Source organism: Hyperolius riggenbachi, chromosome 1, assembly GCF_040937935.1.
Source record: "Hyperolius riggenbachi isolate aHypRig1 chromosome 1, aHypRig1.pri, whole genome shotgun sequence".
In the NCBI taxonomy this organism is placed as follows: domain Eukaryota; kingdom Metazoa; phylum Chordata; class Amphibia; order Anura; family Hyperoliidae; genus Hyperolius; species Hyperolius riggenbachi.
The window spans coordinates 583,216,789-583,360,967 of record NC_090646.1 but is presented as its reverse complement, the minus strand read 5'-3'; positions in this window follow the sequence as shown (position 1 = coordinate 583,360,967).

The window sequence follows — 144,179 nt, the reverse complement described above, 5'->3', positions numbered from 1 at the left end:
TTACCAATTCTGCATTTTGTATCAATTCTGTATTTTGTCTCCAATTTTTTATTTTATATATAGATGTATTCCATTTGTCTGTATTATTATGTACCCCATGCTCATTTCTTACTGTGTAAAGTGCCACGGAATATGTTGGTACTTTAAAAATCAATAATATGAATAACAAATATTCCGGAGCACCTTATATGGCGTAAAATATGGTAATTTTTATATATATACGAATACTGATAAATCTGGCCCATTATTATTATTTTTTTACTGAATGACGCATGCACAGTAAAAATGTCAGAAATCTGAAAGTGACTTTATAGCTGTTTCCTTTATTTATTACTTACATTTATTTTTCTTTTGCCCTGAGGTCATCTTTAAAATTTTATTGGTGTTTTTCTTTGTTGTAAAATTAGAACAGTAACATATTATTTTCCTTATTTTCTATGCGGTGTTTTGCCTTTTCAGCTACTTGGAGGAAAGCTAACATGCAGAACCAGCTGGACTAGTCTGCGGATGCCCAAATAGGGGAGATGCTTATGGGGTGTGATGATCTAATAAAGTGATTTTTAAAGAGTGTTTACTGAAATATTAATTGGGGTGTGTAATGTCTTTGAAATCATTAAATTATGCAGCAGATCTCTGTCTGTGGCTGGAAATGTGTGTTATTTCGGACATGTGCAGCTGATTATGGTCACCATGTGAATTATTAATCCCTGAAAGCTATTCTGGAAAGATTTGCCTCGGACTGTGCAATTTATTTTCATGTCATGCTCTGCTAAATGCCAATTACTTTACAAATCGCTACAAAACTAATGAACATCCAGTTTGCTTTTCAAATTATTTTTTAAATGTTAAATCTCACAAATGAGAGGGATAATGATGTTTGCTTGATCTCTACGGTCAAGTCTAAATTTTCCGCAAAACCACAATGATGGCTTCTGAAATAGAAAAGTAAAGAAAACAGGAACGGTAGTCTTACAGTACACTGGGGCTGTGTTTAGCATAAGGTACTAGTAGGCAGGTTTCTATAGCTTCAGGGTGAGAGGGCAACAAATTCAGATCAAGAGTGGGATAAACTAACATTTGCAGTCATAGGCCCAGTGCACACCAAAAACCTCTAGCAGATCTGCAAAACGCTAGAGGTTTTTGAAGCAGATTTCAGAGCGATTCTAGTTTTTTTGGAGCGTTTTTGGGTAGCAGATTACAAATATTGTTACAGCACAGCTGTCACTGAACAGCTACTGTAACAAAAACGCCTGGAAAACCGTTCTGATCTAGCGTTTTTCAGAGCTGTTTTCCACTTTCCTATACTTTAACATTGAGGCTGAAACGCCTAAGAAATCTCAAAAATGCTGCAGCCCCAGAGTTTGCGTTTGGGGAAAAAACGAACCGCTCTGGTGTGCTCCAGCCCATTCACTTTCATTAGCCAAACATTTTCCCCCCTGCAAGCGTTTTAAAAAAACGCTACAGAACCGCTCTGGTGTGCACTAGCCCAAAGCCAGAGCTTAACCTCCTTGCCGGTTATCCCGAGCTCAGCTCGGGGTAACCTGCCTCGGAGGATTCCTCAGGCCCTGCTGGGCCGATTTGCATAATTTTTTTTTATACACGCAGCTAGCACTTTGCTAGCTGCGTGTCACTTACGATCGCCGCCGCTCCGCGCCGATTCGCCGCTACCCGTCGCATCAGAGGGTGCCCCCCCCTCGAGACCCTTGCGCTGCCTGGCCAATCAGTGCCAGGCAGCGTTGAGGGGTGGATCGGGACTCCCTCTGACGTCACGACGTCGATGACGTCGGTGACGTAATCGCGCCCGTCGCCATGGCGACGGGGGAAGCCCTCATGGAAATCCCGTTCAGATTCAGAACGGGATTTCCGGATGGGCATATGCGCCGGCGGCGATCGGCGCATACAGGGGGACGCCGCAGGGAGGGGGGAAGCATGTAGCTAGCGCTAGGCTAGCTACATGCTAAAAAAAAAAAATGCAAAAAAACACCCTCCCTGCCGTGCGCAGCAAATATTTATAACGGCAGGGAGGTTAATAATGAGAGGGACAGTCACTCCTTGGGAACTAAATCCCTCTGTCCATCTTTCTTCCTCATTTGTTCTTTTTTTAGGACTCAAGTACAGATCTAAGTAAATATATGTATTTTTTTTCTACTGAAAAAATGTGAAAATGAGAGATAAGCTGCAGTACGGTGGTTGAGTTTATAGCACTCTCACCTTACAGCACTGTGTTTCTGGTTCAAATCCCAGCTAGGGATCTGCATAGGTTTTCTCTGGGCACTCCAGTTTCCCCCCACATCCCAAAAACATAAGGAGAAGTTTCTCCTTAAAGGGGAACTGAAGAGAGAGGTATATGGAGGCTGTCATGTTTATTTCCTTTTAGACAATATCAGTTGCCTGGCAGCCCTGCTGATCCTCTGCCTCTAATACTATTAGCCATAACCCCTGAACAAGCATTCAGCAGATCAGGTGTTTCAGTGGTTCAGACTTATAAGTCTGATCTGACAAGACTAGCTGCATGCTTGTTTCTGGTTTTAATCAGATACTACTACAGAGTAGTGTTGGGCGAACAGTGTTCGCCACTGTTCGGGTTCTGCAGAACATCACCCTGTTCGGGTGATGTTCGAGTTCGGCCGAACACCTGACGGTGCTCAGCCAAACCGTTCGGCCACATGGCCGAACTAAGAGCGCATGGCCGAACGTTCCCCGAACGTTCGGCTAGCGCTGTGATTGGCCGAACGGGTCACGTGGTTCGGACCCGAACGCGCTCTGATTGGCCGAACTGTCACGTGGTTCGGGTAAATAAATACCAGAACCACGTCATATCTCCGCCATTTGTCTGTGGGTTTAGCTTTGGGTAGGCAGGCAGGGTAGTTCGCGCTCCAGCCACGCTAGCCAGGGTCCCCCCTGTCATTGTGTCGCTGCTGGGAACAGTAGTACACCGCTCGCTCAGCCACACTATATAGCATTCTGTTTACTGCCACTCTGTGTACCTCGCTCAGCCACATTATATAGCATTCTGTTCACTGTTCTGTGTCTGCTGGGAATAGTGGTACACCGCTCGCTCAGCCACACTATATAGCATTCTGTTTACTGTTCTGTGTCTGCTGGGAATAGTGGTACACCGCTCGCTCAGCCACACTATATAGCATTCTGTTTACTGTTCTGTGTCTGCTGGGAATAGTGGTACACCGCTCGCTCAGCCACACTATATAGCATTCTGTTTACTGTTCTGTGTCTGCTGGGAATAGTGGTACACCGCTCGCTCAGCCACACTATATAGCATTCTGTTCACTGTTCTGTGTCTGCTGGGAATAGTGGTACACCGCTCGCTCAGCCACACTATATAGCATTCTGTTTACTGTTCTGTGTCTGCTGGGAATAGTGGTACACCGCTCGCTCAGCCACACTATATAGCATTCTGTTTACTGTTCTGTGTCTGCTGGGAATAGTGGTACACCGCTCGCTCAGCCACACTATATAGCATTCTGTTTACTGTTCTGTGTCTGCTGGGAATAGTAGTACACTGCTCGCTCAGCCACACTATATAGCATTCTGTTTACTGCCACTCTGTGTACCTCGCTCAGCCACATTATATAGCATTCTGTTCACTGTTCTGTGTCTGCTGGGGATAGTGGTACACCGCTCGCTCAGCCACACTATATAGCATTCTGTTTACTGTTCTGTGTCTGCTGGGAATAGTGGTACACCACTCGCTCAGCCACACTATATAGCATTCTGTTTACTGCCACTCTGTGTACCTCGCTCAGCCACATTATATAGCATTCTGTTCACTGTTCTGTGTCTGCTGGGAATAGTGGTACACCGCTCGCTCAGCCACACTATATAGCATTCTGTTTACTGTTCTGTGTCTGCTGGGAATAGTGGTACACCGCTCGCTCAGCCACACTATATAGCATTCTGTTTACTGTTCTGTGTCTGCTGGGAATAGTGGTACACCGCTCGCTCAGCCACACTATATAGCATTCTGTTTACTGTTCTGTGTCTGCTGGGAATAGTAGTACACTGCTCGCTCAGCCACACTATATAGCATTCTGTTTACTGCCACTCTGTGTACCTCGCTCAGCCACATTATATAGCATTCTGTTCACTGTTCTGTGTCTGCTGGGAATAGTGGTACACCGCTCGCTCAGCCACACTATATAGCATTCTGTTTACTGTTCTGTGTCTGCTGGGAATAGTGGTACACCACTCGCTCAGCCACCCTATATAGCATTCTGTTTACTGCCACTCTGTGTACCTCGCTCAGCCACATTATATAGCATTCTGTTCACTGTTCTGTGTCTGCTGGGAATAGTGGTACACCGCTCGCTCAGCCACACTATATAGCATTCTGTTTACTGTTCTGTGTCTGCTGGGAATAGTGGTACACCGCTCGCTCAGCCACACTATATAGCATTCTGTTTATTGTTCTGTGTCTGCTGGGAATAGTGGTACACCGCTCGCTCAGCCACACTATATAGCATTCTGTTTACTGTTCTGTGTCTGCTGGGAATAGTAGTACACCGCTCGCTCAGCCACACTATATAGCATTCTGTTTACTGCCACTCTGTGTACCTCGCTCAGCCACATTATATAGCATTCTGTTCACTGTTCTGTGTCTGCTGGGAATAGTGGTACACCGCTCGCTCAACCACACTATATAGCATTCTGTTTACTGTTCTGTGTCTGCTGGGAATAGTGGTACACCACTCGCTCAGCCACACTATATAGCATTCTGTTTACTGCCACTCTGTGTACCTCGCTCAGCCACATTATATAGCATTCTGTTCACTGTTCTGTGTCTGCTGGGAATAGTGGTACACCGCTCGCTCAGCCACACTATATAGCCTTCTGTTTACTGTTCTGTGTCTGCTGGGAATAGTGGTACACTGCTCGCTCAGCCACACTATATAGCATTCTGTTTACTGTTCTGTGTCTGCTGGGAATAGTGGTACACCGCTCGCTCAGCCACACTATATAGCATTCTGTTTACTGTTCTGTGTCTGCTGGGAATAGTAGTACACCGCTCACCCGCCACTGTATAGCATTGTGCTCTGTGTCGCTGCTGGGAATAGTGGTACACCGCTCACCCGTCACTGTATAGCATTGTGCTCTGTGTCGCTGCTGGGAATAGTGGTACTGTATAGCATTTCTGTACTGCGACTGTACTGCTGCCAGTCAGCGTGTACTGTAAGGATAAGTGAAATGAGGAAGAAATCCGGTGAAAGAGGGAGGGGCAAGGGAAGAGGTGTTTCCCCTGACGGTTCACGTACAGGCCACAGGGGAGCACCCAAGAAAACCCACTCAATACCGCCCATGTTGTCCAGGACAACAACCCTCACAAATCCAAAAGAACAGGACCAGATAATTACTTGGATGACCTCTCAAGCGTCCAGCAGTGGGTTAAGCAGCACCAGCACATCACGCACGAGGTCCGAGTCCTCAGCCAGTTACAAGGAGCCAGTGGGCACAAAGCTGACACAACCGGCAGCGACACCACGCACACAACTGCCAGATAACCAGTCCGATGAATTACCTCAGGACACAATGGGGTATTCGCAGGAGCTATTCCCAGCCCAACAAACTTCCACCTTTCAAAGGTCAATGGAGGAACAGCCAGAAATGTTGTGCCTGGATTCACAACCGTTAACTGTGGGAAATGCACCGCGCACTGAAATACAAGGCGAGTCCGAGGAGGACTCGGAAACCCAAATCCCAGAGCAATTTGGGCAGGAGGGGTTGCAATTGCAGGAGGTCGGCCGACAAGATCTGGAAGACGACGTTGGAGTGTGCTGCGCAGAGGTTGTTGTGGGGAGCTCTACTCCACGGCGGCGGCCCACAATGACATATGACGAGTTTGAGGAGATGGAAGAGGAGGGTATGGACAATGTGGACAGAGACCCAGATTTTGTTTGTGAACGAGAACATCGCCGTCGTAGCAGCAGCACAGATGAGTCTGTTGAAGAACCCACTGCTGCACGAGTTCGCCTTGTGCCACAAGGTAGGCGGCGCGCTATTTCAGGCACCACAAGCGTGGAAGTTCAAGTGAGAGGCAAAAGAGGAGCAAACAGAAATCGCCAGCAAGGAGGCAGGTGCTCCAAAGTCTGGGCTTTCTTTGAAGACTGCACTGAGGATGTTACTATGGCGATTTGCAAGGTGTGCAAGACCCGCCTGAGCAGGGGGAAAAGTATTAACAACCTCTCCACCACCAGCATGAGCCGTCACATGCTATCCAAACATCCCACTCTGTGGGCAAACGCGTCAGGACAGGGTACCAGCAACAACACTGCCTCCCTTGGGTTCACCAGACTCACCACCAGACCCGCCTCAGCAGCAGCAGTAGCCCAGCCATTGCGTGGTTCACAACATTCACAAACATCAGACGACGCTGACACTGTCACTTTCCGGAGTAGTGCTCTTGAGGTCTCCCAGTGTTCATCAAACACAACAACCAACAGCCCTTCCGTGTGCTGTGCTACGGTTCAGTTGTCTGTGTCGGAGATGTTTGAGCGCAAGAGGAAATTGCCAGCAAATGACCCCCGGGCCGTGGCAGTAACAACCAGCATAGCCAAGCTTCTGGCCTGCGAAATGCTGCCATATCGAGTGGTGGAGACAAACAGCTTCAAGGGCATGATGTCAGTGGCCATCCCACGTTACGTGGTTCCCAGCCGCTACCACTTTGCGCGCTCTGCAGTGCCTGAGTTGCATGAGCACGTGGTCAGCAAAATAACCCGAAGCTTGAAGAATGCCGTTGCCTGCAAGGTTCACCTCACCACTGACACCTGGACGAGTGCGTTCGGCCAGGGTCGATACATCTCCCTTACCGCGCACTGGGTGAACCTTGTGGAGCCTGGCAGCGATTCCTCACCTGCTACGGCACGGGTGTTGCCCACGCCACAAACAGCTGCACCGCCGTCCCTCCCACTGGATAACAACAGCAGCACCTACCTCTCTGACTCCTTCTCCTCCAACGCATCTCAAAGCTGTACCTCATCCGGAAACGCTAACCCAGCAGCAGTAGGATCGTGGAAGCAGTGCAGCACAGCTGTTGGCATGCGTCAGCAAGCGTTGCTGAAGCTAATCTGCCTTGGGGATAAGCAGCACACAGGGGAGGAAATTTGGAGGGGAATAAAGGAACAGACGGATTTGTGGCTGGCACCGCTGGACCTGAAACCGGGCATGGTTGTGTGTGATAATGGGAGTAATCTCATTCGCGCTTTAAGGTTGGCTAAGCTGACACACATCCCTTGCCTGGCGCACATGATGAACCTAGTAGTTCAGCGGTTCCTGAGGACATACCCAGGCGTGGCCGATTTTCTGTTGAAGGTGCGTCGAGTGGCCAAACATTGTAGAAATTCCAGTACTGCTTCGGGGGCACTCGCCAAGATGCAGGAGCGCTTCAATCTCCCCCACCATCGCTTGCTGTGTGATGTCCCTACACGCTGGAATTCTACGCTGCACATGCTAGCCCGCTTTTGCGAGCAGAAGAGTGCAGTGGTCCAGTACATGACGGCGCAGTACCGAGGCGCATCCGGCCAGCTGCCAAGCTTCTGTGGATCCGATTGGGCCAACATGTTGGACCTCTGCCAAGTCCTCCAAAATTTTGAGCAATCCACGTTGCTTGTGAGCAGTGACAACTCTTCAGTCAGCATTACCATACCACTGCTGTGTTTACTGAAGAGGTCGATGTTAAAAATCAAGGAAACAGCTGTCATGATGCAACTGGGGGAATCTGAAGGAGAAAACGATCAGCGTGATGGTACCAACATCAGGCCATCCGCCTCAGGGAACGCTGGCCCCAGCAGCTATGACGAAGAAGAGGAGGAGGAACAGCTGGAGTTGGAGCAGGAATTTCATGCCACCACTGACGAGGGCCAGAGCGGTGCACGTTGGACTTCCACAATTCAACGCGAATGGTCAGCAGAAGCAGACCAGGAGGAAGGTGACGACTATGATGCATCACAACAACTATCACAACGCTCACAAGAGGATGATGAGGATTCTGGTAGGACTCTGGCACACATGGCTCAATTCATGCTAGACTGCATTGAACGTGACCCACGCATTGTGCGCATTCTGGACAACACCAATTACTGGGTTTATACCCTTCTGGATCCACGGTACAAACACAATGTTCCAAAACTGCTTGAAGAAAGAGTCAGACAGGTCAAAATGGAAGAATACCAGCAGGCCCTTGTGGAGACTTTAGAGAGGAGATTGACATCCTCCCCCTCCTCTAGCCAGTTGTACGCAGACAGACTGACTTCCGCAAACCCAGGACGACCAGGAGGGCAGCAAACAACGCAAGCCGCAGCTAGTATCCAAAAGGGAACGGTATCGGCAGTGTCCTTGGAGTGGGAAAATTTTCTGACACCCATGCAGCAGCAGCCCACTGAACAGCAAGCGTGCAGATCCACCTCCAACACCGATCGCCTGGAGAAGATGGTCAAGGACTACATGTCAGATGACGTAGCTGTGTCGAACAATCCATCTGCACCCTTCAACTATTGGGTATCGAAGCTAGACACCTGGCACGAACTGGCAATGTACGCAATAGAGGTGCTGGCTTGCCCGACAGCCAGCGTTATGTCGGAACGCTGTTTCAGTGCTGCCGGAGGCATCGTCACAGATCGGCGTATCCGCCTCTCTACAGAAAATGCAGACCGTCTGACTCAAATTAAAATGAATCAATCCTGGATTGGAAATGACTACGCAACACTCCAGGACCCCAACCAAGTAACATGACCAATGAACATCTGGGATGGTGTAGCGTTTCCGGTCCCTGTTTATTGAACCTCTCATCTGTATTACATTTATGACTGCATGGCGGTAAAAAGCATTGCTGCTATATCCGCACGCTTTTTGTCCTCATGCAAGGCCTGGGTTGTTGTGTCTCACAAACCGTGGCCTTCTCCTCCTGCGCCTGCTCCTGTTCCATCACGTCTGCTGCTGCTGGGTTAGCGTTGCCGCGTGGTCCCTGTTTATTGAACCACTTATCTTTATTACATTTATGACTGCATGGCGGTACAAAGCATGCTATCCGCACGCTTCTTGCCCTCATGCAAGGCCTGGGTTGTTGTGTCTCACAAAGCGTGGCCTTCTCCTCCTGCGCCTCCTCCTGTTCCATCACGTCTGCTGCTGCTGGGTTAGCGTTGCCGCGTGGTCCCTGTTTATTGAACCACTTATCTTTATTACATTTATGACTGCATGGCGGTACAAAGCATGCTATCCGCACGCTTCTTGCCCTCATGCAAGGCCTGGGTTGTTGTGTCTCACAAAGCGTGGCCTTCTCCTCCTGCGCCTCCTCCTGTTCCATCACGTCTGCTGCTGCTGGGTTAGCGTTGCCGCGTGGTCCCTGTTTATTGAACCACTTATCTTTATTACATTTATGACTGCATGGCGGTACAAAGCATGCTATCCGCACGCTTCTTGCCCTCATGCAAGGCCTGGGTTGTTGTGTCTCACAAAGCGTGGCCTTCTCCTCCTGCGCCTCCTCCTGTTCCATCACGTCTGCTGCTGCTGGGTTAGCGTTGCCGCGTGGTCCCTGTTTATTGAACCACTTATCTTTATTACATTTATGACTGCATGGCGGTACAAAGCATGCTATCCGCACGCTTCTTGCCCTCATGCAAGGCCTGGGTTGTTGTGTCTCACAAAGCGTGGCCTTCTCCTCCTGCGCCTCCTCCTGTTCCATCACGTCTGCTGCTGCTGGGTTAGCGTTGCCGCGTGGTCCCTGTTTATTGAACCACTTATCTTTATTACATTTATGACTGCATGGCGGTAAAAAGCATGCTATCCGCACGCTTTTTGTCCTCATGCAAGGCCTGGGTTGTTGTGTCTCACAAAGCGTGGCCTTCTCCTCCTGCGCCTCCTCCTGTTCCATCACGTGTGCTGCTGCTGCTGCTGCTGGGTTAGCGTTGCCGGTCCCTGTTTATGGAACCTCTTATCTTTATTACATTTATGACTGCATGGCGGTACAAAGCATGCTATCCGCACGCTTCTTGCCCTCATGCAAGGCCGGGGTTGTTGTGTCTCACAAAGCGTGGCCTTCTCCTCCTGCGCCTCCTCCTGTTCCATCACGTGTGCTGCTGCTGGGTTAGCGTTACCGGTCCCTTTTCCTGGAACCTCTTATATGTATTACATTTATGACTGCATGCCGACAAAAAACATGTTACCTGTGCAAAGAAAACAGACATTTCCCGCATTTAAAAGACAGTTTTCCCTTTGAAACTTTAAAATCGATTTTCTCAAAAACTATAAGCTCTTTTTGCTAATTTTTTTTTCCTCTTGTACCCACTCCCAAGGTGCACATACCCTGTAAATTTGGGGTATGTAGCATGTAAGGAGGCTTTACAAACCACAAAAGTTCGGGTCCCCATTGACTTCCATTATGTTCGGAGTTCGGGTCGAACACCCGAACATCGCGGCCATGTTCGGCCTGTTCGGCCCGAACCCGAACATCTAGATGTTCGCCCAACACTACTACAGAGAAATAGACCAGCAGGGCTGCCAGGCAACTGGTATTGATTAAAAGGAAATAAACATGACAGCCTCCATATACCTCTCTCTTCAGTTCCCCTTTAAAAATGTCTTCCCCCTAAAACTAGCCCTAGACTATGATGGATGTATGACTATGGTAGGGACTATATTGTGAGCCCCTCTGAGGGACAATTAGTGACAAGACAATATACTCTGTACAGCGCTATGGAAGATATTGGTGCTATATTAATGATAACTGATAAGAAAACTGTTGTGCAATAGGGTTAGAGCTTTGCCAATAATGCAGGGGGATGAATAATGCAGAGTGACAATGTTCCTACTACTTTATCTGTTACACCGTCACACCTGACTGACCACCTAGTAGCTGAATCCATAGAGGAGAGGAAGCAAGTTCACCTGCAGTTCTAGGCACATTTGATCAATGAAACAGGTATTCTGTCCAGCTCTTTGCTTTTATACACTGTTTATATGCACGTATTATCCTGGCCACTAGCGATGATCGTAATCAGCTGATTATGATTACGCAAAATTTCACGTACATTTTTGCAATTACGCTCATACAAAATTGCAATTTGTAAATTCAATTGGTTTTGTGTAATCTTTTCCTAATGTTGCGCAATTTCCATCTGTAATTGCAATCAGGAACCATAATATCACATTTTCTCATAATTTTTGCATAATTTTCTACCGATTTTAGCAATTAATAGCAAAACTCCCATACATGCTATTGTCACCAAAATTGCTACAAATGTTAAGGAGAATAGAGAGAATAAGGAGAATACAGAATAGAATAAGTGGCTGAATAGAGTACTGGTTAAGGGCTCTGCCTTTGACATGGGAGACCACGGTTCAAATCCTGGCTAGGGTCAGTACCTATTCAGTAAGGCCCCGTTTACACGTAATCAGTTGCTCTCAGTTATAACTGAAATGTCAACTGATTTTCAAAGTAAGTCCCATGTTTTCCTATGGAACCTTTCACACTTTAACACGTTTTAACTGAAATATTTTTCACAATGCACTGCTATGGAGAAGAAGAAAAAACGCGTACCAACTGATTAAGTGTAAACGGGGCCTAAGGAGTTCAAGGCAAGACTCCCTAACACTGCAGGGTGGCCTCCTGAGCACGTCCCAGTGGCTGCAGCTCTTGAGCGCTTTGAGTCCGACAGGAGAAAAGCCCCATATAAATGTTTGGATTATTATTATTAGTGGGTAAAAGTCAAAAAAAAGACCCTGTAGTTTTTGAGAAAATCATTTTTTAACAATGCAAAGGAAAAATGTTTTTTAAACTGTCATTTTTCCTTTGCAAATTTAAAATCGATTTTCTCAAAGACTTCAAGGTCTTTTCGACATTTTTTTCTACTTGTACCCACTATTCTCCATAATATATGTAGCAATTTTTGTGTCAATAGCATGCATGGGGGCTATGCTATTAACCACTACAGTCGGCACTAAATTACGCAAAAATGACGCCATTTCAGGGCGAAATTTGTGCTCATCAAGTAACCACTGCTAAAATTTGCCTTGTTCAAATTTGGGTTTAGTTTGGCTTTAAAATATAATCCAATGGACATTTATGAAGCTTGAAAATTGATTGCTGTACTTGACTGGTCCATTTTCAAGCTGCATGAATTTGCATAAATTACCATAAAAATTTGCAGATGATGTAAAATCTTATTGACAAACCCTAAAATACATTTTGGGTTCTTTTCTTGATTTATTAAAACCAACCCTCTCTGCTGGTGGACACATGTGACTATAATCACCCAGCTGTTGACTGATGTTCTGCAAGGTTCCCACTGGTCATACTATACTGTATATGATAGTGCTAGCAACATTTGTTACCAAAAAAATGTTTAATAAATTCAAGGTTTACATGACCACTTCGGTCCTCCAAGGATCTGCAGCTTGGGGAGAACCTTATTACATCATGTCCAATACATCAGGTGGTTGTTCAGACAGGAAAGGGACCAGGTCATAGCCTGCTCCTAAAATAATCTCACATTGATTCACTGGCATTAGGATTACAAAACAGGATTAGTGAAATCCTCCTACCTATCAGCACTTTCACTTCAGCACTGTCTGGCTCTCTGCAGGGGGCTAATGCTGATGTAAAAGGAAAACATGTACCTTCATTAACTAAGCACAAGATGGTGTGCTACTGCTGTAGCAGTCATACTGACACTCTGCTGGATGCAAACCTCTGCAGTGTTGCACATATTTTCTGCCACAAGTGAAGATGGTACTAAAGGTAGCCATATATCAGGTGACTTGGCTGCTGATCGACCATCTGATTTGATTATTATAATCGAATCGGATGAAAATCGGTGCCGCCAAGTGCATGCCCAACTGACAATGCGACCAATTTTGTTCCCAAAATTTGTCGCATAGTCAATCGCACATGCTGCAAGATGTTGGGCCGACTTGCTCGATTGGGTGCGCAGTGATAACAGCGTGCAATTTCAGGATGATTGACGAACGCAACGAAACCACCGGCGCTGTCCCTCCCTAATGTTAATGCTTGTCCTCCGCTGCTTCTGGGGTTCCTCTGTTCTGCATACACACGCGCCCCACGTGGTTGCCTAGTAAGTGTGCGTGTGCAATGTCATACTTCGCACACGTGGCCATGTTACTAGGCAACCACGGGGTGTGCTTGTATGGAGAATCTAAGAAGCAGCGGAGGACAAGTGGCGGCAGCGGACAGGTAACGTATCACGTATTGGGGCGACATTTAACATTAGTGGACAGCGTTGGGACGATTTCAGCATGGAGTCGATCAGGAATCAGCCTGTGGTGTGTGGTCAGCCAACAGATCTCTCTCTAATCAGATTCAATTAAGAGAGAGATTTTTTCTCTTTGTCGAATCTGCCCATCATCGCCAGATGTATAGCTACCTTTACTCTGTAGATAACTGGAGCAGATAATAGGCCTGATCCAATTAACTTTTTTTCCTAAAGGTAGCCATACATGTAGCGATGATGGGCAGATTCGACCAAGAGACAAATCGCTTTCTGATCAAATCTGATTAGAGAGAGATCTGTCAGCTGCCCATACACTGCAGACCGATTCCCGATGGATTTCAGCGTGAAATCTCTCTGGAATCGTCAGAGCCCACCTTATCCTCCGCCTTGCTGCTGTTCAGCTAGTGAATAAATATGCATGTACATGTGTGCATTTATACAGTACCTGTCCTGTGTCATGATGCCCATCTGTCTTCTGAATCTGCCGCTCTTTCCCAACGCCATGTATGGGGCTAATGGAAGAGCGGTGGATTCAGAAGAAAGATGGGCATCGCGACACAGGACAGGTAATGTATAAATGCACATATGTACTCGCACATTTATACAGTGGGGGAACAGTGCCAGGGGTTTTGTCACGTTCGTTGCTCAAGCCGATATCGCCCGCCATTACCACCGCGCACCTGATCGACCATGACAGCCCAACTTCTTGCAGCATGTCCGATCGGCGTGCTCGCCCCAAAATTGGTTGCATTGTCAATCGGGCATGCACATTGGGCGCCACTGATTTTCATCCAATTTGATAAGATGTATGGGTGCCAAGACGTGAGATGTATGGGTACCTTAAAGAGGAACTTAAGCCAGGGATAAAAAAATCAGTTTTACTCATCTGGGGCTTCTAGCAGCCCCATGCAGCCGTCCTGTGCCCTCGCAGTCACTCACGGATCCTCCTTTCCCCCATCGCCAGTTAGTGTAGTCTTTGCCGACAGGCTTACTGCACCTGCTCAGGCCTGGCCATGTGTCTCCTTTTTCACATTAGCGTCCGCAATAGCGTCCTGCGCCTGGCTACACGTAGAAGGCTACACTTGGCCGGGCCTGTTGGCGAAACAAACCTAGCTGGCGGCAGGGGACAGGAGGATCCGTGAGTGACTGTGAGGGCACAGGATGGCTGGAGGGGGCTGGTAGAAGCCCCAGATGAGTAAAACTGATTTTCAGCACTTTGCAATTGAAAAAGTACCAAAACATAGGTAAAAAGTACTGTCAAATTATTCTGAGTATTTTCTTGCTTGTCTTTTAAGCCACTAGGCTTAAAAAGACATTAAACGACACAGTAAGCAATATGCCTCAGCTACTTATCCTGCTGTACCAATTTAAAGGATGAGTTCAATTTGTACACAAAATCATTGTTTTAAAAACATATTATTTTTAGTATGTAATGTTAGTGTGGATAAGAAATGCTTTCAGATAAAGTGGAGCCCTGGGCAAAAATAAACATAGGCCCCTTTACAAATCAAAAACAGAAGTTGGAGGAGCACTCATCCATAGGAAGGGACTGTTGTGTGCCCAAGCCTTGGATCCCTGTATCCTCAGAATCCTCAGTAGTCAAATGTAGAAAGGAGGCTGGCACCACCAGAAGTAGAAAAGTAAAAATTAGCTCTTTATTGATCAGTCATAAAATGACAGCATGGTCAAAAATAAGGCTTTGGCGGCGACAGCCCGCTGTTTCGAGCTGTTATAGCTCTTTCTCAAGCCGAACAGCCCATACAATGTTAGCAACAATGACCACACCCTTATATACTGGTCTATGCATCAATTAGCCAATCATTTCAAAATCAGAAACACCAATCAGAGTGCAAGGGCATGTGGATGGACCTGATGGGGAACAGGCAGTGTGTGATGTCATCAAAACATACCTCCCAGTCAGCTGACCAAGGACAGCCCATCGCAGCATGGCAGAGAAAGTTCCACATGTAAAAGCAGGAAGTGCACTGTAAACAAAGATCACATGCACCAATAGGGACAGGCTCCAACGGCCCACCCATCTTAATATGGCATGGTAAACGCGTACAAATGTCCGCATAATACGCGTCCTATAACTCCTGTAACTCGCCATCCAAACACATTATCAAAACAATGCGTACAAAAAGACGCATAATGCGTAATACTGGACGCTAGATAACCGCATGCCGCTACTAATGCCAACGCAATAATAATGCGTACAAACCGACGTAAAAACGCCCCCTGGCCGCATAACTCTATAATGGACGCGTACAAAAAGACGCATAACGCGTGGTACTGAACGCAACATAGTCGCGTACTGTTCATACCAAATGCCACATTAATGCGAAAAAAACGTCGCAAAAATGCCTTCAGGGCGCATAAAAAATGGATGCACAAAAAGAGGATATAATGCATAGCATCATGGCGGGACTCAAATCAAGTCACGCCTAGAACTAATGCCCAACATTATACACGTGGAAATCGCATAGCTAGAAAGAACAATTCTCACCAGGCCACAAAGTTCTTCCCTCCATCAGCTCACAGGGACTAAAGAAAAAGGAAAAGAAGAAAAAAACACATCACTGCAAAAAATATCAAAGTATTCAAAAATATTATAATGCTCTCAACCAGTACTCCACACCTCCTAGCACAGCATAATAGCTGCCTCTTATCATAGTAAATATCCCACATCACTATTTACAGATTCAACAGGAAAATTAAACACAAAAACTTAGATCGTATTCCCTATTAAGTCCTCCCTTTCCCATCACATGCAACCTTCTAATCCACCAGGCCTCTCTTTTGGCCAACTCATCCTGTCTATTTAATCTCCCTCGCCAATTACTCGGAACACTGTCAATAACCTGAACTTTAAATTGGGACAAATTATGTCTAGCTGAAACAAAATGGCTAGACACAGCCTGGGTCATATCCTTGCCACGTATGGCTGTCTTATGGCCAGACATTCTGACCTTCAAAGCATTGGTGGTCATACCCACGTATCCCAATCCACAGGGGCATTTAATTAAATACACTACGTGACTAGAATCACAGGTATATCTGTGTCTAACCGTGAATCTTTCCCCTGTGGTGGGATGCGTGAAAGACCCACCTTTAGCTATATGGCTACAAAGATGGCAACTGAGGCACGGAAAAGTACCATGTCTGTTTTGCGTGACCTGTGTCCTCGGCTGGTGATGATGGAAGACCTTGTCTCTAACAGTAGGGGCCCTTCTGAAAGACATTAATGGAGGGTACCTAAATTCAGGTATCGTGGGAAACGCATCTTGTAACAGATGCCAATGGTGTCGAATTGCCCGTCCAACCAGTTCGCTACACGTGTTGTATGTAGAGACAAATGGCATACAAAATTGCTTAAGATCACGACGAGTTTTGTGATTTCTTGGAATCAGGGTCCTATCAGGATAACCCCTGTCCAAAAACTTTTGTTTCAATATATTCTTCTGAGTTACTGCCTCAGCATCACAAGAGACTATTTTTTCAACACGTTTTAACTGGCTGGTTGGAATGGCATTTTTTATTGGGGGAGGGTGGAAGCTTTGGTAGTGTAGCAATGAATTTCTATCGGTGGGTTTTACATATAAATTGGTAATTAATTTATCCTGTCTCCTAATAATGCGTGTGTCCAGAAAAGTTGCCTCACAGCTGTCTGCATGTACAGTTAGTCTAATCGCTGGACAACAAGAATGTAGGGAGGCAACGAAGTCAACGAGGGTCGAATGTGGCCCCGCCCACAAACAAAAAATGTCGTCAATATATCTCCACCAGCACTTAGCGTGCCGGTGAAAAAGTGGGTGGGTGTATACAAAACTGTCTTCATACTGACCCATGAAAAGTCCCGCATAGGACGGGGCCACATTCGACCCCATCGCAGTACCTCGTCGCTGGACATAAAAGGAATCCTGAAAAGAAAAATAATTACGTCTCAAAATAATATTCAACAACTTCACAATGAACTGTCTCTGAGGTTCAGACATATCTGCATATTGCATCAAATACCATTCTACAGCCTCTACACCCCCATCATGAGGGATGGAGGTGTAGAGGCTCTCGACATCAAGAGTAACGAGGAGAGTCTCATCTCCAGAGATGTCAAGTGATCTCAATTTGGTAAGGAACATGTCAGTATCTCTAATGTAGGATGTAAGAGAGGTAACAATAGGTTGGAGTAGACGATCTACATATTGGGCAAGGGGTACAAATACAGAACCCCCGCCGGCCACAATGGGTCTCCCCGGTGGCCGGCGTGGGTCCTTGTGTATTTTAGGAAGGGTGTAAAAAGTTGGGATCTTGGGTGAATCCTGTTGGAGGAAAGTAAAGAGGTTATCATCAATAATATTACAAGATTTCGCATCATCAAGTACAGATTTGATACACAGCTGCACTGCTCTTGTCGGGTCCCCCTCCACCTTAGCATATACATCCTGTTGTGCTAATTGTCCCAAGATCTCCTGTTCATAATACAATGTATCTAACACTACAACTGCACCTCCTTTATCTGCTGGACGTATTGTTATCTCCGTGCGTTGTCCTAGACCAACTAATGCTATATGCTCCTCCCTACTCAAATTAAAGTCCACACTAAAGGTACCGGCCCTTGACTCTATCCCACCAATCTCTTCCTTAACTCTCTCCATGAACACATCAATTATTGGGTGGCTAGGGGGTGTAAAACGACTTTTGTTCCTAAGTCCAGTGTTCCTCAGTGACAGCACATCCATGTTTTCTCTATTTTCCACCGGAAAGTCATGTCTAGTGCCAAAAAAATGCTTTAGTTTGATGTTACGGAAGAAGCGAAACAGTTCTTGATCAAGCACAAAAAAATCTGGTTTATGAGTCGGGCAAAAAGAGAGTCCATAATTCAGTACTCGTTCCTCAATGGTAGATAATTCATGGCTGGAGATATTCACTACTAGTGAGGGACCTTCTGGTCCTTTCTTTGTCTGAGGGTCATCTGGCCTTTGGTGCCTACTTTGCTTATACCTCCTGCCCCCTCTCCTTCTCCTCCTCCTCGGCCATTCGGTGAGACCTCCCGGGAGGATGGTAAAAAATCACTGGATGAGGATTGTGGCTCAGAGGTAACTGGCCTAGGGTCCCTCCGTTTAGGGCGTCCAGGTTTAGGATTCCTTCTGCCTCTCGAGGCTCCAGAGGCCCTTTGCCAGGCATAAACATAGCCCGTAGTGTAATCTGAGAGATCACGATGATATTTCGATCTCTTGATCTCCTCACCATTTTTCCTGTACTCCTCCATCTTTTTGTTCAAGCCATCGACATATGACTGAAATTCCCCATCCGGCATACACTCCTTTAATCGATCACCAATGACATTGATCTTACTGTCGATAATGGGTAATTCTTTTTGGATCCGTGCCACCGTATGTATCATGGCATCAAAGGAGGCCTTATTCCATATCCTTGCCCATCCGGAACAGAAATCAACATCATCTGTAAACAGCATAGGGTAAATAGGGGAGCGTACTGCCCTGGGGATCTTTTTAGATTTACAATACTCCACCAAGATTTTGGCATGCAAATCCAAATCAATGCGCCGTTTGCGTAAATTCTCCAACTCTCGTTTAACCGATTTAATATCCGGTGCTTGAAGAAAACCTGCTTCACCATCAAATCGTGCCATAATCCTGTTGGCCTGATCAGCAGTGTAGGATAAAGTTTCTGGGGTATCCCCAGTAATAATGTCCTCCATGGTGCTTGTCTCTCCGTGGATACAAGTACAGATCAAAAACAGAAGTTGGAGGAGCACTCATCCATAGGAAGGAACTGTTGTGTGCCCAAGCCTTGGATCCCTGTATCCTCAGAATCCTCAGTAGTCAAATGTAGAAAGGAGGCTGGCACCACCAGAAGTAGAAAAGTAAAAATTAGCTCTTTATTGATCAGTCATAAAATGACAGCATGGTCAAAAATAAGGCTTTGGCGGCGACAGCCCGCTGTTTCGAGCTGTTATAGCTCTTTCTCAAGCCGAACAGCCCATACAATGTTAGCAACAATGACCACACCCTTATATACTGGTCTATGCATCAATTAGCCAATCATTTCAAAATCAGAAACACCAATCAGAGTGCAAGGGCATGTGGATGGACCTGATGGGGAACAGGCAGTGTGTAATGTCATCAAAACATACCTCCCAGTCAGCTGACCAAGGACAGCCCATCGCAGCATGGCAGAGAAAGTTCCACATGTAAAAGCAGGAAGTGCACTGTAAACAAAGATCACATGCACCAATAGGGACAGGCTCCAACGGCCCACCCATCTTAATATGGCATGGTAAACGCGTACAAATGTCCGCATAATACGCGTCCTATAGACGCGATATCAATGCATAATAGCCGCCGTAACTTGCCATCCAAACGCATTATCAAAACAATGCGTACAAAAAGACGCATAATGCGTAATACTGGACGCTAGATAACCGCATGCCGCTACTAATGCCAACGCAATAATAATGCGTACAAACCGACGTAAAAACGCCCCCTGGCCGCATAACTCTATAATGGACGCGTACAAAAAGACGCATAACGCGTGGTACTGAACGCAACATAGTCGCATACTGTTCATACCAAATGCCACATTAATGCGAAAAAAACGTCGCAAAAATGCCTTCAGGGCGCATAAAAAATGGATGCACAAAAAGAGGATATAATGCATAGCATCATGGCGGGACTCAAATCAAGTCACGCCTAGAACTAATGCCCAACATTATACACGTGGAAATCGCATATCTAGAAAGAACAATTCTCACCAGGCCACAAAGTTCTTCCCTCCATCAGCTCACAGGGACTAAAGAAAAAGGAAAAGAAGAAAAAAACACATCACTGCAAAAAATATCAAAGTATTCAAAAATATTATAATGCTCTCAACCAGTACTCCACACCTCCTAGCACAGCATAATAGCTGCCTCTTATCATAGTAAATATCCCACATCACTATTTACAGATTCAACAGGAAAATTAAACACAAAAACTTAGATCGTATTCCCTATTAAGTCCTCCCTTTCCCATCACATGTAACCTTCTAATCCACCAGGCCTCTCTTTTGGCCAACTCATCCTGTCTATTTAATCTCCCTCGCCAATTACTCGGAACACTGTCAATAACCTGAACTTTAAATTGGGACAAATTATGTCTAGCTGAAACAAAATGGCTAGACACAGCCTGGGTCATATCCTTGCCACGTATGGCTGTCTTATGGCCAGATATTCTGACCTTCAAAGCATTGGTGGTCATACCCACGTATCCCAATCCACAGGGGCATTTAATTAAATACACTACGTAACTAGAATCACAGGTATATCTGTGTCTAACCGTGAATCTTTCCCCTGTGGTGGGATGCGTGAAAGACCCACCTTTAGCTATATGGCTACAAAGATGGCAACTGAGGCACGGAAAAGTACCATGTCTGTTTTGCGTGACCTGTGTCCTCGGCTGGTGATGATGGAAGACCTTGTCTCTAACAGTAGGGGCCCTTCTGAAAGACATTAATGGAGGGTACCTAAATTCAGGTATCGTGGGAAACGCATCTTGTAACAGATGCCAATGGTGTCGAATTGCCCGTCCAACCAGTTCGCTACACGTGTTGTATGTAGAGACAAATGGCATACGAAATTGCTTACGATCACGACGAGTTTTGTGATTTCTTGGAATCAGGGTCCTATCAGGATAACCCCTGTCCAAAAACTTTTGTTTCAATATATTCTTCTGAGTTACTGCCTCAGCATCACAAGAGACTATTTTTTCAACACGTTTTAACTGGCCGGTTGGAATGGCATTTTGGAGCCTGTCCCTATTGGTGCATGTGATCTTTGTTTACAGTGCACTTCCTGCTTTTACATGTGGAACTTTCTCTGCCATGCTGCGATGGGCTGTCCTTGGTCAGCTGACTGGGAGGTATGTTTTGATGACATCACACACTGCCTGTTCCCCATCAGGTCCATCCACATGCCCTTGCACTCTGATTGGTGTTTCTGATTTTGAAATGATTGGCTAATTGATGCATAGACCAGTATATAAGGGTGTGGTCATTGTTGCTAACATTGTATGGGCTGTTCGGCTTGAGAAAGAGCTATAACAGCTCGAAACAGCGGGCTGTCGCCGCCAAAGCCTTATTTTTGACCATGCTGTCATTTTATGACTGATCAATAAAGAGCTAATTTTTACTTTTCTACTTCTGGTGGTGCCAGCCTCCTTTCTACAATAGGCCCCTTTACAAGTAATACTGGGTTAATCGTAAAGTAATTGTAACAATGCCCCTGACGTGGGGGCCCCTAAGGAGATTGGGGTCCTAGGCTATTGCCCAGTTTGCACTGTGGTAGCACCATCCCTGCTGTGGACAAGTGGTTAGCACGTCCATCTTGCTTTATCCTGGCCAGGATACTATCCACATACATTTACTAGTTCTGTTCAAATATAAGGGTTCTCTACAAGAATTTCTTCCATAAAAAATAATTATTTTCTCATTGTACAGCAATGTTTAGGTGACGTTTCTGAAACTTATTCTAAGTTCAGCAGACAAAATTGCAGGTTAAAAAAACATGAAATCTGGCATTCATTGCAGGGTATCCAGGTAAGGGTTGCCAGATCTAGGCAAATATTTTCCATTCCTCTACGACTCGGAAGAACTTAAGTAAATCTGGCTTTTTTTATTATCATCCTTTATCCCATGTTCCAGTCTTGTGCAGGAGAGGATTACATTGCCTTGGCACTGGAGACTGCAGGCTGCCACTGGAAGAGCACAAAGGCCTCCCTGTGAGATACTTTGATGGTTTAAGGAGAATAGGGTGAGTTAAGTTGGTCTCCACAATAGGACTCAGCGACATGTTTGGAGAAAACAGTGTGTAAACTAAGAGCACTCGTGGAAGGTGGAGAAGTGGAGAGCTAAAAGATGAAGCATAAAAGAAACAGCAAACTAACTACGTGTAGAAAGAGCGTACAGATATGGCTGACCATCCGTCACAATATCAGAGCATGTAATATAAGGAAATAAACATATAAACAACAATTGAAAAGATAAAAGTACTGCCTATTGTTTAGTTAATACAATAATGAGTGTATTGTTTTATCTGAGCAATGAGCATTATTTTTTCCCTTTTTTGGGTTATCGCTACACAATAATCAGTACAATATTGGACTCCAGTGCAGGATTTGTGTTTGAGTATCTGTAAACCACAAGGGCAAATCTAATATTATAAATGCAAAAGTTTGGATGTTTGGATGTTTGTTACTCAATCACGCAACAATGCCTAAACGGATTTGAATGAAATTTGGCACACACATAGTACATTACCTGGAATGACATATAGGATACTGTTTATCCCCATAACCAAAAAGTGGGCGGAAACAAATACAAATTTCACTGGGAAAATGTAAACTGCAGTCATTCTTACACTGTTAATGGCAGGGTTCTCAAAGTTTGCACAGTCGGTCACGGGGTGACTGGGATTAATATTCAGAAAAGTGGGTGGAGCCTACAAAAGCCAATCAAAATTCATCTATTGATTTTCAAGGGGAATATTTAATTACTGCCATTCTTGTACTGTTAATGGCACAAGCCTCAAAACTGGTACGGTTGGTCACTGGGTGACGGGTTCAAATTCAGAAAAGGGGTGGAGCCACAGCCAATCAGATTTGTTTCATTTCAATGCAAATGATTGATGCCAAAGACCTCAAATCTCACAAACTAGGTCATTGAGTAATTGTGTGTTAGGGTTAGAAAAAGTGTGCAGAGCCAACACCAGCCAAAAACATACTGGGGCAATGCTGGGCCATGAGCTAGTGGGGAAAAAAATGCTATGCTAGTGTACAATGATTGTGTCTTACAGACCACCAAAACCAGCCACTGTGTGACAGAGGTGTAAGCAGAGTCAAGGAACGGTTTGTTAATGATTGCCACTGTTCAAAGCACATGTAAAGGTGATCATTACCACTAAAGCACTAATAGAGAGGAAATACAGCGACTGGAGGCGACCCCATTTGGGCTCCTCAAGTCAAGGGCCTTTAATTGAGTTGCAACCTCTGCATTCCCTATTGCTATGCCACTGGCGGTGTTCTCAGTATGCTGGCCGAGAATTTAAAAAAATGTGACAACTGGGGGAAAGATAAATCACTGGCGATACTTGCAGACCACAGAAACTCATGGTCTTGCTTAGGTTAGCCTGATTCGGGTCGAATCTTCATACCAGAAATCAGTTATTTTGATATGGGTGGGTTCACACAGATGTCTGGACGGCGACACCTGCGGTGCTTGTGATTTAAATGCTTTCCATTTAAGTAGTGATGATCGTAATCAGCTAATTGCAATTATGTCAAATTTTTTGTATTTCTTCGCAATGACGCACATACATAATTACGATTTGCAAATTCAATTGATTCCGAGTAATCATTCGTAATTTCTCATCATTTTCATGTAATTGCGTGCTGACGTTTGTGGTGAATAGCAAAGACCCCACACATACTGTTGTCACCAACATTGCTCCACATAAGGACAATAGTGGGTACAAGTCAAAAAACCCTCCCTGGACCCAGATGCAATGACCAGCTACAGACCTGTCTCTAACCTCCCCTTTCTGGGCAAGCTAATTGAAAAAGCTGTATACCTCCAGCTAGAAGCCAGAATCCTACAAAATAACAGTTATGACCCATTTCAGTCTGGCTTCAGGAAACACCACAGCACTGAAACTGCCCTCATCCAAATATGCAACCACCTGCTCATGGCAAGAGACAGAGGAGAGTGCTCGATCCTCATACTGCTAGACCTTTCTGCAGCCTTTGACACAGTTGACAATGACATCTTGATAAACAGGCTACAGGAATACTGCGGCATTGATGGCATAGTACTTTAGTGGTTCCAATCCTTCTTGAGTGGCAGAACCCACAAAGTGTCTATGGGGCCCTTCCTGTCCACCCCTGTAACACTTAAGTATGGGGTGCCCCAGGGCTCAATCCTCTCTCCCCTGCTTTTCACGATTTACATGCTACCGTTGGGAAAACTAATCCAAAAACATGGCCTGACATACCACTGCTATGCAGACGACACCCAACTATATCTTTCCTTCAAACCTGGTGTGACAGACCCAACTCTAACTATAAACGCCTGCTTACGTGAACTACAGTAATGGATGAATGACAACTGGCTGAAACTAAATGCAGACAAAACTGAAGTCCATCTGATTGGAGGGCAGAGCATGATAAAAAGACAACTTAACTTGCAGTCTTCACCACTGGGAATAGGAGGCACGGATCTACGCAGCTCTGATCATGTGCGTAGCCTGGGAGTTCTAATTGATGGGGATTTAAACTTCAGAACTCAAATCTCTGCTGTGGTGAAATCATCCTATTTTCACCTGAAGAACATTGCAAAAATCAAGCACCTCATACCCCCAGAAGATCTGCCAACCTTAGTCCACGCCTTCATCACATCCCGACTGGACTACTGCAATGCTCTCTACACTGGCCTTCCAAAAAAGGCCTTGTACCGCCTACAGCTGATACAGAATACTGCTGCCAGACTGCTAACCAACCAACCAACCCCGTCACTGCCACATAACGCCAGTCCTGCATTCCCTTCACTGGCTACCTATAGAATGGAGGGTCCTATTCAAGATCGGCCTACTGACATTTAAATCCCTGAATAATCTAGGCCCTGGATACATGAAAGATATGTTACAGCTGCGTAGCAATCCCCGCATTCTCAGATCCACAGGTTCTAATAATCTAGTCATACCCAGAGTCCACTTGGAAACTTTTGGTCCCAGAGCCTTCTGTCATGCTGCCCCTACGTTTTGGAACTTCTTACCTCAACAGATCAGGACAGCCCCATCCCTGGACGTGTTTAAATCCAGACTGAAAACCCACCTGTTCAGTCTGGCATTTGCAGAAATATAACTTTTGTTGTGTGAATACTTCATCCTACTAATTACTGAATCTGAGAGAGCCTAAGCGCTTTGAGTCCTATGGGAGAAAAGCGCTATAGAAATGTTATTGTATTATATTGTATTGTATAAAAAGACCTTGCAGTTTTTTAGAAAATTGTTTTAAAAAATGCAAAGAAAAAATGTTTTTAAATGCAGAGAAATTACAATTTTAAAAACATTTTTCCTTTGCATTTTTTAAATCGATTTTCTCAAAAACTACGAGGTCTTTTTGAAATTTTTTTTGAGTTGTACTCATTATTCTCTTTAACATACGTAGCATTTTTTGGTGGCAACAGCATGTTGCTATTAATTGCTCAAGTCAGCATAAAATTATGTGAAAATTATGCATAATTACGAGTGATTACAATTACAGACAAAATTAATTACGATTTTTCCAGAAATTACAATTTTCACATCGTAATTGCGAATTTCTGTGTGAAATTACATCTATGCGAAATTTGTGCTCATCACTACTGAAGAGACAACCGCAGACGCGATTGTTTACTGTTGCCAGGAACCACCGCAGGAAGTTGCTAAATGCTTTTCTGCTTGCTTGCAGAAAAGCAGTTGAGTGGCTGGTTCAGACACCCATCTGAACCAGCCCGAAGAAGCAGTTAATTCCCTTCCACCCACCCACCAAAACTTTATCAGTAACTATGGAAACTTAGACACTTTCATTCTCCAGTAATTTTTTGTTTCCTAGACAAATTGGTTTTTAGCATGTTGTGTTTTTATTTACTGTTCTCATTCTGTAGCATCTAATCAGAGTTGTGTGCCAGTATGAGAAGCGGCACAAAGGCCCCCGGAATGCCTATGTGGCGGGTTTGTAAAGAACGGCTGCAGATGTGAAGATGTGTGGACCCGACTCAGCCTGGGAGGTAAGAGATTCCCCACATCAGTCACTGGCTGTTAATAATGGATACAATTATCTGCTCAACAGACCGGCGGGACAAAGCCCCAATAAACTGCTTTCACCAACTAATGTAACTGTGAATACAGTTCTAATGGAGGGGTGTAAATCCTTCTTGCTTCCCACATCAGTGAAAGCAGCACAAACTGTTTGAAATAAAGATGGTGGCTAAAGCTTTGAAAACAACAGTTACAATGATGATCTTTCCCCCAGCATTGATGCAGCTCCTCATTAACCTCCCCAATGTTTCCATTGCTTAGAAGTGCTTCTCTATAGGGTCTCATAGTTTACACTCCTAAGTCCTGCTAAAGAAGGGACACAAATATTGGATGTATGTCTTCTCTACATGACAATTAAAGGCAGAGTTTCTTCTTTGTGGCGGTGGAAGAGCTTTTGTGTCTTTTCTGTCCACAAACACAACTTCTTTTGTCGTTAGTAAATTAAGGGTAGAATAATAGAGCGCAAATCCTGCATGAATGTCTATATTAGTAGGACCGTGTTAGTGTCCTTTCAGCGGGATTTGTTACGTTTTTGTCTGTGAAAGAGATTAATGGCATCTTTAACGGAAAAGCAAGCTCCAATCTCGTGGGTGATCTTTTTTTAAAATCAGGCAAATATTGCACCAAAATGTTTAATTGCGTACATTTGAAAAGGGCGCCTGATATTGACGAAAAAGCCAGATTTAGCTCCAAAGGTCGCCTGGTGTAGCCAAAATGCAGAATTCGGCTGCAAAGGGTTCTTGGTGTAGGTGAAATGTCAAATTCGACTACAAAGGGCGCCTGGTGTATAGATGGCCCGAACCGATTTGCGCAAACATCACTGGTTTGTGTTTGCGGTGAACCGCAAACTATATGCGAGTTCGACCCGCTCCCTATACTACATCATTAGTATAAACTTTGACCCTCTACATCACAGTCAGCAGACACATGGTAGCCAATCGGGCTGCACTCCCTCCTGGAGCCCCCCACCCCCCCTTATATAAGGAAACTCGGTCAGCCATTATCTCACTCGGTGTGGCAGCAGTAATTAGAGAAGGGAAAGGAACCTGCTGTAGACATGGGGAAAGCTTAGTTAGGCTTTTGTTAGGCTTGTTAGCTTGCTCCTTGCTGATACTTATTGCTAAGAAGCACCCCAAAACAGCTCTTTTGAGAGCTAATGGTCTTGTGATGTGTGTTTTTTTTTGGTGTGGCCCACTGACACTTACATATACAGTCCTGTCAGTTGCAGGCAGCTGGCCCTTGCTAATTGCTATACTGTGCAAGGCCCAGCACATTCAGTGCCTACCTTTTCACGGTACCTGTGTGTGTGACAGCTGCACAGTTGTAATACCAGTCACTGCATACCTGTTCATGTTTACTGTACCTGCGTGACAGCAGCACGCAGAGTTATATAACAGTCACTGCACCTGTGTGTGTGACAGCTGCACATTTGTAATACCAGTCACTGCATATCTGTTCACGGTACCTGTGTGTGTGACAGCTGCACATTGTATTGATACCAGTCACTGCATACCTGTTCAGTGCACCTGCATGACAGCACACAGTGTTATATTATATGCCAGTCACTGCATACCTGTTCACGGTACCTGTGTGTGTGACAGCTGCACATTGTATTGATACCAGTCACTGCATACCTGTTCAGTGCACCTATGTGACAGCACGCAGTGTTATATTATATACCAGTGACTGCATACCTGTTCACGGGACCTGTGTGTGTGTGACAGCTACACATTTGTAATACCAGTCACTGCATACCTGTTCACTGCACCTGTGTGACCACACACAGTGTTATACTATTTACCAGTCACTGCATACCTGTTCACTGCACCTTTGTGATTGCACATTGTTATACCAGCAGTCACTGAATACCTTTCACTGCATCTGTCACTGCACATTGTATTATGCCTGGGAGTCAGTGCATACCTTTCACTTGAATGGATGCCAGACTTGCCCTCCATAACAGATTCTGGTTAAAGGCAAGTGTGTCATCTCTGGCACACAGCGTTGGGTCAAGGGTCCATCTGACCACAGATGCCTGGTCTGCAAAGCACGGTCAGGGCAGGTACATTACTTATACAGCACATTGTGTTCTTCCTTGAAAGTTTGGTGGTAGCCGTTTCTCAGGCTCCCACTCCGGACCAGAATCGAATCCTGATTCCTCGGCCATTACCCATGGTCACCATGGTGCAGAAAGTACCAAAGAGTGTTGACCACAGTTGAATTAATGGCAGACTTGCCCTCCATAACAGATTCCCGTTAAAGGATTTCAAGTGTAATCATCATTATACAGGGCCTCGAAAGAGTCCTGTATTGTTATTTTTTGTCACTACCTCCCCGAGTTGGGACTTGCGTGCCGTGCCTGATGCCTTCCTTGGATGTGTGGTGATAGCCGTTTCTCAGGCTCCCACTCCGGACTGGAATCGAACCCTGATTCCCCGGCCGTACCCCTTCTTTAACAATGGTAGAGAAAGAACGATTGACAGTCTGAGCAGCGATGAACCCCTAGATTACTGGGTGCGCAGGCTTGACTTGTGGCCAGAGCTGTCACAATTTTCCATCCAACTTCTGTCTTGCCCTGCCTCAAGCATCCTGTCAGAAAGGACCTTCAGCGCAGCTGGAGGCATTGTCAGTGAGAAGAGACGTCACCTAGGTCAAAAAAAGTGTTCAGTACCTCACCTTTATCAAAATAAATGAGGCATGGATCCTGGAGGGCTACTGCCCGCCCGAAGACTAAGTCAGTCCCCACACACACAGCATCTCTGCCTGCACGCCGTGTGACTGGCTGCCTGCCCAAAGACTAAGTTAGTCCCCACACAGCATCTCTGCTTGCAGGCCGCTTGACTGCCTTCTCCGTCACTACCAACAGGATCCATGACTCCAGGCGGATTCTTGAATTTGTAAGGCCGCTGCTAGCAGCGGCCGCTAACAAAACCAATAACAATTTTTTGTGGTGTGTGTACATGCCTGCCTAATTTTTCTTGCTGCACTGCAGCTGCAACAACAAAACAAAAGGCATGTACACGTGTCAATTTCCCTTCGTGATCGTTACCTTGCCACGGTGAAGGGGCTTGCTTATCACAATGAAGCAATGACCGCCGGCTATATGAGTGTGTCGGGGGGCACACCAGAGATAATAAGGTTGTTGCTTCATTGTGGACAGACCAAATTTGATCAGCTGGTCACTGTTGTTCTATCATTGAGCTACCTCAGCCCAGCGACCATATGGGCTCACCATGGTGCGCACTAGTCCAGCACGGCCGTCACTACACAAACAGCTGTTTGCGGTGCGTTACACAGTGAGTTTGGTCTGTCAGTGTGAAGCAGTACACTAATTACACTACCTGATTGATGTATACACATGCAAGATGTTTTAAAGCACTTTAGGCCTCCAATTTAGCATGCAATGTGATTTCTGCCCTTAAAACGCTGCTGTGCGTCAAAACCTGATTTTCCCCCGGGACTTTTGGCGTGTATCCCACTCCGCCATGCCCCCCTCCAGGTGTTAGACCCCTTGAAACATCTTTTCCATCACTTTTGTGGCCAGCATAAATGTTTCTAATTTTCAAAGTTCGCCTCCCCATTGAAGTCTATTGCGGGTTGTGGAAGTTCGCGCAAACTCGAAGTTTTGCGGAAGTTCGCGTTCGAACCTAAAATCGGAGGTTCGAGCTATCTCTAGCCTGGTGTAGGCAAAATGTCAAATTCGGCTACAAAGGGTGGCAGATGTGGGTGAAATGCCAAATTTAGCTACAAAGGATGCCTGGTGTAGTAGAAATGCCAAAGTCGGCTACAATGGGTGCCTGGTGTAGCTAAATAGCTAGTTTTAGTTTATAAAAAGGATGCTGTTATAGAGTTATTGGGCTATAAAAGGGCTCTGAATATAGCCTATAAAACTGATATAGCCGAGAAGAGTGATGACTATGACCTAACTTCTCCCTACTCTCACACAGAACCCTCCGCTGGTGGTGCCTAACCCTAAGACCCCCCTGGTGATGCCTAACCCTACCGCCCCCCCAGTGGTTCCTAACCCCTCTCTCGTGATGCCTAACCCTAAAACCCCCCTGGTGGTGCCTAACCCTAAGACTCCCCCTGGTGATTACTATGACCTAACTTCTCCCTACTCTCACACAGGACCCTCCCCTGGTGGTGCCTAACCCTAACCTTCCCCCCCCCTGGTGATGCCTAACGCTAAGACCCCCCAGGTGATGCCTAACCCTAAACCCCCCTTGGTGGTGCCTAACCCGAAGACCCCCCCTGGTGGTGCCTAACCCTAAGACTCCCTGGTGGTGCCTAACCCTAAGACCCCCCCCTGGTTGTGCCTAACTCTAAGGCCACTCCCCCGGTGATTACTATGACTTAACTACTCTCTACTCTCACACAGAACCTGTTGGTGCATAACCTTAAGACCCCCCCCCCCCCCGCTTGTGATACCTAATCCTAACCCCCCTGCACCCCGATCAAAAATCTTTACTATAAAAGGGCGCCCTTTTGTAGTGGAATCAAAGACCTTGAAGCGGAAAACCATGCAGCCGAATCAAATATCTCAGCTACAAAGGGGCACCCTTTTGTAACAGAATCAAAAACCTTGTAGCCAAAAACCTTGTAACCGAATCAAAAATCTTGGCTACAAAGGGGTGCCCTTTTGTAACAGAATCAAAAACTTTGTAGCCGAATAAAAAATCTCAGCTACAAAGGGGCACCCTTTTGTAGCCAAATCGAAAACCTTGTAGCCAAAGCGAAGTCTATGGAGGCGCCCTTTTAATACAAATGGCTCAGGTGCCCTTTTCAACTGATTCTGTTTGATCTTTACCATTTACAACCAGATAGACTAAGATGTAATAGGGCCCAGGAAAGATAGTAGATTTGCAGCCTCATTGTGGTCTTTTTGGAAATCTGAAGTGGAGAGAAGTCAGAGAAGGTGGGCCCCTTGACACCCACTAGGCCCTAGGCATCTGCCTAGTGTGCCTGGTAGATGATCCTACTATGTTTGCAACTATGTGGCTATTGTTTATCTTAGTTCTGAGAAAAGATTATACCACAGAGCGGATTAAAGGTGGCCATACACTAATAGACGGCCACAAGGTTCTACCAGCAGATAGAGCCCTCTCAGATCAAATCTGTTCTTAGAGGGATCGAATCCTTCCAGACATTATACACAGTTTTCAGTAGATTTCAGCACTGAAAATCTGTGGAGCTCCCCGGGCCTCCCCCCAGGCCATGCAGACTGTTGGCAGCAGTGCTTGCACTCACCTGTCCACCGCCACATGTCTTCTCTTCATTACCACCAGGATCGCTTTTCCTTGTCTCTTCTTACCATTGCTTTTGTCCCGTGTCAAACACTAGAGGCTGAACACCAGAAGTCTTTAGTATTTGGCATCCAGTGTTTCTCACAGGACAAAGACGGTGGAGAGAAGAGACAGGAAAGAGTGGCCCGGGTTGCGATTCAGAGAACATATGTGGCAGCGGACAGGTGAGTGTAAGCTCCGCTGTCAACACTGCATGTCAGTTGTCCCAAAATCGAACAATGATGCTCCTGTACTACCTGTCTGCCACCGATCAAGCAATTTCATCCGTCTAGGGCAATCAATCGATTTGATCCACTTCGGACAGAAATCGATTGATTGGGCATTGTTTGTTGCATCAATTTTTGCAGATTTGATTAGAGTGATCAAATCTGTTGGATATGGATGGGAAAAATCGTTAAGTGTATGGCCACCTTTAGTCACACATGACTGACCCAGTACAGCCTTCTCTCTCCAAGTATAATTAAGGAGACAATCCCATTGTCTCCTCTACTGGACAGGGTGCCTCCACTTTTGTGTCACTCCACATACACTGATCAGCCAAAACATTACAACAACTAGCCTAGTATTTTGTACAGTAGGTCCCACCTTGATCACCTAAACAGCTTTGACTCATTAAGACTTGGACTCCACAATACATCTGGAGGTGTCCTGTGGTACCTGGCACCAGGATGTTGGCAGTCAGAAGTCATTTCTATATAAGTATGTTAAAAACTGCAACACATTCATCATATTAAATTTGTATTGTGCCATGTTAGCCATTGGTAGAAAAAATGCACTTCAGTTTAACGAGAACTTTTGCTGGCAGGTTGCAATAGCAAAATATCAAGACAGCTCCAGCCTCTTAAGGTATGGTATTTCTGCATTATACCATGCAACACAATTACAGCAACTGTAATTGCTTGTGGTCCGATATTAGTCATGGAGAGAATCTGAAGACATAACAACTTCAACTGATTTTAATGGGAAGCAAATTAAATTATAGGAAATCAGAATAACCCATAATGACCGAAGACAAATGATGGATGCACTGACCACTACAAGAAGAGGACATGGGATGAGTAAAGAGAATTCTCATGAGAATTCATTCACAGCTTTTCCTCGGCAGTTAGCTGAAGCACATTTGAGAGCATTAGGAACCTGGAGTGTTTTCAGGTATGATGGGACAAACTCTGCACTCCTGGATGTGCTGGATTTCTTCTCAGCAGATATATTCCAGCTCTGTCAGGTTAGGTGGAGACTGTTCGTAGACCTCTCTTTTCAGGTCCAGACCGAAAGAGTCTTGTTTTGTATGTTCTTGCAGTGGTTTAGCTGTCATTATGAAAGATTTTTAATGGGCTTCCGCGTACCGTATCTTTCACTAAGGAAATGCTCCTTTCTGGCCAAACTGCCCTAAAATACACACATCAGTTAAATGTTTCAGTGAATGATAGCCCAAAACAAGCAGGTTCTCTTGAACTCAGCCCAAGTAAATATTCGATTCCTGGGCGCCTCTCTTAGTTTTGTCCTTCATAGATTGCAAAGTTTGGCTGGGCTGCCAGCTCTCAGCAGAGCCATAGTTATACTAGTTGCGTGTGGTCCGGTATTAGTCATGGAGGGAATCCGAAGACATAATAACAAAAGTTGTTTAGGTGATATGGTTCTGATCCAGTTCTGAAACATGCCTGCAGAAGAAACTTAAAGAGACACTGAAGCGAAAAAATTTTTATGATATTATGATTTGTATGTGTAGTACAGCTAAGAAATAAAACATTAAGTTCAGATACATCAGTCTAATTGTTTCCAGTACAGTTAAGAAACTCCAGTTGTTATCTCTATGCAAACAAGCCATTAAGCTCTACGACTTTCAAAGTCGTGGAGAGGGCTGTTATCTGACTTTTATTATCTCAACTGTTATTGAACTAAGTACTTCTTCTCTGCCAGAGGAGAGGTCATTAGTTCACAGACTGCTCTGAAAGAATCATTTTAAATGCTGAGTGTTGTGTAATCTGCACATATTATAGAATGATGCAATGTTAGAAAAAACACTATATACCTGAAAATAAAAATATGAGAATATTTTCTTTGCTGCTAATCTTCTAGTAATTATTCATAGTACACAACCAATTCACTATATCATATTTTTTTTTTCGCTTCAGTGTCTCTTTAAAGTGAGTGTTTACCGTTTTAAAAATAAAAAAGTCAGATACTCACCTAAGGAGAGGGAAGGCTCGGTCCTAATGAGCCTTCCCTCTCCTCTCCCGGTGCCCGGTCCCGCGCAAGATCCCCCGTGGCAGTATTCGACCAGTTCGGTCAAATACTGCCACTTCCGCATGCCGAAGGGAGCTTTCGGAAGCCTTCGGGAGCACTCGGGCTCCAGAAGATGGGCCGCTCCATACTACGCATGCGCGAGTGCCCTCTATGACGCACTTGCACGTAGTATGGAGCGGCCCATCTTCGGAAGCCCGAGTGCTCCCGAAGACCTCCGAAGTTCCTGCGGCAGCGGACGCGAACAGGGGAGCCAGCGCAGCACCGAGGGCACCGGGAGAGGAGAGGGAAGGCTCATTAGGACCGAGCCTTCCCTCTCCTTAGGTGAGTAACTGACTTTTTTATTTTTAAAACGGTAAACACTCACTTTAAAGTTTTGAAAGCTTGCAAAGGAATCTTGTACAGTTATTCATTAAAGAGACTCTGTAACAAAAATTGCATCCTGTTTTTTATCATCCTACAAGTTCCAAAAGCTATTCTAATGTGTTCTAGCTTACTGTAGCACTTTCTGCTATCACAGTCTCTGTAATAAATCAATGTATCTTTCCCCTGTCAGACTTGTCGGCCTGTGTCTGGAAGGCTGCCAAGTTCTTCAGTGTTGTGGTTCTGCTATGAACTCCCCCTTTCAGGCCCCTCTCTGCACACTGCCTGTGTGATATTTAGATTAGTTCTCTCTGCTCTCTTATCTTTTACAAGCTGGATAAATCGTCCTCTGAGCTGGTTGGGCTTTCACATACTGAGGAAATTCAGACAAGGGCAAAGCTGTTTGCAGGAAGAAAAGAGCAGCCTGAAAGCAGCCTGAAACTTCAGTGCATGAGAGATGCAGGGGAAAGAAACACACAAATGATCTCTTGAGATTCAAAAGGAAGGGTGTATACAGCCTGCTTGTGTATGGATGTATTTTCTATGTGTGGACATACTGTACATCAACCTACTTCCTGTTTTGGTGGCCATTTTGTTTGTTTATAAACAAACTTTTTAAAACTGTTTTTAACCACTTCCGGATACCGGGTGGTTTTGCTGATCGGTGCTGCGTGGGCTCTCCAGCCCGCAGCACCGATCAGCTAGCAGCCAGGCCGATCAGACTTCCCCCCTTTTTTCCCCACTAGGGGGATGTCCTGCTGGGGGGGTCTGATCGCCGCCGGCTGCTTGCGCTTGCGGGGGGGGCTCTCTTCAAAGCCCCCCTCCGCAGCGCTTCCTGGCCGCCTTCCCCTTCCCTCCCTCTACCTCCCCCTGTGAGCGGCGCAGGACGGAATTCCGTCCTGCGCCTGATGGGATAGGCTTCAGCCTATCAGGTGCCGGCGGTCCCCGGCCAATCAGAGGCCGGGGATCGCCGATCTCCGCCACGGCGCTGCTGCGCAGCAGCGCCGTATACATGTAAACACCGGAGAAGATCTTCCCCGTGTGTTTACATTTACCCTGCGAGCCACGATCGGCGGCTCGCAGGGTGTTCACGGAGACACCCTCCGTGAACTGACATGGAACGGCCGCTCATACGAGCGGCCGTTTCCATGCAATCCACTTCAGGATTCAGGGGCGTAGTTAAGCGTACGCCGAATCCTGAAGTGGTTAACCACTTTTAATGCGGCGGGGAGCGGCGAAATTGTGACAGAGGGTAATAGGAGATGTCCCCTAACGCACTGGTATGTTTACTTTTGTGCGATTTTAACAATACAGATTCTCTTTAAAGGTATCACCTAAACAACTTTTGTTGTTATGTCTTCGGATAGTTGTATTAAACGTCTTCTATTTAAGAATTACAGAGGCTGTTGGGCTCTTGAGAACTTAAACGCTGAATAAATATTTTGTTGCCTTCCCACATCTATGCCCCAACACAATTCTGTTTCTAAGCTGTTCTTACAATTCTATTGACCTTATGCTTTGTATTCTGCTGCGATATTATTATTGTTTAGTATTTATTTAGCGCCAACATTATCCGCAGCTCTGTACATAGTATATTGAATTGTCACTTAACTGTACCTTAGAGGAGCTCACAATTTTAATCTCTATCATAGTCATATGTCCATTGTAGTCAAGGGACAACCTTAGGAGATGCCATTTAACGTATCTGCATGTGTTTGGGATGTGGGAGGAAACCGGAGTTCCCAGAGGAAACCCACACAGAAAGAACATACAAACTCTGTGCAGATGGCTGGGATTTTTAACTGTGGTCCATGCATTGCAAGGCGAGAGTGCTAACCACAAGATTTAACTCGTGGTTTATCTCTCCTTATTTGAGTTAACTCATCATACTTCTCCCCTCATCTATTTATCTCATGCATTAGCTCTCCTTACAGCTTACAATCAATCAATCAATTCACTTTATTGTCATTGTGTAACACAATGAAATTACTTTTCATGACAACCCCACGGTGCATACAGGGAACATAGTGATAGTAACAAGGAAGACGAGAAATTATACAAGTATGCCAGGTATTACAGATATTTAAACAATTTGTACACAGTGTTAATTATTTCAGAGAGGATTCAGAGTTTATCAAGTTTATGGCGGATGGGAAAAAAACGTCTTTCAGTCTGTTTGTGTGTGTGCCGATTTATCTAAAATGTTTACCTGATGGAAGGAGCTCAAACAAGGCATTTCCAGGGTGAGTGTTGTCCTTGATAATGTTTTTGGCCCTTCTCACGCTGCGAGTATTATACAAAAGTTCCAGTGATGGTAGTTCAGTGCCAATAATGGCTTCTGCTGTTTAACAACTCGCTGCAGGGCTTCTCTAGTAGCCTTGGTGCAGCTGTTGTACCAGGCCGTCATGCAATTGGTCAGAACGCTTTCTGTAGTGCATCTGTAGAAATTAACCAGCAGCTTCTGTGGGAGGTTAGCGCTCCTTAGTTTTCTCAAAAAGTAGAGGCATTGTTGTGCTTTGCTTAGAGCTAAAGCATTGCCAGCCCAGGGCAGGTTCTCAGCGATGGTGACTCCCAAAAATTTGGAGCTGGAAACTCTCTCCACAACCTTTGCATTGATCATTAGCGGTAGGTGAGTGGTCTTTTTGGTGGTCCTAAAGTCCAGAATAATTTCTTTGGTCTTCTTTGTATTTAATAACAGGTTGTTAATGTCGCACCATGCAGTCAGGTTCCTAACTTCTTCTCTGTATGCAGCTTCCTCATTGTCTGATATAAGCCCAATGACAGTCGTGTCATCTGCAAACTTAACAATTATGTTTGAGGTATGGATAGGCTGGCAGTTATGGGTGAAAAGTGCATAGAGGAGAGGGCTTTGTTAATCCAACCCCATATCATTGCATTGCAACGCTATGCTATGATATTCCTATGGGGCTTGCATATCTAGTGTGGTGAGTTCCAACGCAATAATGCCCAGCAATGTGAACGTTTATGGTGGGGGCAGAAAAGAATGAAGTTGAAATGGGACCCTAGGCAAGATAGCAGTTTTTACTCACCACTGATGGTCAAGTGGCTTTTTTTTTTAGTAACATTTGGTGGGGGCTAGCATCCACCAGGCCCCTAGACTCTATTCAGGCCCTAGGCAACTGCCTACAATTCCAAATCTCTACAAAAATACGCGCTCACAATCATAGGTTATAAGGATCAAATAATCTCACTTCCGTGATCCAAAAGTCCACAGTTCCTTGTGTGAAGTCCACACTGCACCGATGATATTAATCCTTATCGCCACAAATCTCATGTCATATGCAAAATTAAAACAGAGAGAGGAAAAACAAAGTGTAAAACTGCATATAAAGTTGTCGTTTCCAACACCTTCCCACAAGTGTCACTCTCCGTCACCTTAAAAACCAAAGAGCCAGTGCCAGGACACCCCCCTACGTGCCCGCACTCACCCTATAAGACTCCTATACTCCAGAGGCAAGAATAACAGCATTGGGGGTCATAAATGATTCCGTTTCAAGTTTCTCCAATAGTAGACCACTGTAACTGAGAAGCGCTGATTATAGTGTAAAACCCATGATTTTAATAGATATAAAAGATTATTGCACTCACAAGCAGAGGTGGTAACAAGCGTATCATATGGTCAGATAAGGTCCCCGGGTGACCGCTCCGACAAACGCCGTCTTGGATCCACGCTCTCTCGCTCAATCCTTTGTGTAGTTCCATATGTCTCTCATTCCCCTCACCAGTCATGTGTGCCGTAGCTCCGCCCTATGCATTTCGTCAGACTCTGACTCATCAGGGGCCCCTGATGAGTCAGAGTCTGACGAAATGCATAGGGCAGAGTTACAGCACACGTGACTGGTGAGCGGAATAAGAGGCGTACGGAACTACACAGAGGATTGAGCGACTGAGCGTGGATCCAAGACGGCATTTGATTGATATCATCGGTGCAGTGTGGGCTTCACACAAGGAACTGTGGACTTTTGGATCACGGAAGTGAGATTATTTGATCCTTGTAACCTATGATTGTGAGCACTGACTTTTGTAGAGATTTGGAGTTGTTATTGTCTAAGCACAGCGATAGTGAGGACGCGAACCACATCTTGCAATTTTTATCTTTTAGGTTATCCTAAGCACAGTGTAACTTTTAGAAACTGCCTACAATTGCATTGTGGATGATCCGGCTCTGAGTGGAAATGAGGTATAAATTCATTGTACTGTAATGGTGGCCATACATGGTACAATTTTTTCCATACAATCTTACCATTTCTATGTAGTATAAGGGTAAATTAAGTGAATATACTGAAAGGATAATTTAGGCAGTTCTCTTATATTACATAGAAATGGTAAGATTGTATGAAAAAATTGTACCATGTATGGCCACCATAAGCCTCACTGTATAGTTGCAGTGCTACCACTTGGTGCAGCTTTTCGGCTCTGTTGCATTGCAATTTGAGGATGATTATGGTTTCCACCATTTATTTAAGAACATGTCTTACATGTAGCTGCTTATGATGTTATTTTGTGTATCCAGCATTATGTGCGTAGTTCTGGGTAGTGTGATGCCTTACCGCTCCCTCAGCAAGGCTGGCTGGGCTTCTTAGTCCCACAGCCTCCGTTTGCCATCTCGCCCCACCCTCCTTTGTGTGGGTGTGGCTGGGGGATTGTGTGCGCGTCCGCGTGCCCAGCGCTGCTGTGTGTTTGGCCGTGCCTCTCGGCGGCTGATGCGCCCGCCCCCCCCCGGCTAGTAAGTGGTTGAGGTTGTTGCCTCTTTCCCTCCCCTTTGGGGATTGGGCCGTGTGGGGCGGGCGCTGTGGGCGCCGATTGGTGGGCTTGAGTATTTCAGATGAATGCTGTGACATGTGACATATCTCTGCCACGCCCCCCTTTGAGAAAGCCGGAAGTCCGGTGAAACATGTCAGGACAGTGTGGCTCAGCGTCCCGAGGCTGTCCGCACCTGCCTTGTGCCACTCTGCGCTACCTGATCACCCTGCTGATAGGGTGGACTCTGCTCATTTCAACACGTCCTCTGTTCAAGGAGTGGGATTGGAGACATATTGCATATAAACCACTGGGGAGACGCTGATATATACTGCCTGCTACAAGTATGGAGCTGCTCAAATCCTCCTTATCCTTCATCACATACCCGGATTGGAGCTGACGGGACATCATACTTGGTACTGTATGTTTTGCCTAATCTTGAAGCACTTGTTGTGTGCACGCTATGCTGTGTACTCTGGCAGCTTGCAGTGTCCGTCGCTCCTTTTGATGCTTTGATGAACTTTGGTGGCCTGTCTTGTTCTGCAGCTTACCGCCTCCCTGCTTTGGCTGCCTGTTGCTTGCTATACAGACCAGGATTGGAATAGAACATCCTGCCTTACTTAAGCGCTCCACTTCCCGTATATGCTTGCTATGACACGCTGGGTTTTGCTGATCTTCAATCTATATCTTTCAATTATTGACACTGAGCAGATTCTTCCACCCAGGAACTGTTATTGGAGCTACTTGTCCATATTGGCTCTTCTGATTTTTGAGCCATTACTATCATCAATATTAATAGGGGACCAGGATTGAATGGTTATGTGCAAATGTGGCATGAATGGACGGTGTGCTGACATCCACTGGGCGGTTTCTTTTGTTTTAAATGTGTGAATTTTTTACTGCATACTGTATTTTGATAATTAATAAAATATTTTTGATATTTTCTCAGTAATTGGGTTTTTGTTGCTTGGAGCACATGCCTCGCAGTAGTACCTCCTAATTGGTTTGTCTAAATTAAGTGAATATACTGAAAGGATAATTTAGGCAGTTCTCTTATATTACATAGAAATGGTAAGATTGTATGAAAAAATTGTACCATGTATGGCCACCATAAGCCTCACTGTATAGTTGCAGTGCTACCACTCGGTGCAGCTTTTCGGCTCTGTTGCATTGCAATTTGAGGATGAGAGATGACACAGAGGAGGACTACATATGAGAATGAGAGGACTCAGCTCAAAGAGGAACCATAAGAACATATAGTAGAATGTAGTCAATATAATTGTTAAATGTTGTAATGTTGCCCCTATCTATTGTACAGCTTTGATTATGGTAGAGCTTTAGAAATAAAGTTTAATAATAATGCCAGTGACAGACTACCCAGTTGCAGACCCCAGTGACAGAAAACAGATCCCAGTGATCGACCTCAGTGACAGACCCCACAGGCAAGCAGCCCTTATTTTACATGTTCTTCCAGCCCTGCACTGCCTCCTCTGGTTTCATGCTGCCATTGCTGCCTCAGCAGTAGGATGCCTATTTGTGTCTTCATTCATCATTGGGTAACTGGTGGAGGAAGAGGAGCACAGAGTAGTTAGAAGCAGCAGAGGCCTCATATGAGAGTGAGCACTCTCCACAAAGGGGACAGAGGTTGGAACAGAAGCACAAAAACAGGATAAAATCATTTAAAAAACATTTAAAAAGGAGGTAATGGTGGACTTACCCCCACAACAAGTAGACACAAGATCTTGTGTCTACTTACTGTGTTTTTAATAACGATTTTATCCTGTTTTTGCACCTCTGTTCCAACCTCTACCGCATTGCAAAGTCCATCCATGGATGAGGGATGCTACCTCCTTTTTCCCCTCCACAGAGCGACTTCTTAACCTGAGTGGGGTCTGCTCCTAATACTCCCCACCTGCATATACAGTGGTTGCCTTTGTGGTAACCCACATTTGTGAGTATAACATTATACTGTGTACATACTCTACTTTATCGGCTACTCAACCTACTACACAATATTGGGCTCTCAGTGTCCCTTTTTTGTCTCCACAGAGGGGAGGAGGAGAACACTGAGCAGGGACACAGTACACCTAAGTTAAAGGGGAACTGCAGCCTAATCAAACATACTGTCATTAAGTTACATTAGTTATGTTAATTAAAATAGATAGGTAATATAATCTCTTACCCACCCTGTTTTAACAGAACAGGTAAATGTTTGTGAATTCATGGGGACAGCCATCTTTTTGGCTGAAAGTAGGTGACAGGGAACATGAGACACAGTTACATCTGTCCTGTGTCCTGATCATCCCTCCCAGCTGTGTGCGCTAGGCTTCAAATCTCAAATTAAAAAAAAACAACAACAAAACAGCAGAGGGGGAACAGCACCAAAACAGCAGAAGGGGAACAGCAACATCAGAAATCCCATCATGCTTTGCACAGCATCAGGGGAAAATTGCCCAGGCAGTTTTCTTCTGTGCAGCTAAAAATGAGACTTGGGTAGGAAAAACAAAAAAGTCTTTTCAGTGCTGCTGGGTAGCTTTTTAGTCTGGAAATTCACTTTAATGATTTGGCTATGATTAAGGATGAGGAATGTCCGAAACATGTCAGCATGTGGTGTTTTGGGATTTTAGCTTGTCTAATGCCTGAATCGAATAAAGCATTTTTTATCCTCATCCAATATTATGGGGACTACAACTTCACTTTCTGACATTGTGGGCCTGAGCAGCCAAGTACCTGCACTCTCCGTAGGACTGAGGTACAGAGAGGAATATCACCTAAGATAGAGATTGAACCAATACACTTCAGCAAAATTGCTACTGCACTAATTAGGTTGATACACTAGGAGTCTGCTTGAAGTGTGCAGTACTTGCATGTGATCTCCATGTAGCTATCTCACCTCTGCATGAACTCCACTTTCACTGCTCAGTGTGCAGTACAGAGCCGCTCACCCACTTCCCTAAGCTTCTCTTCAATCTGTTTGGTTTGGCAGCTTCTAAGTGAGTCCAAACATTTCTTCCAAGCAGATCAATCATTCCTGCACCAAGTAAGAAATTCACAAAAACGTTGTGGCGAAGTGAGACAAGACCGGAACAAGCCATACGTTTCAATGAATACTCAAATCTAACATAAAAAATTAAAAACTCAACCATTACTTTCTGCTGTTCTTTTTCATAAAGGTGATCAGATAGACAGAGGGTCATCATCAGATACAGCTGCTCTTGCACAGACAGAGTAGATGGTTTTTACTTCTTGTCTTTTTTTTCTCCAGGATGCCTGGGAGAAGTTCATGGAGAAAAGGTGGGGATTGGGTGGTTAACAAGGTCTAGGCTGCAGCCAGGCTTGTGGGAGTCAGGATCAGTGGTGGTAGTCAAGGTTTAGGCTGCAGGCAGGCTTGTTGGAGTCAGGATTAGGAGTGGTAGTCAGGGTCTAGGCTGCAGCCAGGCTTGTTGGAGTCAGGATCAGTGGTGGTAGCCAAGGTTTAGGCTGCAGGCAGGCTTGTTGGAGTCAGGATCAGGGGTGGTAGTCAGGGTCTAGGCTGCAGGCAGACTTGTTGGAGTCAGGTCTAGGCTGCAGGGAGGTTTGATGAAGGGAAAGGGTGTTTATGCTGCCCACTTTTGTTTAGGGGGTAGGGTGGTAGGAGGTATGTTGGTCATGTGTCTTATGGGAAGCACCTTTTATTTTTTATTTTTTATGGGGGAAGGGGAATGGTGACTGCATGTGCTTTAAAGGTAGAAGGCAGAAGAGTAAAGATTGGCTACATTTGTGCATGGGGGCCACATTTGTGCATGGGGGAGGAGGGTAGGTGCTAGGGACGGAGACATTTTCGTAGCGTTTGTAGTCATGCCCCTGTTGTGAGATTAAATGCAGTGTCATCTAATCTATTATGATTTCTTATTGGAAAAGGGGTATTGGCTATTGATTAGGATGAAGTTCAATCTTTGGTTAAAGTTCATCTTTAACTCTACACTTAATATGAACCCAAGACGATGTCACTGTGTAAATATTTTGAGAATCATGAATATGTGGGGAGGACTGTCTAAGAAGAGACCGACAGAACAAGTAGTTCTAAAATCAATAAAAGCTCCATTTTAGAGGAGTCATGGCAATCACTTTATGTGAAAAAAAAGTTTGAAGATTTGGATAATCTCATCCGAGGGCTTGGTGAGGCAATTGTTCTTCTTCTCACCCCACCAGCTCCATGGCGCTCCATCATGCAGCAGATGTAATTCCTCCTCCCATCTCTATAGCAACAGATGTATTATTCTAGGCTATACACTCGTGATGGGTCTGTATACAGAACTTGGACCCGGGGGATCGATTGCCAAGGGTTCAAATCCAGATCCATGTGGGCAGCTGAAATTGTGCATTTGTATGTACGTTTAGATTACAATAGCAAAGTCCCCAGACCAGATAACTGGTAACCTACTGCTCCCTATATAGCTTTCTTATATTTACTATGGTGCAGGTAGATAAATGGCCATCTCCTATTTGGCTACCGGTACATCCAATTTGCTTCACTCATACGATGGTCGAGAGTTAAGTGAATTACTCAGACAAACAGTAGTTATTTGCCTGTTGCTCATGTGTGCTGGGTAATGGGTGTGAGGTGTGCTGTGGAGCTATCCTTCAACACCGTGCACTGCTGCCTCACTCTCCTGGGAGATGTGCACACACCTGTTGCTGTCATCCGATGTCCACCACTAGAGCCACAAAGCTCCCTGCCACTCTCCGGACATCTACTGCTGCACACCAGGCTCTCCTGGCACCCTTGCTCCCCATCTATGGAGCTAAAGCAGTGGCACAGCAGTCAATGGGGAGTGACAGCCAGGAGGAGATTATTCAATCAAGATTCAAAGGAGCAGAGAGAGGAAAGAACTGACATATGAAAAACAGAAGAATACAGAATGTTTATTTTTTCTCACCAACATAAGCCCCCCAGGACCTATATACCCCCAGCTCCTTCTGGAAAAGTGCTCTGTAGGAGAGGGGAAGGTTTTGTTGCCCCTCTCTTTCAGAACCCCCATATCATGTACCGTGCTGCCCGGTATGGTTAGTATGGCGGGGCCCCATGTAGGTTGACTTGCCATTCTGGCTGTACCAGCCTCTATGGGTGAGAAGGGGTTAAAGAAGGTTTAAAAGGAGGCCTTGCCATTTTTTTTTTAATTTGTGAAGAAAAACAAATAAAGACTGCCCCCCCCCCCCCCTTTCCAGAATATTTTCATTGGTTCAAAAAACTGACCAATGAAAATCCTTCTCAGGGAGGATTCTCATTGGCTGATTAGTTAAACTAATGGGAAGCCCCAGCAGGACACTCAGAGATGATTTCCCAGGCTCCCTGAATATGATAGCCCTGGAGAGGAGACTTGGCGGGAAGTTTGGAGTGTGCTCCTGCTGGCTAGTGGAAGTCAAGGTTCCTAGGGAGAAGAAAAGATGGTTAGAATGGTGAATGACGGGGTCAGCTGTACTGGCAAATGGTATCCGGGTGGCAATGTGCAGTGGGTGTAGTCTGGCAGGAGCTGGGGGACTCCTTAGTAAAGGAGTATCTCAGATGCTAGGTTACTGCAGTGGAAGACGCAGGTCTAAGCCAATGATCATGTCTGAGAGGAAGCTGAATTAAAAGAGGAATTGTATAGGGTGTAAAGAACGATTTTTTTAGCACCCTACCCGGTGCTAACTTTGATTGGATCAGGCAACATTATCTTACCGCTGGCGAGTCTGGCAATTGGACCGGGCCCAAATACTTTTTTGCACTTTGAAAAAAGTATACTTTTTTGCACTTTCAATAAAACCACCAGACAGAGTGATAAATGAATATCACATTTTCACGTATGATATCCAACGCTGTATAATATATTTGCATTTTGCACTTTATACAAAAAAGGTTATATAATAATTTAAGATATTTAATATTTTCATGATTTTTTAAATCTATTTTTAGTACTTTACCTAAAAAATAAGAAAAATGTAAACAAGAAAATAAATGACACATTCTCTGTAATTACCTCTTGTTATCCCGAGTGTTTGCCAGACATTTGGGTGTTCAGGACTGAAATAATACGTAACGATGATGGATTTAGTAAGCTGTGTCCAGATAGCAAGACTTGTAAATTAAAAAACAGCTCCTGAACGTCTGATCCAACGAGTCAAGAACAGAGAATCCCAGTCGGTCATTAAAACAAAGAGCCTCTTAGAAAAACAAACACTCTCTCAGATAATGCTTTGATTAACTTAAAGAGTTTTCAGTTTCATTCCTCTTAGAATAATAATCAATGTTCAGCCAGAACAGATGATTCATAGCTATGTCGAAAATTGCATATTACATTAAAAAATGAATTAGGGGCAGATGCGATATTTAAGCTTCTGGTTTGAGGTTTTCTGGACCACACAAAAGATGTAATTAGTTCTTGTAAAAGTTTATGGAGTGCAGACAAAAGCTAAATGATGGGCCGTAAATCATTTCTATAAAACACTAATTGTTTGTGACCGTTGTGAAAAATCTCTTTTGCTTCTATATAAATGATTCATTTTTTTGGACACTGATGTTAGGAGGATTTTTTTCACTCAAAGGCCTTTATGTAAGCTGATTATCATCCAAGAAAGGTCGTGGCAGACCTTTTATGCTAGTGATCTGTCCAAGTGCCCATATATGGGCCAGCTCGTCTTCTGATGAGGCAGAGAAATATCAGTTCAAGCATCAGATAGCCAGAATAATGGGAATGTTGCCGCTTCTGAGCACTCATGTCTTCTATCGATCGTCTGGGCAACAAAGATTTGGTGGAAATATTTAAAATCTCAACTAACAGTAACCAAACACCTTATATTCCCCTAACACTGTGTTCAGGCCCTACAAATAGACCTAGTGATAACAGTAGCCCATTCAATGAGCCTAATATTAACTTTTACTCTCTGGATGGCAATAACATCACTACGGAAAGTTTGTTTGTTGTGGGTTCTGAAGTGAGCAGAAACAACACCTGGGGCCATATGCAATTAACTTTTTATTCCTGGGATTTCTCCTAGGAGATAATTTTTCATCTTCCAATTAAAATAACTTTTCTGCACTTCGCAACTGAAAAAGTACCAAAAAGTTGGTAATAAAGTACTATCAAAATTTTTTTGAGTATTTTCTTGCTTGCTGGTGGTTTAAATGGCATTTTATCGACAATGTTGAAAATATCACCTAGGAGAAAACTCGGGAGAAAAGTTAATTGCATATGGGCCCTGGTTTCCTAGAGTGCTCTGGGGCAGGAGGCTGCATAACTAAATAGCCTAGGCTGACTGGGAGGGTGGAGTTACAAACCAATATACAGCAATATCTACATAAAGGAAGTGTTTCTGAAGCTGATAAAATTGGGAATCTTATGTATTACATTCCACAATAAATCTTTAACTTCTATGGCTAGCTTGCTGATAACCTAAACCCTTTTCATATTGAAGAATTTCACAATGTTAAAGCTTCCCATAATGTAGAAAACAGCACAGCTGGTTGGTTAAAAATAAAGTCCACACCTACATTTTTTTACATTTAAATTTACAACCAAATGACCAAGACCTCATGTCATCTTCAGTGTAGGCAGTCAGGCAAGCTCAGCACACTGTCAGCCTGGACAACACCACAATCCATAGGATATAGCAGGATATAGCCTGAACATTATATTGCATCATTACTGGGGATGAGTGAGAACTCCTCTGGCAGTCTTGCGAAACTTCCTTGAACTTTGGGTTGTACCATGATTTTTTATTGAAGCTAAATCACAAATTCCTGTAAAAATTTGCAAGAACAGAAAGCCCATAAACACAGCACCACTCTAATAAAATGGTAACATTTATTCAAAAAATATATATATAATATTGATACAAAATGACATCTTATAGTTCCAAACAAAAAATAAAAACAATTAAAACCGACCAATTGGTCCAAAATGGTTACAGCTGCCTACAATCATGTCTAATGAATATAAAGAAGTACAATCCACCACATGAATAAAATTGCAAATGTGGCACAGAATAATATCTGTATTATGACCGCCTCAGTGTGCATCTAAACAGAGCACACTCAAGGTTGAACCCGGGTTCAGTAAAACACACAATAAATGTACATATCCACATACAAGTGCAAGGGAAATAATGAAACAGTTGGTCCCTGTTAAGGAATAAATATAAATATAAACCAGTGCAGACTGCTATATATATATACACTCTAGGAGCAGCCTATGGAAAAGTGCATAGTGAAAATGATAAAAAAGAGAAAGAGGAAGATACTTAGCCCGGGCAGACCAAGAGGGGCGAAGACAGCGCAGCTGAGATGAGTAAGGTCCCTTCAGAACAGTTGGACTGTTCTGAAGGGACCTTACTCATCTCAGCTGCGCTGTCTTCGCCCCTCTTGGTCTGCCCGGGCTAAGTATCTTCCTCTTTCTCTTTTTTATCATTTTCACTATGCACTTTTCCATAGGCTGCTCCTAGAGTGTATATATATATAGCAGTCTGCACTGGTTTATATTTATATTTATTCCTTAACAGGGACCAACTGTTTCATTATTTCCCTTGCACTTGTATGTGGATATGTACATTTATTGTGTGTTTTACTGAACCCGGGTTCAACCTTGAGTGTGCTCTGTTTAGATGCACACTGAGGCGGTCATAATACAGATATTATTCTGTGCCACATTTGCAATTTTATTCATGTGGTGGATTGTACTTCTTTATATTCATTAGACATGATTGTAGGCAGCTGTAACCATTTTGGACCAATTGGTCGGTTTTAATTGTTTTTATTTTTTGTTTGGAACTATAAGATGTCATTTTGTATCAATATTATATATATATTTTTTGAATAAATGTTACCATTTTATTAGAGTGGTGCTGTGTTTATGGGCTTTCTGTTCTTGCAAATTTTTACATGTTTTTTGAGCCCTTGCACACTCTTATCATCATTATCATAGTGTAGTGTTGCGGACACTCCTTTGCTCTTAAATCACAAATTCCATTAAAGTCAATGGCCCGACTTTATAGGTTCATCGCAGAACCTCTGGCCACCACATTTTTTAGGTATGTGTAGAACAGTGGCAACAAGGGTTTTACAAAAAAAAAAAAAAAAAGCCCTTGTGGGTTTCCAGAAAATTTCATTTAAAGACACAGCAGGCAATAAGTTTTGCTTGATGGACAACGTATAGTAGGCGGCGGAAACAATAGGCGGGACTTGGTGGCGTTGCATTTTAGCTCAGCCCACTAGCAGCAATCTCTGCCATCAAAATAGCAGGAGACCGCATTTAGTCGGCATCATGAGCTGGATGAATCCCACCCATAAAGTTGTATAGAAATAGGGAGGTGATATTAGGCTCAAGGATGGATGACCTGAGATGGAGTGTGAGTCATTGAGAGCAGTAGCAGTGTGTGGCCTCTGGTTAGCAATTGCCAGGAAGACCGCATTGCTAGCTGGCAGCAGGTGCTGGGTGGAGTGCATCAGCAGTGCCAATCAGAAATGGCAATATAAGTTTTGTCAATGGAGTACTGAAAGGCAGCAGCAGGAGAAGGAGGAGGGGGCAGTGGGCCCTGAGACTGAGAGTGGACTGCATTGCTCACTGGCAGCATGAGCTGGGTTGACTTCATCAGCAATACCAACCAGAAGTGTACAAGAATAGCAAAAATATTAGCGTAAATGTAGAAGGGCCAGTGTGCGCCAGCACTGCTGCTGTAGTCTGTGCTCCAGAAAGCGGTCAGAAAATTGTTGACGATATTGCTAGTTTGCATCATGTACAAGATGACATGAATACCACCGATTAATCTTACAATACCTAGTGTAAAAATTAGGCAAAGGCAGTTGTCCAGCCTCCCGGAACCAGACAAAATGTAAAATAGATTGCTATCTGGCAGCATGGCAAGCATTACATTGATGCTTGCTGAATGCCACCCCTCTATGTTTCAATAGCACAAAAATTACATTGAGGCACCAGCAGCTGACAGTGTGTAGGTGGTGGCCACAGATTCACCACAGGAGCAGTGTGAGTTCACAAAGGGTACTTGGTTGACCAGTGAGTCCTTGTGTCAGTCAGTGACATCTGTGGGGGGATGATAGTTGCCAGTAGCTCACCTTTCATTCATTTTTAAAGAAACCTTAGGAGATTGACAGTTTCATGATTGGTTGTCCGTGTCCACTCGAAGGTTCTTTTGGACTGGAATAAATACTGTAACTGGAATAAATAAAAGAATCTTGATGGTATACTGTGCCAGCTGTGGGCAGATTTCAAGCCTGTTGACTCAACAGTGTCAGTACTAGGTGCAGGAGTGTAGGGTGATTAGGGATAGTCAGAAATGTCGATTTCTGATTCCCCAGAAATAAAGATTTCTGCCAATGCCGATAACCGATTTCGCAGATTTCCGATCGGTTTCCGATTTCTGAGTTCGGATTTCCGAGTAGTGGTTTTTTTTTTGGTCCTTTTTTGCATTCTCTGCCTCCCTCCATTGAAATTTTGACGCTTTACCGGCACCTGGTTTTGCCTGCGCTCATTTAGTGAAGAAGTGACCACATGTTAATTTTTGGGCCTTTCTTTTGAACAAGTTCAGTAAGCGATAAGGGCCTGATCTGCCATAAGATCGAACCTCTTGTTCGTTCATCCCTAGTCATTACCATGAGACCGCACCCTTGCGGGAGCTAATTTGACATAAAAAGGCCTTCAAATACTTTTTAACAAGCCAGCAACTTTCAATGATTGGGTGAAGGTAGAGGCAGAGGGTGAGTTTTGAAACATTTTAGAATCCTGAAATACAACTCAGCAGTTGAGTAAAAAAATAATAATAATAATAATCCCTACCATGTACTGTACCTGCATGCTAACCTTTAATTCATATACGTATTAGTGATTGTATGGGACCTACATAGCTGTGGGTGTTTGGGCTATGTGTGTGGTGTGTTTGCGGTATCTCATGTGAGTAACAATATGTGTGTGTAAGTGTCCCCTATGACTCCTTATGTTGAGATTTAAAGTAGTAAAATGCAATGTAATTTAGAATTCTATTTATTTCTACATAACCTGTTCACATCTGTGCACAGCAATGCAGTGACTTTAATTTAAACCTGACGTGAAAATAAACTGATGAAGACCAGTGTAGACCTGATCGTAAACAGGACTTATCTCGTATTCTGTAGTCTTATTTTGTATAGAAAGGTTAAAATCTATGTAAAACGGAAAAAAGGGGCTACCATCATGTACTTGAAACAGTCAGAAGTTGTTATTCAGCTCTCATACGGACAGCTCTTGAACTTTTGAACTTTTTATTAGTTTTTGTTGCACCCACTCATAATCCCTCACAGTTTTAGGAGCCTTATTAGTTATCAGTGAGAACTACCCTACTCTCCTACTGCAATTAGACTGCAGAGATATTGTCATTTAGAGCCCTGATTCTTAACCCTTACAGCAGGGAAAAAAGAGAAAAGGAAGGGCCAGATTTACTATAATGCTAGGTACACACCATACAATTTTCTGGCAGTTTTACCTGCCAGATTGATTATTTCCAGCATGTACGATCTGAATTTTGATCAATTTTTCGATTTTCAGATTTTTTTAAATCTGTTTTTCAATAGTTTTTTCTATCAATTTTCATTCAGTTCTATGAAAATTGATCGAAAAAACAATTGAGATAGGATCGAAAAATTTGAAAAATCAATCAAAATTCAGATCGGACATGTTGGTAATAATTGATCTGGCAGGTAAATCTGCCAGAAAACTGTATGGTGTGTACCTAGCATTAGGCACCGTAGGCTTGTGCCTTCCGGCGGCATGTTTGTTAGAAGCGAGTGGCTCACTGGCCGCCCAAAGTACCTCTTTCTCTCCCTCCCCCATTCATTCCTCCCTCCCTGTGAAGAGTGGTGAGACTCACCAGCTCCTGAAGTTCTGTTGACGATATATCCCCCTTCAACAGCGCCCCCAGCGTCCTCTCAATGCTTACAGCGGCATCACTCGCCAGCATGTACCGCTCGGTCACATGACCTCGCTGTAGCTGATTGTCTGCTGCTTTACAGCCCTCAGCCTGCCCCACAGTTGCCGAACTCTCCTCCTCTGTCGTCTGGCAGCCACGAGAGCAGCAGCTGAGTCTGCACACAATGAGTATTGGACCTTTCTGCCCTGCAAGAGCAGCCAACTGACCACCATTCACCACTCTGCACAGGGTCCCTAAAATACTGGGGGCTACATAATAATGTGCACATCTGACTACGTATATGAGGGCTTACGGATGCCCATTTGGCACCCTAGGCAAGGCACCTTTTTTTTTTGCCCTACCCCAATCTAGTGAGCAGGAAGAGCATTAACTAAATAAATTACAATGCTGTTTGCGAATAAAAAATGTTATGTTTGCTACATCTCTCTTGGTTATAAAAATTCCATAAAGTACCGTGTGCTAAGACTACCTCTGTGGTGCCTCCTACTACAGTTGTCACTCCAGGCAACTTAAAACAGTCCTGGGCTTATCTAATAAAGTGCACATCTGACTACCTATGGGGGGGGGGGGGGGGCTACTTAATAATGGGCACATCTGGCTACCTATAGGGAGGGCTACCTAAGAATGTGCACATCTGAATACCTATGGGCAGGGCCGGGCCGAGGCTAGAGAGGCTCCAGCCTCGGGGTGCAGTGTAGGAGGAGGGCACGCAGCTCACTCAGCCATCATTCCCCTATTGTGTTTGCAGAGAGAAATAAGAAAAGGGGATGCATGGCAGTGACTGCAAGCCAGATAACTAGAGATTAAGGTGTTGGGGCCCTGGGGCGCCTCTTAGTCTAATAGCAATCAGTGTGTGACGGCTGGGGTGGGAGGGATGGAGGGGCGACCTCTGGTGTCTCAGCCTTGGGTGCTGGCGGACCTTGTCCCTACTCTGCCTATGGGGGAGACAGCTACCTTATAATGGGGCACATCTGGCTTCCTATATGGGGGGACTACTTAATAATGTGCACATCTGATTATATGGGGGGCTACCTAATAATGGGCACATCTGGCTAGCAAGAAGGGGGGGGGGCTACATCATAATGGGGAACATCTGACTACCTAATAATGGGCACATCTGGCTACGTATATGGGGGCTACCTAATAATTTGGCACATCTGGCTATCTATATTGGGGGGCTACCTATACAGGGGCACTATCTTTCGCTACCTATATTCAGGGACACCTATAGCTACCTACTGTATGCTGAGTGGAAACATCTGGCAGGTATTAGGGACCTTTAGCTAACCAACTAACTAGAATTGACTGATCCCTGCCTGCATCTAGACTTGACCGATCACTGCCTGCCACTAGAATCAACTGATCTCTGTCTGTCTTGACCGATCACTTTCTGACTTCTGATTAATCAAGGTAATCAAGTCAAGTAAGAAGTTATAAGCTGTCTGAATTGCTGTCTGATTTGCACCCATTCAAAGAAGTGGTTAAAGGCCCATACACACGTCGGATTTTTCCGCCCGGCGGATCGCTCAAAATCAGTCTTATCACCTGAACACACTGTACAACATCATCTGTACACACACCCGATTTGGCGTGCGGACGACTGAACGACGGGATGTTCAAACGACCCGTCGTTCGGAAAAATCCTACGTGTGTATGGGCCTTAAGACTGATTTTTTTTTCAGCTGAAAAGATCATTGATTTATGGTGTACAGGGGTATCCTGATGACATTGACCTCTCCTCAAACAAGAATTTGAAATTGGACCAATCAGATGTAATTGCAGATGTGAGGGGAGTGGTTGGTGCTAAGGGGTGGGTTTTAGGGCGCCAGAGCCTATGTGTCTATAGTCTCCTGAGCTGTAAATCCAGCACTGGGAACATAGGCTAATCCTAAAGATGCATACTCAAGCACAATCAGAGTTGACCATATGGATCAAGCTTGATTGCCAGGGTGACACTGCAGGAAGCAAGTGCTGTACAGACACATTGTTTGGGTAGAGCCTGATGTAGGCACTGTTTTTATGGAGAGGGAAGGAGGGATGATGGGATGGCACAAGATTGTACAAAAGAAAAGAACAAAAATACAAAAACAATAATGGCTGCCATGGATATGAATGAACACTAACAAAGAGAAAAGTTTACACACACACACACACACACACACACACACACACACACACACACACACACACACACACACACACACACACACACACACACACACACACACACACACACACACACACACACACACACACACACACCTCTACTAGTGCAAACTCCTGCTCCAGGGACTCATCCATGGAGAAATCCCTCCATGCCCAAATGAAATTACCTACCGGGACGGCCTTCACTATGTGATGCAGGTGGCAGTTACTGGCCTCCAAAACTGAATTGCCAGAGCATGGTTTGCGGTAAGCCTTTGTATGTACTCATGAGTGTTCCATACTGGCCACTGTAGATGTTACACAATAGTTCGCAATGTCAAATTCAAACTTAGCCCCAGATTGGTTAATCACCTAATAGCCGGGGACGGACGGACAGATACTTAGAGGACAGTGTCCTTTACATCAGGTAATTTACTGATCTGGGCTAAGTATGAATTTGACATTGTGCACTATTTTGTGACATTTGCAGCGACCAGTTTGTATTGATGGAATTGGAGGTCTTGTGATTGTTCATTTTTTGGCCGACATTTGCCTAGGCAGCAACTCTTACATAGAAGTTGCCTACATTTTCCTGATTGTACAAGTCTATGCTATATGCTAATCACTTGTTTGTTTACATCGATTAACCTTATTTGTGTCAATGTGATCGACTTGTGCTTTGTCCTCCTTATCCCCATGATTTTAAGGTTTTAAATCATTTTTATCATTAAAATATATTACCTCAATGCAATTTTGACACCATTTGCTACCTTTGAGGTTGTTGAAATTATTTTGGAGCTCAACATGGGAATTTTTTCTCTTTTTCGGTGATGGCACAAGACAGCAGATACTGGCAGGCGAGGTAAGTGTCAGTACAATGCTCTTGTTTGGATTAATAGTTCTGTTTTGCATAGAGTTTTTAGTAAGTGGGCTGTTTGGTCCTTTGTAGCCCCTTACACACTCCTAAGAATTCTGGTTCACCATGAGCTTCCTGAGCAATCAGAAACTCCTGGCAACACAACAGCCACCACCTTAAAGGAATACCTACCGATGTGAAAAAATAAATGAAGCTTTACTTACCAGGGGCTTCCTCCAGCCCATAGAAGTCATTTGTGTCCTTCGCTGCAGCTGCGGTCTTCTCCTGGGTCTCACTAGCAGCCCCTGAAGGATTGCCACCCCCTGATTGGTTGTTGACTTCTCCATATGCATGGGCGTATGCCTACCCTACGTGAAAATGTGCCCATGTCACCAGGAGCACGCCCGCCCATGCGCAGAAGAGGCTAACCCATCAGGGCCGGCGATCCTTCAGAGGCTTCCAGCGGGACCCCGGAGGACATCGAAGCTGTGGCAGGGGACATTAATGACTTTTAGGGAAGAAGCCCCAGGTAAGTATAGATACGTTGATTTTTTTTTCACCTCGGAAATCCTTTAACCACTGTATCAGCTCCATGTTTGAACCAGCTGTGCTCCAGTTTGCCCCAGTGCCTGAAGTGTCCAATTTTCCATCTGGGAAATAACATTTTTCTTTCACCCCAAAATCCTTTCCTACAAGTGATAAATTTAAAAATGAGAGCATGGTCCTATTTTTTCACCTGCAGCGTGTTTTATTTGGATGTGGTTATTGTTAAACCTCCTCAGCACCTTTCTGCCTGGCCACCCATTTTTGCTGATCGCTACTTTTCCCTATACAGAGACGATGTCCTAATAGATGTTTTTCTATATAATGTATATACGCATTGTACGTGTGAAGAAAAACTCCCTGTCCATCCGCAATGTACATGTGTGAGTTGCTTCATCATTTCTTTTAGCAATTTGTCAAAGATCTTTTCTCTCTCAGTGAAAGATATGACCTAAATACACTAATTATATCACTCTTCCATGTGGTGGACTGTACAAATAAGCCCGTTTGTACTTTCCTCAGGAAAGGAGGGGGGCGGGGAAAGGACCAAATGTAACTCTCGGCCAAAAATGATCCAGATTACAAAGTGAAACCTTTATAAACTGATTCCACCATAAGCTCTTCTTTATTAACTACCCCAAAGGAGTAGAGTGACTGCTGCTGTAGCTTAGGAAAGCATCCTGGTGGTCCTGACTCCTCATACTGCACACATGCTAAACAGATTAACATGCCTGGCCTGACCCGCTCCTCACAAAGCCAGGATAGATTTTCCCCCTGCTCCATGTGGAAATTAACCTGTAAGTGTCAATGGTCAGCAGTAAAGAGGCCGTTCCGAGACCGGGCCAGCAGTGTAAACAACCCAGCCCAGGCTTTGTTACTCTTGGCCTGTCCTGCCCTGATACATCGACCTAAATATTTATTAGAAACGATTTGGTTCTTGTGCTGAACTGAGGCACATTTCTTAGGCACTTTATTTGATTATTCTTGGCACAGGCTTGTCGTTTTTGGGCTGGAAAGCTAAGGAAAGCATTTGTTTAATAAGAGAGAGAGGGAGAGAGAGAGTGGAAAATGAGAGGCAGCTTGAGAGGGAGAAGAAAAAGAGATGGCAGGGGAAAGAGACAGACAGGAAAATGAAAAGAAGAGAAAGACGGAAAGAAAAATTGAGAAAGAAGAAAAATAGGAAGAGGCACTAGGGTTGGAAAAAAAGCTAAGAAGAAAAGATACAGAATCTGCACTGACAGCAGAGGAAGCAAGAGAGCGGAAACAAGTGTGGCAAGGTAGTAGAATTAAGAAAAGAGACAGAGAAAGGGATAGTAGAAGCTCTACGGCCTAGTGCACACCAGAGCGGTTCGGCTGCGTTTTGCTATCCGCTTGCGGCTGCGGATACGCTTGGGTAATGTATTTCAATGGGCTGGTGCACACCAGAGCGGGAGGCGTTTTGCAGAAACGCATACTCCCGGGCTGCTGCAGATTTTGGATTGCAGATGCGTTTCTGCCTCAATGTTAAGTATAGGAAAAACGCAAACCGCTCTGAAAAACGGCACTTCAGAGCGGTTTGCCAGGCGGTTTTTGTTACAGTAGCTGTTCAGTAACAGCTTTACTGTAACAATACATGAAATCTACTACACCAAAACCGCTAGACAAAACCGCAAAACGCTAGCTGAAACGCTACAGAAAAAGAAGAAAAAGCGTTTCAAAATCTGCTAGCATTTTGCGGAGGTGTAGCGAATACGAGGCTGTATTTAGAGAAAATGGCTTCCAGAAATTAAAATGTGGCGGTCATAATATCAAAGCTATAAGCCATTTATTCAATTCACCTTTTTCTCTGAAGTTTTCTTCTAGGAGATACATGTTTATGTTATCTTTTGTCTTCAGTACTCTGCAATTGAAAAACTACCAAAAAGTAGGTGAAAAAGTAATGGCAAATGTATTTTTTTTGTTTGCTAGTAGGTTAAATTGCAGGTAATTTAATAAGATATCACCTAAGAGAAAAATTTAAAAAGGGCCTGAGTTTTCTCCTTGATGATATTTTCACAACTTAAAATGCCCTTTAAACCACCAGCAAGTAAGAAAATACTCAAAATCATTTTGATAGTACTTTTTCGCCTTTTTGGTATTTTTTTTTTTTATTTTAATTGCAGAGTTCTGAAAAGTTATTTTAACCTATTTTGGTTCCTGGACGTAGTTTCTACGTCCAGAAACCATGCGCGCTACCGCGCGCTCCCGCGGCCGATCGCGTGCGTGCACGCGCACTCCTGGCCACGGATTCGGTAGCCAGGGAATCAATGTATCGGGCTATGGTGCCCGATCATTGATTCCTCTCCCCCGCTGAAAAAGCGACAGCTTCTCTCGGAAGCTGCGCCTTTTCTGGCCGTTCCCTCTCCGATGAGTCACTCTAAGTGTGTGTTACGCTTAGAGTGACGTCATGTAAACAAACTCATGGCCGCCATCTTGTGGCCAAAAAGTAATACTACACCTGTAAGAAAAAAAAAATACAAATTAACACACATTTACATTATAAATCTATTGTTTACCTCCCACCCTCCCAAAACTACCCAAATAAAATATTTACTATAAAAAAAAAAATCATTACAATAATAAAAAAAAAACATGAAAATATTTACCAAAGGGTCTAAACTTTTTAAATATCAATGTAAAGATGAAATATTTCTATATTTTTTTTTTATTTTAAAGAGAACCTGTACTGAGTAAAAATATTTAAAATAAACACATGAGGTAACTTCAAATGAAAATTACAGAGTTACCTTGCCATCAGTTCCTCTCAGAAGCTCACCATTTTCTTCTGACAATAATCCCATCCAGTTCTGACAATATTTTGTCAGATCTGAAATATATCAGTTGCTGTCAGTAAAATATCAGTTGCTGTCAGTTATAGCTGAGAGGAAAACTGATGTACCAGGCAATGTCCATGTTTCCCTATGGCTCAAGTGGGCGATGTTACAGTTTAACTGTGTGCTGACCAGAAAGCTGTTATGGGTAATGGCTATTTTCAAAATGGAGGACGGAAAATTCCCTTGATCATAGTGAACAAATAGGACGCAGGACAGGAGAAAGACACTGAGGAGTAGACTACATGGAAGGTAAGTATGACTTGTGTATGCCTATTTTGACTTTTATTTTCAGTACAGGTTTTCTTTAAACTTGTAAATAGTGATAGATGCAAAATGGAAAAAATGCACCTTTATTTCCAAATAAAATATTGTCGCCATACATTGTGATAGGGACATAATTTTAACGCTGTAATAACCGGAACATATGGGCAAATACAATACGTGAGTTTTAATTATGGAGGCATGTATTATTCTAAAACTTTAATGGCTAAAAACTGAGAAATAATGAATTTTTCCATTTTTCTCTTATTCTTCCTGTTAAAATGCATTTACAGTAAAGTGGCTCTTAGCAAAATGTACCCCCCAAAGAAAGCCTAATTGGTGGTGGAAAAAACAAGATATAGATCAGTGCATTGTGATAAGTAGTGATAAAGTTATAGGCTAATGAATGGGAGGTGAACATTTCTCACGTGAAAACGACGGAACCTGAATGGGTTAAAGTGAAAATGAAAAATTATCTCCTAGGAGAAAAATTAAGAGAAAAAAGTTAATTGAATGGAGCAATGGCCATTGCCATACAGCCAGAAATATGCTATCACAGCTGTTGTTTTGGTGACATTAAAAGACTACAATGGCATTGTAATATGTTGCGTAATAGTTACATAGTTATTTTGGTTGAAAAAAGACATATACGTCCATCGAGTTCAACCAGTATAATATTTTGGCACTTTATAAATACAATAAATAAATAATAAATAAATGGCATTGTAGCACATTTTCCAACACCCTATAATGTAACTAATTTTTAATATGAGGAAGGGTTAGTATTCATGTAAGATTGCTCCCTGAAAAATTTCAACTACTTCCTGTGCCCATTAAAGAGTAACTCCAGTGAAAATAAAGTAATAAAAAAGTGCTTCATTTTTACAATAATTATGTATATATGATTTAGTCAGTGTTTGCCCATTGTAAAATATTTTAAATCCCTGATTTATATTCTGACATTTATCACATGATGACATTTTTACTGCTGGCAAGTGATGTAGCTGCTGCTTGCTACTTTGGCAGTTGGAAACAGCTGTAAACAGCTATTTCCCACAATGCAACAGGGTTTACAGACAGGAAACTGCCAAGAGTACGTACTCAGAATTTCTTTGTGGGAGGGGTTTCACCACAATATCAGCCATACAGCACCCCCTGATGGTCTGTTTGTGAAAAGGAATAGATTTCTCATGTAAAAGGTGGTATCAGCTACTGATTGGGATAAAGTTCAATTCTTGGTCGGAGTTTCTCTTTAAGTATAGCTTCCAAGGCTCCCACGACTTAAATGATGCCCTGGGCAGTTGCCTAGATGGCAGCCGATGCCTGCCCTTAAAGAAAAGCAGTGGTGTAGGAAAAGGGGATGCAGAGACTGTGACCGCACTAGGATCCATGGACCTGAGGCGCTTACAAGGGGCGCTTCTCCAGTAGCTGCATTACCTTTTTATTGGTGCCTTTAGATTGTAAGCTCATAAGGGCAGGGCTCTCTCCCCCTTTTGTGTCCTGGAAATCATTATGCATTTTATTCATCATGTTACTTTTATCACTGTTATTACCAATTCTGTATCTTGTATTCTATATTTTGTACCATTTTTGTATTTTGTCACTAACTATGTATCTTGTATATTGGTGAACACCATTGTCTGTATTATTATGTACCCCATGTTAATTTCTTACTTTGTACAGCACCACGAAATATGTTGGCGCTTTACAAATCAATAATAATCGATATATATATATATATATATATATATATATATATATATATATATATATTTGACAGTGGCAGAGAAAGAGAACCAGGGAAAGTGATAGTGGCGTATATATATGTCCTAGATTTGTTTCATCTGCACTGCCATGCTACATTCCTTCCTGGGATTTCAAGTACTCCCTCAGACAGAAACCAGGTGAGAAGAGATCCATACCAGGTTTTGAAGTTCTCCCTTCCCTTAAGGGGGTGTGGTCAGGTGCAGAACATAAGACTAATCAGGTCAGTGTGAAAGCAGCCCTGGTCTGGGAAGCACATGTGTGAGAAGTGTGCTGGGCTGCAGAGGTATTTATGCGTAAACAGGGCCGGCCCTAGACTTTTTGCCGCCTGAGGCAAATTTAGAAAAAAATTGCCGCCGCCGTGACGTCCACCCCCCCATGGGGGGCCGCCGAGCCGGAGGGTTAGCGGGCAGGATGGGGTATTGGACCTAGCGGTGGGGAGGGGGGTAGGACCCCCTCTCCCTCGCCTGGGTCCCCCGATCTGCGCTCTCCTCCAGCTGTAAATAGGAAGCAGCCGATGCCTGATAGTAAGAGTCACGGGCGGGGAGGACTCACCTTTTCCGCGTTCCAGTGTGCGCTCCACTGACATCACTTCCTGCAACGCTGCCCACTGTATTGTAAGTGGACGGCGTTGCAGGAAGTGACGTCAGTGGAGCACACGCTGGAACGCGGAAAATGTGAGTCCATGCCTCTCACTATCGGGCATCGGCTGCTTCCTATTTACAGCTGGAGGTGAGCGCAGATCGGGGGACCCAGGCGAGGGAGGGGGGTTCCGACCCCCCTCCCCACCACTAGGCCCAATACCCCCGTCCTGCCCGCTACCCCTCCGGCTCGGCGGCCGGCCCCCCGCACGGGTGGATGCCGTCCCTAGAAGTTTGCCGCCTGAGGCAAAAGTTTCACCCCGCCTCATGAGCGGGCCGGCACTGTGCGTAAAGTGATATTGCGCTCCTCCACATAAACTTGCAGGTCTTAATGTTACTGGTTTACAGACACCAAAACCGGCCCCATAGTATACTTGAAAACGGTGTATGCGCTCAAACGGCACCCTGAGGTAATCTTCCACAGTTCAAATGTCACTTTGATCATCAGTCGAACAGTCCACACTACTAGGAAGCAGGGATGGTCGTAGTCAGCCAACTTCGCTATGCTGGAACTACGCGTAGTTTTACACAATTACGCTTCGCCAAACTACAGCTTCAAAATCAAATATTTGCTTTATATGCATTTCGTAGACTACGCGTTAAAATACGTAATTATGCGTAGTGCGAAGAGTAGTGTAAGCGGATGCATATGCCCGTGTACAGAAAATTTTACGCATGAATTCCCTTTTAAATGCTTATATCGGGAACTCTTCTATGCGTACATTCCCCTTTCCAATGTGTAAATTTGTAAGCGTACAATCGCACGCGGAAAATTAGACGCGAGTAACGCATTCATAGTTCACTACGCAATAGTGGGTACTTCGCTATGCGTAAATTCGTAAGCGTAGTTTTGAAAACGCCAACTACGATGCGTAAATTCGCACTGGCGTAGTTTCTGCTCATCCCTGCTGGGAGGTGCTCCTCAGATAAGGCAGAAAAGGGAAAACCAAGAAGTATAATAATAGTGAAGTATCTTCTGACTGCAGTGCACCTTCACCTACTAGTGCAATTACTCAGTAGCACCTACTTATGGTGTATACAATGCGCTCACCAGATATTGTTGCTGCTCGGTTACAAACAGCCAATAAGCATGAGTTATTCCACATCCGGTCACTTTTTGAAGGTACTCCTGTTCTGGGCCTTTATATGTAAAGCATATTCCTCAAAATAAACAAATAGGGTCATAATAGTGTAGTATTTGTGGCACATTTGCACCACCACCTCACCGTGACATCAACTCCACTCTGTGTGACCCAGTGCCCGTGCCACACAAGATTGAGATTGCACTCACCGGACTACAATGCTGCCCAATCACAAACAGCATTAACAGCAGATGGTCGACCGACCAGTATATAGTTGCCAGCAGGCATCACCCAAACATTCATGAACCTCCTTTAAAAAACTAAAAGAACGCCTCCATAGCGCAATAAAAGACTTTAATATCCAGTAAAAATAATGGTTTTACACTCACATATTCCAAGATTAAAATCGCATATCATAAACAACTCCAGCGTCCTGGATTAGCAGCCACCTCCCTGTGCAGAGGTAATCTAGAATTTGTGCTGTTTAAAGTGTTGTTCATGCAGAGCGTGTTTCAGGGCAAGTATTAGACGTGTCCTGTGTAGAGAGGGTCTCATGCTGAAGTTTAGATAGAACCTATTAAGTGGCACGTTTATTTTATGTTTTGTTTTCACTTTTTCGTATTTGCCGCTGTATAAAACATACATTTTCTCCTCAAAAATGGGGAGAAAAGTCCCTGCATCTTACACAGCGAAAGCAGGGAATCCCCGACTTACAAACCCCCGCCAATAGAAACCGCCGATCCACCACATCGGGGATTCCCTGTATAGTCCCCCCTTCTGTCCCCAATGTCTGTTTGTGTTCCCCCCGTGCCTCTGCTCCCTCCTGTGTCTCTGCTCCCCCATGTACATGAACCAAGTGTAGTGGCAGCTGCCTTGCCTAATCCATGGCACTCTCAGGGATCACAGATTAATTATTCTGTACAGCACAAATAAAGTTGGTGTTAGTGAAATATTAAGACTTTTTCGTATCAAACTTGCTTGCACAATGCCCGTCCCAGAAGGCAAAACACCTTTCTCCTCATGTCTCAATGTATATATATATATTTTGGGAGCAATTCTGCAGTTACACCTCCATAGTAGGGATGGTCGGAATGCCAATTTCCGATTCCGTGGTAAATCCGCATTCCGTCATGTACCAATTACCGATTCCGCTTTCCGCTACCAATTTCCGCATTCCAATGCGGAATTTCCGCCGGAAATCGTGGAAATTCCGCCCGACTTTAACATCAATTTTCTCAAAAACTATAAAGTCTTTTTGAAAACTTTTATTTGCATCTTGTTGAGAAGAATCTGTTCAATAAACCCTGAAAATTTGGTGTTTCTAGAACTTACGGGGGCTTTGCTATTAACCGCTAAAGTCGGCAGATTTTTACTGTAATGTAAAATGCAGAAAATAGGCAGATGCAGATTTTCTGCATTTTACATTACAGTAAAAATCCGCCGACTTTAGCGGTTAATAGCAAAGCCCCCTTAAGCTCTAGAAACACCAATTTTCAGGGTTTATTAAACTGAATCTTGTGAACAAGATGCAAAAAAAAGTTTTCAAAAAGACCTTTTGAGAAAATCGATGTTAAAGTCGGGTGGAATTTCCGCGATTTCCGGCGGAAATTTCCGCGATTTCTGGCCTACGGCCTACGGCACTTGCATTACCGATTTCCGCATTCCGTTGCGGAAATGTAATTTCCGATCTGAATTTCGGAAATTGCATTTCCGTGGAATCCGAATGAGCATCCCTACTCCATAGTTACTGCCAACCAGTGCATAGGCAGTACTGAGAGAGTAGACAGCTTTGATGATTTCTCCCAATTCCATAAACATCTGTGACTCTTACACAGGCAAAGTAAATGCAGAGCAGCTTAGGGAGAGAGAAAATGTTGTGCTCATTTATTAATAACTAGAGAGGTTCTTGTGCAACAACTGCACAACTGTGAAATGGTAGAGCAGCCATTCTGTTCAGCTTTTCATATTTGTCACTACATTATAAACAATAGCGCTGAACTGTAACAAAATGCTTTATGCTATTTTATAAATAGCCCACTAATTGAGATGAATTAATTCTATCTTGAAATTATGGGGGATTGTTAAAGCAGACCTGAACTCAGAACTTCCTCTCTGCACTAAAAGATAAGAAACAGCATAATAACATTTAAAGTGCAACTGTCGGGCATAAAATCAAAAATCAATTATTTATTTGTATCTGGTAAACAAGTAATAAGGATGCTAACCAGGCAATCCAAAAGTTAAAATCACTATGACTTTTTGTTGTTGATAAATGCTCATTCCCCAGTTTATCTGACTCTTATTTGGTACACACAAAATTTGGAGGAAGTTGCAGGGCATGCTGGGTTGTCCTTTTTTGCTTCTATACTTTCCCTCAGACTTAACTAATGCAGCCTGATTGGCTAAAGCCTCTTTACCTCCTGTTTTCCCCTCCCACACCTCTGTTCCTCTCTGATTGGCCAATATTTCTCATGCTGAGACAATGAAGGGCGGGCAAATCAGGCAGAGGAGAGTAAGGGAGGAAATGAGTCTGACATCAGAATTGGCTTCAAAATAGCCACAGTTAAAATGGGAAATGCTAAGAAGGATTTTCTCTTTTCTTACTGTAGAAAAATCACTAAGATCAAACTTTTAGCTTACAGAACTCCTGCAATTCATCTGTAGTGTGTTGACTTCCTGGTTTCATGGTTTAAAAGGGTTAACATCCTGTCTTTACATATTAGCTGTGTCTGCCGAATTTCTGTGCTGACACAACTGAGAGATCAAATTACACTTGTGATTGCGTGAAGATGAGGGGGAATTAGACAGGCTCTTCTCTCTATAAACAGGTTGCATTTCTTTCAATTTTCCTTGTGTCCTGTGCAAGAGTTCAGGTCCAGAAGATGTACCATCAAGATAAGTGAAACCTAACGTTCCTGTGAAACATCAGTGCCCTTCACTGTCCTGCTCACACTGTAAGTCATTGCAGGTGTGTAGGGAGTTTTACGTAGATGAACCAGGCATCCACGCAGTTGTAGAGGATTATACATTCCTTCCTTAATGGAAGAAGGTGAGCAGGCAATTTAAAAATGATTTAATGCAATTTTAATATTGGTTTTCTTTCTCTAATTACTGTAAATTAGTCAGTCATGGAAATGTGCCATTACGATTAAATGTCTGCATAAAACAAAATCACCACCTTAAATTTATTTTTAAATACCTTTCTAATTTTAAAAAGAAATATTTTTCTAATGAGTTGTATGTTACAATGTCAAGGAGTGAGGGGAACCAGTGCTCACGTCAAACATGGAATTAAAAAGTCAAATATAGAGTAATATACAGGTGAAATTCTAAAGATTTTAGTATTGTGCAAAAGTCTATTTATTTCAGTATTTCAACTTAAAGTGGTTTGAAAGCCAGCATTTCTACTCAGTGCTAAAAGATTCCTCACAGCTTTAAAGCTACTATCCCAGAAAAACATTCTAGCAGAACATCACTGAAATGGTTAAACAAAGCATTTTGTCCTGCTATTCAGCTTCAAATCCGCATCCAAACTGGAGATAACAGTATATTTTCTTACTTATTAAACACAAATATATCAACATTGGAATGTAAACAAACACTCTCTGAAAAGCTGTCTCTGCCTCAGCCACACACAGAGTTCAGAATAGCTCATTAGAAGATTTTCATATATAATAAAAAGCAGTTATAATAGAAAGAGAATAAAATGCAATGGCAGGTTTCAGGGCAAGAAAAACTACACTTTGGAAACATGTAATTTGTAGACAGACAATATTTGTGCACAAAAGCAAATATGTTAACTGTATGAGTAATAAAAAGCAGGAAAACACATTTTTATTGAATGGTATATCAGAGTTTCAGACCACTTTAAAAGGTGAAAGTAACATATAAAATAGATTCATTACATGCAAAGCGAGATATATGAAGCCTTTATTTTTTTATAATTTTGATGATTATGGCTTACAGCTTATGAATCTCAGACTATTAGAATAGTGTGAAATTGTTCAATATTCTAAGCACAAAGTGTCAGACTCTAATCAGCTAATTAATCCAAAACACCTGTAAAGGGTTTCTATATTTCATATATTAGTTTCACCTTTGTGATTGCAATGATTGATATAAGATAGATAGATAGATAGATAGATAGATAGATAGATAGATAGATAGATACTGTAGATAGATAGATAGATAGATAGATAGATAGATAGATAGATAGATACTGTAGATAGATAGATAGCAATATAGATATAGCTATATACAGGTATAAAAGTAAAAAGGCCCGCCCCTTAAAAAACGGGCGCTAGGTCACGGCCGCTACCCCCGCAATGTGTGCACATATGCGTCCCGCTTGCTCGTTCCCCACCACTGTGTGAAGTATATACCGTACACACAGGAAGCTGCTTGCTTGGCAGTTGGAAAAAGCTGTTATTTCCCACAATGCAATGAGGACCTCTGTGAACCACACACAGCAAACTGTCAGATCCGCCCCTGTGTCCTAACTGCCCTAGCTGCGCACATGCTCAGTACAAAAAAGCCAGGGACACACAACCTTTCAGTTGATGACGCAGGGACACTTGCATTTTATTGTATAAGATATGTTAAAAGAAAACCTTGAGGCAGAGATATCTACACACAACAGTCCAACAGTCCAATCTATCACACAGCATAGAAGTCCACATAGACCATCAAGAAATCCATTCTTCCTATTGCAGTGCATTCAATATTTCTTGGCTAGTCAGGACAGGATAGGCTCCGCCTCTCCCAGTCACATCACACTCACCTTCTTCATAGACCCACAGTGTATGCTCAAGCAGTGCCTTGGGGGCGTTTAATATGACCTCTGATGTTATCTTCATTACTGTGTCAAACCTCAAAATAAAAGTCTTTTATAGTGTAATGCTAGGTACACAGCATACGTTTTTCAGCAGATAGATGGTTCGATAGATAATTTCCGTCATGTCCGATATTATTTTTGATCGTTTTTCTGGTCGATTTCTCATAGAAGTGAATGGAAAAAGATAAGAAAAGATAAAAAGAATCAAGCTGGAAATCAACCAGAAAATATTATCAAAAATCAATCAGATGGAAAATCAACCGAAAAAAATGCATCATGTGTACCTAGTATAACACTGTAAAGCTTTTAATTACAATAAAAGGCACTAACATACAATGACTTGTTAAAAGACATAGAGATAGGCTCCTTTCACATGGATAAGTAGCTTTGCCCCAGTGTCCCACCATGCCATTCCTCCCCTCTGCACACCATTCTTCTTGCAGCTTTTGACGTATTTCTTTGTGGAGTGGTTTGATCTACTATATGAAGGGATACTTGTATGTTTTTATGTATACTCACAGAGCTTTATACCTGTATATTTCTCTGAAGAAGTGACCTTCTGTGGTCCCGAAACGTGCGTCAGGCCGGGCTGAATGACGCTGCCATGATGCATTGTGATTTTTGTACGTGCCTTTATAAGAATTTTTTTAGGATGTAGTAAAAGTTACACTTTATACTTGAAAAAATTACACGCAATTGAAACCCTCATTTCCTCCTGCATGTGCTCTTTGTAATAGTTGATTGCAGCACATTGTGGAGTGATTATTATAAGTTGTGTTTTAATGACCAGCAGCATGCATAGTGTGAACGCACCCTAACCGTATTATTATTATTGTATGTTTATACAGTGCTGACATCTTCACAAATCACAACACATTACAGGCTAAATAGTCATGTAACTAACTGTTCCTCAAAGAAGCTTACAATTGAATCCATAGCATAGCCCTAGTCTTCTGTCCCTATTGTAGACTAACCCTACTGCCATTCTTATCTGGTAGGTTTTTAAATTTGAACCTGCCCTTGCTTCAAAGATTAAAAAAAAAATATTTTTTTTTTTACATTTGAATTTTCTGTAAATACAGACCGAATGTAAAATGTACAGATTTTAGTGGTATGATAATTTTTCTTTCAAATATTCTGCTTACTGGTATATTGCAATTTATTATACTAATTAAATTATGTGTTATTATATATTTTACTGTAAAAAAAATTCATGTCGTTTATTATACTGGATATGTTTTTTTGTTTTGTTTTTTTAAGTTTAATTGGTCAGCTACTTTCAGCTACTTTTGGTACTTTTTCAACTGCAGAGTGCTGAAAATGTATTTTTAATAGAAGATGAAAAATGATCTCCATTTTAAAAAAAATTAAGAGAAAATAGCCCATATGCAATTGACTTTTTCTCCTGAGTGTTCTCCTAGGTGATAATTTTAAACTTGTCAATAAAATGCCTTTTAAGCCTCTAGCAAGAAAATACTTAAAATAATTTTGACAGTGCTTCTTCACCTACTTTTCAGTAAGTTTCCAGTTTAAAAATGGATGCAAAAGTTATTTTAAATATAAGATTAACAATTATCTCTTAATAGAAAACTCTGGAGAAAAAGCTAATCGCATATGGGCCCTTGTCAATAAATGCCCTTTAAAGCACCAGCAAGCAAGAAAGTCTCAGAATAATTTTGACAGTACTTTTCACTTACTTTTTTGGGAAGATGGGAAAGGGAACATGAAAAATGATCTCCTAGGAGAAAATTTAGGAGAAAAAGTGAATTGCATTTGGCCCGTACGCAATTCACTTTTTCTACTGAGTTTTCTCCTAGGAGATAATGTTTCATCTTCTATTTAACCACTTGATGACCCACCCTTTATCCCCCCTTAAGGACCAGCGCTGTTTTTACTGATCTGTGCTGGGTGGGCTCTGCAGCCCCCAGCACAGATCAGGGTACAGGCAGAGTGACCAGATCGCCCCCCTTTTTTCCCCCCTATGGGGATGATGTGCTGGGGGGGTCTGATCTCTTCTGCCTGCTGGGTGATGCGGGGGGGGGCACATCAAAGCCCCCCCTCCGCGGCGAAATTCCCCCCTCCCTCTCCTACCTGCTGCCCCCCCGGCGATCGAGGCTGCACAGGACGCTATCCGTCCTGTGCAGCCAGTGACAGGACGTCCCCTGTCACATGGAGGCGATCCCCGGCCGCTGATTGGCTGGGGATCGCCGATCTGCCTTACGGCGCTGCTGCGCAGCAGCGCCGTACAAATGTAAACAAAGCGGATTATTTCCGCTTGTGTTTACATTTAGCCTGCGAGCCGCCATCGGCGGCCCGCAGGCTATTCACGGAGCCCCCCGCCGTGAATTGACAGAAAGCAGCTGCTCGCGCGAGCGGCTGCTTCCTGATTAATCAGCCTGCAGCTGGCGACGCAGTACTGCGTCGCTGGTCCTGCAGCTGCCACTTTGCCGACGCACGGTATAAGCGTGCGGTCGGCAAGTGGTTAAAATAACTTTTCAGCACAATTTAGAAAGTACCAAAAAGTATGGGAAAAGTGCAATCAAAATTATGTTGAGTATATTCTCACTTGCTGGCGGTTTGAATAGCATTTTGTTGACAAGGTATGAAAATATTACTTTGGAGAAAACTCAGTAGAAAAAGTTCATTACATATATGGGCCTCTATGTAATTCATTTTTTTTGTCCTGCAGTTTCTGCTATGTAATAATTGCCTCAATTCACTAAGCTCTATCGAACACTTTATCAAACATTTGATAATTTACCTCATGAGTAAAATCTAATTTTGAATTCACTAAGGTGTTATAGATTTATTGAACATTTTATCGATAAAAAGTTCAATGAATCTAGAACACCTTAGTGATTTCAAAATTGGATTTTACTCATGAGATAAATTATCAAATGTTCGATAAAGTGATAAAGCTTAGTGAACTGAGGCATTGTGAATATATCACATAGCAGAAAACACAGGAGAGAAAGTTAATTGCATACAGGCCCATATATGTAATGAACTTTTTCTCCTGCGTTTTGTGTCAATAAAATGCCTTTTAAACCACCATCAAGTAAAAAAACACTCAAATTAATATTGATAGTACCATTTCGCCTATTTTTTTGTACTTCTTTAATTGCAAAGCCACATACCTGACATTTAACTCTTTCAGGCAGAGAAAGAAAAAAAGGAACACAGCACAGGTATCTGTGTTGCTAGGCACATGTCTATCTCGTCATGTCACATGTCACCTCGGGTATCCTTTAAAGGACAGCTCAATTAAGAGGGATATGGAGGCTGCCATGTATAGTTCCTTTTAAACAAAACCAGTTGCCTGGCAGCCATGCTGATCTCTTTGGCTGTAGTAGTGTCTGAATCACACACCTGTAAAGGCTCGTACACACGCGCAACTTTTCTGTCCAACTATCATCTAAACATGGTCTGTTGGATGCCAATCAGGCATGTGTATGCGTGACAAATGACTAGACGAGCAACTGATAACAGGTGGTTTGCCCGATCTAACCAGCAGATCAACTCACATGACTGTTGGGCTGATATCGTGTGGTTGGCCACAAGTGTACAAGTCCTTTCAACGACTTGTACTTGCTTTGAATGTGGCCATATTGTGCAGTCTGCTTTTCCATTTGCATGTGCAGTATGCAAATTAGTTAGTCGTTCATTTGGTTGGTGCATGGAAAATACAAGTTGTGCAATCCCAAGGTCATGCGGTCGGTCATGTTGTTGGGTTGGTTGTGTGGACGTGTGTACAAGCCTTAACAAGCATGCAGCTAATCTAATCAGATTTTTGTCAGAGCACCTGATCTGCATGTTGGGTCATGGTCTATGGCTAAAAGTATTAGAAGCAGTGGATCAGCAGGCAGCCAGGCAATGTACATTGTTTTGTGCAAGGAAATAAATATGGCAGCCTCCATATCGCTCTCACTTCAGATGTCCTTTAAAAAAATCAAGCAAACGTTGAATAGTGAGAAGTTATGTGGAGAAGCTAGGGGGCGCACCTCACTCCAGAACGAAGGCTGCTGAAGCATTTCTTAGTTTCTCTTGGCGTGTATGAAGCTTCAGTTTTATGTAAATACATTCAGTCTCATCCAGTGATACATCCATCCTCATCCAATGAAAAAAAGAAGGAGCTTCAGAATGTCTGACAGATCACACAAATCGATTACAATATTCTGTCAAGTTATTTTATACTATTTCTGAAGTTTCTTTAGCTGATTAGAGTCTGACACTTTGAGCATAGAATATTGAACATTTTCATGATATTGTACCTGTCTGAGATCTTGGGGTTTCAATAGGCTGTGCTTTGGTGGTGGGGCCACTTTCTTTGGTGGTGTGGCCATTTTTTTTGGTGATGGGGCCACACCTATTTTTCATGCACCACTCCCTTGGGGGGGGGGGGGGATTAAGGGCTACTTATGGCCGCAAAAACCTGAGCAGTGCTCCTGGCCTTAATCATCAAAATTGTAACAAATGAAGGCTTGCCATTTCTCACTTTGCATGTAATGAGTCTATTTCAGATATTAGCTTCACCCTTTAATTTGAATTACTGAAATAAATGTTACATGATATTCTAAATTTTCAAGTTTCACCTGTATGTAAAAGAAAAATACTGCACTGCTGGGAGTAGGCTGTGTGCACAGAGGGCAACTAGCAATGACTGGCAGAAGAACGCCGGACTGAAATTCCTGGCAGGAGGTTTCTTAGCAGGTGAAGTAATATTAAATACTTTTTGAAGAAAGTAACACATCCATCCTTTGATTACAGCACACTGGGTGTCACTGTGTTGTATGTTGATTCTTCTGGATGGCTGGAAAGAAGGAAAACTGCGTATATTATCTGTGACTGGAAATGACTCATCTACTACAACTAGAAGGTCAAGGAAGCAATTTCAAATCTGTTTACTTTGTACTGTTCTTGTACATCACACACAAGCTTTATTTCATGTGGTTTCTGCAGAAATGACATGGCATCAGTGCCTTGCTCCATTTTTACAGTGGAAACGATGAAAAGCAGATCTATAGATTCATTTCTGATATTGAGATCTAGGCCCCTTTATCACATGAACATGGGAGAGGAAATGCTAGTGAATGTGGCTTGCTGCAGCAACTTGTTCCTGCAACTCTAGTCAGGGTGATGTATATTCAGACCTCAAAACAACACAGGACATGCATAACTTTGGGACATGCCGTATTTTCTGCCGTATAAGACACACCAAAAATGGGGAGAAAAAGTCCCTGCATTTTATACAGCAAAGACAAGGTATCCTTGACTTATGAACGCCCACCGATATAAACCGTCGACCCTCCACCCAATCAGGGATTCCCCCTACGTGCCCCACCTCCCTCCCCCTTGTGTATCCTATTCCCTTCATGTGTGCAGCAGCTTACCTCATCCATGTGCCCGCGGGAATTGCAGACCTCCGTCTCCTCCGTGCAGCTTCCTCTTGTGAATGACTTGCACTGATTGCATTGGGGGCCAGGAGACACCAAGGGGAGGGAGCGGAGGCACATGGGGGAGTGGAAGGGGAACAGACAGAAGGGGACACAGGAGGACACATGGGGGAGACATGGTGTTAAGCATTGTTAAAGGAGAACTGTAGTGAGAGGTATATGGATGCTGCCATATTGATTTCCTTTTAAGCAATACCAGTTGCCTGGCAGCCCTGCAGAGCTATTTGCCTGTAGTAGTTTGAATCACACCAGAAACAAGCATACAGCTAATCTTGTCAGATCTGACAAAAATGTCAGAAACGCCTGATATGCTGCATGCTTGTTCAGGGTCTATGGCTAAAAAGTATTAGAGGCAGAGGATCAGCAGGATAACCAGGCAACTGGTATTGCTTAAAAGGAAATAAATATGGCACCCTCCATATACCTCTCACTATAGTTCTCCTTTCAGCATTATATTAAGCATTATCAGGGCCGGATTTGTACTCTTTACCGCCCAAGGCCACTGTCACCAGCCGCCCCCTTCAGTATAGGTAGCCTGATGACCCCCCCAGTATAGGTAGCCAGGTGACTCCTCCCCCTTTCCCTCCAGTATAGGTAGCCAGATGACTGCCTTAATCCCTCCTTTTCCCACCCCTCCCTTTCAGTATAGGTAGCCAGCTCACCTTCACACTGCAGCAGCCATCGGTGCCACTCATTTCTACATTTGTCTCCAGTGCAGAAACTTCCTCTTCCTCTCTGTCTCCAATGCTGCCCCCAAGTCCATAGCCGCCGGCCACAATGCAAACGTGCACAGACAGCAAGGTGGCTGCTGCACAGGCGGCTATGAGTACCGCAGTCAAGCGCTCGTCTGATCTCCCTGCATTGAAGCATTTGCAAGCTTGCAAATACTGCACCAGTTTAGCCTGCTGCTTTGGTGCCCTTTCTCTTGTGGAGCCCTAGGCCATGGCCTAGGTGGCCTTGGCCTAAATCCGGCCCTGAGCATTATGTTTAGTATCACAAACCCAGGTTGTTTATAGGCAGATGAAATCAAGAAAGGAGAGAGAAAAATGTGAGTTGAGCTGATGCTACACCAGGTCACAAGCTAGGACCTCTGGAGACTGGCACAAAATAGCTCCTGTGCTGGAAGTTTGTGTCCTAATCCTCCTAATTCCTTGTTGATGGTTCCGGTGTATCTTACACTACTTTTGGTGAACCAGTCCCGCTTTCACTGAATAGATGTAAGTCAGGGGAAGAAAGGATCTTCTAATGCTAACTAATTCAACGAGTGATCAGAAACTCTTGTGTGTAGCCCGCCTAACATCTAAAGTCTAATCTTCTAACACTACTTGACATTGATCTTAGTTTATTTTAAAGTTATAAACTGTATATATACAATTGAAAACGTTAGCATGCCACTTCCACCCGCAAACCATATGGAGGGAAACGCATATGGCAGAGTATAAACGTATTCCAAGCCTCAGCCTATGAAATAATGTCCAATGACTTACACTGTTTATAGGGCAGATAAAACGACTCTGGACAATGTATATACACTAGTAACACAACCCTCTAAACCATATGCCTATGTCCAGGAAAAAAAGTTGAAGGTGGAATTTAGATACTGTCACTATTCAAAACCCCTTAAAAGGCTTAATGAACCTGTTTGATAGATGTTGAAGGCACTCTTGAGAGGTTCTTGGCCTTACAATTGCTAAGTTAATGTATGCAGCCTGCTCAGCACTTACTCATGGAGGAAATGTACCTTGAAAATGTTATTTTAAATGCTCAATCAAATGAGAAAACACATTTTACTATATGGTAAGGCACAACACTTGTTTTATTCAATTATACTTCTTTATAATTAAAATATTATGGCTGTGTTCTCCTTGCTGTTCTTATTGCTGTTTTTCATGTGAGATTATTATGAGCTTCAACTGGTACTTTGGAGGTTGATTGTTGAAACATGCCACAAAGAATATCATGAACAGATATTTACTGAAAGAGTGGGAGCCCAGGTCCCCAACTTTTTTCAACCTGTTAAATTAATGTGCACCTCTCCAGTGCAGGTGTTGTTGTGGCTACATTTGTTATAGATGGGGGAAGTCCTGGTGGCCTCAATGTTATGGATGGGAAAGTCCTGGTGGCCTCACTGTTATGGATGAGGGAAGTCATTGTGGCCTCACTGTTATGGATGGGGAAGTCATGGTGGCCACACTTTTTATGGATGAGGGAAATCATTGTGGCTTCATTATTATAGATTGGGGAAGTCACAATGGCCTCACTTGTAATGGATTGGGAAGTCATAGTGGCCATACTGTAATGGTTCAGAAAGTCATTATGGTCAAATTTGTTATGGAAGGGGAAGTCATGGTGGACACATTTGCTAGGAATGGACTAAGCCATTGGGGCTTATGTGATATATGACACCCCCCCCCCCCCCCCCCCGGAAGAGGAAGGGAGGCATCAAAGTAGTAGCCAGGATCTAGAGTGCAGATAGAGTTTTAAGGGGAGATGGGATGTTTTTGTGTTATTAGGGTCATCTTTACATTTCAGCCACCCCCCTTGGTTCCACCAGATCTCACTCCCCTCTATTTCTGTCCCCAGGGCCCCTGCAGCATTGCGGCTCACCTGTCTTGGTTGGTGCCCTCCTTCAATAGTCCATGTACTACAATCTTCATCCTCACAGGGGTGCCTCTTTTACCTGGCACATGTTATTATGTAATATGCCACCAGATTACTTGGGAAGATGCGGCCAACGGCGATGAATATGGAAACTCACAGACTACCAGAGGAGCGTGCCAGTCAGATAGGTGAATCGCAATGCTGCCAAACACTCAGGGGGCCGGGGACAAAAATTAAGTTGAGGGGAGACCTGGAGGGGCCTCCGACAGCACTCTGGGGCCCTGGGGTGATTGCTCAGTTTACCCCTATGAAAGCGCTGGTCCTGGCTCCATGTGTTGTGGGGAAAGGAGGCAGAGGAGGGTGGATTGGCCACATTTGTACACTGGTGGGAGGGGGGTAGGTGGAACCTTGGCTCAATGACATTTTTGCGGGCGTAAGGGAGGAGGTGAAGGTTTGTACTTCTGCCCCTGCAAGAAAGTTTATGTAAATTAAATTTTAGCACTGATTCTTAATAAAGGCAGGTTTAACAGCTCTCTGTTTTACTGGAGAAATCTTTTGGACAAATCTTTTGGACAAAGTCCTCATACATCTAGCAACTTGCCCAATCGAGGATGCGACCAAATTTGGGCCGAGTATGTTGATCGGACATGCTGCAAGATGTCAGGCCGTTGTGGTCAGTCAGGTGCGCGGCGATAATGGCGAGCAATATTGGGATGAGTGACAAACGTGACGAAACCCCCAATGCTGTCCCTCCTAATGTTCAATGTACTCAGTATACTATACATTACCTGTCTATATCTGTGGCTGGCTCCGGGCTGGCTCAGGGCTCCATCCTCCATCCACACATGTGCCGACATTACTCTGGCACCCATGTGGGGTGCGTGTATGGATGGAGGGCGGAGCCAGTGGCAGACACGAACAGGAAATATATAGTGCACTGATCACAGGGATCACATTGAACATTAGGGGGGTAGCGTCAGGCCGGCGAGGGGGTGGATGCAGTGTCACTAGTGATGGGCCAAATATCAAATTTTGGGTTTGCGAATTTCGAATCCAAATCTCTGTAAAAAATAGCAAATCTGGAGAATCTGCAAATCTCCATAGACTTCAATGGCAGGCAAGTGGCCGCCGACTTAAAGGGGAACTGAAGAGAGAGGCTGCCATGTTTATTTCCTTTTAAGTAATACCAGTTGCCTGGCAGCCCTGCTGATCCTCTGCCTCTAATACTATTAGCCATAGCCCCTAAACAAGCATGCAGCAGATCAGGTGTTTCAGACTTTAAAGACAGATCTGACAAGACTAGCTGCATGCTTGTTTCTGGTGTTATTCAGATACTACTGCAGAGAAATAGACCAGCAGGGCTGCCAGGTAACTGGTATTGATTAAAAGGAAATAAATATGGCAGCCTCCGTATACCTCTTACTTCAGTTCCCCTTTAATGGTTAGCGGTTAGTAGCAAAGTCCCTATACATGCTAGAAACACTAAATGTTCAAGGTACGTGGAGGGGGACAGTGGGTACAAGAGGGGAAAAAAATTCAAAAAGACCTTATAATTTTTGAGAAAATCAATTTTAAAGTTTCATAGGAAAAAAGAATACATTATGAAAGATATGAAATAATGTAGCAAACCTAACGGTATTGTAAATGTACATATATCAGCAGAAAGAGCAATGAATTTCATGACGAGGTTTCCAGGGGGTCCTCTGGAAACCCCACGAACTCGCAACGCTTTGTCCAGGGATCACTATACAGCCGCAATATAGATGTACAGTATAAAGATCCCTGGCAACTTTACCTATTTATTGAAACATTTTTTATTTTTTTAATGTTCAGTGTGGGAAATTTAAAAAAATTATGTGGGGTCCCCCCTCCTGAGTAGAGATGTATCGAACGGTTCCCGAACCGTTCGCCGGCGAACATCTCCAAATCCCTGGGGCTCTTACTACTTCCGGGTCGCACTGACCCGGAGTAGTACGCCTGCGCTGCCCGGCAGAGCGCGTCCTAGATCGCGCTCCTGTTGCCGGGCACTTTCTGCGCGTGTGCGTGACGTCATGAACGACGTCACGCTCATGCGCAGAGAGTGCTCGGCTACAGGATCGCGATCGAGGACGCGCTCCGCCGGGCAGCGCAGGAGTACTACTCCGGGTCAGTGCGACCCAGAAGTAGTATGAGCTCCAGAGATGTTCGCCGGGCGAACAGTTCGCCGCATCTCTACTCCTAAGCCTCTTTAACCCCTTGTCCCTATGCAGGCTGGGATAGCCAGAATGCGAAGCCCCGGTCGACTGGGGTTTTGCACCATGAGCTATACCAGCCTTCATGATCCATGGTATGGGGGGGGAGGGCTCTGGGGGAGAGGGGCAGCCAAGCCTTCCCCTCTCCCCTCGAGCCCTTGTCCAATGCATTGACAAGGGGCTCTTCCCTACTTCCGGTGCCCCAGGAGGAGGTGGGGGCCGCCGACTCCCTGGGAGGTTCATGGTAGCATCTGGCAGTGAACTTTAAGAAGGGGACCCCCAGATGCCCGCCCCCCTCCCAGGAGAAATGAGAATAGGGGTATAAAGTACCCCTTACCCATTTACACAAAGGTTTAAATGAAATAAAACCACAACAATGAGAAAAGTCCTTTAATAACCTTAATTAACCAGAAATACTTACCTGTACCTAAAAAAAAATGTTCCCACGCCAATATCCTCTATCTTATGACCAGGCATGGGCTCACGGCTCGAGTCCTGAAGGATTCAAATTTGTGATTTAAATGAGGATTAATTGCCTCAGCTGTGCGCCTGGGAGAGAGGGGGTTACTCACCCTTAAGTCTGCTGTCTTGTATGCGTTCCAAATGTCTTGCACGCGTCCTATTGGACGCGTTGCAAGACTCACTACCGTGCACTTCCTCCTTCCGGCTTGAAGGAGGAAGTGCGCGATAATGACTTATGGGTAAGTAACTCCCTCTCACCCAGCCGCACAGCTGTGGCAATTAAGCCTCCTTTAAATCACGAATTTGAGTCCTTCGGGACTCATGAGCCCACCACTGCTTGCAACCTTCTTGTTACATTGATTGAAGATCTCCACGCACCCGCCGTCACACAGCCGCTCACTGCCGCACCACAGGAGTTTCTAGCACATAAGGGGGCTTTGCTATTAAAAAATTGCCAGCAGAACAGTTCGGCCCATCTCTAAGCGTCACAAGGAATTTGCCTGTGGTGTATTTGTCACCCGACAGGTCTCTCTGTAATTGAATCTTGATTGAATCTGCGCATTATCATATATGTATGGCTACCTTTAGTGTGCAACTATTTTATGCAGTGATCCATTTATAGCACAGTAGCTTATTTAGCAATTTGTAACTTTGGATGATAGCGCATCTTGTGATAAAAAATAGTTAATATTCCTTAAAAAGGACTTGGCTCTCCGTATCTCTCTCTCACTGGCTAGACGTAAGCTTACTGCTGACACGCGCTGAATAGAATTCTCTGCATCGCTTTCCAAACCTTGCTTCATCCAATATAAATTTATCAGAAACCTGTCCTCAGCTTAAATTATAGCTCAGCCGAAGTGAACGAAGCCAGCCACACATCTATATATTTTTATAACGTGCGCTGCTTGCTGTGGATGTCATATTCTGCCAGCACTTACAACTTTGAAAAGGACTTCAAAACGCAATAAGAAAAGCGATCTGTCTTTCTGTTCTCTGATTCATTGTTTCCTATGTGAAGAATATGGCAGGTGAAAAGTTCTCCTATCCCCTATGAAAGCATATTTCTACATTGTGTTCATTGTGTTCAGTAGAGATAAAGCTTTACATGTACGTTTAAAGGCCCATACACACATCTGATTTTTCGGAACGACGGGTCGTTTGAATGTCCCGTCGTTCAGACGTCCGCCCGCTAAATCGGGCGTGTGTACAGACTGTCGTTCGCGTGATAAGACTGAGTTTGAACGAACCGCCCGTTCCAAAAAATCAGACGTGTGTATGGGCCTTTTTACCCTGTAAACAGATTAGTATTTTATAGTGTGGCGATAGCAATGAGGATTCAGAAAATTTTCAACATGTTTTTCAAAAAAAATTACTGGAATATACCAAAAAAGTGCCATTAATCCTTTTTACAGCCAGCAATGACAAGCAATGCATCCTCTGTGGACTTTGCTGGGCTGAGCTTGAAGGGAAGGTTCAGGTAAGTGTTTAAAAAAATAAAAATACTAATCCACTTACCTGGGGCTTCCTCCAGCCTGTGGCAGGCAGGACGTGCCCTCGACGGCGCTCCGGAGGCTCCCGGTCTTCTCTGGGGGCTCACCTGGCCAGCCCGGCTTCCTGGACGGGCTTCTCCTTGCGCTCCAACGTGCGTCTCACGCGCTGATGTCATCGGACGTCCTACGGACTGTACTGCGCAGGCGTAGAACTACTGAGCCTGCGCAGTACAGCCTGGAGGACGTCCGATGATGTCAGCGCGACCGCGTGAGATGCACGTTGGAGCGCACAAGAGCCCGACCTGGAAGCCGGCCTGGCCAGGTCGGGTGAGCCACCGGAGAAGACTGGGAGCCTCCTGAGCGGCGTCGAGGGCACGTCCTGCCTGCCAGGGGCTGGAGGAAGCCCCAGGTAAGTTGATTAGCATTTTTATTTTTTTAAACACCTCCCTGAACCTTCCCTTTAAAGCAATTATGAATTGAGTGTGCAGAACTGCTAATAGAACATTTGTAGCAAAGAAAAAAGTCTAATTTTTTTTCAAGTACAGGAAGAGTTAAAAAAAAAACTTTAGTGGTTATCTGTGCAAAAGAGCTTCTCTGAGCTATTGCACCCACTGGGTCGAATACAGTCCTGTTTTCTGATCCACTAAACAGCCAAGAAACAGTGAGAGACAGCTCGAGATAATGTTTTACTACAGGAAAGATCAATGGGTCAATATATTTTTCTGCTTTATTTTATAGTTTAAAAGACAGGGTGTGACTTCTAAACCGCAAATACGACAGAATGATGCAATGTTATAAAAAAAAAGATATAACTGAAAATAAAAATATGAGACTCGTTTCTTTGCTACTAATGTTCTATTCTCATCCGTACTACATATATAATTCATTATATTATGTTTTTTTTCGCTTCTGGTTTGCTTTAAAAGGACACCTGAAGTGACATGACGGGATGAATATTTATGTATAATCCCAATGTCCCAATCCTACTCAGAACTGGACTGTGTTCCCTTTTTTTGCATGCAGAGTATTACTGCAAAATGCTGTCTGGACAGGTGAGTGCACACCACTGCAAATGGTGAGCATTAAAATGAAGCCCTGGGGGAGCATTGCTAATACTCAGTGGGGGGAAGACTTGGAGGCACACGTCAGCTGACTCTGGGGAGATGGGGGGCAGTTCTATGCGGCAGTGGTGGCAGTCCGTAGCGTAGATTTCTAATAAAGTTCAGCATGAAGAATATATAAATTTATTTGCAGTGTGTGGCAGGAATGGTCTGCTCAGAGAGAGATATACCTTTTCGGAATGCCGTCTGTTAATGTATGGCCACCTTACAGGATCACTATCATGAAAAAGAGTTAAAATCTGCCAGAACTGACAGGTTTTGGGCCAGTCCATCTCCTCCTGGGGGATTCTCAGGGTTTTCTTTGTTTTCAGCAGCATTTCCTGAAACCGTGACCAAGAATTGAACTTCATCCCAATCAGTAGCTGATACCTCCTTTCCTATGAGAAATCTTTACCTTTTCACTAACCAGATCATGGGAGGCTCTGTATGGCTGATATTGTGTTGAAACCCTCCCACAGTGGGATGTCAGGACCATGGTCCTGACGGTTTCCTGTCTGGGAACCTCATTGCATTGTGGGAAATAACAGCTGTTTACTGCTGGGTCCAACTGCCAAAAAAGCAAACAGCACCTCCTTTCAGTGACATCACCTGCCAGCAGTAAAAATGTTAACGTGGTAAATGTCAGAATGTAAATCAGGTAGAGGAAAGATTGGGCAAACACAATGGGCAAACACTGACAAAATCATTTGTACATAATTATTGTAAAAATGAAGCACTTTTCTATTACATTATTTTCGCTTAAGTTCCTCTTTAAGAAACTCTTCAAATTGCAATGAACAGATAAAAAAAAACATAGTTCAGATGTGGCTGAAACAACAACCTGTCATCATGTAACTGAGACTGTCAAATAGATATTAGGCTATTTTCACAGTATCAGGTTGCATTATGATGCAACGTTAAAGTTGCAACGTAGCATTACGAAGCAATGCAGCAAAAAAGTGGCACATGAATGCTGCGTTAAGTAGGTACAGTGAAGCATAAGGGCAATGAAAAGTATGCTTTCTTGTACCTGGTAACGAGTGCATTTAGAGGTAATGCAATGCAGAAGTGGGTTACCATAACGCAACATATTACCATGCGGCGATAACGTTGCACTGTGAACGACGCATACACTTCTGATTGCAGTGCGGTAAGCTGCGTTATAAGACTTTATACCACAGCACTGTAACGTCCTACTATGAACCTAGCCTAAACCTTTACATTTAAAATAAGACTATGGGATTCCAGGAAAGTCCTATTAAGGACTAATACTAGAGATACAATCTCCATGGTTTATTTTCACTTCAGGTTAGCTTTAAAAGGTGCCTTTACATCTATTGATTTTGCGACCGATCAACCATCCAATTCAATAATTATCAAATTGGATGAAAATGCATGGGCAATTGGCGATTCAACCAATTTTTTTGCCGAAATTGGTTGAATATATTGGTCAGACATGCTGCAAGATGCTCGACCAAATGCGTGGCAGAAACAGCGTGTGGTCAAAAGCATGGATGACAAACGAAATGGAAACCCCTGGCCGCTGTCCTCCCTATTGTGAACCCCCCCTCCATGCCCTTGCATTAATACATTAATACTTAACCTCTCCGCTGCCCGCCCGACTCCTCTTCTGAGTTCTTCCACGTTCTTGCCCCACGTGGCAGAAGGTTACATTTACACTAGGGGGGGGGGGGGGCAGTGGCCAGGGCGGTGAGGTGGCATCACAAGTCTTGCAGGACAACTGAAGTGAGAGGGATGAGGGGGGCTGCCATATTTATTTCCCTTTAAACAATACCAGTTGCCTGGCAGCCCTGTTGATCTGTTTGGCTGCAGTAGTGTCTAAATAACACTAGAAACAAGCATGCAGCTAATCTTGTCTGATCTAACAATAATGTCAAAAACGCATGATATGCTGCATGCTTGTTCAGGGGCTATGGTTAAAAGTATTAGAGGCAGAGGATCAGCAGAACAGCCAGGCAACTGGTATTGCTTTAAAGGAAATAGATATGGCAGCCTCCATATACCTCTCACTTCAGTCGTCCTTTAAAGATTTCATGCTGAAATCAATTGGGATTCGGTCAGCAGTTTATGGCAACCAACATATCTCTCTCCGGTCAGATTCAATTAGAGAGAGATCTGTCTATTGGTCGATCGGCCGCCAAAATTGCTAGATGTCTGGCCACCACAAGAGAACCTGAAGTGGGAAGAAAACGGAGGCTGCCATCTTCATTCGCTTAGAAACAATGGAAGTTGCCTGGCTGTAATGCTTAAGCAGTGGCGTAGCTAAGGAGCTGTGGGCCCCGATGCAACTTTTACAATGGGGCCTCCCCAAGCACTCTATACATAACAATTGATATAGCACACCAAAACCTGCCAATGGCAACTACAGTGTCAGAGGTGCAAGAAGGGGATGGGGAGCAGCTTGTTAGTGATTACCACTATTCAAAGTATCTATAGAAATGATTATTATGAGCACAGGACCAATAGAGAGCTAATACTGTAATTGAGGGAGGGCCCTACGGGGCCCCTCTGGCCCAAGGCCCCCGATGCGGTTGCTACCTCTGCACCCCCTATTGCTACGCCCCTGTGCTTAAGGCCAGAAACCCACTAGGAGCAATTTCTAAGCACTAGTGATTGGAAAAGCTCTTGCTAATGCAATGCTATGGAGGATTTTTATAAAATCACATCACTCTAGTGGGATCACACCCATAGCATTACATTAGGAAGAGCTTTCAAAACGCAAAGTGCTCAGAAAATCGCTCCTAGCGAAAAAAAAAGGGGAGTTGATCAATCCAGGTGTCTGTCGCCGCGGCTGCAGAGCGGAAAACGTTTTTTTCGGGTTTGTCGTGGACAGGACCAGAGATTGACAAAGAGGTCGATGCTGGGCTGTTTGTGTGTTTTTTCTCATACACTGATTGGTCAAATATATTTTTTTCCAGCTCCTATCAAGTTTAACATAAAGAACAGAACTAAAAGCAGTTCAAGGGGCAATTACAAAGCAAGGAATTGCCATTTACAGAGTGACAGTGTATCAGTAGGTTGTTTGCCATAGGACCACCTACCTAGTGGGCATTCAGTGATTCTCATGCAGGCATATGAAGCTGGCATGCATAGCCCTGAACCCTGTGTAGTTAAAGTGCAAAGCACACCTTCCTACAGGGAGGTAGCCATTTTTTGGGCAATTATAGAGGTAGTAGCATTAGCAAACATTGGTCAGAGGGTACAACAATCAGGTTTTTTAGCAGAGCTGGTTGCGATCAATGAAGTTCTAGGTAAGTAAAAACCAAAATGAGTAGGAGCATTGCAAGCTCAACTGAAAAGCAGCCTGAAGGTAGCAGCAACATTTGTGTGGCATCCGTACTCAGTACATACTGCGGCCGAGTATGTACAGGGGGGGATGAGATAAGAGCTTCCAAAGGTGAAGTCCGTGGGAGCATATTTTAAAAAGCTAAGTACTTATGACATTGTAACATAAGGTAGGGGAGAGGAGTGAAGCTCCAGTCTACCAAAAAGAGTAAACAGAGTTCAAGAGACAGGAAATTCCACTTTAGGTAGGGTTGAAACTAGGACGTACAGGAAGGAATGTTCGGGTAACTCTACCCTACAGATCAGGAGCTGTCATCCCTCCCACACCATCCGGGCAATTCCGGTGGGCGAGTTTACTAGAGCGCGCCGGAATTGTTCGGATGAAACAACTTTGGATGCTGAATTTGGTGTGGTAGAACAGCGTCTCCTAGAGAGGGAATATCCCAGACGGACCATCACAGAGGGAAGGAGAAGGGCAATGTCGGTCCCCAGAGAGCGGTTGATACGTGGTGGTAACAGAAACTCTGAACAAGATTGCAAGCCTGTTTTTGTTACTACTTTTAGTTCCGAATATCAGAGTGTGAAACAGGTTATTGCTAGGTACCTTCCCATTCGGGCAGCACGGTGGCGTAGTGGTTAGCTCTCTCGCCTTGCAGCGCTGGGTCCCTGGTTCGAATCCCAGCCAGGGCACATTCTGCAAAGAGTTTGTATGTTCTCTCCGTGTCTGCGTGGGTTTCCTCCGGGCACTCTGGTTTCCTCCCACATTCCAAAAACATACGGATAAGTTAATTGGCTCCCTCTAAAATTGGCCCTAGACTACAGTACTTACACTACATAATATAAACATATGGCAATGGTAGGGATTAGATTGTGAGCTCCTTTGAGGGACAGTTAGTGACAAGACAATATATATATATACACTGTACAGCGCTGCGTAATATGTCAGCGCTATATAAATACTAAATAATAATAATAAATTCTAGAGGGAGATGAGAATATACGTCCATACTTACAGAGTGGTGTTAAATTTGCACGTAGAAGGGCCCCTACACTAGGCAGTATCCTCTCCCCAAGCCTTTTTAGTTCTCATGCCTCTTCTACTACCTGGTTATCCACTCAAGGCTCATATAGATGTGCTGCCCCCTTCTGCAATTACTGTGTCCTCCACAGGGCACAATCTATCCAGTCCCTCACTAATGGTCACAGGTTTCCGATGAAGCATTTTATTAATTGTAACACAAAAAATGTAATTTATTTGGTGACGTGTGAATGTACGACAAGGCCCTTAAAAGCTCGGATTTCGAAACATTATTTGGGAGCAGGGTGGGATACCACAAATATTTCTAATGTGGCGAGACATTATCGCACAGTCCATCAAGGTGACATGTCTGGGTTCTCTTTTCAGGGCATAGAGAGGATCTTTTTGCCGAAAAGAGGAGGGGATCTACATGCTATTATTCGCAGGCGAGAAGCACTTTGGATTTTTCGTTTGGGAGCTAGGATGCCCTATGGCCTGAATGATAGATGGGATGTGGCGTTAGTCACAGGTTAGGCTGGCATATCCCTTCTGGAGCCAGCCTTGTACTTTGCTCTTCAGTTAGCTATTTTCAATCAATATCAATGTGGCAAATAGTATGTATGTCCAGCATTGTTATTATAAACATTGAATGATGTCCTTTTTGCATAATATCTGTTCCATGTGTTTTTAAATGTTTCTTGTTTGATTTGATTTTATTTATTTGCACTATGTTGTGAGGATCATGGTGTTTGGGTTGGGTCTGAGTATTGATCCTCCCCTTTTGTGGGAGGCACCTACCCCACCCATAATCACTTCCTCCTCTTTTTAAATCTGACATTGAAACCTGCACGATAGCTATGATTAAGGACTCTGGTCCGAAACATTTTAGCTAGTTGGTGTTGGCTGTACTAGGATATGTCCTAAATAAAGAATCTCTGTGAAGACATAGTTGCGGATCTTTCCTCTATTCAGAGTTCAAGAGAACTGTAAAGAAACAAGATCAATTATGGTATATATTGATTAATCTAATGTGTACAGAGTACAAGCCCGCAGGGCGAAGCCCAAATCATTAATAAGAATTGATTTTTTTGTATTTCGGTTTCAGGAGTTTTGGCAATATGGAATCGAGAAAGCTGAGTGCTGGCAGCAGAGACAGAGACAGACATGTCAGTCGGATAAGCGAAAGTTTCCAGAGGCCAATCCTGTTTTGGAGAACAAAGAGATTTCCAAGATCAGAAAGCGACTAAAAAAACTGACTGAGCAAAGCATAATGCAAATTGCTAATGTTTTTCTTTCCCAAGGAGGTGCTCTCATAATGAAAAGTACCGTACTGATGGTGATCCTAGGTTACCATTTCGTCCTAGGAGACCGAGGAGAGGACATTCTCATGAACCATAAGGGGTTAATGAGAACACAAGGCCCAAGCATGTTAATGTTTGGAGAAAAAGGTACTGATCCTTTTGCACTTCCTTCTGATTGGCCCAAATGGACTGAACAGGGAAGGAGGAAAAGATCACTCGTGCCAGGTGGAAACAAATTTCATGGCACAATGTTGGTGAAAGGTATGAAGGGTCACGTGTGCTGGAAGTGTGATGTGAACGGCAACTTAAATCTGCTCTGGAATGTCACACTCCCGGAACCAACGCACCGATCCAAAGTCTTGTTAAAAGGTACGTTGCAGTACAATGGGTACATGCAAAAGGTGGAGTGTGTTGTTCAGGATTACCTTGTCTTGGTTCTCTGGAGTGAGATGGTTTCTTGATTGGAGAGGAATGAGCAGTAAGCGTCACTTCTCCTCCAGGAGAGAAGCAGTGAACAATATCACACTCTGGAGCAACCAACAGAGGGTTTTTCTGAAACAACTATACACACGTAAAGGCTGGAAAGCAGAAGGGTTTTGGTTCTCGGAACGAGAAGTAAAAATCGAGATCCAGCCACATTTTCAGGACAAAGAGGGTGGGGAGAGCGATCCCAGGAAAGGGAGAGCCAACACAGGTAACACCATCCTCACTACATGGGTCACGATATGAGACAATTTTACACAGTCCATATTCAGCCACTTATCCTCATTCTAGATGGGTAAGTGAGGAGGTACTCTCAATTGAAAGATTGCAGAGAGTACATTCTTCCCGACCTAAAGTACACGTTTTGCCTCAGGACACAAGGGGGGCAAAGGTCCAATCAGGACAGTTGGGAACATCTTTTGTCATTGAGATGCTAATCAATTTCCCAGAAAAAAGAGTACCAACAGTATTCTTCTGGGGAGGGTCACAAGGGTTAGCATGAGACAAGAGTTTAATGGATCAGGGGACTTTTTGGAGTAGAGAGGTAGAATCCTGGGATACATCAGGTAGCACCCAGGGGACTCTCTATGATGGAAGGGTGATGGGACTAAAATGTGGGAGTTTAAAAATAGCGCCCTTAGTCCGGCAGGATGAAGGACCATAGACATACGGTTTTTGCATCCCACAGTCCCTAGAGTTTAAACGTCCAAATAGATCTTGCATAATGAGAAGGGGAACTATGACAGTAAAAGTGTGGGTTCCCACGACTCCTAAAGTTTAGGTAGTCAGCCTGCCAGTGACTACCCAGGAACCCCACCTTCTGTATGTAATGCACATCAAGTTGTAAAAAGTGGCCCTTTTCAGTTAAATCAACTGAGGGCGACTCCAGTTATCATGGAGGCCCAGCTTCAATTGATCACTTAGCAGATTAACTTAGAAGAGTGGGTAATATCTAATATCTACCCTAACTGCAGCACTGTTGCTGACACCCTGGTACAGGCTTTTATGTCATGGGCACATTCCACAGGGAATAGTGTAGCCAGAAGAAGGGCCCGGGATTTAGCAGATACAATCTTAGGAGGCATGGGCGCTGGAATGGGGGTAGCAAACAGTGTAGACATAGAAGGTATGACAGAGGTCATTCAACAATTAGGCACATTGGGACAACAGAATGTGGGTATCCAACATTATCTGAACTTGGTTTTGGAACAGTTAACGCACAACACATATAAAGTTCAGGGGTACACTCAAAGGCACATCCTAATAATTCTTCAGAAGATGATTGCACATGCTAGGGGTACTGCATGGAAAACAGCATGCCTGTCAATGCAGACTGGGTTAACAATGGATTTTAAGATAATGGCTCAAGCCTTATCAGAAGGTAAAACTCCTTTACAACTGAGACTTGACAAGGAGAGATTTATCGATTTTCCTGGGATAGGATCTTTTACATGGAGGCATCGAGATGTCTGGGTAAACAGGTGGAAAGGGTGCGACAATTCTTTATGCACCGCTACTTCCTTAGTTCCTACCGATGGAAAAACCCAGTTAGTTTTTCCAGTAGTATCAATGGGGACACCTGTTTCATCCACACATGTCTTACACCATGACCCGAGAGGTCAACATTTTTTGGTGCTAGACGGAGAGATGAAACAAGTAGATTTGTCGTCATGCTGGCAATTCTCAGAGAAGTACCTGTGTTTGTCGAGGCAAGTCAGATTTAGTGACTGAGGAAGCATGCTGGCTCAATAACACAGAATGGGCAGCTGCTATTCAAAAGATCCATCCTAAAGCCAAACCAATATCTCTGGTGGCTGAAGGAAAAGTTTGTTTTTTAAACATGATGTCTACTGACACATTCATGGTACATTTTCATAATTGTTCCGACAAGGTTGATCTTTCAAGGGGAACTAATTGTGTGAGCGGAGATCCCATATGGATCCAGTCGTCAAGGTTTGACTACGTTATTCCTCAAATTGTTAAGAGAACTCTAAAGTTCAAAGCTCCATAGGAAGTGCCCATCCTGAGAGATAAAACGCCATGGGACAAATGGGTACAGGTTTTAACACAAGACCACACTTTGTTACAACGGTTAAACAAACAGAACACTAAACTAGAGGTGATATTTCACCATGATCAAGGGGATCTTAAAGAGGTTGAACACAAATATAATCAGGTGAGTTCCAGTCTGACCTGGTGGAGAAGGTTTCTGGCTATGTTCCAGGGACACTTGGACTGAGCCTCCGCAGTTCAAAACTTCTTTCTACACTCACTAGTCGTCATGATGGGAATGACAATCATAGGCATCATGCACGCAAACAAATCAACATGGTTAAGAGATTGGTGTCAGATAAACAATCTCATAAGCCAATATTTCCAAGCTGAGCGATATACAAGGTTAGGTGTCTAGCTTTCAGTAGTACCTCTGAGGATGAAGCTAATTGTTTAAAGGCGTTCTTTTAGAAGACACCTGGCACTGCTCTGTTGCTTAACAGACAAAAAAGTTTCACTTTTCCATGATCATGCAAGTTTGTAAGGGATACGCATGTGATGCAAATGTGGAAAGTTTGGTCAATAGGGACCTAGAAGTAGGGCATCCCCAGAGAGCCGGGTTAAAAGGAGGCCAAGAGGTCTTGCTCTCTCTCCCAGGGATAACCACCTAGAGCAGAGCAAGTGTGTGAGCATGAGCATCGAAAAGTGAAACATAAAGAAAATAATCTCTGGTACTGTCTGAACCAGAAGAAGGGATCTGCAGATCAAGCCTTTTCAGGGGGGCTGTTAGAATTTAAGTATGCTTGAATTCATAGGCTTCAGTTACTTTAATTGAGTTTAGTTAAAAGACTTGATTTGCAGAATCTACCTTTAAGGAGCATTTCTAGAATCACTGCAGAACAGTGTGTTTCTGCCTATACAAGGCTACGATGTACAGACAGAGAGGCAGTCTTTTTCTGTAAACATCGAGTGTTTTCATATTTCCTAAAGGTCAACAAAAGCTACGTACATTAAACGATGTTCTTTTTAGATTAAGAGTCAGGTCCCTGGAATATGGAATTTTCCAGGGCAAGCGCAGTAAAGACTGTGCTTGTCATGATATCACGGGTTCTTATCAGCCAATAGCAGGCGATGAGTTATTGATCCGTCCCCGCTCAGATGATGTCACATTTAACTCTTTAGAGGTCAGTATAAGAGGAACAAACGTGGGCTCCCGAGTCTACTTCTGACTGAGAACTTTATTCACTCCTTTTCCTACTTTCATTCTACCTGATCTCTATGCTGTATATATGCATAGATGTAACTAAGAGAGGCCTGATCTAGCTATTAGGGATTGATCAAGTATGCAAGGAACGCAAAGATTCTACAGACCGTTTGCTTTGCCGAGGTTAGATTAGATATTGCTACTGAACACATCTGTATATTTGTTTTACTAATAAACTCTTGAACTTTGACGACGTCTACGAAGTCCTATCTCCTATGCTGTTTGCTGTGATGAGAGTCAAGTTATCACACTTCCTGTGATATGGTGCTGAACGAAGGTGTAGTGTTGTTGCCAATAGCAACCAACAAATATTTATTACAGATTCCACCAGAATTCCACCAGAAATTACATGATGCATGTACATATATATGATGGCTACCCTTTCCAACTGCTAACATTTGGAAACTGTTATCCTATGTCTTCCTATGAACAAATAAATAAAATCCTTTGGTAAAGTTCTGAGAAGCAGTAGAGTGTGGTACTATGTTAGCCATCAGTAAAAGCAAGAAGTTTACAATAAGGATGATACCATTTATTGCCTAACTTAGAGGTAAATAAAAAGTAAGCTTTCGGCTGATAAGTCTTTTTCAGACTTTGTTCCTGTTTATTAACAAGTTGTTAAAACAAACAGCTTATACTGTATACCCTGGACATTCGGAGGAGAAAAAATATTTTTTAATGCCACTATTTGTTGTATTTCATGTGCTGGGAACATGGGTTTTAAATGCCACAATTATTTTTAACTTATTACAAATAGTGTATTTATTTACACTGCCTAGTTACGTTTGAACTCTGGATTTACAATGTCTTCCCATCACCCGGAGTCTGTCGTATGTGATGTTTCAGAAAACAAGTGGTCTTATCTGTTTGTCATAAATTAGCTAGCATCCCTGTGAGACCCCTTCTGAAGTTGTAATTAAGGTATCTAATGACATTTATTTATGTTTGCAAAATAATGTTTCTCCTCTGAATGTCCAGTTTATATAAGCTGAGTGTTTTAACGTCTTGTTAATATACAGGAACAAAGTCTGAAGAAGGCTTGTTAGCTGAAAGCTTACTTTTATTTACCTCTAAGTTAGCCAATAAATTGTGAAGTTCTGAGAAGAGCAGTTTCAGTCAAAAGCATTTTCCTTACAGCTGTGCATCAGCTATGTGCAATGTTTCTGTTTCATTTAACCCTGGTGCACAATGGTAGCCTGCCAAGTGGTGAGGAGTATTCTATATGTCACACAGCGTTCTCTCTCTCTAAGCTCAGACACTGTCACTGGTCATATGCTGCAATATCATCCAAAATGTGTTACTTATAGTGGATTGCTGCCAACAATTACCGTAGTTCATGTTGCCACTGTGAACAGTTCAGTGATGTTATGATGATGTATCTGTAAAAAATTCATCTCTTTTGATTTTTTTCTGGCAGTTGTCTTGAAATAAAATCCATCATAAGTTGCCAGCCCTGATCAACACAGACTTCAACAGACTTTTATAGTTCAACTTTGTTTAAAAACAAAAATGCCAGGAAAGAGCAAGAAGAAACAGCAAATACACAAATAAGAGCCCTTTTTGCTGGCCACAGCCATATTGCTAGGTCAAACCTGCTTCAGTTTTGACAAGATGTTGTCAGAACTGAAATATATCAGTTGCTGTCAGTTATATATCAGTTTCTGGCAGTTATAACTGAAAGGACAACTGCTGTGCAAGGTTATGTCCATGTTTCCCTATGGCTCAAGTGGGCAATATTACAGTTAAACAGTGTGCAGACCTGTACGCTGTTACGGGGTCATCACCATTTTTAAAATGGAGGATGGAGTATTCCATCAATCACAGTGGTCAAACAGGACACAGGAGAGGAAAAAGAGATTAATGAGTAGACTACACGGGAGGTAAGTTTGCTTTCGCATGCCAAACTATGCAGGGTGAAAAGCCAATACCGCAAAGTGGTTGCCCTGCTGGAATTAGTTCATACTACATTAGCACTATTCAGGAGTTCCACGGGGAGGCTTCCCAATGCCTCCATACAACAGGGGGGCCGCGGGGCCCCAGGCACTCTCACTGCCTGGGGACCACAGCTGCACCCCGGAAGGGGAGGCTGGGTGGCGCAGGCGACCCCCCCAAGCGTGGCCAGCGTGGGGGGGCTGCCCGCACCCCCTTCCAATATTAAAAACAGGCACTTACCTTAACGTCCATTGCGTTCTGCTACATGTGCATTAACTTGGGGGCACCACATAGAAAAGGAGTGAAGCATGGGTCACCCCAAGCTTTGAAGCTGGAATTAGTTCATGCTACATTAGCACTATCCAGGAGCGCCACGGGGAGGCTTCCCAATGCCCCCTCAACACCAACATGAGGCAGTCAGGGAGGAGCTGGTAGGGGCACCTTGAATATTTTCCTGTAGACACAAATTATGTATCTCAGTGCTCCTCCATACCATGTATCCCCAATTAGGACTGCTTATCCCAGTCCATCTACTGTATGTAAAGAGCTCAAGCTGCTTTAGCTGCTAGTGTGTACTTGAGTGTGTACTTGAGGTGTTTAGATCTTTGATCATTAGGCTCGGTATTAACTCTGTATTAAGCTGTTGTATGACCCATACAATACGAAAAGGAAGTGAGTAAACAGGCATTTGCCAGGATAAAGTAAAACAGACAAAGGGCCACTTTGGAGTGGTTGGCCCATTTACAGCTATTTCACGACTAACGAAAATTAGCCTAAAGTTTCTGTATGAGGTAGAAAGATTAGATTATGAGTCCCTGGGAGACAAGAACAAAGGTAAATTGTTCAGTACAAATAAAGGAAGATGGTCTTCACATCTGAGAGCATGACTGGTGCCTGCTTGGGCAACAATACTAATTCACCAAAGAAAATCCCTGGTGCATGCGACCTGCTTCGGTTCCCTGACCACCTTGACATTTGTCTTGTCATTGGCTTCGAGTGTGATGAACTAGCACTTGGTGGACCAGGACTAAGAATTCCTGCCACTTTGGGTAGCCTCATAAATTCACATGTGCTTGCAACTTGCACTATGATTTTTACTGTTTTACTTTGTGTACAGTCATTAACTATGCAACTTCCTATAAGATCAGAAAAACGTCCCCTGCACTATATAGGATTGCTGCTAAAGCAGTACAGACAAGCATGCTGTGAACAATTAAGGTGTTAACCAATTTTCTACAAGTTTCTGGATTATGGAAGGAACCTGGAGCCCCTGGAGAAAACCCACAGAAACACAGGAAGCATATGCAAACTCCCGGCAGAACGTGCCAAGGTGAGGCAGAATGGTAATCGCTAAACCATTGTGCTACCATAAAGTAAACAGGGTAATGATGAGACTTCCCCTTTAATTTTTCTAACATGAAAGGCAAATATTTTCCTTGAGCAGGTTTTCTGTCTTTACAGTAATCATCTCTGTCACATTTTGCCCACAACAAAACTTTGTTCTGTGTTGAGTAGTAAAATATACGTAATTTATTTTCTGTGTGCTTTGGCTCCATGGACTTTCCAAGGTCATGTTTCTGGAATTCTTGGAACAAAGTGGACACATTATTTTCCACTTCATCTTTCACTTTCAACTCTCAAGTTTATCGACAAACTTAGCATGTATTGTTTTTGTAGTGATAGCTTTTCCAGGATTCGGTTTAAGATTTGGGGAAACTGAGCACTTGCTTCAGAAATGTTCTGCTATGTTCAAACCAAATAACGTTTTAAAGACTGGCACGACCCTAAACTTATATTTTAGTTCTGCATGGATGGCCCCAGCTCAGATGTTCCCACCTGCATTCCTGTTTGCCTCCCTCTTCCACCCTTCACTACAAATCCAAGTGTTGCTGCCACTAGTGTTGGGCGAACAGTGTTCGCCACTGTTCGGGTTCTGCAGAACATCACCCTGTTCGGGTGATGTTCGAGTTCGGCCGAACACCTGACGGTGCTCGGCCAAACCGTTCGGCCATATGGCCGAACTAAGAGCGCATGGCCGAACGTTCCCCGAACGTTCGGCTAGCGCTGTGATTGGCCGAACGGGTCACGTGGTTCGGACCCGAACGCGCTCTGATTGGCCGAACGGTCACGTGGTTCGGGTAAATAAATACCCGAACCACGTCATATCTCCGCCATTTGTCTGTGGGTTTAGCTTTGGGTAGGCAGGCAGGGTAGTTCGCGCTCCAGCCACGCTAGCCAGGGTCCCCCCTGTCATTGTGTCACTGCTGGGAACAGTAGTACACCGCTTGCTCAGCCACACTATATAGCATTCTGTTTACTGCCACTCTGTGTACCTCGCTCAGCCACACTATATAGCATTCTGTTTACTGCCACTCTGTGTCTGCTGGGAATAGTAGTACACCGCTTGCTCAGCCACACTATATAGCATTCTGTTTACTGCCACTCTGTGTACCTCGCTCAGCCACACTATATAGCATTCTGTTTACTGCCACTCTGTGTCTGCTGGGAATAGTGGTACACCGCTCGCTCAGCCACACTATATAGCATTCTGTTCACTGTTCTGTGTCTGCTTGGAATAGTGGTACACCGCTCGCTCAGCCACACTATATAGCATTCTGTTTACTGTTCTGTGTCTGCTGGGAATAGTGGTACACCGCTCGCTCAGCCACACTATATAGCATTCTGTTTACTGTTCTGTGTCTGCTGGGAATAGTGGTACACCGCTCGCTCAGCCACACTATATAGCATTCTGTGCACTGTTCTGTGTCTGCTGGGAATAGTGGTACACCGCTCGCTCAGCCACACTATATAGCATTCTGTTCACTGTTCTGTGTCTGCTGGGAATAGTGGTACACCGCTCGCTCAGCCACACTATATAGCATTCTGTTTACTGTTCTGTGTCTGCTGGGAATAGTGGTACACCGCTCGCTCATCCACACTATATAGCATTCTGTTCACTGTTCTGTGTCTGCTGGGAATAGTGGTACACCGCCCGCTCAGCCACACTATATAGCATTCTGTTCACTGTTCTGTGTCTGCTGGGAATAGTGGTACACCGCTCGCTCAGCCACACTATATAGCATTCTGTTCACTGTTCTGTGTCTGCTGGGAACAGTAGTACACCGCTCGCTCAGCCAGAGTATATAGCATTGTGTTTACTGCCACTCTGTGTACACCGCTCAGCCAGACTATATACCATTGTTTACTGACACTCTGTGTACACCGCTCAGCCAGACTATATACCATTGTTTACTGACACTCTGTGTACACCGCTCAGCCAGACTATATACCATTGTTTACTGCCACTCTGATTCTGCTGGGAACAGTAGTACACCGCTCGCTCAGCCAGACTATATAGCATTGTGTTTACTGCCACTCTGTGTACACCGCTCAGCCAGACTATATACCATTGTTTACTGACACTCTGTGTACACCGCTCAGCCAGACTATATACCATTGTTTACTGAAACTCTGTGTACACCGCTCAGCCAGACTATATACCATTGTTTACTGCCACTCTGATTCTGCTGGGAACAGTAGTACACCGCTCGCTCAGCCAGACTATATACCATTGTTTACTGACACTATATAGCAGACTATATAGCATTGTGTGTACACCGCTCAGCCAGACTATATACCATTGTTTACTGACACTCTGTGTACACCGCTCAGCCAGACTATATACCATTGTTTACTGCCACTCTGATTCTGCTGGGAACAGTAGTACACCGCTCGCTCAGCCAGACTATATACCATTGTTTACTGACACTCTGTGTACACCGCTCAGCCAGACTATATACCATTGTTTACTGCCACTCTGATTCTGCTGGGAACAGTAGTACACCGCTCGCTCAGCCAGACTATATACCATTGTTTACTGACACTCTGTGTACACCGCTCAGCCAGACTATATACCATTGTTTACTGCCACTCTGATTCTGCTGGGAACAGTAGTACACCGCTCGCTCAGCCAGACTATATACCATTGTTTACTGACACTATATAGCAGACTATATAGCATTGTGTGTACACCGCTCAGCCAGACTATATACCATTGTTTACTGACACTCTGTGTACACCGCTCAGCCAGACTATATACCATTGTTTACTGCCACTCTGATTCTGCTGGGAACAGTAGTACACCGCTCGCTCAGCCAGACTATATACCATTGTTTACTGACACTCTGTGTACACCGCTCAGCCAGACTATATACCATTGTTTACTGCCACTCTGATTCTGCTGGGAACAGTAGTACACCGCTCGCTCAGCCAGACTATATAGCATTGTGTTTACTGCCACTCTGTGTACACCGCTCAGCCACACTATATAGCATTGCGTACTCTGCCAGTCAGTGTGTATATTGCTGGGATCAGTAATACTCCACTCACCGTCAACCACTATATGAGCTCAACATGAGTTCCCCAGAGACCTCCGCTGTGAGCAGCACTCCCAACAACAGCAACAGCCAACGCCCCACGCAAGCTATAACATCCACCCCAGCAGCCAGTGGTCAGCAGCAGCCCTCCCCGGAGGAGAACGTTGTGTCCATCAGTCCGTCGCCAGAGCGATTAATGAGGGCTGCCATTGAGGAGATGATGGGGCCTGATGTGGAGGAGGAGGTCTGGCTCAGGCCAGCATCCCAAGTTAATGTTGAGGACGATGAGGGGTCTGTGTCTGGGGATGTTGGGGTGGCAGAGGTGGTGGGTGGGTCAGACTCAGGAGAAGAGTTGTATGATGAGGATGATGATCGGGACCATCTGTATGTGCCTCAGAGTCCGACCCCGGAAAACATGTTGTATCGTGTGTTTAGGTACTAAAATCTGCGTTCCCTCCCAGTAGTGTTGGGCGAACAGTGTTTGCCACTGTTCGGGTTCTGCAGAACATCACCCTGTTCGGGGTGACTATATAGCAGACTATATAGCATTGTGTTTAATGCCACTCTGTGTACACGGCTCAGCCACACTATATAGCATTGTGTTTACTTCCACTCTGTGTCTGCTGGGAACAGTAGTACACCGCTCACCCGCCACTGTATAGCATTGTGCTCTGTGTCACTGCTGACAATAGTGGTACACCGCTCACCCACCACTGTATAGCATTTCTGTACTGCCACTGTACTGCTGCCAGTCAGCGTGTACTTTAAGGATAAGTGAAATGAGGAAGAAATCCGGTGAAAGAGGGAGGGGCAAGGGAAGAGGTGTTTCCCCTGACGGTTCACGTACAGGCCACAGGGGAGCACCCAAGAAAACCCACTCAATACTGCCCATGTTGTCCAGGACAACAACCCTCACAGATCCAAAAGAACAGGACCAGATAATTACTTGGATGACCTCTCAAGCGTCCAGCAGTGGGTTAAGCAGCACCAGCACATCACGCACGAGGTCCGAGTCCTCAGCCAGTTAAAGTCTGGGCTTTCTTTGAAGACTGCACTGAGGATGTTACCATGGCGATTTGCAAGGTGTGCAAGACCCGCCTGAGCAGGGGGAAAAGTATTAACAACCTCTCCACCACCAGCATGAGCCGCCACATTCTATCCAAACATCCCACTCTGTGGGCAAACGCGGCAGGACAGGGTACCACCAGCAACACTGCCTCCCTTGGGTTCACCAGACTCACCACCAGACCCGCCTCAGCAGCAGCAGTAGCCCAGCCATTGCGTGGTTCACAACATTCACAAACATCAGACGATGCTGACACTGTCACTTTCCGGACTAGTGCTCTTGAGGTCTCCCAGTGTTCATCAAACACAACAACCAACAGCCCTTCGGTGTGCAGCGCTACGGTTGAGTTGTCTGTCTCTGAGATGTTTGAGCACAAGAGGAAATTGCCAGCAAATGACCCCCGGGCCGTGGCAGTAACAGCCAGCCAGCATAGCCAAGCTTCTGGCCTGCGAAATGCTGCCATATCGAGTGGTGGAGACAAACAGCTTCAAGGGCATGATGTCAGTGGCCATCCCACGTTACGTGGTTCCCAGCCGCTACCACTTTGCGCGCTCTGCAGTGCCTGAGTTGCATGAGCACGTGGTCAGCTAAATAACCCGAAGCTTGAAGAATGCCGTTGCCTGCAAGGTTCACCTCACCACTGACACCTGGACGAGTGCGTTCGGCCAGGGTCGATACATCTCCCTTACCGCGCACTGGGTGAACCTTGTGGAGCCTGGCAGCGATTCCTCACCTGCTACGGCGCGGGTGTTGCCCACGCCGCAAACAGCTGGATAACAACAGCAGCACCTACCTCTCTGACTCCTTCTCCTCCAACGCATCTCAAAGCTGTACCTCATCCGGAAATGCTAACCCAGCACCAGCAGCAGTAGGATCGTGGAAGCAGTGCAGCACAGCTGTTGGCATGCGTCAGCAAGCGTTGCTGAAGCTGATCTGCCTTGGGGATAAGCAGCACACAGGGGAGGAAATTTGGAGGGGAATAAAGGAACAGACGGATTTGTGGCTGGCACCGCTGGACCTGAAACCGGGCATGAAGCTAGACACCTGGCACGAACTGGCAATGTACGCAATAGAGGTGCTGGCTTGCCCGGCAGCCAGCGTTATGTCGGAACGCTGTTTCAGTGCTGCCGGAGGCATCATCACAGATCGGCGTATCCGCCTCTCCACAGAAAATGCAGACCGTCTGACTCAAATTAAAATGAATCAATCCTGGATTGGAAACGACTACGCAACACTCCTGGACCCCAACCAAGTAACATGACCGATGAACATCTGGGATGGTTTAGCGTTTCCGGTCCCTGTTTATTGAACCTCTCATCTGTATTACATTTATGACTGCATGGCGGCAAAAAGCATTGCTGCTATATCCGCACGCTTTTTGTCCTCATGCAAGGCCTGGGTTGTTGTGTCTCACAAAGCGTGGCCTTCTCCTCCTGCGCCTCCTCCTGTTCCATCACGTGTGCTGCTGCTGCTGCTGCTGCTGCTGGGTTACCGTTGCCGGTCCCTGTTTATGGAACCTCTTATCTTTATTACATTTATGACTACATGGCGGTACAAAGCATGCTATCCGCACGCTTTTTGTCCTCATGCAAGGCCTGGGTTGTTGTGTCTCACAAAGCGTGGCCTTCTCCTCCTGCGCCTCCTCCTGTTCCATCACGTGTGCTGCTGCTGCTGCTGCTGCTGCTGGGTTACCGTTGCCGGTCCCTGTTTATGGAACCTCTTATCTTTATTACATTTATGACTACATGGCGGTACAAAGCATGCTATCCGCACGCTTTTTGTCCTCATGCAAGGCCTGGGTTGTTGTGTCTCACAAAGCGTGGCCTTCTCCTCCTGCGCCTCCTCCTGTTCCATCACGTGTGCTGCTGCTGCTGCTGCTGCTGGGTTAGCGTTGCCGCGTGGTCCCTGTTTATTGAACCTCTTATCTTTATTACATTTATGACTACATGGCGGTACAAAGCATGCTATCCGCACGCTTTTTGTCCTCATGCAAGGCCTGGGTTGTTGTGTCTCACAAAGCGTGGCCTTCTCCTCCTGCGCCTCCTCCTGTTCCATCACGTGTGCTGCTGCTGGGTTAGCGTTGCCGCGTGGTCCCTGTTTATTGAACCACTTATCTTTATTACATTTATGACTGCATGGTGGTACAAAGCATGCTATCCGCACGCTTCTTGTCCTCATGCAAGGCCTGGGTTGTTGTGTCTCAAAGCGTGGCCTTCTCCTCCTGCGCCACCCTCCTCCTGTTCCATCACGTGTGCTGCTGCTGGGTTAGCATTACCGGTCCCTTTTCCTGGAACCTCTTATATGTATTACATTTATGACTGCATGCCGACAAAAAGCATGTTACCTGTGCAAAGAAAACAGACATTTCCCGCATTTAAAAGACAGTTTTCCCTTTGAAACTTTAAAATCGATTTTCTCAAAAACTATAAGCTCTTTTTGCTAAATTTTTTTTTCCTCTTGTACCCACTCCCAAGGTGCACATACCCTGTAAATTTGGGGTATGTAGCATGTAAGGAGGCTTTACAAACCACAAAAGTTCGGGTCCCCATTGACTTCCATTATGTTCGGAGTTCGGGTCGAACACCCGAACATCGCGGCCATGTTCGGCCTGTTCGGCCCGAACCCGAACATCTAGATGTTCGCCCAACACTAGCTGCCACTATTACATTAGAGCAGGCTTTCTCAACCAGGGTTCCCTGGAACCCCAGGGTTCCTTGAGGACTCTGCAGGGGTTCCTTGGCATTTCCCCCCATTGTGGGGGAAGTATGATAGAGCACACTATAATAGGTGGAACTGTAACAAGAAGCACTAAATTGGGGGCTCAGGAGACAATAGAATGAGTGACAGTGTAATAGGGGGTAGTGTAATAAACAGCCACACATACTTTCAAAGACCATGCCTCCTGCAAAATAAATGCAGGGGTTCCTCGAGATCAAAAAAATGTTTGCAGAGGTTCCTTGAGATCCAAAACTTGTTTGCAGGGTTCCTCCAGGGTAAAAAGGTTGAGAAAGGCTGCATTAGAGAATCGGCATAATGTAAAATAGGCAAACGGTTAAATAACTGCAGTGGAGGGTGACCACTGACCAAAACACCCTGAAAAAGAAGGCGAGATCCCAAAAAGTGCAGTACCTCACAGTGATAACTGTCAGAGGGAAGTTAGGTACTCACAAACGAAGGTTGCATTAGGGGCAGCCAACCACAGGAAGCAAGTAGAGATAACAATAATAACAATTATACAATAATAATAATAACAATAACATTTCTATAGCGCTTTTCCCCCATAGGACTTATAGCTTGAGATGTATAAATCCGACTCTATTTGGCTGCCCTGCTGGAGCTGGATGTGGTCGCACACTTAGAAAGAAACAAAGGTCCTATTGGTGGCACAGCTACTTGGTACCAAAGTACAACCCTCCAATAAGTTAAGAAAGGCTAAAAATAGGAACAAGAGTTTGCTTATCTCAATAATGAGAAGTACATATAACTATGAATTTTAATAAGCACAGGCAAGTATTGGAGGTGCTCCGCACTTGGCTCAATATACACCTTTGGCACTGTATTTGGCCTGAGGAAGTGAACGGAGACCCACAAAATGCATTGCCTTTGCTTATTCTTGAGTCGCTGGATAGTGTACTGGTTAAGGGCACCTCCTTTGACATGGGAGACCAGGGTTTGAATCCTGGATAGGGTCAGTACCTATTCAGTAAGGAGTTCAAGGCAAGACTGCAGGGTGGCCTCTTGCTCGTGTCCCAGTGGCTGCAGCACTTAAGCTTCGAGTCCGACAGGAGAAAAATGCTATAAAAATGTTCAGATTATTAATATTTATATGACCTTGTTGTTAAGGTAGATACCAGGTAGACAAGCACCCAACGGGGACAGACGTGTGCTAAAGTGGAAAGACTCAATAGCCCAAATTAGTCAAATGAAATCCAATGCGAAGAATCCACAGCACCAAGTCAGTAATGTATAGCTCTTTTATTGTTTAAAATAATAAAGAGATAGCCATAACAGCGACAGATGCTGTTTCGGACAAGGTCCTTCCTCAAACTATGTCAGGCTTACTCTGAAGTGTAAAACACACATCATCCCTTATATGTCAACCAGGAATACAAAACAACCTATCAGGATGCAGATAGGATACAGAGGACCTGATGGGGAACTGCAAAACACCATATGTTCTTTTGGAAGTCCTGTCTACCATCAGGTCCACCTTTCTGGACAGTTGGCGGTAGGAGGTAAGGGTGATTTTGAATTTTTGTGGCACTTTAGGATTGGCTGGCTTAAGTGATGTCATAAGGGGCGGAGAACATATAGTGTTTTGCAGTTCCCCATCAGTTCCTCTGTATCCTCTCTGCATCCTGATTGGTTGTTTTGTAATTCTGGTTGATATATAAGGGATGATGTGTGTGTTATACTTCAGAGTAAGCCTGACACAGCTTGAGGAAGGACCTTGTCCGAAACAGTGTCTGTCGCTGCTATGGCTATCTCTTTATTATTTTAAAGGGACTCCGAGCTCAAATTAAATAATAAAATAGTACTCACCTGGGGCTTTCTGCAGCCCAGTGTAGGTCGGTACGTCCCACGGCGGCCTCCTGGCTCTTCTCCCAATGCCTGTCCATATACTCACGCGATTAAACTGCGCATGCACCGTACTGTCACGCCGGCCACCGTGATGACGCGAGGTGGCCGGCGTGTGACGTCAGCAAATTACATATGCAGAAGAAGAAGCCCGACACTCGGCCCAGTGTCGCGGGGGAGCCGCCGGACAGCCATATAGGGACAGTCATTGGGAGAAGAGCCAGGAGGCCGCCGTGGGACGTCCCAACCTACACTGGGCTGCAGAAAGCCCTAGGTGAGTACTATTTTATTATTTAATTTGAGCTCGGAGTCCCTTTAAACCAGGGGTGCTCATTAGGTAGATCGCGATCTACTGGTAGATCGCGAAGGCCTTCATGGTAGATCCCGACCCCACTACAGTTTCCATTCTGTATATACAAATGTGCTCCTAAAATTGTACATAGGTAGATCACTTTGACTTGCTAATTTTTAAAAGTAGCTCACAAGCCGAAAAAGTGTGGGCACCTCTGCTTTAAACAATAAAAGAGCTCAACATTACTGACGTGGTGCTGGGGATTCTTGTTATTGAGGTAAGCCACCTCTTTTTCCTATTTTTTATTTTTTATTCTTACCCCCTTTGTGTAAACAGTTAAAGAGCTTCAGAGAGAAGCACAAACTTCCATAGGGAAATTTCACCAATAAGTCTCAAATAGAAAGAGATTCCAATGGGCATATGTGTGGTTTATCACAGGAGGATTGGGACTACATTTCAGATTTACAACTCTATCAATTATTTCCTAACAAGGCTATGCAGTGCTATTTTTGTCGAGTGTTGTTGAGACATTTATCTCTCATCGCTATATATAAATAATCAGGCCCGGCCCGCCCATGAGGTGGGCTGAAACTTTTGCCTCAGACGGCACTTCTGGGGGGGCGGCACCCGCCGTCCGTGGGTGTGGGGGGCCGCCCGAGCTGGAGGGGATAGCGGGCAGGAAGGGGGTATTGGGCCTAGTGGCGGGGACCCCCGTCCTCCACTCCCCTCCAGCTTTAAAGAGTTAAGTTGCTGCCGCTATTGTAAGAGGCACGGGCGGGGATCACTCACCTTTTCCGCGTTCCAACGTGCCCTCCACTGACCTCACTTCCTGCTACGCCGCCCACTGTATTGTAAGTGGACGGCGCTACAGGAAGTGACGTCAGTGAAGTGCACGTTGGAACGCGGAAAATGTGAGTGATTCCCGCCCGTGCCTCTTACAATAGCAGCGGCAACTTAACAAGCTGGAGGGGAGCGGAGTACGGGGGACCCAGGTAAGGGAGGGGGGGTCCGACCCCCCTCCCCGCCGCAAGGCCAATACCCCCTTCTTGCCCGCTATCCCCTCCAGCTCGGCGGCCCCTTACACCCACGGCTTGGGGGGGGGGGGGGGGGCGGCGGCGATGATTTCTTCAAAGTTTGCCTCAGGCAGCAAAAAGTCTAGGGCCAGGCCTGTCAATAATCCTAATCTTTCAGCCTAATGCCTAATCTTAACCTCCCCTTCTTGGTGAAGACCTCTTTCTGAGATGCCTAACTAGCGTAACCCCCACTCCCCCATGAAAATTACCTCCATGATGCCAGACTTTAACCACACCTTCTTAATGCAAACAAAAAAAAAAAACCTTCCTGACGCCTACAGTTAAAGAGGAACTTTACTAAATGTAGCTGTTATGCTTGGGGTTATACTTTCTGACCACCCAGAGCAAGAAGGCTAGTGGCTGAATAATGGAAGAGGCTACACAGGTTGCCCAGAGCAACTGCAGCTCTGGGCTTCTGATATCGCTACAAATAAGACACAATGGCAGCGCAGTGCGATGTTGCACTGCTTATGGTCTGAGTAACCAGACAAAGAACAAACAGACAGACTGACTTGACTGACTGACTGTTGCTCAGGGCGGATGCCCTGTGCAACAAGACAGATAACAGAAATACAGACAATGTTTGCAAGACTAAGCGCTGCCCTAACGATAGCAAGCATTCAGACAGGTACAAGACGGGACTATAGATTGGAGCGTAACTAGTAGCAACCACAGCTCACAGTCACGTCCACAGAAGCAGAGCAAGCAGGTTAACAACCAGTCACCATCAAGCATCCACACAGGCAAGACTACAGGAAAGAACCTAACTAATAGTAACCGCAGCCTATAGTTACGTTCCCAGAAACTAGAGTGGCAGGAATACTACCAGTCACTAACGTGAAGAATCCAAGCTATAAGGATAGTGGACTTCACTGACCCACCGCGGATGCAGCGAAAGTCCATCAGGCATGAAAACAAGGCAATACACAATAATACAGAAAAATAACAAACGGCTTAACTAACGGATAAATATATATTAGCAAGTCTGCATATATATTTATCAAGAAACTAGCTAAAGCACAAGTAAGAAGAGTAACAAAGTGCCCAACAGACCAGCGTACTGACTGCTATGTCGGGCGGAGTCTGAAATGGAAGGCAGACATTTATGCCGGCATCAGCCAATGGATGCAGGTATGCAAATTTCCACACAGCTGAATGGTAATCATTCAATCCTGAACTGGCTTGATTACCATTTGCTAGCTGAAAGACTATCATAACAAATGCATGCATTACTGTGCAACAACATGCATGTAGGAAATCCAGGGCTATCTGGCTGCAGCTCAACTGCAGCAAACCATAGGAAGAATCTTGACAGCATCCTGAACTGCTCTGAACTGCAGAGTGATTGCAAATGACAATAAGACTCACTGCGAATACGAAACTGAATGCAAGCAGACAAGTCAGAACTGCCCAGTTGCAGCTCCACTGCAAGCGACAGAACATGCTACAGGAGAGATCCTGACAGTAACAATGTTCATTTACTATAGATTATTTAGTCAGTGTTTACCAATTGTAAGATCTTTCCTCTCCTTGAATATTCTTAAATTTATCACAAGGTGGCAAACTATCAGAATAAAGTTGATTTGACTTCTTGTCCTTATTAGGGATGAGTTGTTTGCAAACCTTGTCCTTTTTAACAAATGACATGGGGCATGTTAGCAAATATATATATATATATATATATATATATATATATATTTTTTTTTTTTTTTACAGCTATTTTATGACCACAAGATGTCCGTGGGTTAGAGATTGCCTTTCACTTTTTCCCAGTGTGTAGGAACTGAGACGAAGCCTAACTGAAGGCAGCAATCTCTAATAAGAAGCAGCCAAAGCCTCTGTCCAGTTGGCCATTTAGTAGACAATAATTTGTGTGTTTCTGAATTCTGTTGGGAGGCAACCTCAAAGGGTGTGGCCAGCAATGCAGTGATTGCATTGCCTCCACTAGCGGGCACATATATACATTACTATGGATTCTTAAAGACCCTTTTAATAATATAACTCAAATGCCAAATTAATTAAATTAAACTTTATTTCCTTAATTGCGTTTAAAGTGACCACTTAGATATGTAGAACAATGGCAAGAGGGATATTTGTGCAATGCTAAAAGCAATTATAAATGATATATATGAAGTCAGATTATGGTAATGTTATCCAGAGCGAAGCACTCACTTTTAGCACAAGCGGCATCCTTGGCACTAACTCCATGTTTACTCTTCGTTCCAGAGTCAGTAAAAACAACACTTGATGTCTCAGAATGCTCTCGTAGGAGAATTCTGCATAACTAAACAGCCTAGGCAAAACATAACTTGGAGGGAGGGCCTACATACCAATATACAGTAATGATAACAAACAAAGAAATGGTTCTGGTGCTGAAACCAGGATAATTAATGTAAAATTGGATATCCTGAATAATGTGTTACATTCTACTATATGTCCTTAAAGGAGTCATCAGACAGAAAATGCTGTCCTCTGATATACTTACCTGGGGCTTCCTCCAGCCTCTTGCAGCCAACATGTCCCATGCCACATCCCCGCTCACAGCCGCAGGCCCAGGGTCCCCGCCAGTGCAGAGGCCGTCCTCGAAGTCATCCTTACTGCTCCTGCGCGAGCACTGCTGTCAATCAAGCCCACATTGTCTGCGGTGTACTGTGCAGACAAAGAACTACTGCGACTGCGCAGTACACCGCGGACAATATGGGCTTGATTGACAGTGGTGCTTGCACAGGCACATTAGAGGAGGTTGTCCTCTGCACCACCAGGGACCCCGGGCCGGTGGCTTCGAGCGGAGATGTGGCATGGGACATGTTGGCTGCAAGGGGCTGAAGGAAGCCCCAGGTAAGTATATCAAAGGGCAGCATTTTCTGCCTGATGACTCCTAACGTGCCTCTTTAAAGTGTGCCCGAGGCAACATGTGACATGATGAGCTAAACATGTGTATGTATAGTGCCAAGCAAATTAACTTTTTGCTGACTGCTCCACACTAATTGGCGTGAGCAGTGCAGCAGCCCGAGGACCGCTCCACAATGATTGGCATGAACGGCCGTATATGGGGCTAGCAGGAGATCATGCAGCTCAGGAGACTGTTAGACGGCGAAACCTCCATCTGGTTACATTGCACGGTGCTGCGATCTTCAGCAGCGCTGTACTAGGGACAGCCGCGTGACAAGGCTGTCCCCTCTATTACCACGGAAGTGATCCGCTGTCATAGACTGAAGCCTATGACAGACGATCACGCTGATTGGCTGGCAGGGGGAGGGAGGGAAGGAGCGGGGGGAAATGAAAAAAAAATAAAGATATTTATTGTAAAAATAATAAAATAAATATTTATATAAAAAAAAAAAACACTGGGGGAGCGATCAGACCCCACCAACAGAGAGCTCTGTTGGTGGGGAGAAAGGGGGGGGGGGAATCACTTGTGTGCTGAGTTGTACGGCCCTGCAGCTTGGCCTGGTCTTTAGGGGGAGTTAACACTGCGGTCCTCAAGTGGTTAATAACCAGGCTGTTTAACTTGTTTTATTTTTCTGCCTGAAAGAGTTAATTTTTGGGCATGGAAGTGACAGCTTCTATCTTGTTGGTACCTTGCCTGCCTTGTTGGGAATAAAGAAAACATCACTGATAAGCATATTGCAGCCATAAAAGTTTTCATGGCAGACTACAACTTCTGAGAGCAGAGGGAGATAGAAAAAGGTCAATAGTTCATGTATTTGTATTTAGAGACACTTAATAGGCTGCCACTGAGCAGAGACAACAAAACATTCAATCTACTTTGTAAATGTTTAAATATAAAATAAAATGGGTTATCTAAAAATGAAAAATAATTTTCAGTAGGAGGATAAATACAATTGTTAATCTAATCAGTTTATTTTCACCTTGGATTCACTTTAAAACCCAGCTTGATGCAATCTTAAAAAACAGATTTTCTCCAAAATTACTAAGTGTACTTGGGAATGATCAGAATCTGGTTAATTCACTAGACTCCATCCGATCAGCAGTCCAAAGGAGAAACAGAATCAACAATACTACATTTTAAAATGCTCCATATTTATGGTTTTATCAACAACATCAATGAGGCCCAACTGATTTATATGTGGTTTTGCCGCTATATTCTTACTTAGCTTAAATTTTATCATCTGCAGGATGTGTAATATATTTCAACTGCAGAGAAAAACAAAAAGACGTTTGTCTGATGACATTTTCAACTTGTGTAGAAACATTGACCACCTGTAGCAACAAGCTCTAATGTTAATGCAGATGGACAAACTAATTAGAACATTACAGCTGACGTCATGAGGAAGCAGAACCTGGATACAACACGGCCTTTCTGAGCTTGCCAAGAGGCAGTGCTGTTCTGTGCAGCTTCTGAACATTTGGTATATTTTACATTGCAGGGACTCCCGAGGTCTGATGGGCTTCAGAAATGCTCCGGTTAGACTGTTGTTTGCACTAGGGATTGGGCAAACTGGTTTGGATTAACACTGACCTTCCTCTTTTGTAAGGTCATGAACATTTGCTCATAAAACACATTGAAGTAAAATTAGGCAGCGTAGGATATTTTGGCAAGTCCTCCTCTGCTAACACATTAATGTCTTAACATAGACAAGGTGTGAGTTTAATTTGAATCAAATCCCTCAGTGCATGTACCCGGGTTATTCCGATGTAAAAAGGATTTAGAGTTTAGCATGAATGATACAGGAGACTCATGCCAACATTAACCTCTGCAGCACTTACTTCAAAGGATTATGGGATTTCACCTAGGGCCACGCTAGACCCACATTGACTTATAATGTACAGTCTAAATTGATATCTCTGTACTATTTAAAGTGTATCCGAGGTGATAAACATCTGTATGTACAGTACAAGACATAGTAATAATCAGACTGTTTTATTTTTTTATTTTTCTGCCTGAAAGAGTTAGTTTCTAGGCATGGAAGTGACAGCTTCCGTCTTGTCAGCACCTTGTTGGGAATATAGTACACATCACTGATAAGCAAATTGCAGCCATAACAGTTTTCCTGGCAGAATAAAACCTCTGATGGCGGGGAGAGATAAAATACATGAACTACTGACCTTTTTCTAACTCTGGGACTGGGACACTTAATATGCTGCCACTGATTACAGCAAAACATTATTCAAACTACTTTGTAAATGTTTAAATATAAAAGAAAACCATGGGGTACTTCAAAAAGTCATTTTTAGGAGTAGGAGGATAACTATAATTGTACATACAAAAAGGCAGACCGGGCATCAGTCCCTTTGAGTTACTTTATTGCAGCATGTTGCCAAAACAAGTGTTGCAGTAATACATTCGCATGTGGTCACAAACGGATGGATCAAACCTGCATTGTTGAAGATGTTCGGGGAGTGCGGGGTGCGGGTGACCAGGGGTGAGTGGACTGCACTACAGCCGTTTCGCGCCCGACTGGCGCTTGTTCACGTGTTTGCGTCCTTGGAAATGGCGGTGCCGGGCGGCTTTCCGGAATATGTCCGTAAGCCACGCCCCCGGCGCACGCCATTGGTCCAGTTGGAGTGTCAGGGAGGTGAGGGGTGAAGGGGCGGGGAGTCGCCATGACGGCGAGAAGCTAGTGGGTGTCCGGATGAGCCAGCAAAGAAAAAGGCTGCTGGCATTGTCTTAAAGGAACTGTGCATAATAAAACTATTACGTGTGTATGTAAACATTGAGACTTCAAACTTGTATACATAAAACCACCCTAGATAAAAGCAAAAGATAAACTAATTAAACATGTGTGTCATGATTCAGTGACAAATCAGTTAAAGTGCATAAGACAGTGCATCCTTACATAAGGGCAAACCTATATTGGCATTGCTGCTGTGGAGTGCTTAGTAAATCCTCCACATTAGCTCAAACTGCGTTTAGCATTACAAACACATATGCTACATAGCTATCCCATTCTTTATTACCCCCCCCCCCCCCCCCCCAAAAAAAAAAAAAACCATAAAAAACCTTCCCTAAAAAAGAGGCCGGGGATGCGAGTGTTTTTCCCAAGAGACAAAATAGAAAGGTATATTTACCTTATAATTGGATAAATAGAAACCATTACTTTATTTACACAAAGAGGAGGCCAGAGCAATATCTGTCGGCTCAACGTTGCCCGTGGATGGCTATATACTGTGGTCCACCTACGGACATTCCAACACCAGTTAGAGGTGTACAGAAACCAAATAGATGAGGATAAGGATAAGGTGGGGGAGGGAAACGAGGTGGAGACAATACCCCAATGGAGAAAAGTCATAAAGTCCAAAGGTGGGGGTCCGAGAAAAGGGTTTCCCCACCCATAGGGGAAAAGAAAAGAGGCACCACTACAGAGGATCCCAGAAGGGGAGAGGGGCTGGCGGGCGAACCTCAAGACACGGACCGCTTCCCATTTTGGGTGACAGTGACCATGTAGGGGACCCCCTTACAGGATGCATCCCCAATGGTCAAAGAGGGGAGGTGAAAGGACCCCCACCTTTGGACTTTATGACTTTTCTCCATTGGGGTAAGTGACTGAAAACAAGAGGGGAAGTATCTATTGAACAATAAGCAAATGCAGAGCCCGCCCCTCATGCACATGCATTGGGTTTGAGTGCCAAGTGTTTTCTATTCTACATTGTACCATAACTATAATTGTGTCAGGTGTGTAGCATAATGCATATTTTATCATCATGAAGAGTATATGAAATAAACATGTTCCCCATATTCTGTATCCAATGCCTCTATACAGATGTAATTTAGCCCACAGCAATTTGCTGACCCAACAAAATCCTCAGCTAGATTCAAATGACCCAAAAAAAATCATCTATTCATTTCTGTCATTAATACTATCACATTTTCTCTAAAAGATTAGTAGTAACACCATGATGACAATTTTTTTTCATGAAAAGTTACTTGAAGGGTTAATAGACCATATTCCCTATGCAATTTATTTCTGTAAATCAACTTTTTGTCGCTATGTAATTGAAAAAGTACCAAAAAGTAGGTGAAAAGTACTATTACAATATTTTTGAGTATTTTCCTTCATGCTAGAGATTTAAAAGGTATTAACATCTTAAAGGGGCACTATAGTGAAAATTTTTAAAATTGAAAACATGTGCAAACATAGACAAATAAGAAGTACGAGTAAAACGAGCCATAAATTACTTTTCTCCTATGTTGCTGTCACTTACAGTAGGTAGTAGAAATTTGACAGAAGCAACGGGTTTTGGACTAGTCCATCTCTTCATAGGGGATTCTCAGCAAAGCTTTTATTCTTTATAAAGATATTCCCTAAAAAGGATTTGAACAATGATGCTGGCCAGCTTCCCTGCTCGCTACACAGTTTTTTTGGCAGTTGGACAGAGCAACTGCCATTCATTCACTAAGTGCTTTTGAAAATAAATAAATCCCTGAGAATCCCCCATGAAGAGGTGGACTAGTCCAAAACCTGTTGTTTCTGTCAGATTTCTACTACCTACTGTAAGTGACAGCAACATAGAAGAAAAGTAATTTATGACTCATTTTACTCTGTAAAAAACGTACTTCTTATTTGTATATGTTTTCACAGATTTTAAAATTTTTCGCCATAGTGCCCCTTTAATAACATCTTAATTGTCTAATCTGTTCTGAAAAAGCAATGCCTTCCAGAACAACTATAGAGTGAGAGAAATAAGTATTAGATCCCCTGCTAATTTTGCTCATTTGCCCTCTGACCAAGAAATGACCAGTCTATAATTGTAATAGTAGGTTTGTTGTAGCTGTGAGAGACAGAACCACAAAAGAACCCCCAAACACCCAGTGCTCCGAAGTCAGAGCTTAATGTGTATTGTACTGAGTGAAATCATTGATCCAGCAAGACTTCAATCTCTCAGGTGTCTTCACTGTATGCAGGTAAGGAGCTGAGACTAGGAACACCCTCTCTGTAAGGGAGTGCACCTAAGGCTCGGTCCTCACTACATACGGTTGCAGAACGCAATCCGTGCTCCGGGCTCCGGTTTTCAAAAAACGGAACTCAAACAGATTCATGCTGCCCTTTTGCAGCATATGTTTCCAGGTCCATTTGCGTTTTTTTTAAAACGTGCCCCCAGCTTTGTCCGTGGGTGGGGTGGCTGCCAAACTGGAGGGGGTAGCAGCCAGGAAGGGGGGCAGCAGGCACAGCGGTGGGGAGGGGGTCAGACCCCCCTTACCTGGGTCTCCCCCTCCCCGCTGCCCCCTCCAGCTATTTGCGCAAATGTAATGGTTATGCAGTAAGCGGGGAAGTTTACCTTAATTCCTTGCGTTCCACCTCTCGCCGCGTGACTCCCTGCAATGCCTTCCTCTATACTTCAGTGGGTGGCATGGCAGGAAGTCACGAGGCAAGTGGAGGAAGGAAGGAAGGTAAGAAAGGGACCCAGGCGAGGGGGGGGGGGGGGGGGGGGCACCCCCCTCCCCGCCGCTGGGCCCGTTGCCCTCCTTCCTGGCTGCTACCCCCTCTGGCTACCGGAGGACACCTAAGGGGGTATAGCTCTATTGCATTGAGCACTTTATAATATCACCAATCTTGACTGCATTTGTACTTTGGTTCTTAATAGGTGTATTTTGTAGGTTTTTGGTGATACAGGTATATGACTATACATATTCCTTATTATTTATTATTATTTGTTTGTGGGCCAGCATCACATATATTTACAAATGTGATTTGCTAAACAGATTATAGTGTGATGCTGTAATATTTCTGACCACAACAATGTGAGAGTGACATGTGAACTGACGTGAATTGACTGCAGCTATATGATTATGCACGTTCCTTCTCATTATTTGTTTGTGGCCCAACATCACACATATTTAAGAATGTGATTTGCTAAACAGACTATAGTGTGATGCTGTAATATTTCTGACCACAACAATGTGAGAGTGACATATAATTTGACTGCATAGTTAGATGTTTACTATATATTTTTTTCTGATTGCAGAGCAAACCATATATTTACCGTATATCATCATAGGGCCTTTTTGTGGCTTGGGACGGCCTTGCCTTGTTTTTAATTGCTTTTATCTTAATAGTTGGCTAAAATAAAGTTGAATTTGTACTGTATACAGACTTTTGCTCTGATTTATTACTTTTTGCTCTCTAATATACATATTATATGAGAGGGTTCTGTTTTGTCTTTTTTAGTTGTGTATATGCTTTTGGGTCGAAAACCTCACCTCCCTTATTCTTAACATTGGAAGAAATTAGCAATACTGATTGCATTATTATGCATGCTCAGGTTCTTTGTGTTTAAATAAAGCACCTATGCAGAGCGGAGCAGGGAACTTCTTTATATTTATCAGTAGAGATGGCTCGAACCTCCGACTTTAGGTTTGCGAACCTTCGACAAAAGTTCGATTCGCGCAAACATTCTCGAACCGCAATACACTTCAATGGGGAGGCAAACTTTGAAAACTAGAAACATTTATGCTGGTCACAAAATTGATGGAAAAGATGTTTCAAGGGGCCTAACACATGGAGGGGGGCATGGATGAGTGGGATAGACGCCAAAAGTCCCAGGGAATAATCTGGATTTGACGCAAAGCAGCGTTTTAAGGGCAGAAATCACAATGAATGCTAAATTGCAGGCCTAAAGTGCTTTAAAACATCTTGCATGTGTATACATCAATCAGGGAGTGTAATTAGAGTACTGCTTCACACTGACACACCAAACTCACTGTGTAACGCACCGCTAACAGCTGTTAGGCCGTGGCGGTTTTCAAGCCCATATGGTCGCCGGGCTGTGGTAGCTCAATGATAGAACAACAGTGACTGTCCAGCTGATCAAATTTGGTCTGTCCACAATGAAGCAATGACCTTATTAGCCAGAAGAGCTGGTCCAGTGTGACTCTCCGCTTTGAGGCAAGACATGTCTAAGATGGAGTGACACTGTCGTACCTGGCATGAAACACAATGGTGCTCGTAATGGACAAAAACTTTGTTTCACAAATTTTGCGAAGTTTTTCACATCGTAAAACTTCACATTAAACTTCACGTAGTATTTTACGAAATTACGGGTATAACATAATTACAGCTACGGTACTACGCTTGTAAACCAAATTGCGTAATGTAATAACGCGTTACTTACGCCTTAAAATCTGCGGTAAACTTGCCAATACGCATACTATACACTTTATATTAATGTGTATAATCATGCTTATAATGCGTATAAACATACGCATTAAACAGCGCATGCGTGTCTATACAATACCATGTCCGCATGCGGAAATTTGTAATAAAAATCAATCAAAATACGCGTCAAAAGATACTAAATGACTAATTTCATAATGAACCGTAATTTTGTGAAATTACGAAGTTATGCAAAATTTCGATACATAATTACAGTTCACATGTAATTTATTACGCATTCTCCCGTAAATTTCGCATTACGATTACGATGGAAAACTGCAAATTTCGATGCGAAATTTCGGCCCACCACTGATGCAGCATAGGCCCTGGGGAGATAGGGCTGTGTAGCTGGAGAGGAGATCGCAGCACCAGTAGAGTTGAACTGCCACTCAGCCAAGAAGGAGGAGGAGGACGATAGCGAAGAGGAGATAGCAGGAGGAGTAAGAGGAGAAGGAGAGGAGGTGGCAGGAGGCCTGCCTGCAAGCCGTGGAGGTGTCACAATTGGTCCGCTGCACAGCCACATACTCCCTGTTTGCCATCGGTCACCAGGTTGACCTAATGGGCTTTGTAAGAAATGTACCTACCCTAACAGTGCTTGGCAGACCAAGCATCCGTGGTCAGGTGGACCCTTGACCCAATGCTGTATGTCAGAGATGACACCACTTGCCTCTCAACTTCACGGTACAGTTTGGGTATCGCCTTTTTAGAAAAATAATTGCGGGCCTGGTATCTTCCACTGCGGTGTCCCAATGGCAACAAATTTACGGAAGGCCTCAGACTCCACCAGCTGGTATGGTAACAGCTAACGATCTAACAGTTCCGCCAAGCCAGCTGTCAGACGCCGGGCAAGGGGGTGACTGGCAGAAGTTTGCTTCTTCCGCTCAAAGATTTCCTTCACGGACACCTGGCTGCTGTGGGCAGAGGTGGAGTGGAGGAGGGTGGTTTTGAAGGTGCAAGGGAGAAAGCGGCTGAAGATGCTGCACCTGAAGGAGGAAGAGAAGAAGGAGAGTGGCTTTGCTTTTTTGTGCTGCTTTTGCTCAGGTACTCTTCCCATTGCAGTTTGTGCCTTTTCTGCAGGTGCCTTCATAAGGCAGTTGTCCCTACGTGGGTGTTGGCCTTTCCACGGCTCAATTTCTGGAGGCAGAGAGAACAGATGGCATTGCTCTGATCTACGGACAACACACTAAAAAATTTTCAAACCGCTGAGCCCCCTGGAGTGATGACACTATGGTGACATCAGCAGCTGACATTGAAGGGCATGTTGGCTGGCGCCGGACACTGCCACCAGCTGTTTCTGATGACGAGCTCCCCCTGCTTCTTTCAGAAACTCATCTCCTCCTACTCCTCTCTGGCTCCCCCTCTAAACTGTCCCCTTAATCATCTTGTCTCTTAGGATCCCACGTGGTATCCGTATCATTGTCATCATCATAATCATCCTGCCCAGCTTTGCTTGCCTCAGACACCTCCAAAACTGCACCAACAGCAGGTACTTTATCATCCTCATCCTCACACGTTACGTCCATAGTGTTGCCGCCTAACTCAGACATATGAGGTGGTGTAACTTGCTTAGCACCTTCATCTGGTTGTAACAATAATGGCTGTGAATCAGTTAATTCCCCACCAATTAACTCCTGCGAAGTGTCAAATGAAATGGATGTGGTGCTTGTAATAGCGCTGGTGGCTGCAGAAGATGAGGTGTTCTGTGTTAAATAGTCAACCAAGTCCCCACAATCTTGGGAGTTGATGGGACGTGCCTTCCTCTGAGCACTGTACTTTGGGCCAGGGCCGCACAAAATAACATCAACACGACCTCGCACAGACCTTCTGGGTTGCCTTCCTCTGGGTCTGCCTCTACCTCTGCCTCTACCTGTTTTGTCCATTTTGTCCATATTGGGGGGGTGAAGTGAAAGGTATGCACTGACTTGACTAATATAATGTGCAGTCACACAGGTGCAGTTAACAGGTATGCATGGAGTGGTATATCACACTGTGTGCGCTCACGTAGGTGTGTATTACAATGTGCACCTGTCACACACAGACAGGTACCGGACAGGCACAATGACACTGCGTGCGCTCACGTAGGTAGGTGGGTGCACAGTGAACAACAGGTAGGTATATGCAGTGGGTATTACAATGTGCACCTGTCACACACAGACAGGTACCGGACAGGCACAGTGCGTGCACTCAGGTCACGTAGGTAGGTGGGTGCACTGTGAACAACAGGTAGGTAGGTATATGCAGTAATGGGCATTACAATGTGCACCTGGCACACACACAGGTAGTCACTGAATGTGCTTGGCCTGGCAGCCAGTGGCACACACAGTAGGAATTATCAAGGCTGTCTATGCAACACAAGTGTCAGTGGGACACACACGCAGAAAAAAAAAGATCACAAGAACAAGATTAGCTTTCAAAAGAGCTGTTGAGGGGTGCTTTTTAGCAATAAGAATCAGCTAGGAGCAAGCTAAGAAGCCTACAAGAGCCTAACTAATCTTTCCATATGAGAGTCTGCAGCAGCTTTCCCTTCTCTAATTACTGCAGGCACACAAGTGAGTGAAAAGCCTGACACTGCCTGCCTTTTATAGGGGGGGGGGGGAGTGGCACCAGGAGAGAGTGTAGCCTGATTGGCTACAATTTGCCTGCTGACTGTGATGTAGAGGGTCAAAGTTGACCCTCATGATGCACTGTGGGGGCGAATCGAACTTCCGGTAAAGTTCGCGGTTTTCCGCGATCGCGAATCCCGGAAGTTCGCCGGGAACCGCTCGCCAGCGAACCGTTCGGGCCATCTCTATTTATCAGTTTGGCTGGATCGGTTTTTCCTCTTCATCCACTGGCGGCGCTACACTCCTGGCATCTTCTTCAGAGCTCCGATCACATGATATGACATGATCATAACCCAGGACAGTGATCTGCACACTTTGCTCTCCAGCTGTTAAGGAACTACAAGTCCCACAATGCATTTGCCTTTATGAATCATGACTGTGGCTGTCAGACTCCCGCAATGCATTTTGGGACTAGTAGTTTCCTAATAGCTGGAGAGCCAAGTTTGCAGATCACTGACCCAGGAGATGGTGTAAGCGTTGAAACACCGCCTGGTGGAGGAAGAGGGTTGATGGAAGAGACTCTTCCATAACCCCTCTTCCACCACCGAATGGCGCTACACCAGTGACACCATCCCCTGGGTTACAATCACATCATATCATGTGATCAGAACTCCAAAGAGGATGTCGGCATTGCAGTGTTGCCGGGGGAGAAGAGGAGAGGCCGATCCAGCCGTAAATCTGAAAGCTACCTGTGCTGCTCTGCACACCCTGCCAGGGTGGGAAGGACCTGATTTTTACTCTTTACCGCCCTAAGCCACTGTCACCAGCCGCCGCCCCCCTTCAGTATAGGTAGTGAGATGACCCCTTCCCTCTAGTATAGGTAGCCAGATGACTCCTCCCTTTCACTGCAGTATAGGTAGCCAGATGACTCCCTTAATCCCTCCTCCCCCCCCATCCTCCTCAGTATGGGTAGCCAGCTCACCTTCACACCACAGCAACCATCTGAGTCACACATTTCTCTGCTCGTCTCCAGTGCAGAAGCTTCCCTTTCCTTTCTGCCTCCAATGCTGCCCAAGTCCATAGCCACTGGCCACAATGCAAACGTGCACAGAGAGCAAGGTGGCTGCTGCACAGACAGCTAGCAGCAGAGTACTGCAGTCAGGCGCTCGCCTGATCTCTCTGCATTGCAGCATTTGCAAGCTTGCAAATTCTGCACCAGTTTAGCCTGCTGCTTTGGTGCCCCTGCTCCTGTGGTGCCCTAGGCCATGGCCTAGATGGCCTTGGCCTAAATCTGCCCCTGAGGCTGGGGGATGAACACTTTCCTAGTGGCAAAAAAAACAACAACAGCCCTGCAGCCACATATAGCTTTGCTTTATGTAGCTTTGCTATATGTGGCTGCTAATGGGTTAACATTTAAAATACAGCATGGCTTGTGTAATACTAATTTATGTTTTATTAGCTTTTAAGCAAACATTTAGCTACTCTTTAAAACTTTGCAGAACATACATTTTAGTTTGGAAAGATACAAAAACTTTATTTTATAGGCATTGTACTGCCTTTTTATAATGGGGATATAGTTGGATGGCAAAAAAAGTCTTGCCGTAAAACATCCATTACAATGTAAAACATGCATTACAATATGCTATACTGAACAGTCCGTAGTTCAGAACGTTTACATTTGGCATATGATATTAACTATTAACATGTTTAAATTTTGAATGTTGAAAAAAATTTGTTTTATTTGGAAAGATATAATATTTTCAATAAAATGCGTTTGAAAGCCAAGCTCGAGTCAAATAAAGAAACAATCCTGCAGAAAGCCTAGTCACTGCAATAACAATGCTGAAAATGTTACTTTTTAAAAGGACACAATTTTGTAGATGTTGACCAAAACGATTTTGCTTAGCATCTAAATTATGTAACTTATGATTTATCTCTCTTTATCTGACTTTAAAGGATATCTTTAACCCTGGAAATAAAAGATACTCCTATAAGAAGAGGGAAGGTTTTTTCTTTTAGTGCTTCAGAAACCAGGACTGACTTTGACTCAAGTTGGTTCAAAAAGCTCAGAGCAGCTCTTTTGCAAATGAAATTTCTTTACTCTTCCTGTACTGGAAAACAATGTAAGACTCTTTTCTTTACTACTAATGTTCTATTTCTTAGCTGTACTACATACAATTCATTATTATCTCATAAGTTTATTTTCGCTTCAAGTTTGCTTTAAAATTATGACTGGGGCAACACTATAAAGCAAACCTGACGTGAAAATAAACTACGGTTATGAGATAACTATCTATTCTTCTACTCTTAAATTGGATTGGCTTATTTTGGGTCTAAAGTGAACCTGAAGTGAAAATAAACTTATGAGATAATGACTTGTATGTGAGGTACAGATGATAGATAAAACATTGGTAGTATAGAAACGAGTTTCATATTTTGTTTTATAGCTTTTTTTCTAAGATTGCATCAGACTGTCACGGTTGCAGTTTAGAATCCACACTCACACCTTTTAAGCTGAAAATAGGCAGAAGTAAAGACCCTTTGAACTTTCCTACACTAAAACCTTATTATTTATCTCCCCCATGATGAAAAAACAGGCTTTTAGCTTCTATTTACTTTTCAGGAAACCGGATTGAATTTTGAAAGAAAAGATCCTCAAAATCTACAACCTAATTGTTTCTATTGCTACTAGAGTTCCAGTGTGTGTGTGTGTGTGTGTATGTGCTTGTGTGTGTTGTGAGAGCAAAGGGTTAATAACGGATTCTTAGTAGGATTGGGACAGTAGATGTGCATATTTATTTTGTCCTATCACAGGGACCCTTTAAACACAAGTTTTGTTTGGTAATACATTAATGGGTAATATTTTTTACAGCTAAGGTGGATGGTGAAAAGGGTGGCCTGCAGACCATGGAACTTAGAACAACAGGAGCTGAGCTCTAGAGACATTAGCGCTAGACCTGAGCTAAGCTTGCCCACACTGCTACCCTGGAAAATATCCTGCGGACACCCGTGGCTGTATATCCAAGCTGTTTTACGTGTTCTGAGCAGGAAATAAAAACACACAGAGTTTAGGTTATAGAGAAAAAAATCTCCACTTTCTCACCACAAGTGTGTTTTACTTCCCATTATGTCAGAATGTGGAGCTTGTATTATTTATAGCTTGTACACATGGCGAACAGTAAGAGGTTTTAGGATCATACCTAGCTAAGTGTGATTAATTGCCTACATAATGTACATCATAGAGCCATTTCAGAAAAATAAACAGTACAGAGAAAACAAACATAAAAGCACATTAACACATGCTGGGCAGAAAAACAATTCACAGAAAATGAACTGCAATACTGTTGTGTGTCTATATATCACTTTACAGCCACCCCTGTGTTTTATGTACCCAGCAGAGAGGAGCTATGCTAACCATAGGACAGCTACACTGACCTTACTCTTATTATATTTTATATTGATAATGCATCACAATTCCGCAAAAAGGTTTTTCTTGTTTGTTTTTGTTTTTTCTTTTCATTTTTTAAAAGCACAACAAGCCCGTAGAAACCCTGGCCCATATGCAATTACCTTTTTCTCCTGAGTTTTCTCCTAGGAGATCATTTTTCATCTATTTAAAAAACTTTTCAGCACTTTACATATTGCACTTTGAAAAAGTATCAAAAAGTATATGATAAAGTACCATCAAAACTACTAAGAAAACTCAGGAGAGAAAGTTGCATATGGGCCTCTGTGGCACACACCAATCATGATGAACACCGATCTATAAATCACCAATTAATCCTTTGTCTCTGCATATGACTATATTTATAAATAACATAGTGCAAATCTGTTTTTATTTGTTTGATTTTGGGTTAATCAATTCTAGATGATCTATTCTTAATTTAAAGCAAACCTAAAGTGAAAATAAACTGATGAGATAATTAATTGTACAGTAGAGCCTCGGTTATACGGCACCAATGAGGATCGGCTGATGCTTTCAGGATAAGTGTTCTTTCTGTTTGTGTAAAGGGGCCCATACACTAGAAACAGTATGGGCAGATTCAACCAAGAGACAAATGTATCTCTAATCGAATCTGATTAGAGATAAATATGTCTCTAATCGAATCTGCCCATACACTACAGGCTGATTCCCGTCCGATTTCAGCATGAAATCATCCGGGAATCGGCTGAGCCGCTGCTGTCCGCCCCGCCGCTGCCCCCAAAATGTATAAATGTATGTATGATGTAGTGCATTTATACATTACCTGTCCTGAAGCAGCTCGCCGGGTCCATCCTTCCATCTCGCCGGGTAAGCCACATACACGCTAGCGTATGTCGTATGACGTCAGCCGCTATGCGCCTTTGTGACTTCGGAACCCGGCGAGATGGACAGAAACTGCGTGGAGGCTGACACCGGACAGGTAATGTATAAATGCACTACACACTGCATACATTTATACATTGCGGTGGCAGCGGCGGGGGTTTCGTCGTCTCGTCGCTTGTTCACAATTCAGCCACCGTACCGCCACGCACCCAACCAACCAACCTCGGCCCGAAATTTTCCAGCATACGTGATCGACCGTGCGTCAAATTTCTGTCCCGAAATTGGTCGCTTTGTCAGTCGGGCATGCACTTGGCAGCACCAATTTTCATCCAAATCGATTATAGTAATCGAATTGGATGGTCGATTGGTTGGTTGGTCACCTAGTGTATGGCCCCCTTAAGACTCAATGTTAAAAATAGGCATAGCTAATACAGTCGTATACCTCACACTCTATATACCGTATTTTCTGCTGTATAAGATGCATCGGAATATAAGACGCACCCAGGTTTAGAGGGCAAAAACCAGGGAAAAAAATATACATACTAAACCTGATGCGTCCATGTTCCAGGAGCATCTTGTACATGTTCTCCCACAAATGATGTCCTTGTGTATCCCCATGTGTCCTGATGTGTGCTCCTGTGTCCCCCATGTTTCCTCCTGTATCCCCCATGTGTGCTCCTGTGTCCCCCATGTTTCCTCCTGTATCCGCCCATGTGTCCTCCTGTGTCTTCCATGTCTGCCCCATATTTCCACTCTCCCCATGTGTCCACTGTGTCTCCCCATGTATCCAATGTGTCTCCCATGTTTCCTTCGGTGTCCCCCACACATCCCCCTATCTCCCTCATGTGTCCCTTTCTGTCCTTCCCCTTCTCCCCTGCATGTCTTCTCTCCCACCCCTTGCCCCCCCTCCCCCACGCGCACTGCAGTGTATAACGGCAACTTACCTAATCAATGCTCCAGCGGCGATGTCAGACCTCTGCGCTCCCCTCGCTAGCCTCCTCTCCCTCCCCCTTGTCTCTCCTGGCCCCCCTGTGCTGTAATGTATAGTGGCAGCTTACCTTCCAAGCACCCACAATGAATACAGACATCCGTCTCCACTGTACTTGTCGCTCTCGTGGGCAGTTTGAACTGATGACATGATCAGTTCAAACTGTACATTAGAAGGTGAAGTGAAGCGAGACGGATGTCTGTATTCATCGTGGGTGCTTGGAAGGTAAGCTGCCACTATACATTACAGCACGGAGGGGCCAGGAGAGACAAGAGGGAGGGAGAGGAGGCTAGCGGGGGGAGCGCAGAGGTCTGACATCGCCGCGGGGGCATTGATTAGGTAAATTGCTGCTATACATTGCAGCACAGGGGGGCCAAGAGATGCAAGAAGGAAACTGACACAAAGGCAGGGAATCCCCAACATGGCAGCGGGTCGGCGGTTCGTCTCGGTGGGCGTTCAGAAGTTGGGTATTCCCTGCCTTTGCCCAGGGACGGATCAAGCCCAAGTTGCGCCTGGGGCAAGGTCAGGTTTTGGCGCCTAAAGGTCAGGTTTTGGCACCTAAACTGCCATTCATTTTGTTGCCTTTTTAAGAATTCAACAAACTGCGCCTGGGGCAAGATACCCGCTTGCCCCCCCCAGCCCCCCCCCCCCAAGTCCGTCCCTGCCTTTGCCGTATAAGACGCAGGGACTTTTTCTCCCCATTTTTTGGGGAGAAAAAGTACGTCTTATACGGTGGAAAATACGGTACATACGGTACATACCATTAACTTTGTATTAAATGTTAAAATATTAAAATACAGTAACTGAAGGTATATTAAGCTTGGAGGAGCCCTGGAACCCAGTCTTTAAAGAGAGTCTGAAGCCCAAAAAATTACCTGTTTTTGCTGGCTATTTATGTTAAAGCGGAATATAACCCAGCATTTCAACTTTGCTCTAAAACAGTATTTACAGCATATTATATGCAACCAGCATTTTTTTCTTACTAGACCAGCATTGGAAGGGTTACACACAGTGCTTTAAAGTTCTGTGGAGAGAAATGCAGAGGCATCCGAAGTTTAGATACATTTAAGTAAACACAATGTAACAAGTGGTGAATTTGACACACTCTCTGACTGTGCAGGAGCTGGAGGACAGCCAGAGAGTGTGTGTCACATTCCTCACTTGTTACATTGTGTTTACTTAAATGTATCTATCTAAACTTCGGATGTGTCTGCATTTCTCTCCACGGAACTTTAAAGCTCTGTGTGTAACCCTTCCAATGCTGGTCTAGTAAAAAAAAAAATGCAGGTTGCATATAATATGCTGTAAATAATGTTTTAGAGCAAAGTTGAAATGCTTTAAGCAATAAGATCATAGCTGAAACGCAGCATTCCCGCGGCAGAACAATGTATTTATATCCCTAAAATCCCTGGGGCAAAATTTGGGGCTCCTTCCGGGTAGAGGTAGAGCTTTGCGCAGTAGCTCTGCCTCTGCTGGCATTAATCTCAGCCGATCTCCACCTTTCCCCACCCCTCTCAGTCTTCTTTCACTAAGAGGGGTGGGGAGATGTGGAGTGGAGATCAATAAAGATTGATGCAAGCAGAGGCAGAGCTACAGTGCAAAGCTCTGCCTCCACAGGGGCAGCAAAATCCATGACCTGGAAAGTCAGTGAATTTTGCCCGGGGGTTTTGGGGGTATAAATATCTCGTTCTGCCACAGGGATGCAGCGTTTCAGCTAGGATCTTATTGCTTAACATAAATGGCCAGTAAAAACAGGTATTTTTTTGGCTTCAGACTCTCTTTAAAGGACCACTATGGTGAAAATCCTAAAATTTAAAATACATGTAAACACATACATAAGAAGTAAGTTTCTTCCTAAATATCTGACAGAAATGACAGGTTTTAGACTAGCCCATCTCCCCATAGGGGGTTCTCAGGATTTTCTTTATTTTTAAAAGCACTTAGTAAATGGCAGTTGCTCCATCCAACTGCAAAAAAGCAGACGGCCAGCAGGGAGGCTGGTCAGCATCTTTGTCTTTATAAAGAATAAAGGCCATGCTGAAAATCCCCTATGAAGAGATGGACTATAACCAAAATCAGATGGTTATGTCAGATTTCTACTATGTACTGTAAGTGACAGCAACATAGGAGAAAAGTAATTTATGGTTCATTTTACTCTGGAAGAAACATACTTATTTTTATGGGTTTACATGTATTTTAAATGTTTAAATGTTTTGCGATGGTAGTGCTTTAAGCCAGGGGAGCCTCTAGGCATAGGCAGTACAGGCCATTGCGTGGAGTGCCATTGGTCCTGGGGGGAGCCATGTTGCTGGATTAAGCCCTGCCCAAAATTAAGCCCCGCCCCAGGACTAAGCCCCACCCTGTGGTTATTCTATTACTTGCTTCTGTTGCATCTACTTAGCGTAAGTTGCACGAAGCTGACACCTCTGTGCCTTGTGCATCCTTCTTCCCCCTTTGTGCCTCCTTCTGTCCCTTTTGTGCCTTCTTTTGTTTCCTTGTGCCTCCTTTAGTCCCTTGTGCCATGTTTGACCCCCTGTTTGTCCTCCTGTCTCCCTTTGTGCCTCCTTCTGTCTCCTTGTGCCTCTTTCTGTCCACATGTGCCACCTCTGCCTCCTTCTGTGCCCCTTTGTGCCTCCTTCTGTCCCCCTGTGCCTCCATATGTCCCTTTGCCTTTATTTGTCCCCTTGTGCTACCTCTGCCCCTGTTCCTCCTTCAGTCCCACTCTGCCTCCTTCTGTCCTCCTTTGCCACCTTCTGTCTCCCTTTATGCCTCCTTCTGTCTCCATGTGCCTCTTCAGTCCCCATGTGCCACCTCTGTCCCCTGCACCTTCCTCTGTCCCCCTGTGTCTCCATGTGCCTCTTTGTGCTTTCTTTTGTTTCCCTGTTTCTCTTTCTGTCCCCCTATGCCTCCTTCTGTTTCCCTCTGCCTCCTTACATCCCCCTCTGCCGTCTCTGTGCACACTTCTGTCCTCCTTTGTGCCTCCTACTGTCTCCCAGTGCTTCCTTCTGCCCCTTTGAGCTTTTTTCTGTCCCCCATTGTGCCTCCTTCTGTCTCCTGTGTGTCTACTTCTGTCCCCTGTGTGCCTCCTTCAGCTCCCCTGTGCCTCCTTCTTTCCTCCTGTGCCTCCTTTAGGCCCCTTTGTGCCTCAATCTGTCCCCATTTTGCCTCCTCCTGCCCCACTTTGTGCCTCCTTCTGCCCCACTTTTTGCCTCCTTCTGTCCCCTGTGTGCCTCCTTCTATCCTCTTTTGTGCCTCTTTTTGGCCCTCATGCCTTCTTCTGTCCCCCTGTGCCTCTTTCTGTTCTCCTTTGTGTCTCATTCTGCCCCCCATTGTGCCTCCTTTGTGCCCCAATGTGCCTCATTCTGTCACCCTGTGCCTCCTTCTGTCCTCCTTAGACTTCTTCTGACCCTCGTGCCTCCTTCTTTCCCCCCGTGCCTCCCTATGTCCCCCTGTGTGCCTTCTTCCTTACATGTATTTTCTTTCTTTCATGCATTTACTGGTGAAACACTGCCACAATAAGTGTAATTTCTGGTGAAACGCTGCCGCATTACAATTATTTTCTGGTTAAACATTGCCGCATTAGGGTTATTTCCTGGTGAAACGTTGCCGCATTACAATTATTTTCATGGGAAGGGCGTCATGGGGGGGGGGGGGGGGATGTCGCCACAAGTTTTCTCGCCTGGAGTGACAAAATGTCTAAAGGCGACCCTGTTTTAAGCACAGGGGAGTCCACAAGCAGCCTAAGAAGTTGGCCTTCCTCACTGTGAGTATTGCCGGTGATTTGTGCTGGTTGGTTGAGACTGCTGGTTTGTTTGGTTCCGTTTAACCGGGACTCTACTGTATCAATAGTCATACTCCTAAATATGTCAGTTCTGCAGAATTTTAAAAGAAATAGACAGATGAGGTCCCTAAATATATTTATACTTACCTGATGCATGGGCTCCCACGTCATCCTCTATGGCCGCTCCGTACTACTACCAGTCGTGCTCTTCTGCGTATGCATGCCCAGGAGCTTTCTGTGCCTGTGTAATACTACTGCGCAGGCGCAGAACGCTCCTGAGCCGTATATGCGCAGAGGAGCGCGGCCAGCCAGATTACCAGGCAAGATAGCAGCAGAATGCAGTGGCCCGGAGAGGACAATGAGGGAGCCCATGCACCTCATGAGGCTGGAGGAAGCCTCAGGTAAGTATAAATACAGCCTTTTTACACACCTCAGGTTTCCTTTAACACATAGCTGGCATCCCCAAGGTATCTGACTTCCCACAACTCAGGAAGATAGGGGAAGGTGACCAACAATTCAAATGAGGAAGCATAGTGTAATGGTTAAGGGTTCTGCCTGTGACACAGGAGACCTGGGCTTCTCCTGGTAAGCCAGAACCTATTCAGAAAGGAGTACTTGGGCAGGACTCCCTAACACTGCTACTGCCTATAGAGTGGGGCCTAGTGGCTGCAGCTCAAGCATTTTGAGTCCGTCAGGGTAAAAGCGCAATATAAGTGTGTGTTGTCTCTTACAAGCAACGTGTACTGAAGTAAATAGCTTCCAGATACACATGAGATGCCTTGCTTTCTTTAAATGTAATGTATGCTTTTATTTTTTAGATGTTATTCAAAAAGCTGTACGTTTATGACCAGCAGGACTGGAGTGAGGTTCCTCTGCACATAGCTCTGCCCAAGATGTCAGTCAAGGCAGAAAAACAATCCTGCTTTGTATAGTCACAACCATAACAAGAATAATAATAAGTCATAGTGCATAAACCATCTTCTATTGGTAGTGATTAATTTGCCCAAGACACAAATCCTTCTGGGTAATAAGCAAAGCAAACAAAGCTGTGGGGTCAGTATCTAGTCAATGTGCTATTTTTTTCTGATGTGAAATTAACTTTTCACTTGGATGTGACATGATAATAGACGGAGATCCAGCTGAACAACCAGTGGTCTGATTACTAGCAGATTCTGCTGAGGTTCTCTGTGATCCCGCTCTGAACGTTAATCATCTGCAGCTCTCCTCCAGCGCTGTGATGGCGTTTGCACCTGTGCTAATGTTTATCACATCCATTCTATTCAGAAGCTTGATATGGAATGTCTACATTTTATTCTAGCGTGATCAAATGGGCTGTAAAATGGATTGGAAACACGAGAGACGGGAGTTTATTGATCTTCCCTCTTCTGTTTTCTTTGACTTCTCTCAGCGTACAAAAAACAATGAACATGTCCAGCTTTCCATAATATTTACTGTCCAAAAAATGATCATATATTATCTGTTGGAAGAGGCTCGGGCTTGATTATCATTATATATGATGCTGTCTTTTTGTCTTTAGGAGAGCACACTTGTGAACTCTCATCCTTCGCATTCTTCAGAAAGGATGTTTGCTAACTCCCCAATATCTGGCCAGCTCACTGTGGGAAAGTAAGACCTACGATAGAAGGCCTCTATCGGCCCTCAGGCTGTGCGATGCCGGAGTCATTTTTGGCCCTGATCACTTATAATTTATGTGAAACGGCTGTTAACAAAAATTCTACTGGAACTTTTTCAAGAATAACCTTGCAGGGAGAAAGAGCTACACTCACCTCAACTGCAGTTCCAGTGCTGACAGGTTCTTTGATACCTTGGACTGATGGCATGGACTTCTCAGTTAAAGCCACAGCCTCTAAGCCTGTAAGCTCCTGAGTTGCTTTACAAAATGTGTCAAGTCTGGTCTTTCAAACACGTGCAACTAAGGTTGTAATCATTGATTCAGGTCACATGTTCCTGGGTAGTCCTCAAGGTGGCACTGTGGTGATAACGCCCTACCTCAAAACATTTTTCCAGTTATTGCAACAGTAACTGCTGATCATTGATTGAAACCTATAGTATATACTGTACTTACATAGCGAAACTATGCTTGTAAAGAAGGTTTACATTACAATGTTTGTGTAAAAACAATGATTTTTTTGTGAAATTTACATTTGGAATAATAAAAATCAACTTTTTATTGATACACAAATAACTCTGTGGTTCATACATTTTGCCCCCTTGAAAATCCCACATACAAAATGTTTCTGTTGATTATGGATACATATACTGATGATTATTGATTACGGATACTGAGGATAGCTCTGGCTACCTAATACTAAGGAGCACTTGTATCTACTTATGAAGTGCAAGGGAAGTAAGGGAGAGGTGACGGCTGGGACAACCAGCACATTTGTGGTGTGGTTCGGGTGGGGGGGGGGGGGAGTTGTTTTAGGTGTACTTATTTTTTTAATACAAATACGCTGTAGAAAGTTTAGAGCCACATGTACACATACCCTGGCAAATGCTGTCCGTCTAGTTCAGAAGGTTGAAAATTACAGAGACACGAATGATATAAGAAAAAAGTTGCCAAAACTACACTAGCGTACATAGAACTGGACTTAACCAGTTGAGCTTTCAGTTGTTTTCACTTTATACATACGAGCAATGTTCACCTCACATTCATTAGCCTATAACTTTATCACTACTTATCACAATGAACTGATCTATATCATGTTTTTTCTGCCACCAATTAGGCTTTCTTTGGGTGGTACATTTTGCTAAGAGCCACTTTACTGTAAATGCATTTTAACAGGAAGAATAAGAAAAAAACAGAAAAAAATCATTATTTCTTAGTTTTCAGCCATTATAGTTGTAAAATAATACATGCCTCCATAATTAAAACTCATGTATTGTATTTGCCCATCTGTCCCAGTTATTACACCCTTTAAATTATTTCCCTATCATAATGTATGGCGACAATATTTTATTTGGAAATAAAGGTGCATTTTTTCCGTTTTGCATCCATCACTATTTACAAGTTTAAAATTTAAAAAAAAAATAGAACTATTTCATCTTTACATTGATATTTAAAAAGTTTAGACCCTTAGGTAAATATTTACATGTTTTTGTTTTTTTATTGTAATGTTTTTTTTTATTTTATATTAAACATTATATTTGGGTATTTTTGGGAGGGTGGGATGTAAATAGTATTTGTTTGGGGTAAATATATGTGCATTTTTATTTTTTTTTTACATTTAGTTGTAGTTTTACTTTTTGGCCACAAGATGGCAGCCATGAGTTTGTTTACATGATCGTCACTCTAAGCGTAACGTACGCTTAGAGAGACGCAAGAAGCCAGAAAAAGCGAAGCTTCCGAGAGAAGCTGTCGCTTTTTCTGCGGGGGAGAGGAATCAGTGATCGGGCACCATAGCCCGATTCACTGATTGCCTGGCTAATGAACGGGAGCGCGCGACACGCGCATGGCCTCCTGGACGTAGGTACTACATCCAGGAGGCAAAAGTGGTTAGAGCAGGATGATTAGCCATACTATGCCAGGGAAAAAAATACATAAGTAGATACATACTTGATCTACTTACATAACACATATATTGTACTGTCCACGTTTTGATTTCAATGAATGTTATATAGTAAATGAAGAGACTTCTGTTCCTGGTGGGAACCATGTCTTTTGCCCACAGTTTGAGGCTAAATACAGATGTAATTTCTTCCCTTAACTTTTTTTTCTTTTCTCCTCACCTCAGCCTTGCTTGTAAACACAAGTAAGCAGAGGATCATGTTTCAGCTAGACAGCTAGGCAGGGAAATAAAGGGAAGAGGAGGAATATATTATAGATAAAAAGAACCCCCAGCATGCAACTGAATGGCAATGGCTATTAAAGGGCCAGAGCTCCTAAGTTATGTGATAACTCCAAACCATAACAGCAAAAAAAGTTTTGAAACTTTTGAATGCAGGATTAGCATCTTTATCACTTAATACACTCAGACCAGTTGCTGTTGAAATTTGATTTTTATGGTCACAATCCCACTTTAAAAAACATTTTTAAGTTGGGTTTGCCTTGAAATAACTTTACAAGTCTGCATGCATTCCATTTTTAGGGAAAAGGCAATTTCTGAATGTAATTTCAGTTTCTGCTCATGAGGTGGCCGTTATTATACATTTACCAGCTGTGTAAATTACAATTAAGTTGTCACTTAAGCTGCATAAACATGGGCCTAACTGCCCTAAATAACAAGCATGGTGAATCTCTGACATAATACACTAGTGGTTCATGATTAGACTGCAGGTGCGAATATCTGGGTTCGTAACTGAGAACAAAGAACCTGATTTTTTTCTCAAGAGCACTGGTGGCATTTCAAGGCACACTTTGTAGGAACTTTGGAGCATGTGAGGTCCCGTCAAAAGAGAAGAGATACTAAAGATGTTGTTTCATAACAATCTTTTTAATCAGAAGTTACACAAAAAGTGGAGGGGTTATTTGCAGACCAAGGGTTGATTTACAAGGTTACAGAGCAGTGGAGAGCACTGGATAATTTAACTGGTGCAACCAATCCAATATTCACCCACAGCAAGAACTTATATTTGATAAATCCAGGGCAGCCTGTATTATCTAAAAAAGTGATCTCCCTATGGGTGTACTGTAACGATTGTGGAACTTTCTCCGTGATCAGCGCACAAGGCGTGTGCTGACACGGCAGAAATCCCCCACAAGGGTATAATTGCAGGAACCCAGCAAAAGGTGCTACGCACCCGTAGAGGGAAATTCCTGTCGGCAGATGGCACGGAGGAGTGCAGAGGAACCAATCCTCTGTACCTCCACAAATGCCAGACAGGAATTGTACGAAGCGCAGAATGCAATCGCAAGGGAAGCGATTGCGAATGAGAACGAGCAAAGGGACAGGTTGTATGTGTGTGCGCCAATCTAGTCGCCACCCCGCGACAGCGCACACACAACAGCAGATACGAAACAGAAACACAACCGCAAGAAAGGCGATTGCCAAAAGTGACACAAGGCAGATCAGAACAGAATACGAGGATAGCAAAGGCACAGCAAATCATACAATGAGGAGATACGGAAAATAACAAACGCTAACTGAACGCGAACACCGCACTCATTCGCAACAGTGCACGCGTTCATGCGCGGTCTCCACGTGATAAGCACAATAGAGACAAGCACGCCTAACTAACCATCGACAGACAAACATGTAACAGAGGACGCGAGCGCTTGCTTAACGGTTACCTCACCGAGCCTCCAGCAAGCGTTCGTAGCAGACAAGACAGACACACGAAAACAGGGACAAGCGAGAGATAGGATCCACAGCACTAGCGAAAGTGGCTAGCGCGATCCAGGAAGACAGTACAGAAGGATCCACAGTACTAGCGCAGGATGCTAGTGCGATCCAGGTACAGAGTAGCAGAACAGAAGGATCCACAGCACTAACGCTAGGCGAGTGCGATCCAGGCAGACAGAGTAGCAGAACAGAAGGATCCACAGCACTAGTGAAAGTGGCTAGCGCGATCCAGGTACAGAGTAGCAGAACAGAAGGATCCACAGCACTAGCGGAAAGTGGCTAGCGCGATCCAAGGAGACAGAACAGAAGGATCCACAGCGCTAGCGCAAGATGCTAGTGCGATCCAAGTGAGACAGATCAGAAGAGATAGCTGGTAGCAACCGCTGCACCAGCTATACTCCAAGAACAGAGATCAGAATCATTTCCTGTCGACCACCGCTGGGACAGGACAATCGCAACAGAACAAACAAACAGATAAGCAATCCTAACTGCACTAAGGAAACCTGCCTAGTGCAGTTTTCCAGGAATTACTCTAAGCTGATCTTCAAACAGAGAGTAAGGCTGACACTCCTCCAGGAGTGTTTCACAGGAAGGAATCCTTATGACCAGCCAAGCATTGTGGGAAACACATAGTACTTATAGTACACACCTCCAATGAATGTGGCCAGGCAATTTGCATGACAACGTATGCAAATTCCTCAGCAAGCACAAGCTGCAAAACTGACAGAAGGTCTCCTTTCCAGAGTCCTGCAGCATGCAAACCTAAACAATGGTCAAAAGGCTGCCTGCCTGCGCAGGCAGCTAGGCGGATTCTCACAGTACCCCCCCCCCCCCTTCTAGGGTCGAATTCCAGACGACCCTCAAATTTGATATCTCCAAACCACTTTAACAGAAGACTCATGAAGGTCGGGACAGCCCGACAAGGTCCAATTCCAGAGTCAGTCCACCCGAAACCGACCTCATCGGAAACAGAAGCCACCGAAACATGCCCATCAGCACTACAAGTCTCAGCGTAACACTCATCAGGACTGTGGATACCAGAGAAGAAGCCACCGACACCCTCCAGACAATACCCACCACCTTCCAAGGAGCGTCCGAAAATACCAAATCTGCCACAAAACCTGTTCGAAGTGTCTCTTTCAAAACAAAAGCCGCTGTTGATCGTATTCAGGGTACCAAGCAAAACTTCTCTCGGAATCTCCCAGAACGCCTTGAAGCTCCGCAGAGATTCCAAGAAGCCAGAACGCTCACCAGGCTCGCATGGAGAGCTACCAAGCACCCCCATGGAACCTATGACAGTTCCAGATTCAGAATTAGCAGGACACCCATCAAGATCAGGACTTTCAGGGACCACTTCTGGGCATGCAAGCAGGCAGGCTAAATCAGAACATGTCTCCACCGAGGAAGCATCTGAGTATGCTGGTAACCGAGGGACACTTGGGCTTTCTGGGTCACAGAGCACACTGGGGTACACCAGCACAGGAGAAACCTCAGGACACGTCGGGGAACTGCCAACCTCAGAGTCCGGCACGACCAGACCAAAACCAGGACCGGGCAGAAAATCATCACGAGTAGAGGTCACAGGTACTGGTATTTCAAAAGAAGACTCGGTCTCAGGCTTAGAGATCTCAATGACTGTAATGGTATCTGACAGAAATTTATCATTGACTACCCATGACTGAAGCTCCACCAGAGCTGAAAAGGTAGCCAGCAAGGCAGCAATGCCTACGGAAGAGGGCAACACCTCAAAAGGACTTGGGGGGCAGGAGACATCTCCTACAAGTTCTGCACCCTTTGGGAGGAACTCGGAGACCTCCAGAACATCAAAAAGACCTCAGGAACATCATTTTCCAGGTTTTCTAAGAAGGGTTCTGAACTATCCATGTTACAGGGCTGAACATTAAATACCTCCTGCAGGCAGGGCAGATGTCCCAGGAATGGTTCCACCATAACCTGAGACTGAACTTCATCATAATTAGCGGGATGTACAGGAATATTTACTGGAACACACACTGACTCCCTAACTTCATTTTCACTGTACCCAGAATTCTGTGTGGCAGTCAAACTAGCTTGTAACTCCAAAACTGCAGAAAAACAGGTGAGTATAGTGGCAATACCTAGACGAGCCTCTAGGGACACTGCAGGGGATTCTAAGCAAGGCCACATTGACTCATCCAGAGTACAGGGTGCAGAATCAGCACTTCCCTCAAAGCAAGAAAGGGGCTCACAAACATCAGTGTGAAAGGAAAACATGTTTTCATTCATGGTACAGGGCAGGTTCAGAGAAAGCGTCTCTGAACAAGGCAAAGAAGGTTCAGCATCAGATTCGCAAAACCGAAGCGCTGTCTCACTCTTAGATTCGGCTAACAATGTCGAATCCGAGGAGTCAGAACGCAAAACCTGCGAATCAAAAATCACCTTAGGTTGTGAAACTGATGCTTCCATAGCGCAAACCTCCGCGATCTACGGGGCAGACTGTAAGGTGTTCAGGACAGAAACACTGGGGCAACTGTCACCAGGCAACGTACCCTTACAGGTGTGGACAGGATGAGACAGAGACTCATCTGCAGAAGAAATAGCGACATCAACAGGATAAACTTTATTAGGCATATTAATTTTACTTTTGACGCTGCATAGTCGAGAAACTTTCCCCATAGCAGGGTCACAGACGGAAGATCTCAAAGATCTGTTTCCAAATAAACAAGGATCCCACACATCCTTGAGGAAACCGGCAGACTCATGCCGATCACAATCTGCAGGAACATCCGAGAAACAGGCATCAGATCGCACAGATTCAAACTGCACACTGTCAGGAGAGAATCCTTCAGGATTCGCACAGGAATCAACCACAGCGGCACACTCATTCGTTTCAGATTGCACAAAGTCAAGACTCTCATGCATTACCCCAGAAAGGCAGGAACAATCATCCGACAACGATGTCTCTTTATTGGAATCAATTGGTTGGTGTGTGTGCAACTCATCCAAAATCGTCTGCCACACATAAATCACCAGATCCACATCACCCTCGTCACATTCACCGGAATCAATCAAAAGGTACATAGAATCAAGACAATCATTCAAGACATCTTCGCTTTTTGCGATGTAAAAATCGCAAAAGGCTTTCCAATCAAAATCGAATTGCCCCAGCAAGGCCCCAACATCCCAGGAAGCAAATGGGGGTTCAAACAGGCCAGTATCCAGATAATCTCAATAGGGGTGGAGTTCAGGAACAAGAACAGATTTTTTAACTGCTTTAATATAGTGTGCGATCCTACCTATAGTAGGATCCACATAAGCTTGGGATTGAGGCAAAAAAATAGGAGACAGATCAACATCATGGTACACATCAATAGGGAGTGTTTTATTCCGATGCTTGCGTTTTTTACTTTTTCTCTTTTTAGCCACTTTGCATGTCTGTTTAAATGCAAGAAACGTTTCCAGACAGTTCTCTTGCATCTGCTTAGAGGCTGAAGTGGCATGAGAAACATTAAACTGATTATCATACTGAATGGTTTTGCACATTTCAGACATGACAGAAATAACCTCCCTATTTGTGGTTGCTATGGGCAACGAATCTTTTGGCTGACAAGCCGAATCAGCAGATTGGCGTGCAAGCACCAATTCATTAACATATGGTAATGACACAGACATGTTGCATGAGCTGATCTGATCAGCATCATGCTCTGCAGGAAAAAACTCATAGAAATTACCTGGCAGGGGAATTCTAAGCTTACGAGAAAATACATGACTCAGAAATCTGCGAGGGTTATGTCTCAGATTCACGTGTTTGGCACACTCATCCGCCGACACAAACAGATCACCTTGGAAAAGATTGTAAGCAATCTGAGCACTCCAAGTGGAAATGCTGGTGGCCTGAAATTCAGGATTTGCCAAGAATCTGGAACATTCTGATATAAAGTCATCTCTGGTTTCAGAGTCCAGTATCTTAAACCTCTGGAAGATACAGGACCCATATTCATCAAAATCGTACAAATCAGAAATTCCCTCTACACTGGGAATTTTGGTTGGGCTGATCATACTGTAACGATTGTGGAACTTTCTCCGTGATCAGCGCACAATGCGTGCGCTGACACGGCAGAAATCCTCCACAAGCGTATAATTGCAGGAACCCAGCAAAAGGTGCTACACACCCGTAGAGGGAAATTCCTGTCGGCAGATGGCGCTGAGGAGTGCAGAGGAACCAATCCTCTGTACCTCCACAAATGCCAGACAGGAATTGTACGAAGCGCAGAACGCAATCGCAAGGGAAGCGATTGCGAATGAGAATGAGCAAAGGGACAGGTTGTATGTGTGTGCGCCAATCTAGTCGCCAACCCGTGACAGCGCACACACAACAGCAGATATGAAACAGAAACGCAACCGCAAGAAAGGCGATTGCCAAAAGTGACACAAGGCAGATCAGAACAGAATATGAGGATAGCAAAGGCACAGCAAATCATACAATGAGGAGATACGGAAAAAAACAAATGCTAACTGAACGCGAACACCGCACTCATTCGCAACAGTGCACGGGTTCATGCGCGGTCTCCACGTGATAAGCACAATAGAGACAAGCATGCCTAACTAACCATCGACAGACAAACATGTAACAGAGGACGCGAGCGCTTGCTTAACTGTTACCTCACCGAGCCTCCAGCAAGCGTTTGTAGCAGACAAGACAGACACACGAAAACAGGGACAAGCGAGAGATAGGATCCACAGCACTAGCGAAAGTGGCTAGCGCGATCCAGGAAGACAGAACAGAAGGATCCACAGTACTAGCGCTGGATGCTAGTGCGATCCAGGTACAGAGTAGCAGAACAGAAGGATCCACAGCACTAGTGCTAGGCGAGTGCGATCCAGGCAGACAGAGTAGCAGAACAGAAGGATCCACAGCACTAGTGAAAGTGGCTAGCGCGATCCAGGTACAGAGTAGCAGAACAGAAGGATCCACAGCACTAGCGGAAAGTGGCTAGCGCGATCCAAGGAGACAGAACAGAAGGATCCACAGCGCTAGCGCAAGATGCTAGTGCGATCCAAGTGAGACAGATCAGAAGAGATAGCTGGTAGCAACCGCTGCACCAGCTATACTCCAAGAACAGAGATCAGAACCATTTCCTGTCGACCACCGCTGGGACAGGACAATCACAACAGAACAAACAAACAGATAAGCAATCCTACCTGCACTAAGGAAACCTGCCTAGTGCAGTTTTCCAGGAATTACTCTAAGCTGATCTTCAAACAGAGAGTAAGGCTGACACTCCTCCAGGAGTGTTTCACAGGAAGGAATCCTTATGACCAGCCAAGCATTGTGGGAAACACATAGTACTTATAGTACACGCCTTCAATGAATGTGGCCAGGCAATTTGCATGACAACGTATGCAAATTCCTCAGCAAGCACAAGCTGCAAAACTGACAGAAGGTCTCCTTTCCAGAGTCCTGCAGCATGCAAACCTAAACAATGGTCAAAAGGCTGCCTGCCTGCGCAGGCAGCTAGGCGGATTCTCACATGTACGAACAACTAGAGTTGCACAACCAATAATTGTGAAAGCATAAAAAATCCAGGGCTCTTTTGTTGGGTTACTTGTGTTCCCCAATCTTACTAGACAAACCTTCATGTGTCCTACTGACCAGTCAACACCGTGCAGTGCAATGGCTAACGGTGTCAATTATCACAGCACTGTGCACAAGCATGCATCTTGGCTAAAAAGTGGCCTTTTTTAAGATTTGTTTAATAGTAAAAATACAAAATTTAAAGTAAAATTAAAAAAAAGCTTAAAATCCCCTTGCAAGTATCACCAATTACTTATGCAAGCTGGATGGCCGCCTGCCCTTTCATCACCTTGAATGCCACCACAGCCTGCTGTTCTCCCTCTGTGTTTTGATGGCCCAGCACCCTCAGAATCACTGGGCCAGATTTACCAAGAGTGTCTGAGACAAAATATTAGCAGGTTTTTAGAAATCCATGCAGAATTGTCTCAGGCATCTTAAGAAATCATTAGATTAGTGCAGATTCCTTCTAAAACGGTTGTATAATAGGAGGAGCTAGGAAGGTCTCTCAGACAGTGCAGTGTGTGGGGGGAATTGCTGTTGCTGAGGTAACCAACACACCTGCTGTATTGATAGCAGCAGGCTCTGAGGAGGAATTCAGCAGGTGGGAGGACCACATCACAAATCATGTATAGCCTGCACTCTGCAATCATGTCTAGCCAGCAGTTCTACATCTGTAGAATTGCTATCAAGCACTTCTTAATCTGCGCCAGTAAAGGGATGGATTTGCACTTTTCTTAACTGTAGTGCAGCTCTAGAAATTCATGCTAAACTGCCACTATTACTAGGATTTAAGAAGGTTTTTATTATCATGCAGAACTGTTCTCCCTGCTCGTTAGAACAGATTAAGAAGAAAAAACTGTCGATAATGCATTGATAAATCTCCCCCACTGTCACTGTTGACAGATGCAGTGACACTAGCTTGTGTCCCACTAACAACTGTGGCCCGTTTTGCCAGTGGCCCTTAAAAGGAACTCCAGTGAAAATAACGTGGTAAACAAAAGTGCTTAATTTTTACAATAATTATTTATAAATTATTTAGTCAGTGTTTGCCCATTGTAAAATCTTTCTTCTCCCTGATTTACATTCTGACATTTATCACAACATTTTTATTACTGATGTCGGGTGATGTCAGTAGAAGTAGCGGCTGCTTGCTTTTTTGGCAGTTGGAAACAGCTTTTATTTCCCACAATGCAACAATGCTCCCATAGTGTGATGTCAGCACCATGGTCCTGACATCACACTGTGGCAGGGGTTTTGCCACAATATCAGCCATGCAGAGCACCCTGATGATCCTTTTGAGAAAAGGAAAATATTTCTCATGGAAAAGGGGGTATTAGCTACTGATTGGGATGAAGTAATCCTTGGTTACAGTTTCTCTTTAAGATTCACTGCTAGAATCGCCATCTGAAAGTGAATCTGACTCTTCAATCAGCAGTCATTCGTTGCCAGAGTCCTCCTCACTGCTGCAGGTAATCTGTAGCATGGTAAATGCCATATTTATTGTATATTGTATATCTATATATATAAGATCGGATATATGTATGTATGTGTGTGTATGTATGTATGTGCCGCGATCATTCAAAAACGCCTTTGACTGATTTGAACGAAACTTGGCATACAGATCCCTTACTACCTGGGATGATATGTTCTGGGGGTCTCGCGTCCCCCCTGCACACCTGGGCGGAGCTACAAACAGCAAATCAGATTTCACCCATGCATGTCAATGGAAACAATGTAAAAGGCTGCCATTCTCATAGTAATCAAGTCAGATGGCCAGATTTATCAAGAGTGTCTGAGACAAAATATTAGTAGGTTTTTAGAAATCCATGAAGAACTGTCTCAGACATCCTAAGAAATCACTAGATAGTACAGATTCCTTCTTAAACTGTAAGGAATAGAAGGAGTTAGGAAGGTCTCTCAGGCAGTGCAGTGTGTGAAAGGAATAGCTGTTGCTGAGGTAACCAACACACCTGCAGTCAGCAAGCTCTGAGTGAGGGGGGAGGAGCCCTTTACAAATCACATCTAGCCTGCACTATCTGTACAACTGCTAATGAGCACTTCTTATCTGCAGCAGTTAAAGAGAAACTCCAACCAAAAATTCAACTTTATCCCAATCAGTAGCTGATACCCCCTTGTACGTGAGAAATCTATTCCTTTTCACAAACAGACCCTCAGGGGGCGCTGTATGACTTATATTGTGGTGAAACCCCTCCCACAAGAAACCCCTCCCACAAGAAAAGTTCGAACTTTTTTTGGCAGTTTGCTTGTTGCATTGTGGAAAATAGCTGTTACAGCTGTTTCCAACTGCCAAAAACCATGCAGCAGCTACATCACCTGCCAACACTAAAATGTTCACTGGAGTTCCTCTTTAAGGAATGAATTTGCACTTTTCTTAACTGTAGTGTAACTCTAGAAATCCAAGCTAAACTGCCGTTATTACATAGGCTTTGGGAAGTTTCTTACTACCATGCAGAACTGTTCTTCTGCTGGTTAAAACAGTTTTAGAAGAAAAAACTGTCGGTAATGCTTTGATAAATCTGGCCCAGAGTCCCCACACTTGGCACAGTTGGTCACTTGGTGACCGAGATTACAAATCCAGGAAAAGTGGGTGGAGCCTAGAACAGCCAATCAAATTTCAGCCATTCATTTTGTATGGGAAAATGTAAACTGCAGCCATTCTTATACCGTTCATCGCAGGGTTTTCAAACTTGTTACACTTGGTCACTGGGTGAATGAGATTAACCACTTTCCCCTCCACTACAGTATATCTACGTCAGCTGTGGCATCCTCCAAGCCACAGCGACGTAGATATACTGACCTGGCTGCAGCCCTGCTGTGCACGGTCGGGTGCTCTTTAGAGTGCACGCTCCGGCACTGTCAGCTGCAATACTAATTGGTGGAAGGGAACATGTTCCCTTTTGGCCAATTAGTATACCTCCCTCCCATGAATGATCGCTGCAGTAGTGAACTGCAGCGATCCTTCACCTGTCCCCCTCAGCGCACATATAGTTAATAAAAAGGCACAAGCAAGCAGCCACAATCACCTACCTCGTTCCTGCGACTGTCCTGAAGGCTGATCCTCCGATCCCCGCTCTGCAGTCAGCCGCATATTGCCGGAAACCCGGGTCCCGGGCCGGCTTGATGACGTCATCAAGCCGGGACCCGGGTTACCGGCAATATGCGGCTGACTGCAGAGCGGGGATCGGAGGATCAGGCTTCAGGATAGTCGCAGGACCGAGGTAGGTGAGTGTGGCTGCTTGCTTGTGCCTTTTTATTAACTATATGTGCACGGAGGGGGCTGCCTGATGGGGGGGGGGACATCTGGCTATAGTTTCTTGGGGGGAGGGGAGGGGGATATGCAAAGGGGGGTATACATGTTTACTGGGGGGCATCTGAGGAACCAAGGGGAGGGGGGTTTACAAATTTTGCACATCTGGGCACCTGGGGGGGCCCATAACTTAATACTGGGGGCACGTTTGGCTATAATGGGAGGCAGCGCTAATCCTGGGGGTACATCCGGCCATAATGGGGTTAATCCTGATCTGGGGACACATCTGGCTATAAAGAGGGGCACTATTCCTGGGGGTGCATCTGTCAATCTATTCTGGGGGTGGCAAACACGGGACACATCTGGCTATGCTGGGGGGGCTAATATTGGGGACACATCTGGCTATACTGGGGGGGTGGGGTGATACTGGGGACATATCTGGATATCTATACTGGGGCGACTTTAACTGGTGGCACAGTTTTTATGTCAATCGCACTTTTTATTTTTAAACAGAAATTGGTCAAAATTGAGAAAGAGTGAAATTTTTTTTATTTTCCCCCCTTTTTCCCATTAACATGCATAGAGAGGAACATTTTACTTGGGACCAGATACCCCCCAATGAAAGCTTAGTTTGTCTTGAAAAAAAAGATATATAGATCATTTATGTGGCACGAGTACAGATTAAGTTATTGGTGATTAAACAGTGACACCGCTAAAGCGTCAAAACTGCTCTGGTCAATAAGGGGAAAACAAGGTCTGGATGCGAAGTGGTTAAGATTCAGAAAAGTGGGTGGAGCCTACAACAGCCAATCCAACTTCACCTATTGATTTTCAAGGGGAATATTTAAACTGCTGCCATTCTTACACTGTTAATAACAGAGGCTTCAAACTTGCTACAGTCGGTCATTGGGCAACTGGGGTCCAAATTCACTAAAGGGGCGGGGCCACAAACAGCCAATCAGATTTCCTTGGTGGATAAACTGCTTCCATTCCAACATTTTTGATGCCAGGAACCTGAAAGCTCACACACTTCATTGAGTTACTGTGTGTCAAGGTTAAAAAAAGTGGGTGGAGAAAAAACAAATTTCACTGGTAAAATATAAACTGCAGCCATTCTTACACTGTTAATGGCAAGGTTCTCAAACTTTGCACAGTTGGTCACTGGGTGACTGGAATTAATATTCAGGAAAATGGGTGGAGCCTTTAATAACCAATCAAAATTCACCTGTTAATTTTCAAGGGGAATTTTTAAATTGCTGCCATTCATACACTGTTAATAGCAGATGCCTCAAACCTGGTACAGTCGGTCACTGGAGTTCAAATTCAGGAAGGGGGCAGAGCCACAAACAGCCAATCAGATTTGTTTAATTTCAATGGGAATATACAAATTATTGATACCAAGGACCCCAAAGCTCATACACTTGGTCATTGCTACCATTCGTACACTGTTAATGGCAGAGGCCTCAAATCTGGTACAGTCAGTCACTGGGAGACTGGGGTTTAAATACTGAAAAAGAGATTTGTTTAATTTAAATGGGAAAATGCAACTTACTTAATTGAGAATTAAGAGAATTACTTAATTTAAATGGGAAAATGCAACTGATGCCAAGGACCCCAAAGCTCATAAACTTGGTCATTGAGTGACTGTATGTCAAGGTTAGAGATAGTGGGCAGAGCCAAAAACCACTAACTTTTACATGGGAAAATATAAACTGCAGCCATTCTTACACTGTTAATGGCAGGGTTCTCAAACTTGACACAGTTGGCCACTGGGTGACTGGGATTAATATTCAGAAAAGTAGGTGGAGCCTACAACAGCCAATTAAATCTCACCTATTGATTTTCAAGGGGAATTGAAACTGCTGCCATTCTTACACTGTTAATGGCAGAGGCCTCAAACCTGCTAGTCGGTCATTCAGATCGCATTCTCAGTGGGACGTTGCGTTTTAATGCGATGTTAAAATTGTAATGTGTCTGCATTAAGAGGTAACACACTGCAAGCAGTGAGTTACCACAATGCAACATTTTTCAACGCGACTTTAACGTCGCACTGTGAACGACCCATAGGATTAGCATTGCAGTGCGGTAAGCTGCGTTATAAGACTTTATAACGCAGCTCCGCAATGGGCGTGGCACTGTAAATGAGACCTAAGTGACTGGGGTTCAAATTCACTAAAGGGGTGGAGCCACAAACAGCCAATCAGATTTCTTTGCAGGATAAACTGCTTCCATTCACGCAATTTTGATGCCAGGAACCTGAAAGCTCACAAACTTGGTCATTGAGTGACTGTGTGTCAAGATTACAAAAAGTGGGTGGAGTCAAAACAGACTTCCCTGGCAAAATGTAAACTGCAGCCCTTCGTCACTGTTAATACCAAGATTCTCAAACTTTGCACAGTTGGTTACTAGGTGACTGGTATTAATATATTCAGATTAAGCCTAAAAAGCAAATCAAAATTCACCTATTGATTTCCAAGGGGAATATTCAAATTGCTGCCATTCTTGCACTGTTAGTGGCACAAGCCTCAAACCTGGTACAGTTGGTCATTGGGTCACTGGGGTTCAAATTCAGAAAAGTGGGCAGAGCCACAAACAGCCAATCAGATTTTTTTTCATCTCACTGGAAAAATGCAAATTATTGATGCCAAGGACCCCAAAGCTCACAAACTTGGTCATTGAGTGACTGTGTGTCCAGGTTACAAAAAGTGGGCGGAGCTAAAAACTAATTTTACCCCAGGAAAATATAAATGGCAGCCATTCTTACCACAAACAGACAATCAGCCACAAACAGACAATCAGATTTGTTTAATTTTTATGGGGATATACAACTTATTGATGCCAAGGACCCCAAAGTTCCAAAACTTGGTCATTGAGTGTTTGTTTGTTAGGGTTAGAAAAAGTGGGCAGAGCCAACAGCAGCCAAATACATACCCAGCATCAGCTAGTATTAGATATAAAGAAATTATAATAAAAGTGAGAACAATAAATCAACATAAATAGACAGGAAAATATTTTTTTTAAAAGATGGAGAAAACAGTGCAATTTAGAAGCACAAATGGAGGGGGAAAAGATAACTAAAAGTGAGGATGGAGAAGTGAATAACCGATTAATGGTTAAAAACACAAGCACGTGGGGGAAGGGGAGGGGGGGGGGTAGGCTAGGTAGGGCTTAATAAGATTGGGCACAGGTGACACAAGGGGATAATGAACTAGGTAGGGGTTAACAGTTTTGTTAAAACAGCAATAAACTGTGATAATTCCCTCAGTAGCAATGCAAGCAGCTCCGCCTCCTTTTACCTCAGATCTCACACTGACAGATATCTGAGGTCAAAGCAGGGCTTCAAGTGAAACCATTTAAATATTTACTGTTCTTCTCTGTGAAGGATTGATGCTATTGGCTATAGCGGCAATCAAACACTCTTCTGATGATTTGATTGGTTCTGTGAGCGAAAGTTCACATGCACCAATCTGAGGGATTTGGGGCATTTTCTCTGTGAAGGATTGCTGCTATTGGCTATAGCAGCAATCACTCAACTGATGATCTCATTGGTTCTGTAAACAAACGTTCACATGCACCAATTGCCACTGTGCGTGCACGCAGGAGAGTGCATGGCACAATTAGAGGTACAGTGAAGTGCCAGTGGTGTTTTTCTGATTTATTGCTATGGCAGCAATCAATCACTGTACTGACCATCTGTTTGGAGTATGAGAACTTCTGTTCAGAACCAATTAGTGCTGTACAGGGACTCACAGGTACGCACACACGCGCACTTGACAATGCCTGAGAAGCTAATAAATGCTGGACGGAAATCTCACATCCAGGAACTTATGGGAGCACAAAAATGGACATGAGAGTTTCGTCCAGAAATCATAAATGGTTAAATAAATATATTTTATTAAATAAATAAAAACATTGAGTTTTTTTAAGCTATATCCTTCGGTATTCTTTTTCCAACTGTGCATCCAACTGTATTTTTCTTCTTTATCCTTCTATCTTTACGTCTTCTATGTACTTCTCTTCATTCCTTCATGTACTTCATTACTTTTATTAAAATGTTCTGTAATCCTTCAGTTTCCTTCTTTCTATCTTTTTCTTTGTTTTTCTTTATTCTTCTATTATATTGATGGTGGTAGTCACATTGATCATTATCACCATATACTTTCTTAAAAGTCACCAGGAACACTGGGAGTACATTTGAATTTCCCTCTGGGGCCTCCTATTGGTCAATTGAGATGGACCAAATGGAATTCAGGTGGGAAATTCAAATAAACTCCTTGCAGAAAATCACATTTTGGAATTTACCAGTGATTATGCCTATTGGTTCATTCATATTATAGACCCTTTTAGCTTTTTTCAGAAGTAAAAAGGATTTTTATTTTTTGAATAAAATGAATATCAAAAAAAGTTATATAAGGAAAATGACAATATTTTTTGCTCCTGATTTACTTTACATCCTATTTTACTACCCAAATAATTATTAACTGTAACTTAAAGAGAACCTAAGAAAGGGATTGAAAGAAAAAATTGACATGCCTAGGGTTTCCTCCAGGCGTATCACTCCCACGCTATCCTCTTCCACCTCCAGGTTCTTCTGGTCCCAGAAAGTCCTCCAGTGCGGGGCCAACTGCGCATGCGTGTCCAGGCTGCACGCATGCTCCCTGGACAAGGGAGCACGCACAGCCAGACTGCGTCTGCGCTGACTGGCCCTGACTGAACGACTTACCAGGGCCAGTTGCAGATGAACCAGGTGGCGACTGAGGAGGATGATAAGGGAGCAATCAGGCCTGGGGGTGCTGAAGGGAGCCCCAGCTATGTATATATTTTCTTTCAATCGCCATCACAGGTACAATTTAAATAGTAAATCAGCTTTAAAGGTCTAGGATAATAGTTCCTAACCTTTAGAAAAATCTGAATGACTTATAAAACAGATCACACCCATACATTCCATTATATTTATGTATCAATTATACTTAATAGAACCTTCTAATTTTAATGGCCTGTTCAACAACTAGGCATGGATTATTACATTTTAAACAGCATCTTGTAATGAATGGGTGTCAGCACACAGAGAGAATCTAATTATTGGAGATCTGCAGTATCGCCAATAATACAGATGTCACCTGATTATTGATGATCTGCAGAATCACCAATAATACAAGTGCGACTAACCTCCGGACACCTAACACAGTGAAATAAACAATAGCCACAGTAATAATATCGCAAGATCGTGGAAAAGTCCACCACACGGCGATTCCTCAGAGGTGTGGTTACCTCTGAATGGGAACCCTGTGTGCAAGATCCTCAGTCCAGGCAAAGAGAGGAGTCTCGGCCTCTAGCAGTAATCGTCTGCTAGGGCAGGCGTCTCGGAGAGGCAAGCCTCAGAGATAGCCCTACAGTGGGAGACGTTCCACTGAAGGGAGAAAGGTCAGGCGAGCAAAGGTTCGGCAACAGAGAAGGCGGCAACAGTACAGAGACGGAAGGCTGATTCAAAGTCGTTTAAACAGACAGGGTCGGCAACTAGAATCAGATAGGCAGAAGTACAACAGCGTTTAGAGTAAAGAGTAGTCAGGGATAGCCAGAGTCAAAACACAGGTAAATATACAATACAATCCTAATCTAAGGTGTGACGTCCTTGGTGACAACACCTGGGAAACTGAGCTAAGGTCTGAGCACTAACACAATATGTATTCACGACAGCAGACAGTGAGCAAATGACATCTGTGGGCTTAAATGCAGAAGCCCTGTTCCACCAGCCCGCCCAGGGGGCTGGAACTGAAGTCAGCATGTGATTGGCTGACTGAGGTCAGCTGATCGCCGGATCAGCTGACCCGTCTTCTTAGAAGATAAATGTTCTGCCGCCTCGCGCGCGTGCGCATGACCCTCTGCCTCTGAACATCAGAGAGGCTAGGTCCCTGGTCAGCGCACGCCCGCGCGCCGAAGTCCGCCAGCAGGATTGCGGGACCCGCCGCCGTGTTGTCAGCCACGATGGCGACCACCCTGCTCTGAGCCGGCGTCTCCGTCTGAGAGTCGGAAACCGCTGGCTGGGATGCGGAGGCCGCCGCCATGCTGCCCTGCGCGGCGGCGGCGGCGGCGGCGGCTCCGTTATTCCTCACACATCTCAGTCCAGTGCAAAGTCAGGACAATAAATTCCAGGATAGATACTCCAACCATACAAGCCTTAAACTGATTTATAGATGAGCGTCATTATTTCCACATTTTTTTTATGTTTCGTACATCTGGGTTTGTGAAGAATACATTTCGAGCTCTATTGTAATTTAAACTGCAGAAATCGCTTAGAAAAGGTGATGAAGAGAGCGGGGAAGGAGTGGGAGATGTTCCCCTGGAAAATATGCAGTGTGTGGAGGTTTAGTCTGAGCTTCCAATTATAATCACTAATCCCAGCTGGAGAGTGAAATATACATCTCCTCTCATTGTAAGAAAAAACAGGACTTGAATGCTGTAAATTTATGAACACTAATGATAAATTGAAAAAGAAACATACTTGCTTCAGATGCATTTCCTGTCTAGTAAAGTTTTTCATTGCTCAGAAGTTGAGGTGTTTTTGAGACTGAAAGCATCAGAATTCTTTGAAAACATTTCCATATGTCGTTATTTTACTTGCAAACAGCAGCCAA